The sequence below is a fragment of the Leucoraja erinacea genome, chromosome 9, assembly GCF_028641065.1.
Source record: "Leucoraja erinacea ecotype New England chromosome 9, Leri_hhj_1, whole genome shotgun sequence".
In the NCBI taxonomy this organism is placed as follows: Eukaryota; Metazoa; Chordata; class Chondrichthyes; order Rajiformes; family Rajidae; genus Leucoraja; species Leucoraja erinaceus.
Genome location: NC_073385.1, coordinates 29,760,722 through 29,904,900, shown reverse-complemented (window position 1 = coordinate 29,904,900; position 144,179 = coordinate 29,760,722). Strand labels below are relative to the sequence as shown.

General features: G+C 41.3%; 1 protein-coding gene across 4 annotated transcripts; it reads right to left on the bottom strand.

Moving 5' to 3' along the window:
• Window positions 1-40,812: 40,812 nt before the first annotated feature.
• ktn1 (kinectin 1) lies at window positions 40,813-141,122 on the bottom strand. Of its 4 annotated transcripts, XM_055640456.1 has the most exons (49): window positions 140,813-141,122; window positions 126,440-126,529; window positions 124,686-125,235; window positions 118,995-119,108; window positions 115,223-115,390; window positions 114,964-115,140; window positions 109,795-109,925; window positions 108,842-108,964; window positions 107,438-107,581; window positions 106,509-106,603; window positions 104,063-104,207; window positions 101,036-101,147; window positions 99,748-99,935; window positions 97,965-98,033; window positions 96,173-96,210; window positions 93,567-93,648; window positions 89,677-89,745; window positions 86,580-86,617; window positions 85,851-85,941; window positions 84,696-84,764; window positions 80,803-80,840; window positions 79,789-79,879; window positions 79,591-79,644; window positions 78,858-78,926; window positions 77,269-77,306; window positions 75,091-75,181; window positions 74,905-74,958; window positions 74,596-74,633; window positions 74,440-74,521; window positions 67,578-67,615; window positions 67,410-67,500; window positions 67,191-67,259; window positions 65,980-66,020; window positions 65,817-65,907; window positions 65,667-65,735; window positions 65,492-65,529; window positions 63,308-63,398; window positions 62,158-62,244; window positions 61,480-61,569; window positions 61,147-61,224; window positions 56,465-56,554; window positions 56,280-56,372; window positions 54,667-54,738; window positions 53,100-53,183; window positions 52,760-52,843; window positions 50,504-50,587; window positions 47,937-48,029; window positions 44,794-44,937; window positions 40,813-41,612 (listed from the first exon to the last, which is right to left on the bottom strand). In XM_055640456.1, the coding sequence occupies exons 3-49, from the start codon at window positions 125,206-125,208 to the stop codon at window positions 41,577-41,579; spliced, it is 4,494 nt and encodes a 1,497-aa protein (XP_055496431.1). In that variant the 5' UTR covers window positions 125,209-125,235; window positions 126,440-126,529; window positions 140,813-141,122; the 3' UTR covers window positions 40,813-41,576. The 4 variants fall into 4 exon arrangements, with proteins under 4 accessions (XP_055496431.1, XP_055496432.1, XP_055496433.1 ...); XM_055640457.1 differs by lacking the exon at window positions 78,858-78,926; XM_055640458.1 differs by lacking the exon at window positions 62,158-62,244 and having other exon boundaries at window positions 140,813-141,119.
• Between the last annotated feature and the right edge of the window lie 3,057 nt (window positions 141,123-144,179).

Below are 144,179 nucleotides of genomic sequence, written 5' to 3'. Positions count from 1 at the left end.
TTGCAAATATCTCTTGTAACATGATAGATTGTAGACACAAAACCACACAACGTTCTTTACACTGGTTCAGACCATGCATTGCATTTGTATGCTATCAACGGGCATTTAACAGGCCAACGGGCCTTTACAGTCAAGACTCTAGATTTTTAAGACGTTTAAATCCTGAGGTTACAAGATGGTGCCAGAAACTCTTACGTATTTAGTTTTCATTTTTAGTTTTAGACATACAGCACGGAAACAGACACTTTGACCCATCGAGTCCGCGCCAACCAGCGATCCCCACACTTTAACAGTTACAAAAAAACTAAAGACAATTTACTCACACACCGCCAATTTACCTACATACCTGAACGTCTTTGGAGAGCGTGAAGAAACCAAAGATCTTGGAGAAAACCCACGCAGTCACGGGAAGAACCTACAAACTGCATACAGACAGCACCCATAGTTGGGATTGAACCCGGGTCTCCAGCGCTGCAAGTGCTGTAAGGCAGCAACTCTACTGTTGTGCCACCATGCCGCCTCAGTGGAATCTACTAGTTTTACATTCTTGTACTTGGGTATGATTGTGCTTCTGTATAGTAATGTATTTACTGAAATGTATGCAAAAAAATAGTTTCACTGTACCTGGATACACGAGACAATGAAGGGCCATGGAACTGACAGATAGATGTACGTCCAAAATTATAAAATATTATTGAGTAATATTCAGGGGCATAGTGGCACAGCTGGTAGAGCTGCTATTTCAGCCACCGAGACACGGGTTCGATCCTGACCTTGGGTGTTGCCTGTGTGGAGTTTGCATATCCACCTGTGACCCTGTGGGTTTCTTCCAGATGCTCCAGTTTCCTCCCACATCCCAAAGACATGCGACTTCGCAGATTGACTGAACTCTGTAAATTGCTCCATGTGTACGGAGTGGATGTGAAAGTGGGATAACATAAAACTAGTGTGAACGGGTGATTGATGGCCAGTTTGGATTGCGTGGGCCGAAGGGCCTGTTTCTATGCTGGATCTCCAAGCTAAACTAAGCAGCTGGATCTAAGAAATTATAAAATAAAATAAAATAAATTATGTCATAATTAATTAGAATTCTGCTTCAAACTCATTCTGAACCACAAGGCCCTAGTACCTTCTCAGTCACTTTCTCAGTCACAAGGCCCTTTCTCAGTCACTTACTCCTGGCTATATTTTACTGAACCACAAGGTTTGATTTGAATTGTTTCAGCAACAGACCAGGAAATATATCCACTGGCCTGACGATAAAGAGGAGGGCTTATTGAATTCCTCTGGTAGTTCCACACCTGGAGTATTGTGTACAGTTTTGGTCTCCTAATTTGAGGAAAGACATTCTTGCCATAGAGGGAGTACAGAGAAGGTTCACCAGACTGATTCCTGGGATGTCAGGACTTTCATATGAAGAAAGACTGGATAGACTCGGCTTGTACTCGCTAGAATTTAGAAGATTGAGAGGGGATCTTATAGAAACTTACAAAATTCACTAATACTGCAACGGACATGGCTGGCGAGATCTGGCAGCATCTGTGAAGAGAGAAACTGAATTGACAATCACATCTATGCAAAATAATTCACGACAGAGCAAAATAATTGATCAGAACTCCTCTGTGTCACTCTTCTGCTGCTGGGTATTTTCCATCATTTTCTATTTCAGGTTTTAAGCATCTGTAGCTTTCTGTTTTCAGTTCACTCGTCTAATGATTCCAAGTACTACAGTGTCAATTATAGATTCCAATAATTTCTTCAAAATACATGTTAAAGTAATATTTATGTGCTATTTCCCAATCTGAAAACAACCAATTCCTGGATTGAGAGGTCTTTGGTAGATCTTGACTAAGGCACCTGTAATTCCTTCACATCTTTCCTTAAAACATGGCGATGAAAACCATCAAGTCTCAAGAATAGAACATCACAGCACAGAAACTGGCCCTTTGGCCCACAATGTCTGTGTTGAACATGATGCCAAGATAAAATTCTATTCTCTGCCTGCATGTGAACCATATTCCTCCATTCCCTGGTATCAATATGTCGTCCAAAAGCCACTTAAACACCACAATCATATTTGGCTCCACCACTACGCCTGGTTTTGACTGTTATTATTTTGTGATGCTAGATTGTTGGTGACATTAATTTTAGTGTTTCCATTTTCATCAGTCAGTGATGTGCCTTATTAGCTCACTGCTCATCCTAAAATCTGCCTCACTATTACAAGTCCCAAGTGTGCCAAATCTTAGAAAGAAACCACAAGCACAATAAATATAAACAGGTATATAAATTTAAATATTAAAAAAACAGAAAAAAAATGAATCATTGAAGAATTGTTACAAACTCTTAAGAAAGCTTGAAATTATTTGAATATAATGTCCAAACATTTAGACAACTTCAGAGTTACATGAAATCCACAATAATCCAGCACATATGGGACTTTAGCTCTGCGGGATGAACAAATTACATTAGAGACAATAATCTGCAGATGTTGATTTACAAAAAAAGATACAAACTGCTGGAGTAACTCATTGGGTCAGGTAGCATCGTTGGAGAACATGAATAGGTAACGTTTCAGTTCAAGACCTTTTTTCGGACAACAGTTTAGTGAGTCAGTCTGAAGAAGGGTCCTGATCCAAAATATAATCTATTCATGTTCTCGAAAGATGCTGCCAGACCCACTGAGTTACTTCAGAACTTTGTGTCTTTTTTTCAGCAGATTATATTTGCTTTTTTTTACAGATGTTGCATGGTATTACAATAAATTTCCCAGTGAAGCAGTAATATTTAAAGGGAGCACGTGGGAACCTCAGAGAGTGGGAGAAGTGTCTGGCATACTTCATCTGGTGAGTCAGATCGTGAATTGTTAGGATCTCTGTGTCACTGGATGACAGATTATCAAAGTTACTGAATGCATTATCAAAGTATCAGAGGCTTCTATTAAATTACTAGACCAGGTGCAAATTTGTTGGACCCCATCCCCCAAGGCAATATTCCACCACTGACCCATAGCCCCCAACTGCGCAGGTGCGGCTGAGGGGTTCCCGTTGTGACACCAGAGATCCCCATTACGACTCGAGTCACGGCAACCCTCCATCAACTGCACATCGCCATCCCTCTTCCTCCTCCTCCATTCCCCCTCATCCCCAGCACTCACTCCCCTTCCTCTTTATCCTCCCTCTTCTTCCCCCTCTTCTCTTCTCCTCCCCTCCCCGACTCCCTCCCTCACCTCTCCCTCCATCTCCTTTCCCCTACTCTCAGTCACTCCCTTCCTCCATAACCCCTCTCCACTCCCTACCCCCTCCTCTCCCTCTATGTCCCTGCTCCCCACTCCTCACCTCCCTCCTATCCCACTCCACCATTCTCCCTCCTCACCTCCCCCCACTGTCCTCTTCCTCTATTTGAAAATCGTGATTTTTTAATGTAAATGAGATTCGGGATCCCATTGTGACGTCATTGTGAAGTAGAACGCGGCTGATGGGCAGGGCAAGTGGAAAAAGTGGTTTGAAAAGTGTTTTTTGTAAAGTTTAAAATGTCAATAACTTGTAAAATATAACATCAATCCGAACGAAACTAGTTTGTTTTACATCCCAGGACAATGGTGAGTAAGGTGGGCCAAATATTGTAGCACTATCGTGTACTGTTTTGGCGGGGTTTTGGAATATCACACACAGGCGAGCACGCAACCAATCAAGATGAAAGTTTTAGTAATATATAGATGGCGGCGCTGGCTTAACAGCTGCGGCCCACCTGCAGTCCGTCTGTATTTTTTTTTCCTTTCTTTGTTTCTTGTCATGTTTTAGTTAATTTTGTTTTATTAAGCTGTGTACGTGTGTGGGTGGGGTGGGAGTAACCTGCTCTGGTCGCTTCCTTCGGGGTATGCGACTTTTTCCTTGGTCGTATTCCCCGTCTCCATCTGCGCCGAGGCCTAATGGTGGAGCAGCGACAGCGGTGGCGGAGACCCGACTTGGCCCTAGAGCTGTGACGGCGGCGGCGGTACCGGGGACCCGACTCGGCCCTGGAGCCGTGGCGACTGCAGCGACCACCCGCGGTGTTCGAACCGTCGCCTCGGCGCAGAGGGAGAACAAAGAGGAAGAGACCGAGACTTTAAGTTTTGCCTTCCACCACAGTGAGGAGGTGTTTGGTGAACTCACAGTGGTGGATGTTAAATTTGTGTTGATTGTGTGTTTTTGTCATTTTTAAAAAAATTATATGTATGACTGCAGGGAAATAACATTTCGTTCAGACCGGAAGGTCTGAATGACAATAAACAAATCTAAGTCTAAGTCTAAGATTTCAGAATATTTAAGAGACTATAATAATTGACATCCCCAGAAGTTCCTTGGAATTGCCCAAGGTTTACTTGAGGCTTTCCTAGCCTTTGCTTTCCACAGGTTTTCTTTGGAATTCTATGTTCATGATGGAAGTATTGGGCATTTTGACCAATGCTCATTTCCCTCCCCGGACTCCACAGGGAAACCCGTGTCAGATTACAGCCTGCTGCCAAATGGCTCAGAGCTGTAAGCAATACGCAGACTTCCATCTTCACTTATGTATGACTGACGATCACAAAGTTGATGTCAGTTTTTCAAGGGTAGTGATGGCAAATTGTAAATTTCTCCATTGTAATTGTGTAAAAACGATGGTAATATCTTTACTCAAGGAATCCAAAACTCCTCCTGTTTTCTGTCCTTTGAAATGGCTTTATAATCTATAATACTTGCTGCTACGTCTCTGTAATGGGTACAATGTTGCTTTCTCTAAAATAGATTTGAATCTCTAATTAATTAATTAATTTGTTACACTCACTATGTGTTAAGCCCTTGTCCCACTGCACGAGGTAATTCACGAGTTCTCCCAAGTTTTCCCCTGATTCGAACTCGGAGAATGTCCGTAGCGGGTCCGTAGGAGTTTGTGGATGTCTTGTAGCAGCTCATAATGCTAACGGTAGGTACCTGGGACATCCGGTAAACTCGTGACATTTTTTTCATCCCTGTACAAAATGTCCCCAAGTAAAAAAATACCCGCGATGAAAAAAATTGTTACTTTTTACTCGTACGAGCCGCTACGAGACATCCACAAACTCTTACGGACCCGCTACGGACATTCTCCGAGTTCGAATCAGGGGAAGACTCGGGAGAACTCGTGAATTACCTCATACAGTGGGACAGGGGCTTTACCTTTTCATGTTTTATTTGCGACCAAGACAAACCTGTCCCACAGTTCTGACATCCTTCTTCCTCTGTTTAACCATGTTAGAAACATAGAAACATAGAAAATAGGTGCAGGAGTTGGCCATTCGGCCCTTCGAGCCTGCACCGCCATTCACTATGATCATGGCTGATCATCCAACTCAGTATCCTGTACCTGCCTCCTCTCCATACCCCCTGAAACCTTTAGCCACAAGGGCCCCATCTAACTCCCTCTTAAATATAGCCAATGAACTGGCCTCAACTACCTTCTGTGGCAGAGAGTTCCAGAGATTCACCACTCTCTGTGTGAAAAATGTTTTTCTCATCTCAGTCCTAAAAGATTTCCTGTGACCCCTTGTTCTGGACTTCCCCAACTATGTTGCAACTATTTTAGTTGCTTATCTATGCCTTCACCTGCACTCATCAAAGTGCATAACATTATGAAAAACATAGCTAGAGAGTAAGCAGTCAGAACTTTTTCCCAGGATGGAAATGTGAAAGACTAGAGGACATGGCTTTAAAATGAGATGCAAAGTTGTTTTTTTTACAGTGATGAGTGCCTGGAACATGCTGCCAGGGGTGATGGTGGATGTAGGTATGAGAGTGGCATATAAGGGGCTTTTAGATAGGCACCTGGATGTGTAGGGAATGGAGGAATATTGATCATTTCCAGGCAGTGGAGATTAGATATCTTGTCATTATGTGAGGCACAGACATTGTGGGCTGCAGTGCCTTTTCCTATGCTATATCTTTCCATGTTCTATTACTGTCAGTAATCTGTAATTCAGGATTTTGTTGCTTCAGGTGTGATAGAATTGGAGGGGCAAGAGGTGGAGGTGTTGCATTGCTAGTCAGGGAAGATATTACAGCAGTGCTTTGGCAGGATAGATTGGAGGGCTCATCTAGGGAGGCTATTTGGGTGGAACTGAGAAATGGGAAAGGTGTAGCAACACTTATAGGGGTGTATTATAGACCGCCAAATGGGGATCGAGAATTGGAAGAGCAAATATGTAAGGAGATAGCAGATATTAGTAGTAAGCACAAGGTAGTGATTGTGGGAGATTTCAACTTTCCACATATAGACTGGGAAACACATTCTGTAAATGGGCTGGATAGTTTGGAGTTTGTAACATGTGTGCAGGATAGTTTTTTGCAGCAATACATGGAGGTACCTACTAGAGGAGGGGCAGTGCTGGACCTCCTGTTAGGAAATGAGACGGGACAGGTGGTGGAGGTATGCGTTGGGGAACACTTCGGGTCCAGTGATCACAATACCATTAGTTTCAATATAATTATGGAGAGGGTCAGAACTGGACCTAGGGTTGAGATTTTTGATTGGAGAAAGGCTAACTTTGATGAGATGCGAAATGATTTAAAAGGAGTGAACTGGGACATTTTGTTTTATGGGAAGGATGTAGAAGAGAAATGGAGGACATTTAAAGGGGAAATTTTAAGAGTGCAGAATCTTTATGTTCCTGTTCGGTTGAAAGGAAACAGTAAAAATTGGAAAGAGCCCTGGTTTTCAAGGGAAATTGGACATCTTGTTCGGAAAAAGGGGGAGATCTACAATAATTATAGGCAGCATGAAGTAAATGAGGTGCTTGAGGAGTATAAGGAATGTAAAAAGAATCTTTTGAAAGAAATTAGAAAAGCTAAAAGAAGATATGAGGTTGCTTTGGCAACTAAGGTGAAAGTAAATCCAAAGGGTTTCTACAACTACATTAATAGCAAAAGGATAACGAGGGATAAAATTGGTCCATTGGAGAGACAGAGTGGACAGCTATCTGCAGAGCCAAAAAAGATGGGGGAGATATTGAACAATTTCTTTTCTTCGGTATTCACCAAGGAGAAGGATATTGAATTATGTGAGGTAAGGGAAACTAGTAGAGTAGCTATGGATACTATGAGTTTCAAAGTAAAAGAAGTACTGACACTTTTGAAAAATATAAAAGTGGATAAGTCTCCAGGTCCTGACAGGATATTCCCTAGGACATTGAGGGAATTTAGTGTAGAAATAGCCGGGGCTATGACAGAAATATTTCAAATGTCATTAGAAATGGGAATAGTGCCGTGTGGATTGGCGTACTGCGCATGTTGTTCCATTGTTTAAAAAGGGTTCTAAGATTAAACCTAGCAATTATAGACCTGTTAGTTTGACTTCAGTGGTGGGCAAATTAATGGAAAAGATACTTAGAGATAATATATATATAAGCATCTGGATAAACAAGGTCTGAGTAGGACCAGTCAACATGGATTTGTGCCTGGAAGGTCATGTTTGACTAATCTTCTTTAATTTTTTGAAGAGATTACTAGGGAAATTGACGACGGTAAAGCAGTGGATGTTGTCTATATGGACTTTAGTAAGGCCATTGACAAGGTTCCTCATGGAAGGTTGGTTAAGAAGGTTCAACTGTTGGGTATAAATGCAGGAGTAGCAAGATGGATTCAACAGTGGCTGAATGGGAAACGCCAGAGGGTAATGGTGGATGGCTGTTTGTCGGGTCGGAGGCAGGTGACTAGTGGGGTGCCTCAGGGATCTGTGTTGGGTCCTTTGTTGTTTGTCATGTACATCAATGATCTGGATGAAGGTGTGGTAAATTGGATTAGTAAGTATGCAGATGATACCAAGATAGGGGGTGTTGTGGATAATGAAGATGATTTCCAAAGTCTACAGAGTGATTTAGGCCATTTGGAAGAATGGGCTGAAAGATGGCAGATGGAGTTTAATGCTGATAAATGTGAGGTGCTACACCTTGGCAGGACAAATCAAAATAGGAAGTACATGGTAAATGGTAGGGAATTGAAGAATGCAGTTGAACAGAGGGATCTGGGAATGCAAGTTCCTTGAAGGTGGAATCTCATATAGATAGGGTGGTAAAGAAAGCTTTTGGTATGCTAGCCTTTATAAATCAGAGCATTGAGTATAGAAGCTGGGATGTAATGTTAAAATTGTACAAGGCGTTGGTGAGACCAAATCTGGAGTATGGTGTACAATTTTGGTCGCCCAATTATAGGAAGGATGCCAACAAAATAGAGAGAGTACAGAGGAGATTTACTAGAATGTTGCCTGGGTTTCAACAACTAAGTTACAGAGAAAGGTTGACTAAGTTAGGTCTTTATTCTCTGGAGCGCAGAAGGTTAAGGGGGGACCTGATAGAGGTCTTTAAAATGATGAGAGGGATAGACAGAGTTGATGTGGACAAGCTTTTCCCTTTGAGAATAGGGAAGATTCAAACAAGAGGACATGACTTCAGAATCAAGGGACAGAAGTTTAGGGGTAATATGAGGGGGAACTTCTTTACTCAGAGAGTGGTAGCGGTGTGGAATAAGCTTCCAGTGGAAGTGGTGGAGGCAGGTTCGTTGGTATCATTTAAAAATAAATTGGATAGGCATATGGATGAGAAGGGAATGGAGGGTTATGGTATGAGTGCAGGCAGGTGGGACTAAGGGAAAATAATTGTTCGGCACGGACTTGTAGGGCCGAGATGGCCTGTTTCCGTGCTGTAATTGTTATATGGTATATGTTATATGTTAATCTGCTTTTATGCCTCCTTTATTCTGAAAATTATAAATTTGCTATTATTTCTGAATGCAATTATTCATTTCATTCTTTATATTTAACTTTCTTGTATGAACATTTGTTTCAATCAATGAAGGTGGCTCCAATCTCAAAACTTCAAGCTTCCCCCTGTCCCGGTACTGATGACTAACTCTAACTGCACTCCCTAAGTCAAATTACCTCCTTTCATGATTCATTCGGCACCATGCCAAATAGTTAATGAGTACAATGTCTTGAAATTACAATTAGATGAAACAGGTAAATTTAACTGAAGGGAGAAATAGAAATACACTGACAAGGAAACATCCAGATGGTTGTCACATCTGCTACCTCGAACAAAACACAATATTTTGCATTGTCAACGTCTTCAGCAAACACTGCTCTCACATTTATTACTTGAGCTTCAACTCATTAGGTTTCACAATATCATCGGAAACATTCTCTGGCACACCATTTACGAACAGTGTAAAGAATAGACTCAGTGCTATCCTACAAAACTTCATTCGAGTCTGAAGAAGGGTCCTGGCATGAAACGTCACCTATCCATGTCTCCCAGGGATTTGTCTAGGAAGGAACTGCAGATAGTGGTTTCAACAGAAGATAGATACAAAAAGCTAGAGTAACTCAGCGGGTCTGACAGCATCTTTGGAGAAAATAAATAGGTGACGTTTTGGGTCGAGAACCTTCGTCAGAAAGACTGAAGAAGGGTCTTGACGCTAAATGTCACATTCCTTTTCTCCAGAGATGCTGTCTGACCCACTGAGTTACTTCAGCTTTTAATGTCTATCCTCCAGGGATATGCCTGGCCCACTGAGTTACTCCAGCGCTTTGAGTCTTTTTTTTTGTAAGCTAGCATCTGCAGTTCCAGATGTTTCCAAAACGTCATTAATTGCTGCTTCCAGGGCCATTTTGGCGATATAAGTAAAATATCTGTATTTTCGCACTTACTATTCAGTGGCAATAGAAACAAATTGTTTGCAGAAAATGAAGCATAATGCATAATCCAGGATATCCCGTGCTCCAAACAGAAATCAAACATTTTGGCACGACAAACCATAAAGCATGTTCAATTCTAGACTTGGTATAAGCTACATTTTGCCATAAGAATTTCTTGTCATGTTAATGTCCGTGCTGTTAATAGCTGTTGATATATTGCAGAGAAGGAAAATGTCCTCGTGATTTATAGGTATTCCAAATGTCTTACTGACTGGCCCTTCAACATTTTAACCAATAATGAACACAAATAATTAATTATAATGTAGACACACATGAACTGCAGATGCGGGTTTACAAAAAATGACACAAAAATGCTGGAGTAATCAACGGGTCTACCACAGATGCTGCTTCAGCACATTTTGTGCCTTTCAATGAATGCTAATGCCAAGTTCAGATTCATTAAACTCTGCTCTAATTCTTTTGTCATCTACCATTCTATTTTAACATTGCTGATGTCAGAACCATCATGGGTATTAATATGTTTCAAATTTAAGCATTGTTTTTTGCAACAATATTAGATTACCTACAACTTTGCCACAGGAGTAGGCAGACAAGAAAAATAACCTTGCCTCTGTGAAATCCCCACAGTTTTTGTTTATCCAAAAACTGTGCTAACATTTCCCTCCAGTGCAAGTGAAGAATCTACATTTATCCACCAGACAGTAGACAATAGGTGCAGGTGTAGGCCATTCAGCCCTGCGAGCCAGCACCGCCATGTACTGTGATCATGGCTGATCACCCACAATCAGTATCCCTTTCCGTCATTCTCCCCATATCCCTTGACTCCACTATCTTTAAGAGCTCTATCTAACTCAGTGGTTCCCAACGTGGGGCGTACGCCCCACAGGGGGGCAATTTGATTTTTAAGGGGGGCAAATTCTCTCTTGAAAGCTTGCTCAGAACTTTAACTGTCTTTTGAGATTTTTCTTTTTATGTCTGCCACTTTGACTTGGCGTTTTGAGGCAGCTGAAAGAGTTCACTTTTTAAACTAAGATTCAGGTGGGGCATGGCCAAAAAAAGGTTGGGAACCACTGATCTAACTCTCCTCCAGAGAATTAGTCTCCACTGACTTCTGAGGCAGAGAATTCCACTGATTCACAACTCTCTGGGTGAAAACGTTTTTCCTCATCTCCATTATAAATGGCCTACCCTTTATTCTTAAGCCGTGGCCCCCGGTTCTGGACTCCCCCAACGGGAACATGTTTCCTGCCTCTAGCGTGTCCAATCCCTTAATAATCTTATATGTTTCAATAAGATCCCCTCTCATATTTCTAAACTCCAGAGTTTACAAACCCAGTCTCTCCATTCTTTCAACATATGACAGTTTCGCCGTCCTTGGAATTAACCTGTGAACCTATGCTGCACTCCCTCAATAGCAAGAATGTCCTTCCTCAAATGTGGAGACCAAAACTGCACACAATACTCCAGGTGTGGTCTCACTAGGGCCCTGTACAACTGTAGAAGAACCTCTTTGGTCCTATCCTCAACTCCTCTTGTTATGTAGGCCAACATGCCATTAGCTTTCTTCATTGCCTGCTGTACCTGCATGCTTACTTTCAGTGACTGCTGAACAAGGACACCCAGATCAAGTTGTACTTACACCTTTTCCTAATTTGACACCATTCAGATAATAATCTGCCTTCCTGTTCTTGCTCACATTTATATCCATTAAACTGCATCAGCCATGCATCTGCCCCCTCACCCAACCTGTCCAAGTCACCCTGCATCCTCGTCACAGTTCACACTGCCACCCAGCTTTGTATCATCTGCAAATTTGCTAATGAGACCAAGTGAAGTTTCCCCTCTTTCAATACGCAGTACTACGAACATTGGCACAAATTCATGCAGCTGCTCTCCTTTGCCATACCTGCAGTTCACTAATACTTGCTACTTGGAGATTTAAAGGAGGACATTTGAAAATAAAAAAAATCTGCAGATACTGGTAAACTGAAATAAAAGTAGAACATTAAGGGAAATACTCAGTAGGTCAGGCAGCATCTGTGAAGAGAACAATGGTGTTAGATGGATGATGTTTCATCAGAACTAGGAAAATCTGGAAATCAGACACCCAGGAACTGAAGATGCTGGAATCTTGCGTGGAATATTAAGTGCTGGAATAATTCAGTGGGTCAGGCAGCATCTCTGGAGGACATGGATAGGCAACGTTTGGACCCCTTTTTCAGAATGGATATCAATCTTGAAATCAAATGTTTTAGGTCATATAAATGGTAGAGAATAAAGCAAATGAGTGTAATAGAGTGCAGAACAAAGGGGACTAAATATCACAAGTTATGGTTGAGAGAACAGGTGAGGGATCATTAATCACTACTCAACTCTTCTAGACAAGACATTAACTTGGGATCAATGAGAGCAAAGGAGAGAAAATAAATGCAATGCTAGACCTGTAAGACACAAAACACCAGAAATTCTAGTTGTTACTAGAAATCTGCTATATGAAAGAATACTAGAAATACTCAGCAGGTCAGGCAGTATTTGCGGAGAGTTGAAATAGACAAAAGACTTTGATCGCTCCAGAAAGTCTATAATAAATTCAAAATTGTTCTGGCCGTAAAAGGATTGTCTAATGTTGTCTGTCCAGTTAAGATATATCACTCTAACTACTGTTGCATAATTGAATTGACAATAAAGTTTACTTTGAACTTGAACAAGACATTAACTTGGGATCAATGAGAGCAAAGGAGAGAAAATAAATGCAATGCTAGACCTGTAAGACACAAAACACCAGAAATTCTAGTTGTTACTAGAAATCTGCTATATGAGAGAATACCAGAAATACTCAGCAGTATTTGCAGAGAGTTAAAAGACAAAAGATGATCGCCTGAAAGTAATAAATTAATTGTTCTGCCATAAGGAGCCTAATGTGCCAGTTAAGATATATCACCTGGTTCTGAAGAACAAGACAGTCTGAGGAAGGGTTTTGGCCTGAAACGTTGCCGATTTCCTTTGCTCCATAGATGCTGCTGCACCCGCTGAGTTTCTCCAGCACTTTTGTCTACCTTCGATTTTCCAGCATCTGCAGTTCCTTCTTAAACAGAATATATCACCTGTTACTTAAGCTTACGCAAGTTAGAAAACTGCAAGCAGCCAAAGAGAGGAAGGCTGGAACGAGAGCAAGATGGAGTATTAAAGGCAATTGGAAGCTTAGGGTTAACTTTGTAGACTCAGTGAGGGTGGTTTACAAAGCTGCCACCCAACCCGTTTTTGATTTTTCCAGTAGAGACCACATGGTGATGTCAGAGTGTGATAGACACTGCCGGGTCCATCACAAGGACTGACCTCCCCACCATCGAAATAAGAGAAACTGCCTCAAAAACACAGCTAACATTGTCAAAGACCCACACCACCATGGCCATACTCTCATCTCACTACTACCATCATTTTGTTAGACCTCATTTGGACTACGCAGTTGCAGCATGGGACCCATACACAAATAAAAACATTTCTTCCATCGAACGTGTCCAAAGACAGGCAGCTCGATTTGTTACTAACACCTATGAGAGAGAAGCGAGTGTCACCAAACTTCTGAATTCTCTGGGGTGGAACCCTCTCCAAGACAGACGTGAAGCTCACCATTTGACCTGTTTTTACAAAATGTTAAATGGTCAGCTCGACATAGATTACAAGACCTACACCAAACCCAAACCAATTAGGAGCAGACGAGGGCATTCGATCCAATTTGTGATCCCAGCTACAAAGACAGATGTGTACAGCAATTCATTCTTCCCCCGCACAATTAAAGCATGAAATAACCTCCACCCAACTATAGTTACCCAACCAGATGCAACTAAATTTAAAGTAGCTCTTTCTTCCCAATAACCCTTTCTGGCTTAAGCCCTCCCTTCACCACCTCCAGTTTAAATTCCATTTGGAATATGTTGGAGGACCAAGAAACCAAGAACCAAGAATGTATATGGGCCTGTAAACTGTGACCACCTGGTTGAAGAACAGCTTCTTGCCTGCAATCATCAGGCACTTGAACAGTGCACAATACTAACCTCAGCAAGCTATGACCTTCTATGGATTGTATGTATGATTGCACTGTGGACTTTGACTTCTGCATTATTATAGTTACATAGTTCTACTGTTATTAAGTTATTAAATTGTTGATTATTATATATTATCCATGTGTTATCGTATTTATGGTCCTGTTAATCTGCAGCAAGTATGAATTTTACTGTTCCGTTGCCAGTACATATGACAATTAGGCGTTCTTGAATCTGAAAAATACTGAATTGAATGTTGCACAACCGATAAACACAACATTATTGTACAATTCCTTAGCTGTTTCTTTCTTTTTGGAATCCCAAAAATGTTGTTTTCCTGCCAATTAGTACATGTTGTTCTAATTGTGACAGCAAACTATTTGCATGTGATATTACAAAGTGAATTGATACCTATACTGAGTTTCCTATCAGCCCCTCAACAGAAGGGGGCCCGTTTATTCATATACATATACATTGAGCTAACTTGCAATCATATCTTGGGTCACAGTAGGCAGCACAGTGGCACAACTGGTAGAACTGCTGCCTCACAGCATCAGAGACGTGGATTCGATCCTGATCTTGGGTGCGGTTTGTGTGCAGTTTGCACGTTCTCCCTATGACTGTGTGTGTTTTCTCCAGGAGCTCTGGTCTCTTCCCACACACCAAGGACGCGCGGGTTTGTGTGCTAATTAGTTTCTGTAAATTGCCCCAAATATGTAGGGAGTGGATCCAAAAGTAGAATAATATAGAACTAGTATGAACGGGTGGTCAATGCTTGGCATGGCGTCAATGAGCCAAAGGGTCTGATTCCATGCTGTCTTTTTCAATCAATTAATTTTGATGTAATGTGAACAAACAAAATCAGGTTAATCCAGCTATCAGGAGAAACTCAATTAATCTCCTTTGAGTTGGCAGATTTACAAGAGATAGCTGTGTAATATGTAAACGGTTAAGTGCAGTGAGCTACCCACAACAAGAGTTCTCACTTTATTGGGACTTCAGAATGTCAGGATCCCAGAGTGCCAGGTGGGTAATAATGTGGCAGGGAAGCAGCATTGTTTAACATTGCTTCTCAAATGTGTTGCTGGCATCTGCTCATGTTGGAAGTAAGAAGCAGCAGCAATGTTTATGTTTCACATTGCTCGATTTAATTAATATTATCACACTGATTTGCCCAATGAGGTGCCAGGTACTCCCATTACGTAGCGATTTGTCCAATGAGGTGCCAGGTACTCCCATTACGTAGCATAGGGAAAATCATTTCCCACAACATCTCCCATTGGGATTTGATATTGAAAAGAGGTGAACACTGGCTTGGTCCATCTCAGGTACTGACCTCCCCACCACCATCAAAGGGATCTAAAGGAACCACTATCTCAAAAAGGCAGCCAGCATTATCAAGGACACACACCACCCTGGCCACGCTCTCATTTCACTCCTGCCCATGGGAAGAAGGTTTAAATCTGAAAAATGTAACATCCAGGTTCAGGAACATCTTTCTCTCAACAACCATCAGGCTATTGAAGTAAGTAAGAGAGTGAGTGTGAGTGTGCGAGTGTGTGCAAAATAAAAATGTATACAATTTTTATCGACTTTTACAATGAAAGATTGTATTTAACGAGGAGTACAAAATGCTTACGAAAATTAACGAGGGGTACATGGGTATGAAAACTCTGGGAATCACTACTCTAGTGTCACAATTTTCACCTCTTCCATTTTAATCTCATACTTTTTGTCTCTTCAGTTCTGGCCTTTGTACAACCCTCTGCACCAGCTCCCTTGTATCTACCCATGGCTTTCCAGCCTTTGTTCCGTTCTCCCTCCCCCCCCCCCCCCCCCCCCATAATCAGTCTGAAGCAGGATCCTGACCTGAAACATCACATATCCATGCTCTCCAGAGATGCTGCCTAGCCTACTGAGTTACTCCAGCATCTGCAGTTCCTTGTGTCTCCAAATATCAAGATTGGTTCTATTTAAGAAGAATCAAATTCACAGTTGCATGTTGAATATTGTAACAATGCAGAAAAATGACAACAGCAAAATTGAAGGTAAAAAAATGTTTAGGCCTGTGGTTTAGACTTAATTTGGTCACATGTGCCGAGGTACTGTAAAAAGCTGTGCTTGCATCCTATCTAATCAAATCAGATATATATAAATAGTCAAGCCAAACTCAAGTGCAAGGGAGAGTGAAGCGAAAGATACAAAGTGCAGAATATAGTTCTTAGCATTGCAGAGTAACATTTCCAGAGACAAAGTCCATTGTCCGCAATGAAGTCAAGGGGAATCAGAATGCACCCTCGTTTATGGAGAATGTACACTAGCTTATGTTACTTTTTCAAGGAATGAGGGTTGATAAGTTCCTTTCACACAAACTCAACTGATTAGATGGTCAATTCCTGATCATTCAATTTCCACTTTCAACTGCTAGTTATACCACAAGATGTTTTTTTTAAGCTCTACCTGTGGCACAGTGGTGCACAGCGCCAGAGACACATGTTTGATCCTGACCAAGGCTGCAGTCTATGTGGAGTTTGCACGTTCTCCCTGTGACTGTAAGGAGTTTCCTCCAGGTGCTCTGGTTTCCACCCACATACCAATTATATGTAGGAGAAAACCGGAGGTTAATTGGCCTCTGTGAGTATTCCGAAAATCGCAAAGAATCATGGGATTTGTCAAAGGTCATTCACCATAAAGAAAACAGCGAGCAAAGTGCTGGCCAAACAGAAACTGTGTATAAATTCTTATCTTTATTCATAATTTATGTGTAAAAATATATTTAATCTGAGGAACGGGGGTGTCGTGTGGTCACATTATAAGAAAAGTAATGTATTTCCAGACTGGAACACAATGATGAGAGTTTCTGTCGAATTTCATGATTCTGCTAGTTTCAAGGCAATGGAATTATTCAGCCTCATCTATGAATAAGAATGAGCAATGAAATTCTCGATTCCAGAGAGACTCCCATAAATGGTCAACTCCTCATCCCACCCCCAAAGGAACAGGTAGCGGGAGAGCGGGGTGTAACAGCGAGAGAGAGGGGGCAGATGCAAGTGGGAGACAGGGGAGAGCGCACACACAGACCCGCGCATCATCCGCAGCCAAGATCGGACCCGGATCCCCGGCGCCACCGTCCTCCCAATCCCCACCCCCCGGACTGGCGACACCAGCGGCCCCAGGCCCACAGCCAGCACTGAGAAGACGCGCCAACCCCAGCTCAACCTCGCCTGACCTGCCGCGCCACCGCAGCACCCCGTGTGCATCATCGCCGATGACTGGTGCTCGGCCTTCGCCGGGGTCAACCGACAGCCACTGGACAAGGAGAGAAGCGCAGCCGTCGGTCCCCGGCCCGCTGGGGAATGCCCCCCCCCCCAGGAGCCAGAGCAAGTGCCTCCTCCCCGCGCCAGCTGCAAGCCCGGCCCGACACATCGGGCCGCCCAACGACAGGGACGGGACACCCGTGAGGGGACGGGGACGGCCCAACAGCAACTCAACAGTGCCCACAGCGTCGGAGACCCGGGCCCAACCACGGACGAGCACGAACTCGCTCACTCACAAAGCATAAAGCAATAAAAACGACAAAATAATCTTAGCTTTTAACAAAGGAACAATAAATAGAACTAATTCATAGTTTGAAAGCAGTAGTTTCTCACCTAGAAGAATCAAAGCTGGAAAAAACAGAAGAAATGAAGGTCTCTGTACACAGCTACACTGCTTTCCAGCAATGTTTATGCATAGTGACCTTCGACCTGGGCATGCGCAGTCGGAATACCGAACTCGCTTATTGCGCCTAGTGTGAAGGGAGGGGATGCAAAAATGGGATAATATTGAACGGTGAACGGGAGTTTGATGGTCTCAGTGGGCTAAAAGACCTGTTTCCATGCTGCATTTCTGAACTAACTAAACAAAATTAAATACTAAACTAAACTAAGCACAAGGCTTCATCAAAATGTGTTTCTTTGTTTGTTTCACAGGAGGGATTTTCTCTATTAGCACATCTTTGGGATGTGGGAGGAAACCAGAGCACCCAGAGGAAACCCCGTCGTCACAGGGAGAACATGCAAAGTCCACACAGACAGGATCGAACTCGATGAGGCAGCAGTTCTACCAGCTGCACCACTTTAATTTCAAAGACATTGTCTATTTTGTTCTGGGTCTTAATACATGGGAAGAGCATCACTAATTCCCATGGTGTGTGATCCCTTCAGGGGAAACAATAATGTCTGCAATCATTTCAGGCAGGAAATGAATATTCTGAAGTATTTTAGGTTACCTAAGCCCTATTCGTCACAAAATCAATGACGTTTGACAGTTTAAAAATAAACAATACACACTTTCTAGCTCCCATCTCCATAGATCTCAAAATCTGGAGATATCTTTCAACAACCGCACCTGCTGGCAGCAGCATAAAAGTAGCAGATTGATTGCGTTACGGAGTGAAAGCAATCACAAAAACATAAGGCATCAGCTGACTGAGCAAAATGAGTTGGTTGCTTCAGGACACTTCTTCAATTTAGCTTAATGGCCAAAAAGAAATTTAAAACCAGCCTGAAGGTGAATGCAGTATGGACCGGAGCTAAATCAAGTTGACAAATTATTGGGAAAAGGAGATTAATTGAAACACAATGCTTATATAGATATAGATATATAGATATATATCTATATATATATCTATATATATATCTATATATATATATATCTATATATATATCTATCTATCTATCTATATATATATATATATATATATATATATATCTATATATATATCTATATCTATATATATATATATATATATCTATATCTATATCTATATATCTATATCTATATATCTATATCTCTATATATATCTATATCTCTATATATATATCTATATATATATATATATATATCTATATATATATCTATATCTATATATATATATATATATATGATATATATATCTATATCTATATATATATCTATATATATATATATATCTATATATATATATATATATATATATATATCTATATATCTATATCTATATATATATATATCTATATATATATATATATATATATATATCATATATATATATATATATATATATATATATATATATATATATATATATATGAACTCGCAGACTTTCCAAAATGCACTCTGTTGCATCATGATTGAAAATAAGGGGCAAGGGAAGGGACCAAAGAGGGAGCCGGCCTGCTTTGTAATTTTGTCAGTACCGTAGGTGGCTGTTATTTGTATACATTGTATATGCAAGCAAAGAATTTCTCTATGCCTCGTTACATGCGCCAAAAAATATTCCTATTCCTACTATTCAATATCGACAAGCAAAGGGAGTGTGAACACAACAGATGGCTAAGACGTCATTCCCAGTCTTTATTCCTCCTCTCCAGAGATGAAGAAAATTACATCTTCCAGAGGAAATAAGAAGGCTCGTTTGTCTAAAAGCTTTCTTTTTTTAGTACAATTTTAGTACAATAGCATAAGTTATGGGATATGCACATACATTCAGTTATGATATCATCAGTCCCATCTTTACTGGGTGGAACTCGAGGCTAAATGATAAGACTTTCTGAGCCACCTACAATATAACTTGTCACCCAATGTCAAGGCTCACAACTCACTATGCAAATGAAACAGCAGAAAAACCTTTGGCAGCTCACGAAATCATGTTCAACGATTTAGTGACCTGTCAAACCTGGTATTGACTTTGAATACTTTTACATGTCAGAAACATTCAAACCTGTTGAAAAAAAATCAATGATTTAATAAAAAATTTTAGATGTTCCTAAACATTAAAATGAAATGTCTTTTCAAAGTCATAATTTTTTAAAAGTCAAGCTTCTAGGCAGCTAGTTCCAGATTTGGATTTCCCTCCGAGTGAAAAATCTGTTCCTCGTAACCCTCTCCCCTTTCACCTTAAACCTATGCCCTCTACTATTAGATCATCTATCCTGGGCAAAATACTTTATCTATGCCCCTCCTGATCTTTTGAACCTCAATAAGGTCACCTCAACCTCTTATGCTCCCAGTCTCAAGTCCACAAGCCCAGGTAATATCCTGGTGAATCTCTTTTACACCCTTTCCAACTGCTGTGATCACTTCTTCTATAAAGGTTTGTCATAAAATTCCTTATTGGAAGAAGGGGAATATAATGATCAAACTCATTTTGCTGAGATTCTAGTCCATGCCTTTGATTCATGTAGATTTGATGATTACAATACTCTCTGGTCCAGCATCCTGCCGTGCACATAATACACTAGAGGCCATTCAAACTTTGACATCTCTATCCAAACTTGGATCAAGTTTCATTTATTCACCTTCTTACGTCTTGAGCACAACCTTGTTGCAAGGATGGCAAACTTCCACGAGGATTCTGTGGGTTCTTTGATGCTCACGAGGCAGATGGGATTATTCGTGGTCGACAGGGCGAGCCAGAGACTGTGAGGTCATCTACCCCTTCTGCCCATCACACCCAGCTTCAATGTGCTCTTGACGTTCTCAATAACACCCTTAATAGTCCTGCCCCACCAGGAAACATAAAGGGCCATCATTCCCAGACCATCATAATCATCAAATCTACATGAATCAAAAATATGGACCAGAATCTCAGCAACGTGAGTTCGATCATTATGCTCCCCATCTTCCAATAAGATTTAAACCATTTAAATTGTAGTACAATTCATGCTTTATTTTGGCAGCAGAAAACAGGCTTATCGGCCCACCGGGTCCACACCAAACACTGGTCACTCTTTTATAGCAAAAAATTAAAACGTACATTTCAGATTTGAACAAGGTTACTGTTGTGTAACACTTAACATTACATTATAGATTACATTCATCTGCAGAATTGCTTAGAATGACATTGAATAAATGGCACAGCTGTTTACCCCAACCTTTGCGTGAAGATATTAATACTCCACTTGAGTTTGTTCCGTTCTTGACTCATTTAATTCTATCTGCATAACTATCCACTCATTCCTTTTGCACTCACATATCTATTCAGCTCATCTTAAATACATTTATACAATGCCACATCTCTCTGTAGACCAAGTTCCACATTCCCAGCGCTCTCTTAGTAAAATAAAGTCTCCGATTAGATTTCTTATCTTGATGGCTTCTGCCACAAATGGAAGAATACTTTTTGTGCCCTCTTTATCAAAACTGCTGAGGGTTTTAGAGATGCTCATCAGATGACAGCTGAACCACACTAATTCAGAGAACAATACAGCACATGAACAGGTTCTTTAGCCCTCAATATCCGTGCCGAACACGATGCCAAGTTTAATTAATCTCCTCTGCCTGCACGTGTTCCTTCATTCCCTGCGTATACATGTGCCGATCTAAAAGCCTCTTAATTACTACTATCATATCTCCCTCCACAACACCCCTTCCTTGCAGCATGTTCCAGGCACCCACCAGATTCTGTAAAAAAAAACTTGCTCCACACAGGTTTTAAACTTTGTCCCTTCTCACCTTAAAGCTGTGCCCTCCAGACATCTCCACCCTGCAAAAAGGTTCTGACTGTCGACCCTACTGCCTCTCATAATTGTTTTATACTTGCAGCACATCTCACCTCAGCCTGTGGAACAGCAGAGAAAACAATCGGAGATAAAAAAATGGAAGAATATGCCTTCTGTTTTTTTTTAATGACAGGGATAAACTTGTACTTACAGCAATCAGACTGTACAAATTAATTATTCCAATATTGATGCAGCAAATGTTTATTTCCCTCTGGAGATAATGTTGTGTTTGCTGGAATTCTCTGTGGTGGAATTCTCTGCCACAGAAGGTAGTTGAGGCCAGTTCATTAGCTATATTTAAGAGGGAGTTAGATGTGGCCCTTGTGGCTAAAGGGATCTGGGGGTATTTGAGAGAAGGCAGGGATGGGATACCGAGTTGGATCATCAGCCATGATCATATTGAATGGCGGTGCAGGTTCGAAGGGCCTACTCCTGCACCTATTTTCTATGTTTCTATGTTTGCCTTTGGGGTGCAAAAGAACAGTTTTACAATGTTTAAGAAGTAACTGCAGATGCTGGAAAATCGAAGGTAGACAAAAATGCTGGAGAAACTCAGCGGGTGAGGCAGCATCGATGGAGCGAAGGAAATAGGCCAAGTTTTCGTGTCGAGACCCTTCTTCAGACTGATGTGAGGGTGGGGGGGACAGGAAGAAGAAAGGGAGAGACAGAGACAGTAAGCTGAGGGAGAGCTGAGAAGGGGGGGAGAAAGCAGGGACTACCTGAAATTTGAGAAGTCAATGTTCATACCGCTGGGGTGTAAATGTTTGGTTATTTGTGGCCTTATAATCAGAAATCCTTTTAGGTTCCTTTCAACTTCTCACCAAAATTGAATACATTGAAATTAATTTGTTAATAATATGCCTGATGTTGCAAACCTTGTCACTATTGATACCAGCCGAATGCAGTGCCATGCACAGATATAGAAACGTTGTTTTTGAATGCAAAATCTAAATCAAAATTAAGTAAAGCATCGTCACAGCAATAATTCTGATGAGATCACACTTCCTCCTATTGAAACCCTGAAAAGCAACTCTTTATTCACCGACAGCATTTGTTTTGTAACCAGATGGCAATCCATCCTAGTATTAATCCCTTCTCTCCACATGCTCTTTAATCTAGTGTATGCCATATAATTAAAGCCCCATCAGAAATCTGGTCAGAAAAGCTATCTACTATATTACTCTGTGTAAGAAAGAACCGCAGATGCTGGTTTAAATCGAAGGTAGACACAAAATGCTGGTGTAACTCAGCGGGTGAGGCAGCATCTCTGGAGAGAAGGAATGGGCGACGTGACGTCGACTGATGTCAGGGGAGGGGGCGGGACAAAGATAGAATGTAGTCAGAGACAGTAAGACTAGTGGGAGAACTGGGAAGGGGGAGGGGATGGAGAGAGAAAGCAAGGGCTATCTGAAGTTAGAGAAGTCAATGTTCATACCGCTGGGGTGTAAAATACCCTAGCGAAATATGAGGTGCTGTTCCTCCAATTTGCACTGGGCCTCACTCTGACAATAGGTCAGATTGGGAATGGGAGGGGGAAGTTGAAATGCTGGGCCACCGGGAGATCAGGCAGGTTAAGCGGACTGAGCGGAGGTGTTCAGGGAAACGATTGCCGAGCCTGCGCTTGGTCTCATCGATGTTCAAAAATTGACACCTGGAACAGCGGATACAGTAAATGTGGTTGGAGGAGGTGTGTGAACCTCTGCCTCACCTGGAAAGACTTTGGGTCCGTGGATGGAGTCGAGGGGGGAGGTAAAGGGACAGGTGTTGTATCTCCTGCGGTTGCAGGGTAAAGTACCTGGGGAGGGGGTGGTTTGGATGGGAAGGGACGAGTTGACCAGGGAGTTTCGGAGAGAACGGTCTCCGTGGAAAGGGGTGGATATGGGAAGATGTGGCCTGTTGTAGGATCCCGTTGGAGATGGCGAAAATGTTGGAGGATTATCTGCTGTATGCGACGGCTGATGGAATGGATGGTGAGGACAAAGGGGGACTCTGTCCTTGTTATGAATGGGGGGAGTGGGAGTAAGAGCAGAGCTGCGGGATATCGAGGAGACCCTGGTGGGAGTCATCTATAATGGAAGAGGGGAACCACCGTTTCCTAAAGAATGCGGACATCTCCAATGCCCTGGTATGGAACACGTAATCCTGGGCGCAGATGCGGCGTAAACGGAGGAATTGGGAGTACTATATTACTTTGAAGTCTGAAAAAGGGTCCTGATCCAAAACATCACCAATCACTGTCATCCAGAGATGCGGATTGACCTGCTGAGTTACTCCAGCACTTTGTGTTCTCCGTGAGATTCCTACATCTGCAGTTCCTTGTATATGCTATATTACTTTTAATGGCTCTCTCTGTTTTATCTCTTCAAAGAATTTTCTGAGATTGATCAAACTAGAGTCGTGAAATCCATTCTCATTTATTATCTGCTTGCTTTCGCTTGTAGTCAGGATTACTTTTCCCACAACTGATGTTAAGATGGCTGATCTACGGAAAGGTCATCAGAATTAAAAATGTTCCCTTTATATTTCTTTACTGGTGCTACCTGATATGCTGACTATTTCCAGCATTTTCTATTTATTTCAGCTGAGGTTGGTATTATTTTAATGGTATGAAATAAAGACTGTCAGGAGGCCCCCTTTTAAACCACCAAAATAATGTCATATTTTTAATGATTTAAAAAATAATTAAAGAAATAAACTGAAGCATTTTTCAATGACCCATAAGGGAACCAGACTCAAAAGTTTTTCCCCGCACAACCTGACTGTAACGGTACATTTGCAACTCTAAAATCCAAAACAGATGAAAAATGTAACAGCATCAGCCAACATCAAACACCCAGCCAGCCACAAATCACTCTGGTACTCATCATTGAACATGGAAGAGATAACAGACTGCAGGGCAAGAATTGATGCAATTACTACAAATAAGAACAATGAATGCATTTTTGGAAGATTTTTCAAAAGTACTGATAACATTGTAACGTGTTATCATCATGATTCACATTCCACATGGAAACTATCTGTGCAAGTTGTCAGTGAGGTTTCCTTTGCAATTTTTTCCTCAATGCCAATCAAATATTTACATTTTGTGAACTATACTCACTGAGAAACATTTGACTATTTAACAAGGGGCAGCATAGCTGGTAGAGTTGCTGCCTCTGTGTTTGATCTTGTCGTTGGGTACTGTCTGTGTGAAGTTTGCCCCTTCTCCCTGTGATTGCATGGGCTTCCTCCGGGTGCTCAAATTTCCTCCCACATTCCAAAGATGTGTGGATCTCAAGGTTTTTAGGAAGGAACTGCAGATGCTGGAAAATCGAAGGTACACAAAAATGCTGGGGAAACTCAGTGGGTGCAGCAGCATCTATGGAGCGAAGGAAATAGGCCCGAAACGTTGCCTATTTCCTTTGCTCCACAGATGCTGCTGCACCCGCTGAGTTTCTCCAGCATTTTTGTGTACCTTGGATCTCAAGGTTAATTGGTCTCTGTAAAAAAAATGCCCCTGGTGCATAGGATGTGGATGAGAAAGTGGGATAACATAGAACAAGCGTGGACAGGTGATCGGTGATTGGCGTGGACTCGGTGGGCTGAAAGATTTTTTTTCCATGCTGTTTCTCTAAACTAAACTAAAGTTTATAATGCTGTCAATGAAATTCCTCCATGTCTAAGAATTAGAGTCACAAGGAACTACAGATGCTGGAATCTTGAGCAAAACACAAGGTGCTGGAGGAGCTCAGCAGGTCAGGCAGCATCTGTGGAGGAAATAGACAGATGACATTATGTGTCAGGATCCTCCTTCAGACTTTGTCCATTTACTACAGAGATGCCGCCTGACCTGATGAGTTCACCCAACGCTTTCTGTTATGTCCCAGAGTTATTGGTTAGCCTCAGTTGGTTAAATTCTGTCACGTCATCTTTGGACGAAGCTATGTCGACTTAGAGTAAAATAATCTAATGGAGATTTGAGAAGAAAAGCACGATTGTGTTGCCAATGTTTTTGACCTGTGGGCAGGGTTTCAACCATACAAAGCAGTACAAAAATAGAAGCAAGACATGAATCAGGGCAAATGGATTGCTGTCGTTCAGTGAAGCTTTAGAGCAGCAGAGATTGCACGGTGCCCTGGCCACATGGGCTAGGATGGAAGTCATAGATATTGTTAGGTACGTAATATAAATGGTGTTACCTGCCTCCAAGTTAAAGGGGATGGAGTGTTAGGTATGTGATATAATTAACATATGTGATGTCTTGTGCAAGTACGCATGCGTGGGGGAGACTCAAGGTGGCGTCCTGGAATAAAGAAGCTTGTTAGTGTACTCCTGTGACCGAGCCTTATTTCAAGTCTGTTCTAAGCACCCAAATACACGACAGATATGAGTTACAATAATTGCAAATATTTTCACAACTCAAATGTTTGTTCCACCTTATTATTTCCCCTTACTCTTTAATTCATCATTGTTTTTTTCATTTCGCACCATGTTTATTTTATTTGTGAAATGTAATCAGGCTTTTGAAGCATCGTTCCATAAATTCGGATGCAGTCCCTATTCTCCAACCTACCTCATTGCGGACTTGAGACATTTTCTCTGGAACTGTTAGTTACAATGCTGAGAACTATATTCCGCACTCATGTATTTTCCTCTTCGCTGTCTCTATTGTACTTGAGTTTGGGTTGATTGCATTCATGTGTAGTCATTAATATCTGATTTGGTTGGATAGCATGCAAAACAAAGCTTTTAATTCTACCCTGTGACAATAATAAACTTAATGGTACCAAGATGGACAGGAAGATTGGCGCTGTAATTAAGACGACTAAAGCACAGTGTACGGTAAGTCCATTAAAGGGGGGGGGGGGAAGAGAGGGGATAAGGAGGGAGAAGAAGTGGAGACAACTTTTAAGAAGCCAGAGATACACGGCTGTGACGCTCGGCGGACGTTAACATTACTGGTCGCTTATCCTTGGTTCTGAAAATTACTGCTTACGTGTTTTTCCCAATGAGCCAATGAAATTCACCGGTCAGCACTGGCTACAACCTACGAGAACCTTCGACCTCCTGGCGACCCACCTACGGCACGAGAATTCTCGCTACTCTTCATGGCGGCTTCATTCTGGTCGCCGCTAATTTCTCTACATGTTGAAAAATTTGTGGCAACCATAATGAGGTCGCGAAGTTCCCAGAATACGGGAACTCCTCACGACCATGAACGCGACTCCCCGGCAACCACCCGCGAACATGTGGCGACCATGTGGTGACTGCAGAGTCTCCTGCAGTCACCTAAGTGGGACAGGCCCATTACTTTCAAGTCGGAGCCGAGCGAGAAATGCCAAATGATCGTCTCCAGGTGCTTTGGTCGCTGATGCCTTCCCACCACTGGTGCCCTGGAGTACTCCCCGCCAGTCAGCGTCTTTCCCACTCCAGCGCTCCAGAGCGGCGGGATTGGCGGCCCGGACCACGAGGGGCAGGTGGGGGTGTGTGGGCAACTGCTAATCAAGGCTGGTGGATGCAAGGCTGGTGGATGCAAGGCTGGTGAATGCAAGGCTGGTGGATGCAAGGCTGGTGGATGCAAGGCTGGTGGATGCAAGGCTGGTGGATGCAAGGCACCCCATTAAATCGCTTGGGGTCTCCCACTTCATTCTCTTGTGTTAAAAAATTATATTAAAGTTAAATACATTATACAGGTGTCAGAGGTCATGGGGTTAGAAGGGGGAGATAGATCAGCTATGATTGAATGGTGGGTTAGACTTGATGGGCCGAATAGCCTAACTCTTCTCCTATCACTTTTGATCTTTTGATCGCACAAAACTCCAGCACTTTGTGTTTTATTCAAGACTCCGGTGTTTGCAGTTCCTTGTTTCTGTTTAATATATTGCATCTGTACTTGCATCAGAAATAGAAGCAATTAGAAAGGTTTTTAACTTCAAGGAGTTGGGCTCTCAAGATCTGTCACCTGAGACCGGATCTCCAATGGGAGACGCTTGGCGGAGCCTGGAACCTGGTTTCACGCACGTAAAACTGCAAGAGGATGAAATGAGCGTGGATTAACGTGGCGAAGGTCAACAGGTCAGATCCGGTGGTTCTTAACGTTTGCTTGTTCCGTCCTTTCACTTTTTTTTAAAGTTGCAAGCTATTGTAGTCGTAGAGACCCTTCAGCCCAACTCGTCCATGCTGACAGAGATGCCCCGTCTCGGCAAGTCTTATTTGTCCTATATCCTTCTAAACCTTTCCTATCCAGTTACTGTCCAAAAGTCCTTTCAATGTTGTTATTGTACTTGCCTCAATTACTTCTCTGGCTGCTTGTTCCATCCACCCATCACCCTCTGTGTGGAAAAAGCTGCCCCCTCAGGTTACTTTTAAAACTTTCCCCTATCACCTTAAACCATCTTGATTCCCTTACCCTGGGAAAAAGAACATGCAACATGAAAAGGTACAGCACAGCAACAGGCTCTTTGGTCCACAACATTTGTGCCGAACATAATGCCAAGGTAAACTAATCTCCTCTGTTTGCACATGATCCATATCCCTCTAATCGCTGCATATCCATGTGCCGAGGTACAAACTCATTAAACACCACTACCATATCTGCCCCATGACCACCTCCGCCAGTGCGTTCCAGGCACCCACTGCATTCTATGCAAGAAACACCTGACCTGCACATTTCCTTTCAACTTTGTGGCCACAAAGTGTTTTTACAGATGGCAATGGGAGTCACCAAAAGGGAGCACAGATGGATAGACCAGAGCTAATTTGCTATTTAAACAGCAGTAAATTTTTGGTTGAGCTATGCCAGCATTTCCTGGTGGCATCTTGGAAATATTAGTCGGCGTTAGGAACAGGCAGAAAAATAAATACATTCATCTTAATACGCTGGAATATTATTGTGGTTTTTCAGCATAAACTGTTGTTCATTTGTAGGATTTCATAAAATGTTGTTCCTGTCTGCCATCTTTAAGGTGAGAAGGGAAAGGTTTGATCAGAACAGGAAGGACAGCTTTTTCACACAGCGGGTGAAGGGTATATGGAACAAGCTGTCAGAGGAGGTAGTTGTGACAGGAACAGTAACGACATTTAAAAGACATTTGGGCAGGTACATGGAGAGGAAAGTTATAAGAGGGATATAGGTCAAACACAGGCAAGTGGGACAAACCTAGATGGGGCATCTTGGTCAGCATGGACAATTTGGGGTGAAGGGTCAGTTTCCATGCTGTATGACTTTATGACAGTTTTGTCATGTGATGTACATTTTCCATCACTACCTCCACTCATTTGTACTGTAAATTATGCAACGATCATTAAGCCATTTTGGAACAAGCATCTTTACTGCAAGACTATCAAATATTATTGCTTCACCCACCTCTCTAGCATGCTGGATAATGTTGAGTTTTAATGCGGGTTCTGTTTCTGCTGCAGTGTGTGTTTCTCGTTAGGGTCATCACCCATGACCTCTGAGCTTGCAGCAACCATCTGCTCATTTTCTTCAAATCTTAACCAAATACTGGCACCGTGAGTTCCTCAACAGACACCGACCTGCAGGCTGGGGACCACTCACATCTTCCTGACAATAGCATTTTTGTCTATTTACACTCTACAACGCCTAATATAACCATCACAGCAGCGTAGTATTGAAACATGCAAGTGTTATATTTGTACTTTTGTTTTATAACAATGAAGTTTATTGTTCAGTTTTATCTGTTACTTTTCCCATGTTCAGCTGTTGAACTAATTGCATTTTTGTTTGGGCCCTGGCTTCTTCCGTTTGTACTTGAAGGAGATTGTGAGAACATTGTATTTTCTTTGTATGGAAGCCTGCTTTTGATGATGCATGGCATTCCATGATCTACCCATTCATTCAATATTTTCCCCATAAAATACAGGCAACAAAAAGCGGGCTTAGACAACTGAATAAATATAATCATATCTTCAAAACAATGCACTCAAGGCTAGTCATTGAATCAAAGTTACACAGGATAGCAATAGACCCTTTACGCCACCACTTCAATGCTGAGCATCATGCTATTTATTCTAATGCCACGTGTCTGTATTAATTCCATACCCACGCATGCCTTGCTCATTTAGTACCTGGCCAGATGCCTCTTAAATGTTGGTACTGTTCCTGCCCTCACAATCTCCCCTGACACCAGATAACAACTTCCAGATACCAAGAGGCTTTTAAATAGGCTCGTGGATATGCAGGGAATGGAAGAGAATGGATTATGTGCAGGCACAGACATTGTAGGCCGAAAGGCCTTTTCCTGTGCTTTACTATTCTGTTAACTGTTCCTTTTGTGAAGAATTAATCCCTCGGATCTCCTTCATACCCGTCCTTCCTCTCATCCAAATCTATGCCCTTTAGTTTTATATACCCCAATGGGAAACAGACTTTGGCCAGCTAACTTTTCACTAACTTTCTTAATTGTATACATTTCTATCATGTCACCCCTCAAACGTCATTGCTCCAGAGAGCTGGCAGCATTTAAAAGACATTTGGACGGGTTCAAGGGACATGGGTCAAATGCTTCTTGGTCAGCATGGACCATTTGGGATGAAGGGCCTTGTCCTGTGCTGTTTGACTCTATGACTAAAACAGACCTATCTTATCCAAAATCTGCTGATTACTCAACCCCTTTAATCCAGGCAACATCCTTAGGAATCTTTTCTGCACTCTCTCCAGTTTATCATATCTTTCCTGTGGTAAGGCAACTGGAACTGCATACAATGTTTCCTAACTTACAGTGGCTTGCAAAAGTATTCATACCCCTTGAACTTTTCCACATTTTGTCACGTTACAACCACAAACGTAAATGTATTTTATTGGGATTTTATGTGATAGACCAACACAAAGTGGTGCATAATTGTGAAGTGGAAGGAAAATGATACATGGTTTTCAAATGTTTTTACAAATAAAAAACTGAAAAGTGTGGCGTGCAAAAGTATTCAGCCTCCCTCCGTCAATGCTTTGTAGAACCACCTTTCACTGCAATTACAGCTGCAAGTCTTTTGGGGTATGTCTCTAACAGCTTTGCACATCTAGAGACTGAAATTTTTGCCCATTCTTCTTTGCAAAATAGCTCAAGCTCAGTCAGATTGGATGGAGAGCGTCTGTGAACAGCGATATTCAAGTCTTGCCAGAGATTCTCAATTGGATTTAGGTCTGGACTTTGACTGGGCCATTCTAACACATGAATATGCTTTGATCTAAACCATTCCATTGTAGCTCTGGCTGTATGTTTAGGGTAGTTGTCCTGCTGGAAGGTGAACCTCCGCCCCAGTCTCAAGTCTTTTGCAGACTCTAACAGGTTTTCTTCCAAGATTGCCCTGTATTTGGCTCCATCCATCTTCCCATCAACTCTGACCAGCTTCCCTGTCCCTGTTGAAGAAAAGCATCCCCACAGCATGATGCTGCTACCACCATGTTTCACAGTGGGGATGGTGTGTTCAGGGTGATTTGCAGTGTTAGTTTTCCGCCACACATAGCATTTTGCATTTAGGCCAAAAATTTCAATTTTGGTCTCATGCTGTGTCCCCCACATGGCTTGTGGCAAACTGCAAACGGGACTTCTTATGGCTTTTTTTCCAACAATGTCTTTCTTCTTGCCACTCTTCCATAAAGGCCCGATTTGTGGAGTGGACGACTAATAGTTGTTCTGTGGACAGATTCTCCCACCTGAGCTGTGGATCTCTGCAGCTCCTCCAGAGTTACCATGGGCCTCTTGGCTGCTTCTCTGATCAATGCTCTCCTTACCCGGCCTGTCAGTTTAGGTGGACAGCCATGTCTTGGTAGGTTTGCAGTTGTGCCATACTCTTTCCATTTTCGGATGATGGATTGAACAGTGCTCCGTGAGATGTTCAAAGCTTGGGATATTTTTTTTATAACCTAACCCTGCTTTAAACTTCTCCACAACTTTATCGCTGACCTGTCTGGTGTGTTCCTTGGGCTTCATGATGCTGTTTGTTCACTAATGTTCTCTAACAATGTTCTCTGAGGCCTTCACAGAACAGCTGTATTTATACTGAGTAGAGATTACACACAAGTGGACTCTATTTACTAATTAGGTGACTTCTGAAGGCAATTGGTTGCACTGGATTTTATTTAGGGGTATCAGAGTAAAGGGGGCTGAATACTTTTGCACGCCACACTTTTCAGTTTTTTTATTTGTAAATAAATTTGAAAACCATGTATCATTTTCCTTCCACTTCACAATTATGCGCCGCTTTGTGTTGGTCTATCACATAAAATCCCAATAAAATACATTTACATTTGTGGTTGTAACGTGACAAAATGTGGAAAAGTTCAAGGGGTATGAATACTTTTGCAAGCCACTGTATGTTTAATACAAGTTAAACAGTAACATTAGGTCCCAACTCTTTTCACTAAACATTATTCCCTTTATCCTGTATCTGTACACTGTGGACAGCTTTATTGTAATCATGTATAGTCTTTTTGCTGACTGGATAACACACAACAAAGCTTGTCACTGTACCTCAGTACATGGGACATAATAAACTAAACTAAACAAATAAACTAAATGCTGACCCTCAGAATGACTTCAAATAACGTTCCCACCACCGATGTAAGGTTCACCAGATAGTCTGGAAACATGAAATAGTACGAATGAATAAATTTATCTGTAGTGCTCAGTGTTAAATATATTTAATTCACTCTATTGTATCAATGGCCTTAGGCAATCCATCACATCCTAATTATGCATCGGCACAAAATACATTAAAAACTAAATTAAGTATTACAATTGACTCCATTCAATACATGGCACTACACTAAGGAACTTCATGGGAGACCTTATGAATCCTGTTGCTTAAAACATACAAATACCTTTAATTTAATAACGTGCTATTGTTATTATTGCAATAGACATAATCAAATTGAAGAAGGGTCTCAACCCAAAACGTCACCCATTCCTTCTCTCCAAAGATGCTGCCTGTCCCGCTGAGTTACTCCAGCATTTTTGTGTCTACCTCCCCTATTATCAAACTAATGTACAATAGGCTCAGACACACAAGAAACTGCAGATGCTGTAATCTTGAGCAAAACACAAAGTGCTGGAACAGGCAGCATCGGTGGAGGGAATGGACAGGAATCTTTTCAGGTCGGGACCTTTCTTCAGACCGAGGAAAAAAGTTCAGCGTTATTCAGATCAAGTCTGAGCAACGTTGCTTCGGAATCTAATTAAGCACTTACATCACAAAATCCATAGTATAAATGAAATGTTGTCTCATCTTTATCATATCAATGGTGGACTGCCCGATCCATCACAAGTCCGGACCTATAGGAGGCAAAAAGGCAACCTATATCATCAAAGACCTACACCACTCTGGCTATGCTCTCATTTCACTACCACCATCAGGAAAAAGGTACAGGAGTCTGAAAACCATGACCACCAAGTTCAAGAACAGCTGATACCCAGTAACCATTTTAGGCTTGAACACTGCATAACACTAACTTCAATAACTATGAACGTTTGTGGACTGTCCTTGGATGAACTAAAGACGTTGATTTTGCACTAGCATTGCAGTTACTAATTTACTGGATTTTAAAATATGTGCATATTATGTTTACAGGCCTGTAAAACTGCTGCAAACAAGAATGTCAGGACTATTCTCTCTTGACTCTTGTATAGCTATATCACACAAGGTGGACAGTCTGACTCTGACACGTTTTCATTCTTCTTTCAGACTGCTGACTACATATGAATTTTCATGTACTGATGATGCAAGACGATAGCCAAATGAAGCAAATGGTTTTTTTAAGGTGAAAATTATGGCTGGTGGTAATAAAAATAATCAGGCATTTTTAAATATTAGCAGCAGAGAAAATGCCCCAAACGTTCCCCTGCTGCAGCTGTCAGTGATCACTTTTACACAAGTCGACATCAGCAGTCATTCCTTCCTTCATTTCCAAGTGCAGATTTAAAGGGATATCCCCCACTTGTTGCAATGTTAGCATGACAGGTGATTTCCCCTTGTTCCCTGTTCTGTCCAGTTTACTTTGTCACATTCTATTTAAAATGGATTTCCTGTGTAGTTTTAGAATTTGCAGCAGATCCCAATCCTTAACATGTTAAATTAACAAACGCTAGGAGGTAGTAGATGCAGCAGGGTCCAAAAACAATGTTCCGTCATGTTGGATGATTGCTGCATGTTGTGAAATCCCGTTGTGAACATAGAAACATAGAAAATAGGTGCAGGAGTAGGCCATTCGGCCCTTCGAGCCTGCACCTCCATTTAATAGGATCATGGCTGATCATCCAACTCAGTATCACTCACGAAAATAATCAGCACACATCGACATGCAGTATATAAAATCATGAGGGGAATGGGGAGGATGCATGAACAAATTATTTTTCAGAGATTAGTAGTATGAAGAACTAAAGGGCATAGGTTTAAGGCGATAGGAGCAAGATTTCACTCAGACGGTGTGTGTAGGAAGGAACTGCAGATGCTGGTTTAGGTGTTGGGTATATGCAACGAGCTGCCAGAGGAAGTAGTTAAGGCCTAATTCGGGTCCTGATCCATATTCTCTGTTTAACAGTATTACGCGAGAATTGGGGTGAATAGATTAGGTGCAGCAAATTGAGTAAAAATTCATTACTGACATGTGAGAGTCCTTTAAAGGCCAGTTGGTTAGAGTTCAAGCCCAGCATATCGCGTGAGGATGAAAGGCTGGCAAAGATCAAGAACCTTGCTTGGCAAGAGATATTGTAAGTTGAATCAAATGGAAAAAGTTTGCAAAGTTTATGAAGTTGAGGATTATAAAGGAAGCAGGAAAGAACTTAAACAAAGAATTGGGATGACTAAAACGGGTAACATTAAGGAGAATACACAGCATTTAATGTATATTACGTGCAAGGGGGTAGGAAGAGAAAGAGCATGTCCTCTTATGGAGAAGTGAGGGAGTTTATGGATGAAGGAGACATAAGGGAGGGAGGGGTCTGTTGATATTCTACAGTATGCCAATGTTGAGGAGGAGGAATAATGTGTATTGAGAAACGTTAGGATCGTATGGAATCTATCCCAGGATACTACAGGGCATGGGAGAAGATTGTTGGGGCTTCGTCAGACATCAGTTTTGGAGATGCAGCGCGGGAACAGGCCCTTTGGCCCACCAAGTTCTGCCGACCATTAATACAATACCGTTTATTTTACAATCAATTGTTTACATTAGTTCTATGTTATTCCATTTTCGCATCTACTCCCTATAGAAAGGGAATTTAGAGAGGCCATTAACCTACACACCTGGACGTCTTTGGGATGTGAAAGGAAACTCATGTGGTCACATGGAGAATGTACAAACTCCACAAAGACAGCACCTGGGTTTATTATCAAACCCGGGTCTCTGGTGCCACGAGGCAGCAGCTCTATCAATTCACCATTGTACCACTTTTATATCCTCTTTAGCAAATGAGGTAGCATAAAATGGTGAATACTTAATATTGTTACTTTGTGCAGGAAAAACAATGACATTTTAGGATAGTGAACATTTTAGGGTTGTCTCTCTGATTGTTGGACTGTGACCAGAACAGTTGTGCAAGGATTGATGCGGAGACCTCCACTGACATACGTTAATGATTTGGATAAATGTAGGTGGCGTGTTTGGGAAGTTTGCCAACGTTAAAAAATGGTGGAGCTGAGGATAGTGAGGAAGGTGGTCAAATGACACAGGATATTGATCCAATCTTAATTTGTCAAAGAAATCCAGATCACTTTTAAACCTGATAGGTGTGTGGTTTTGCATTTTGTGAGGTCAAATATAAAGGGAAAATGTACGTCGGATGGCTTTAACACCATCGAGATAAGAGGAATGTTTGGGCGAACCCCCATAGCATTCTGAAAGTGGCATTACAAGCAGAGGGTAACAATGAAGATTTATGGTATGCTTGCTTTCAAATATTAGGGCATCAAGTCAAAAAGCCAGGAAGTAATGCTCCAACTGTATAAAACTTGATTTAAACCATATTTGGAATGTTGTGTGCAGTTCTGATTGCCAAAGAATTGGAAAGGGGGAGGTTTTGGAGAGAGTGCAGAAGAGATTTACAGGATTTTGACGGGATTAGAGGGCGTTAGCTCTAAGGAGAGGAAAATCGGTGGCAATGTCATAAAAACCTCTTGATAGAATATAAAATGATAGGTGGCATAGATAAGGGAGTCTTTTTTCCAGGACTGGAAAGGTGAGAGGTGAAAGTGTAAAGGAGGTGTGAGAAACATTATTTTCCCTACTAACCGTGTGGTTGATGCCTGAAGCGTGCAGATATGAGAGCGATGTTCAAGAGACTTCTTCTTCTTCTTGCGTATGGCGTGCACAGCCTAAAGTTGTCGGACAACTTGTTCTATTTGATCGTGCACGCCAAGTTGATTGCATTTGTAGAAACAGGGAGGACCACATGAAGATTGCAATCTCCCACCCCAGGCATTTAGACAATGAGCAGGGAGTGACTATAGGAATAGGAATACATGCGACTTGGCAGTGATTCTTTGCTTGCATACACAATGTATGCAAATAGCAGCCACCTGCAGCGCTGAGTTACAAACAAAAGCACATCAGCTCCCCCTTTTGTCCCCCCCCCCCCAGCAGTGTCCCCCACCCCAGCAGTCCCCATTGTCCTTTGCCCCCCCCCCCACCTTCCCCCTATTGTCCATTGTTCTCCCCCACCTCCCCTCCCGGTGGATCCCCCACATCGGGTCCTCCATTGTTCTTTCCCTCCCCCCTCATGGCGGTTCCTCAACGCTCTCATCGACCACAGGTGGATCCGCGAAGCTACACCACCGCTGAGGCCCCATTGTCATGAGGCTTCACTGCTGTCGCCACCCCACTTCACGCCTCCGTGGTGCGGACCCGGGCCCCAGCGGCTGCTTCGCCCGACCCGGGCTTCTACATTCGAGGCCCCGGCTGGGCCCCGATCCAGGCTTCTACGTGGCAATCCGGGAGGCATCGAGAACGTACCGCCTCGATAAAGGACTCCAGCCGCGTTCCCAGTCCACAGCCGCGTGGCCCATCGGGAAACCTTCTGGTCGAGCGGCCCTAGGCACAGGTTGACCATGTGCAGGTAGATGGGATTAGTTTAGATTGGCACAATGGGTCAGCTGAAGGACATGTTCTTGTGCTGTACCGATCTTTGTCCTATATTAATCATCTTCCAAGTATTTAACTTCACACCAATAAAACCCAACTGTAATTTTCAGTCTCATTGACCACTAAATAGCTGTGGCTCCAGCTATGATTTACTGTAATACCACAAAAGTTACAGCATAATCAGAATGTATTGTCCCACAAGCACCTGGTATTTCCTAATCTGTTTTGACTTTGAGCTGATTTCATTCACACTAACCCGATTGTTACTGGGAGCCAGCTTTATCTCAATAATAATTGAATAGATTTGGGAGCAGCCAAGGCAAACCTGACGAGATCTGGATTTTTCAGACCGCAGTGGTCGTGGCTGAAACTATGGACACTTAGATCCACAAATATTAACGAGAATGCATCAAATCTTTGACATCTTTTCAGCGGTAAAATACTCTACTAAGATGCAATATAGAAGGGCACAAAAATTGGATGGATGAGAAAGTGATAAAATTAGAAAACTAGGGGGGGTAAAAAATCGACTGAACATACCTTCAGGAAACATGGGGCATAGAGAAAATATAAATAATTGGATCAAACTTTCATGAGTCTGGAGGAGCAGCAGCGCCACCTTCTGTTGAAGCAGAATTGACAAGAATAGTGAGACAAGAAACATAGAAACATAGAAAATAGGTGCAGGAGTAGGCCATTCGGCCCTTCGAGCCTGCACCACCAATATGATCATGGCTGATCATCCAACTCAGTATCCTGTACCTGCCTTCTCTCCATACCCACTGATCCCTTTAGCCACAAGGGCCACATCCAACTCCCTCCCAAACATAGCCACTGAACTGGCCTCAACTACCTTTTGTGGCAGAGAATTCCAGAGACTCACCACTCTCCGTGTGAAAAATGTTTTTCTCATCTCGGTCCTAAAAGATTTCCCCCTTATCCTTAAACTGTGACCCCCCTGAAGAACTGCAGACACTGGAATCTTGAGCAAAACACAAAGTGCTAGAGGAACTCGGCGGGTCAGGCAGGATCCGTGAAGGGAATGGACAGACGATGTTCCAGGTGTGACGTTTGGCAGCATATTTCAGACAATGTGAGCCTGGTAACATATTTTACAGGAAAAGACACAAAGTGCTGGAGTAATGCAGCCTCTGTGGAGCCCATGGATTCTCACCATTTCAAGTCAGCACCCTTGTATTGAAGAAGGTGTACCAACCCAAAACGTTCTCCAGATATGTTGCTTGACCTGCTGAAATGACTCCAGCACATTGCATTTTTTTTTGTAAACCAGTGCCTGCAGTTCCTGGGATTTAAACAATATTTAACAGCCTCATTGCTCACCCACTGTGATCATATTTTTCTTAAGAATTTCAAGGCAGAAAAAAAGTCACTGGACATTATCACAAAATGTGCAGGGAGTGGATGCAAAAGTGGTATAAATAGTATAACATAGAATGAGTGTGAACAGATGATCGGTGGTTAGTATAAAGTCAGTGGTGCCAAAGGCCTGTTTCCATGTGGCATCTGTCAATCAAAACCTTTGCTACATTAAAAATGTTACACAAAATTATTATACACATAGAATAATGAGTCCAAATTATTGGTTCTTTCCTCATCTTCTCTCCTTGATAAAACATACTGCGTTTCAGAACTTACATTTTGAGACCACAGAACAGGAAGCCTTCCATTCCGGAAGTTGCTGCGCTGGTGAACGGCTGCAGGCTGCGGCTCGCCTGCAGTCCGTTTGTTTTTACTTTTTTGTATTATTTTTTTCGTTTTGGCTAGTTAAGTTTTTGTTTTTTTTAGTGTTTATGTGGGGGGTGGGGGGGTTGAAACAGGGCTTGCTGTCTCTCCCTTCGGGGGAATGCGAGGGGCTGAGACGCTCCCGTGTGGGCGGCCCAGCCCGAGGGAAACGCCGCTCCCGTTGGGGCGGCCCAGCCCGAGGGTGGAATGGTACTCACGTGAGGGCGATCCGGCTCGGGACTGGAACGGTGCTCCAGTGGCCGAGGCGGCGTTCTGGCGGCGGTGACCTGAGTCCGGGGTTCAGCCGCGGGCCAGTGGACGACGTCGTCAGCGGCTGCGTCCGCTGGACTGGAGGGCGGCAGCTTCGACCACCCCGGGCCGCGGTGTTTGAACCGGCCCGTTCGCGGAGCTCGGTGAGCCGCGGGACTGATTTTGCCATCGCCCGGTGGGGTATCGCCTCAGCGCAGAGGGAGAAGAGGAGAGAAGAGACTGCGGCCCTAAGATTTTTGCCTCCATCTCAGTGAGGAGGTGCTTGGTGGACTCACTGTGGTGGATGTTACTTTGTGTTTGCTGTTCTTTATTATTGCATTAATGTATGTATGACTGCAGGCACGAAATTTCGTTCAGCCCGAAAGGTCTGAATGACAATAAAGGAAATTTAATTCAATCCATAAGACCAATGCCCAAGAGCAGTGAGACACATGAACAATTCCTGGCCGCTGGCTCTGATGTCCATTGTGTTGAAGTACTTTGAGAGGTTGGTTAAAACGAAAATCAATTCTTGCTTCAGTGATGACCTGGACCCACTTCAATTTGCTACTGACATAACAGATCAACAGCAGATGTGATCTCACTGACTTAGCACTCTGTGCTGGAGCGCGTGAACCGCAGGAGGTCGTGCGTCAGACAGTTGCTCATTGACTTTTGCTTGGCATTCAACACCAGCAACCCCGCTAAACTCCCCATTAAACTCAGGGATTGTGTCTCTGCTTTTCCCTACACAACTGAACCTCTGCTTCCTGATCGGCAGACCTCAATCAATACAGATTGGCAACCACATCATCTCCTCGCTGACCATCAGGGGCATCCCAGGCCTGTGGGCTCAATCCCCTGCTCTACTATCTGTACACATTGCGGTGCAGCCAGATAAAGCCCTCCGTACATTTGCAGACAATACCACTGTTGTTGGACAAATAACGGGTAATGATGAGTCGGGTCACTGGACTGAGATCGATAATCTGATTAAACGGTGCCACAATCATAATCTTACTCCCAACATCAGCAAGACCAAGGAGCTGATTGTTGACCTCAGGAAGGGAAAACCAAGGGACCATGAACCAGTCTTCATCAACAGGTCGGCAGCAGAGAGTTAACTGCTTCAAGGTCCTAGATATGCACTCCGCTGAAGATCTGTCCTAGGCCCAGCACATTGATGTAATCGCAAGCTCACCGACGCCTCTACCTCCTCAGGAGTTTGAGAAGATTTGGCATGTTGTCGAATACTTTATCAATCCTCCACTGGCGTACTGACTGGGTTCCTCACAGCCTGGTTAAGAAATTTGAATGCTCAATAATGAAGGAATCTGAAGTGGCTGCCTCATGAAGGCAGCTAATATCGAAAGGCCCACGCCACTCTGGCCACATTCTTCTCGCTGCTATCTTCAGGAAGGTGGTTCAGCAGCCTGTGAACCATGACCCCCAGGTTCAATAACACTTCTTCCCAACAACTATCAGGTTCTTGAACCACTACCCAACCATAGCACACTACCTCAACTTTGCTGAACCAATAGACTTTGCACTACTCTGGTTGTTTAACTGCTTTGATTTTTACACTATCTTGGTCTAGTATACTTATGTTAACTGATAATTTATGATACAGGTAGTTCTGCTATAATATGTTTCCACAACCCGAATCAGATATAATGTGATCAGTGAATTAGGGAACACTATTTGTTTTATGCGGGCCTAATTGGTTATAGCACAAATTTGATTGGGAACGAGAGTACCACTGAAGAAGGGACCTGACCCGAAATGTCTTCTATCCATGTTCTCCAGAACGCTGCCTGACCTGATGAGTTACTCCAGCACTTTGGGCCTTGTAGAGAATTACTTAAGTTACTTCAGAAATTGGTAAGAAGAAAAAAAAGCTATCTTGAGAAAATAAAGTTTCCATGTATCCTCCCTCCAGAGAAGACATCATAATCTCTTAAGAATACATCTGCTACTTTCACTGTGGTGGCCATTTAAAATGCAAATGATTGCTTCTATTAACACTTATGCAGTGATACTCTGTTAAACATTGTACCTTTAGTATTTTTAGTTTGCAGTAACAGAAATAAACTTAGAGCTATTAAAAAGATCTTTAGTTTTGAAAATCCTGTATGGAAAAATATTTGTTACTGCGAGTCCAAAACTCAAGCCCCCAAATCTCTTCCACCTTGACTCAATTGTTTTTATAATGCGATTTTCCATATCTAATGGTTTCTTAGAAGCACAACCTCCACATTGGAGAAAAACTACCTGTATATTTATTATTGTTGTGTTGCATCTAATGTAACGGTAAAGCTGCAGCAAGTAAGAATTTCTTTGTTCTAGTTTTGCACATGACAAAAACACTCCATTTGAATTATACCAAAAAAAATATTGGCATCTCTTTAAATGTTTCAGTTTTCATTATATTCAATTCTACATTGAAGAAAACAGATGAATATCAAACCAGTGTTGATTGAACTGTTTATTTTCTATAAACCATTCTTTTATTTTTAAACTCGCAGCTTGAGTATGTAGCCAATGCATCACAGATCAGTTGTATTTTTAGCCCACTTAACAGAAACAAAAAGTTTGTACCATTTTGTCAGCAATAAATGACAATTCAATATTTACTGCAAGATGTTACAATTCAACCCTCAAGAGGAGCATCTATAAAAAACAATTGGCATTCTGCTGTTTACATTAACATTTTATCTGGCCAAACCATAAAAAATACCGTAGTGCTACTGAATGAAGTTTCAGTCTCCGAGTTGAGAAACAAGCATCCCTTTTATCGAGTGTCAATTTTATAAAATTCTTCAGACTTTTTGATAAGTCAGTGACAAAATATTGGAGTGCAGTTGAGGCTGAAAATTAGAAGTAGCTCACCCTGAACTTACTTAATTTAAACCAAAAAGCAAATGTGCTGCTAGATTTATTTTAGTCCCTCTTTAGCCCAAATTATATTATTTGATGGTAATTAATGTAGCCATTTAGCAAAAAAAAATGTAGACAACTTATTTGCATTTAGGAATGTACAGATTGGATATTGCATATTATAAAACTAAAAACTCTCAAGCTGCCTACAATATTCTCAAATCAGTAGTTTAATTCAATATTTAAAAAAAACACAAAAGTAAAGGCCTATTCAGTGTCTGACCATTAAGAAAGGGTGAAAAAAACATAAATAAGGCTTTAATTTGGCAAATTGTGGTGCAAACCGTTGCACCATCTTCAAAAAGAAGCTCCTTCCGCCTGGGCTCCAATTGCCTAAAAAGTAAATGCAGAAAACAATTTTTACAGTTACTGGGTGCATGATACCGCAAAACTCAATTCTACTTTCTTGAGGTAGAATGATAAACATCTTATTTCATTACTTCGGAGGGCAGAAAAGCACTGTACATGTGAAGAACACAATCATATTTAAAATTTCCAATGAAAATAAGTAAATTCCAAAGAAGGTAAAGTTTGTATCTCCACCCCCACGAGTGAACCCTTCAGTTCATTGGAAAGACATGTCACTTAATTCCCAGAGCTCAGTTTGAATAACATGAACCCCATTGGATTTTGTAACTAGATCAAGATTTCCCTGGGTCAAGCATAGATTACAGAGTACACTAGAGAGGGTTAGCAATGAACCATTGCCAGACACGCAAGCTGTAACTCTAAAGTGGCCTACTTTCCCTCTTAATCTGCTGCGTTCTCTCGTGTATTTGAGCCTATACCATATATACAACAAATGCCATAATTTCACAGGCAGGTCAATTTCACATGCAAACCAAAATAGCTAAATCTGCTTCCTTTTTAAACGCTGAACAGTCTAAATCAGTGTGAAACTTTGATACAATGGGGTCAAGTTATAACTATGCAAAATGAAATTTCCACATTCTGATGCCTTTGATAAGAAGCCTTTGGTTCGAGGCAAAAAACATGACATGTGGAAGTGTCAAGTCAATTCTAATAGAATAGTTTATCAGTTTGATTAAATAAAAGAAAATTTCAGCAGAAGCTATACAGGAAAGCAGTTAAACAACTTAGGGAGATATCAAGACAGTGGATGTTATGGGCTGTGTCTCAGTATAATGCAAACAATGCAGCCTTTTCTGAGTGATGTTATTGAGGGATAGTAGCTGATGAAAAAATAGAAGGGAAGGGTTAAAGATATAAATGGCAGAACAGAAAAGATTTGCATCTCTGCAGCACCTTTCAACTCTTTCAGAATGTCATGAAGCTAATTATAAAGCAAGTATTTCAGAAGTACAGTATCCATTGAAATGTAGAAAATCTGGTATCTGATTTGCATACAGTAAGTTCCCATAATCACTGCATTGCCTTTCGCAATCTGTTCTATTCAATAAATTAAGTTTCTTCTATTCTTCAATTACAAAATTTTAATACAAATGGGGATAGAGAAAAGTGAGCCCTAGTGAGACCACACCTGGAGTATTGTGTGCAGTTTTGGTCCCCTAATTTGAGGAAGGATATTTACAGCGTAGGTTTACAAGGTTAATTCCCGGGATGGCGGGACTGTCATATGCTGAGAGAATGGAGCAACTGGGCTTGTACACTCTGGAGTTTAAAAGGATGAGAGGATATCTCAATGAAACACATAAGATTGCTAAGGGCTTGGACACACTAGAGGCAGGAAACATGTTCCCGATGTTGGGAGAGTCCAGAACCAGGGGCCACAGTTTAAGAATAAGGAGTAAGCCATTTAGAACGGAGATGAGGAAACACTTTTTCTCACAGAGAGTGGTGAGTCTGTGGAATTCTCTGCCTCAGAGGGCGATGGAGGCAGGTTCTCTGGATGCTTTCAAGAGAGAGCTAAACAGGGCTCTTAAAAATAGCGGAGTCAGTGGATATGGGGAGAAGGCAGAAACGGGGTACTGATTAGGGATGATCAGCCATGATCACATTGGATGGCGGCGCTGGCTCGAAGGGCCAAATGGCCTACTCCTGCACCTATTATCTATTGTCACTCACCCGTTTCCCAACGTAATATTCCACCACTCAGCCATAGCCCCCAACTGTGCACGCCGGCTCATTTCCCCTTATTCACCCTCCCTCATTATAAACTTTTAAAAAAATGCAATAGCACTTGCGAAAGGACCTCAGTGTACTGGGATAGCAACATTGTAGCAGGCAGGGCTACAATCCTATTAGGACGTCAGAGTTGGTAACTGCCAGTGCAGATTGGAAAAAACCTTTCTCAAAGTGGGGTTTTGTAAACTTAAAAATGTGATAACTTGTAAAATATAACATCAATCTGAATTAAACGTTTTGAAACACACCACGGGACAATTGTAGTAAGGTAGTGCAAAAATTGCAGCGCTATCATGTACCATTTTGGCGTAATTTCAGGGTCTTACACACTTGTTCACAGACAGACATCCAAACAAACAAGATGAAGAGTTTTAGTACCATATACCAGACCAAGTGCAGACCCGTTGTGTCTGCTCCCCAACGCACCCTTTCCCTCCCTGTAGCCCCCAATTGCACTTGCCCTGCATGTTGTAATAGCAATTCGCCCTCCCCCTCCTGTGAGATGAAAAGCTGATCACTGCTAGCAGAGCCATTGTGACGTCATCAGTTGAAACTGGTCTTTTAAATTCATAGTATATTGATTTTTTTTTTTACTTTAATCAGTAATAAGTCGAGAAATAAAGCATAAAATGTTCAGTGAAGGTGCTATCTGCCTAGAGAGGAAAAATGTGAAAGAATATGTAAAAATCTTGTGAAAGTTGGCATTTTTAATGCTTTAATCGCAAATAACGTGCCAATTATAGGATGAAATCTACCGTTCGGCTGATCACTGCTAGCCTAGCAATTATGACGTCATCAGTGAAAGCTGGTCGTTTAAAATTCAATGTCTTTTGATGTTTTTAAACTTTTACTTACTTTTAAAGTAATGTCAAGAAATAACGCATGAAATGTTCAGATAAGGTGATCCCGGCCTCGAGGGGAAATATGTCAATCGGAATATGTAAAAATGGTATTGTTACTGCGTAGTGTTTTTGCGAAGATGTAAAGACAACCACATATACACACGTACAAGATCAGAGTTTTAATAAGAATATGATATAGATAGATAGATAGATGAGGCAAGGACAAGGAAGATTTCCATCCTGATTCTGTTTCCCCATGCTAGGGCTGTCTAAAACTAGAGGGCATATGTTTACAGAGAGAGACAAGGGGCAAAGGGGATCTGTGGGGTAATTTTTTTATACAAATAGTAAGTGTTTAGAATAAGCTGCCAGAGGAAGTGGTGGAGTCAGGAACAGTAACGTTTAAAAGCTATCTGACCAGGCACTTGCATGATTCCTTGACTCTTTATTTTCCTCACTACTTAATTCAGTTTCCACATCAAAATGTAGTCAAAAAGCTCATGCACCCATCAAGTAAGAACCCACAAATCAAAGTCAGATTGCAGAAGGAATTCAGTGTTTTATACCTTTTGTTCAAGCTGGAAAAAAACATTTTGAGAGTTTTCCCTTCCTTTTGAGAACTGATGCATTAAAGCTTCTAATAGCTGCTGAAGTTGAATTATATTCTGATTGAGATCCTCTGAAATCTTCTTCTTGATATTTAACTGTTCCTGAAAAATAGTAGAACTAGTGAATATTTATTCAATCATGAATTCAGAGTAAGTTTACTTTTTGGTACGATATTCGTAGCTAATCCAGATGCAATGAAACTCCAATAATCCACCATCTAATAGTTGGGAAATACTGATGATTTGGTATCTGGCTCACCCGTTAGGCCCGAATATGAACCACCAAGTCAGAGCTAGTCTGATGCGTAGCCAGACCCACAAATGTCCTTAGTACAGCCAGAACTGGTACCAGTACCCAAACATCAACATCATCCTGACCCTCAATACTGGCAAAGCTCGAGTTGTGGGCTCAGTCCCTTGCACTACTCCTCGTACATCAATGTCTGTGACCAAGTACAGCGTTAACTCCATCTTGAAGTTTGCCGACGGCCACTGTTGGAGGCCAAATCGACAGCAACAATAAGAAGACGTACATGAAAAAGATAAGAGAACCTTGTGTCATGTTGTCGGATAAAAACCTAGCTCCTATAGTCAACAAGACAAAAGAGTTCAAGAAGGAACTGCAGATGCTGGAAAATCGAAGGTACACAAAAATGCTGGAGAAACTCAGCGGGTACAACAGTATCTATGGAGCGAAGGAAATAGGTAAATAGGGAATAGGGGGAAACTTTTTTTCAGTCACTTACCTTGACGGAGATGCGACTTTCTCATTCTCATCTCTGTCCCCCCCCCCCCCCCCCCCCCGCTCTGCCCCTAACAACTGGATTTGTGCGGCCTTTCCTGGAGTCCGGCCTGGAGCTTCAAGTCGCAGGTGCAGCGCGGACTTTAACACCGCGGAGCTGCGATCCTTTGCTGAGGATTGCCAGAAGAAGAGCTCCGACCGCGGGGCCTGTGGACTTTTGTCTCCGGTAAGAAGCGTCTGACTCGGGAACTCCATGCTCGGAGTGTTTAAATCCGTCCCGATGTCGGAGTTTTGATCATCCCGACGAGAGGGCCTGGTCATTGAACCGTCTGTAGCGGCACTGCGGAGGGTTCAAAGGACCCGACCACGCGTGAACAAAGGAGGAAGATGGCTGAACTTTATTGCCTTCCATCACAGTGAGGAATGTTGATTCCACTGTGGTGGATGTTTATATTAAATTTTATTTTATGTATTGTGTTCTTTTCACTTAGTATGGCTGTATGGTAACACAAATTTCACTGTCCTGTGGCGGCTCCTAAGGGTCGTGCCATTATACTGCCGAACCCCTCGGCACAGGAATGGTGCAGCCCGGAGGCGGCCCTCAGCCGGAGGGTTTAAAAGGCAGGGTTTGGGTGCCATCTTCCTCTGGTTTCGTCTTCCCTTCAACTGGGAGGAATACAATAAAGGTGCTTCTCAAACGCTGGACTTCGTGCCTCCTTTTGGGACCCACGCACCACAGTACCTTAATTGGTTGTGACAATAAATGTGAACTTGAAAATGAGAAGCTAGTGTGACTTGGGTGGGGGAGGGATAGAGAGAAAGGGAATGTCGGGGCTACCTGAGAGAAATCAATATTCATGCCACTGGGCTATAAACTGCCCTTGTGAAATATGAGATGCTGTTCCCCCAATTTGCATTTAGCCTCACTCTGAGAATGGAGGTCTGTGGAGGAATGGGAAGGAGGATTAAAGTGTCCAGCAACTGGGAGATCAGGTTGGTTCAGTCGGGCTGAGCGAAGGTGTTACACAAAACGAGCACCCAGTCTGCATTTGGTCTTGCCGATGTATAAGAGTCCACATCTTGAACAACGGATACAGTAGATGAGGTTGGAGGACGTGCAAGTGAAACTTAACCTGAAAGGACTGTTGGGGTCCCTGGACAGAGTCGAGGGAGGAGGTATAGTGACAGGTTGCAGCTTCTGCGGTTGCAGGGGTAGGTACTGGGAAAGGGGTGGTTTGGGTGGGACGGAATAAGCTAACCAGGGAGTTGCAGAGGGAACGGTCTCTGCGGAAGGCGGAAAGGGGTGGAGATGGGGAGATGTGGCTAGTGGTGGAATCCCATTGGAGGTGGCGGAAATTTTGGAGGATTATGTGTTGTATGTGACGGCTGATGGAGTGGAAGGTCCATAGGGGGACTCTGTCTCCGTTGCGACTAGGGGGAGGGGGAGCACAGGGCGGAGCTGCGGGGTACGAAGGAGACACGAGTGAGGGCCTCATCTATAATGGGAAAGGGGAACCCCCTTTCTTAAAGAATGAGGATATTCCGGATGTTCTCGTATGGAGCACCTCATCTTGGGCACAGATGCGGCGTAGACGGAGGAATTGGGAGTAGGGGATAGAGTCTTTGCAGGAAACAAGGTGGGAAGAAGTGTAGTCGAGATAGTTGTGGGAGTCAGGAAGTTTGTAATAGACATCAGATAATGTAATACACAGTCTGAAGAAGGGTCTCGACCCGAAACGTCTCCTATCTCTCCATAGATGCTGCCTCACCCGCTGAGTTTCTCCAACAATTTTGTCTACCTTCATGTAATAGACCAAGGCCTGTTTCCTTTATCGTCATTACTTTGTTGCATATCTTTCATTCATTGTTCTTTATCTCCCCAAACCACCGTCTATATCTCGTTTCCCTTATCACTAACCAGTCTGAAGAAGGGTCTTGACCAGAAATGTCACCCATTCCTTCTCTTCAGAGATGTTGCCTGTTCCGCTGAGTTACTCCAGCATTTTGTGTCTATCTTTGGTTTAAACCAGCATCTGCAGTTCCTTCTTATTCACTGTATGTATAGCCATATATTCAGTGAGCTTCATGTGAACGGGAAATTGCATTGCACCTTTATGTGTATGACCATAAACTGATCAGAATCGGAATCTGGGTCTTTAGCAGCTGTCAGTGATTTCCGGGAACCTGCATTTCAGTGGCAGACGATACTCTAGGACCCACTCTATTTGTTGACAATAACTGATCAGAGCTACGTGTCAACATAAAAACCAGGGGTGGAGAGCTAATTTAGCTTGTACTCAGTTATGACATTAATTGGAACACAAACAAATGGCAATAACTCATTAAGATTCATACGCACTTTTACTTCTGGAACATCACTATTTTCTACGACAATCTCGTCTTTTATAGTTCTTGCGACCTCTGCGTGAATAATGTTCAAAGATTCTTGAGCCTGTAAAACAGAAATATCGAAATTACATAACGTATGAATATCCAAGAAAAACTACATTAGGCTTTTAGAAAATGGGGATATTCAGATTTAGCATGTTCTGTCATATACATCAGGCACAGTTTTAATTTGTAGCTGTACCCCAACATTGAGATCTGAAAACAAAAGTGCTCACATCAATCTTCAATTGGGCTTCTGACAGTGAAGTAATTCAAGTTCTATTCCCTAATCTTCCTCAGGGTGGATATTTCTGAATTCTTTACTGACTGACTTTTAAATATATATGCTGATGATTCCAGCATTTACTGTTCATCCCTAATTTGACAAAAGTGAGGAGACAGTTAGGGTGGATCAAATATTTTTTATCCGACCAGAACAAGACTTGCTATTGAGGGTGTGCAGCGTAGGTTCACAAGGTTAATTCCCAGGATGGCGGGACTGTCATATGCTGAGAGAATGGAGCGGCTGGGCTTGTTTACTCTGGAATTTAGAAGGATGAGAGGGTATCTTATTGAAACATATAAGATTATTAAGGGTTTGAACACGCTAGAGGCAGGAAACATGTTCCCGATGTTGGGGGAGTCCAGAACCGGGGGCCACATTTTAAGAACAAGGTATAAGGCATTTAGAACGGAGATGAAGAAACACCTTTTCACTTAGAGAGTTGTGAGTCTGTGGAATTCTCTGCCTCAGAGGGTGGTGGAGGCCGGTTCTCTGGATATTTTCAAGAGAGAGCTTGATAGGGCTCTTAAAGATAGCGGAGTCGGGGGATATTGAGAGAAGGCAGGAACGGGGATGATCAACCATGATCACATTAAGTGGCGGTGCTGACTCGAAGGGCCGAAAGGCCTATTCCTGCACCTATTGTCTAAGACAGCAATTTCTTAAGGAAATCGGAGATACAACTAGACTTTTCTTACATCAGAAAATTTCACAGTTAATCTCACTGATTCTAACATTTTCATTTCAGATTTCATTATTGTCGCTGTCGAATTGAAACATATCACTGGATCAATGGTCCTCCCTCTGGATATTATCCAATAACAACTATTTTCCCATATTGATCATTGTTGGACAACCTTTATTCAGTTAAAATTCAATTTTCTCTTTCCTGGATTGACAAAACATTAATCCTGTTGGTTTGCCTTAATAGTTATAATGTCAGTTCCATTGGTATCCTTATACATATATTTTTATGCATCACCTTCAATGTTTCAATATCCTGTTTGTAATGGAGATCATAACTTAAATACTTATGGGCCTGTCCCACTTAGGCGACTTTTTAGGCGACTGCAGGAGACTATGCAGTCGCCACATGTTCGCGGGTGGTTGCCGGGGAGTCGCCTTCATGGTCGTGAGGAGTTCTCGCATTCTGGGAACTAGTCGTGGCCTCATTATGGTCGCTGCGATTTTTTTCAACATGTTGAAAAATTAGCGGTGACTAGAATGAAGCCGCAATGGAGAGTAGCGAGCATTCTTGTGCCGTAGGTGGGTCGCCAGGAGGTCCTAGTCGGTTGCCAGGAGGTCGAAGGTTCTCGGAGGTTCTCGTTGGTTGGCTGACCGGTGAATTTCATTGGCTCATTGGGGAAAAAAAGGGAAGCAGTAGTTTTCAGAACCAAGGATAACCGACCAATAATGTTAAATGTCTGCCGAGTTTCACAGCCGTGTATCTCTAGCTTATTAAAAGTTGTCTCCACTCCTTCTCCCCCCCGCCCTCTTTTAAAGGACCTACAGTACACTGGGGATCATGACAGAAGCCTCCTTGTGGCGATCCCTGGAAGCGACGACGCGATGCACTCTGTGACGCGTCGGGCGACAATTCTGTCAACATGTTGGACGACGACAGAGGACAACAACGAGCTACATCGTTTGACACACGAGCGAAGGAGCCGTACACTGTGCTCGACGTCTTAATTACAGCGCCAACCTCCCTGTTCATCGCGGCGTGTGTCTGTATCACCTTGGCCTTGCACCGTGTGAATTGTTTTAGACAGCGCTCCCCCCGCTTGCCCTGTCCCCTGCCTGCACAACGGGCTGGTGAAGTAAGGTGTGTGGGGGTGCGTTCCACTCTGACAGTCGCCGTTACAGTTGCCGGTTTTTCAGGCGACTGCCGACAACTTGACAGTCACTGGCAGTCCGCTGAAAAATTACCTAAGTGGTTCAGGCCCATTAGTAGTTGACAACAAAAGTTTAACATAGGCTCTGCATTTAAAATCTGTTCCTCCAGATATGAACTTTAGCGCCTGCTTTCTACTTTTCTCATGCTTAAATGACACTAAAGATTATACGTTTAAGTTATGGAATGCACGTATATACACCGTACATACACCGTATATACACCAATACTGCACATACTACACAAAACAGAAAATAATGTTGTGATAAAGTCGAACATGCTGAGTAACAAAGTAATAGTAGTTGTTCTTTCTTTCATACAGTTTGTAAAGTATTCATTGTATCACATACTGTAATCTTACCTCATATAGGTTTGATACAACTTTCTGTGCCTCGTTCTGTTCAGTCTTCAGTCTTATTGATGTTTCATTTAACTGACTTTTAAGCTACACATCAAAACAAGATAGAATTATGTTTAGTTAATTTGGTCCTATTCGCCAGTTATCACCCCCCTCTCCTAAAATCATTGTTCCTCTCACAAGGAACGTTTCTGTTAGTGCCAAGCAACTTTTAGTTACCTCGCCTTCAATCACAATGGATGACAGTGGCCACTCAACGGTTGGTTATTCAGACTGCAGGGCAAAATCACAACTAAATTTGGACTAATCCACATTTTAATACATTTATGCACTTCAAACATAACTCTGGTGAATCTGTGGAATTCTTTGCCACAGAAGGTTGTGGAGGCCAAGTCAATGGATATCTTTAAAGACAGAGATAAATAGATTATTGATTAGTACGGGTGTCAAGGGTTATGGGGGGGGAAGGCAGGAGAATGGGGTTAGGAGGGAGAGATGGATCGGCCATGATTGAAATGGCGGAGTAGACTTGATGGGCCGAATGGCCTAATTCCAATCCTACCACTTATGACCTTTCAAAAAGCAAATAGTACTGGGAACCTTGGCTGATATTTTCACCATCAACTTAAAAATCTAAACAGTTGGAATACCATCCATTCTTTCCTGAAACTGATACGAACAAAATCAGCACAAATGAGCAAGATAATCATAACAGATCTTTCTGCAGGAAAGGAGCAAGATAATCGTAACAGGAGTCTTAAGTTCTGTATATTACTTATCAACTAGAGTTTTAACAGGCTAAGCTTTAACAAAGGCACAGATGTATTGAGCAAAAGCCTAACCAAACACATTTCTATTATTCCCATTGCCTCATTTAGCAAAGATGAAAATCTAATTCATCTGATTATCATCAAAGTCTGTTTGTGCAGTTCTTAAATCCTACTTATATTTTAGAATGAACTGAAGATAGAAGCAAAATACAGGAGAGAAGGAATGGGTGACGTTTCAGGTCAAAACCCTTCTTCTGACTGAACTATTCAATCTGCATGTAAAGACACTTCATTTCAGTTCAGTGATATTAATCCTGTACAAGGATTTCAATTTATTAGGAAATATCAAAATTATCATATCCCTCCTGATCAAAACTTTAACCAATTTAGTTTAGTTTAAATTGTTATTGGATTGTATGCAGTTACATGCATCCACAAGACAGATCATTAGGTGTGATATGCACTCCCAACATAAAAAAATAAGAGTTTTAAACAAACCGAGGGGGAGGTGGTGGACGAGACGAGGTGGGGGGGGGGGGGGGAAATGGTGGAGGGGAGAGGCAGGGGGGGGGAGGAGAGGGGGAGGAGAGGGGGGGTAGAGAGGGGGGGGGGGAGGTGGAGAGAAAGTAGAGGGGGGGAGGAGAGGGAGTAGAGGGGGGATGAGGACGAGGGGGTTGTAGAGGAGGAGGGGGTTGTAGAGGAGGAGGGGGGTTGTAGAGGAGGAGGGGGGGGGAGGAGGGGGGAGGAGAGGGGGGAGGGGGAGGAGGGGGGAGGAGGAGGGAGGAGGAGAGAGAGAGAGGGAGAGGGAAGGGGGAGTAAAGGGGGAGTAGAGGGGAGGGGAGAGGGAGAGAGGAGGGGAGAGAGAGTAGAGGGGAGAGAGAGTAGAGGGGAGAGAGGAGGAGAGGAGGAGGGAGGAGAGAGAGGAGGCATTGTGGCATCGTCCAGCTTGCTTCAGCACATTAGATTTTAAAAAGATGTCAGATTGGTGAACAATTTAGGTAAAAAAACTCGGGAAATAATGAATCAAATTTTCAGCTGAGGGGATTTTCAAATTCACGAGGTAAATCTCGACAATATGTACAAATTTCACCGTTACCGCGTCGGGTTTTCAAGGAGTTGTGAATCACATATGAAAAAACACACACACACACAAATACACCCTCATCCAAGATCAGAGTTTTAATAGTCATATGATATGGATATGGAGGGAATGGAGTGATACACGTGCAAACAGATGAAATTTAGTTTATTTTTTCATCATGTTCAACACACTGTGGGTCGAAAGGGCCTGTCCCTGTGCTGGTCTGTCTGTGTTCCATAAAATACCTAAAAACTCAACAGGTCCGGCAGCATGAGGAAAGGTGCTGCCTTATCTGTTGACCTTTCCCAGCATTGTCTGTTGGTACAGGGCACATTGTGCACAATTATCCACTGCCATTAAATCGACAACGCCTTCTTAAAAAAGTATGAACAGTTACAATTTTCTTACCAAACTTAGTTCTTCATTCTGTTTTATTGCTTCAGCACAAGAATCATCAAGTCTTTTCTGTAATTCAGTCAATAGAACTTTGAGCTGAAATGAAGTTTAAAACCCAATTTTAATCTGTTAATGGGATGGCTGCATATATATTTAAATTAGGTTAATATACTACTGCAGTTTTAAGCCTTTTTGATTGTTGTGTAATGGAATATATTTTTCAATATGCACTGTTTGAAAAGTGCAAAGCCATCATCAGTTTAGTTAAGTTCCAACAATCCTAAAAAAGTGAACATCAATAGAGTAGAGGAAATCATTGACATCAAGGCAGCCAATTTAAAGTAAGACTCACTTCTCTGACTTCAGTTACACAAGTGGCCCTCTCCAGTTCCACCTTCTCCAACTCAGATGCAATATGGTTGTTCTGTTTTCTTAGCTGCAAGAATTATATTGTTTTTGGTACAAATAATATGTAAAATGAAAGCAGATTTTTGAGCCACTTACTTATCTGAACAGTACGTCATTAGTATGAAATTACACTCATGCAGCCAAATGTGGTCTTGGTCTTACTGAATGCAGCCTTGGACTACTTTATTTGTTAAGAAGCATGTAATCACATTGGACACTGCAAAATCAGCAAACATATCTCTTCAATGGAAGGAAGATGAAGAGGAGGTTGTGCCGATAACGACTGCTTCCTGGAAAGCCTACAGTGATGACCTGGGACTCAGATGATTGACCTCTCACAACCACCACCATCCATGTTTATGTAAGGTACAACTCCAACGACTGGAGCACTGGTACTCATTGATTTTAGTTTTACTGGGGTAGCTTGATGCTACACACAGCAAAATGCTATCTCGATACCAAAGGCAGTCACCCCCACTTCCAAAATTCAGCTATCTGGTCTACATTTGGACCGAGGCTGCGATGAGCCCTAAAGCCAAGTAGTCCTGCTGAAATTCAACCTAGACAAACGTCAGTAATTAGGTTATTGGCAAGAAAATATCACTCAACAGCACTATCAATGACAAGTTTTATCACTTTGTTGATGAGAGTAGTAACTCAGACTCCGAGTAGAAACTAGGACTGGTTAATTACTGGGCAATAATTAAACTGGATTGGATTTTTCCTACTTGATTAGGACAATTTTCCACATGTCGGGTGGTAACTGTGCTGGAATAGGAGACAACTAATTCTGGAGATTGAATCTCATGTTTGTCTTATCTCCCCATCCATTAAATCAAAAAGGGGGTGAACCTCAACAATAAATTTCCATCCCACTCACAATACCCTTTGGAATTCTTGTGGACCCACAGATCTAAGTCCTCTGTGTCACTGCAGATTGCATCAGCACACAAGGCCTTCCAACTTTATGAGGATGATTGCAATTACATAACAATGCCAAGTTGGCTCATGGATGGTGACATCTTGGACTTAATTTAATACCTCAGTCAAGCTCTACATTCCAAAATCTGCCTGGTGTAAACTATTGCAGTAAACACGTGGCCATCACTAAATCAGTTTGCCATTCTCCTTTTTTCTGGAAACATCTCTTAAGCCAGTTAACGTTCTTCCCCATCTCTAAGCCTACACTCCTAAAAAAAATTCTCAAACCCAATCCAAATGAATTTATTACAAATATGCTACTTCCATTCCTTTGTAATGACCAACTCTTGATTTTAATCTGTTGAAATATAACATAACATTTGTCTCTCAAAGCTGTGATTCAACAATGCCCTTCCCTCTACCTCTGACATCAGTACCTTACCAACGTTCTCCTCCAATCCTCTTGCAACCACACTGTCAGCCTGTCCCTCGAGTGATTTCTCAAAATGATTTACAAACGCAAGTCTGCAATTTACAAAAGTACATGAAGCTACTTCAGGTTCCTGAATGGACAATAATGATTCACCTACACTTTCAGTTTCTGTGTTTTCATGCTTCGTTGTTTCCAATTCCTGTTCCAATGTGTGGACTGATGATTGCATCTGAAATATAATATATGAAACATTAAAAATTTGAGGCAAAGTTGTCCGATTTATTACTTGTCTGAAGATTAAAACTTATTAGCGTAGCTGAAATACAATTTTCATATTTTTGTCAGATTCTGATGGATATTTGTACTGAATTAAATTCTATTTATGCTAAATGTTAGGTAACAAAATGTGGTGTAGCAAGTCAATTTGGTTGAATGCACACCCTATTTCAGGATCTCCTTACATCCTTAGCCACAATGCAGATACCACCATCAACAGAAAGAGTTCTAGTATTGAAAATGTAGTAACAAAAGGCTGAGTACTATGACAATAACAAGTTTAAGTAGATGGTGGTCATCTACAGCTTACGCACATGCAGGCAGAGGAAAAAAATAGATAAAATTACAAAAACAGGTCCTTTGGCCCACCACATCCATGTCCCATCAAATCCCTTGTTCGCGCTAATACCATTTGAAATGAGTGGCCCCAAGGAAGAGAAACAAGAAGTAGGTTGTCCAGATGTTCTTGCTGCATCATGCAGTAGAGGCGTTGGTGTGCTTTCTTGTTCATTGCTTCAACAAGGACAAATTGCTAGTGCTACTGAATATAGAAGTTGGGATGTAATGTTAAAATTGTACAAGGCATTGGTGAGGCCAATTCTGGAGTATGGGGTACAATTTTGGTCGCCTAATTATAGGAAGGATGTCAACAAAATAGAGAGAGTACAGAGGAGATTTACTAGAATGTTGCCTGGGTTTCAGCAACTAAGTTACAGAGAAAGGTTGAACAAGTTAGGGCTTTATTCTTTGGAGCGCAGAAGGTTAAGGGGGGACTTGAGCTTTCCCACTGAGAGAGGTCTGCAAAAAGGGGATGAGAGGGATTAGACAGAAGTTTAGGGGTTGACATGTGGATAACTTCTTTTTGGTGGCTGTGTGGAATGAGCTTCCACTGAGAGGTGGTGGAGGAAGGTTGTTTTTATCAAAAATTGGATAGTTATATGGGGACATGACTTGAGAATATGGGACTAGGTACAGAAGTTTAGGGGTAACATGGAGTTTCCGGGGAACTTTAATCTAACTGCAAGTAAAGCTACATTGATCACTGAATGAGCCTCTGGTATTGGTTTGATTTGCTTGCATTTTTTTTTTCTGATGATACGTTTCCTCTTAAGCCTTCTTTTTTGCCTCCACTTCCATAAAAAGACAAAGTAGAATATTTGAATATTGGTAAAATTAAATCTGATGTTCAGTTTGGGAAATAACATTAATTGGCAAGAGATTCTAATATCAAAATCAAAAATACCAGTAAAATATTATTAAGACCACTCTTTGGTGAAGCGAGGGGAAATTAAGAGAGAATATCAGCGTTTCACATTCTTTGGCAGTGTTTTCCTTGATCCATGATGAGTACATACTGACTTACTCTTAACATTACATTGCACACCGAATCAAATGAGAAGCAGGCCAATTGCCAAATAAGAAGAATATCAATGAATTGGTCTTTGCAAACTTGTATTCCTGAAGTCAGTGCAAGTTATTGTTCAAGTTGGATACCTGCATTAATGTCTTCTGTGATTCTTCCAGTTTCATCTTCCATTTGCCTTCCTCCTCTTCAACACTGCTTTGCAACCTCTGCAAAATTCCTTCCTGCAGGAAATGTTGTTGAAATACTTTAATTCTTTGAGAAGAATAAACAGTTTGAACACCAGACTCCAGTGGAAACAAACAGTAAAACTTACTGTTTCTGCAAGAACTGTCTTGTACTTTTCACATTCCAACTGCAACATTGCCTGCATCTCTTCAGTTTCCTTTTCTTTTTGTTCCAGGACCTACATTTTAAAAGGTCACCAATAAATAACACAACTTGCACTTTAAGCATACTTACACACCAAAGTAAATCCACCAAATCAGATGCCAAGCCAAAACGGTGGAAGAAGAGAGAGAAAGAGATTCAAAAACACACATTTTAAAAAGCGTTACAAAAATGGAGGCGATAAGTATTTAGGGTGAATAGATAAAATGAAAAGAAAAACATCAGAAATGTGAAGTCTGGACATTAGTGTCATACAGTATGGAAATAGGCCTTTCAGCTCAACTCGTCCACGCTGACCAAGAAGCCCCCTATAAATTAGTCAAATTTTCCTGTGTTTGGCTCGCATCCCTCAAAAGCTTTCCTATCCAAATGTCTTTTAACTGACCTGCCTCAACTACTTCCTCTGGAAGCTCATTCCATATACCCACCACCTTTTGAGTAGAAAAGGTTCCCCTCAGGTTCCTCTTAAAGCTTTCCCCTCTCACCTCAGACTTCTGCTTTCTGGTTTTGATTTCCCTACTTCGGGGAAAGACTGCACATTCACCCTATCTATTCCCCTCATGATTTTTTGCACTTCTGTAAGATCACTCCTCAGCATCCTACATTCTAAAGAATAAAGTCGTAGGCTGCCCAATCTCTCACTACAGCCCAGGCCCTTAAATCCTGGCAATATCCTCATAAATTTTCTTTGCACTCATTCCAGCTTAATAGCATCTTGCCTTTAGCATGATGACCAAAATGGAACGCAATATTCCAAGTGCGGCGTCACTAACGTCTAGTATACCTGTAACTATCTTCTGTACTCATTACCCTGACTGATGAAAGTCAGCATGCCGAAAGCCTTCTGCAACATCCCATATACCTGTGATGCCATTGGACCAAAAGGCAGACAGAAAAGGGATTACATAGCCGGCTGCACAAGTGGAAGATCGCCTTTGTTTGCAGATGGAATGGATATGTGACGACAGGGAAAGATGGAGAATTTACATGCGTGATAAAAGGAACCAAGAAGGAAAGTTACTGTCACGATACTCCTGCTACAACTGTCATCAAAAGTTGGCAACAAATGCAGATGAAAAATGAGGGGAAAGCAAAAGGAGGGTAAACAGTTTTTACTGATTGCAGAAAGCCCAAAGAGGCAACAAACCTCATTAAAGGTGTAGCAATATCGGTGTAAAAAGGCAGATCATTTAAATTAATTTGTACGCATAAATTTTTTTTGCAATCCTTAATTCAACCTTTTATGTTACGGTATCATAAAGAAATGGAATGCTTCCCCCTTTTCTACTGAATGGATATTAACAATCTGTAATCGCCTAGTAAGCATTAACCTAAACTTTCTCTTTGCTCGCCTTTGAAATATGTCCAGTTCATTTTAACTTCTCCTTTAATTCATTCCAGATGGTGTAAACCTTGGGTCAAATGGTCCAAAATATACATCAATGAAACAACATTCATTAAAGTAGGGCAGATTACATAAAATGCCAACACAGATCTGCATTTCTACCGCAACTGAGCCACTCACACCAGACTGATTATTCAAGGACCGCTATAGCTCCGTTACCAAACGGGCAAGCAATTTTCCAGTCTTCTAGAATTCCCATTTTTCTTCAAAAAGAAAGCCAATCAACTGATACGTGTTTCGAGTCCGTTCTGCTTTTCATGCCCTTGCTGCACATAATTGTGGTCTGTTCACCTGCATGGTCCACATGACCAAAATATCCAAGATGTGAATACAATGCATGATTTTCTTTATTGCCTCCCCATTTTCTTGTCTGTCAACTTAATGGTCTTGGTTTGTAACCCTAACCTGTCATAGTTGGAGAGATACAGCATGAAAACAGACCTTTCAGCGCACTAAGTTTGTGCCAACCATCAAGGTCCTAGTTTTTATTTTAAAAATAGTACTAATCCTACCCTAAAACCCCATGTTATTCATGCAACGTTCCCACCAACTCTCCCCACACTCATCACCACATTTGAGGAAATTTGGAGTGACCATTTTAGGATATGGGAGGAAACCCATATAGGCACAGGGAAAAAATGCAAACTCGACATTGATAATACTGGAGATTAGGATTGAACCTGGGTTTCCTGGAGCTGTGAGGTAGCAGTTTTACTAACTGTGCACTGATAAACACCATGTCTGATAAACATAACATTTTTGACATAGGGTCAAATTACATTGAAGTGATTTGGAAACACTTATTCAACAACATTGGGTTTAGTGCCAATAAAAAGAATGGGGATCTAATTCAAGTACAATGGAAGAAAGCAATGATCCCCTTCATAGAGTTAATTTATTGTCAGTCCTTTTTGGTCATCTCTTAACTAATTCAATTCAGAGCAATGAAAGATGGACATTAAATGTTAGCATTACCACCGATGTCTACTCTCCTTGGGAAAGACAAAATGATAGAGCTCAGTTTATTATCTGAATGGCAGATTATTATCTGAATTGTGTCATTGGGAAAAGGGGAAGTACAACAAGATCTGGGGGCTCTTGAGCATCAGTCACTGAAAGTAAGCATGCAGGTACAGCAGGCAGTGAAGAAAGCGGATGGCATGTTGGCCTTCGTAACAAAGAGTTGAGTATAGGAGGAAAGAGGTCCTTCTGTAGTTGTATAGGGCCCCAGTGAGACTACACCTGGAGTATTGTGTGCAGTTTTGGTCTCCAAATTTGAGGACATAATTGCTATTGAGGGAGTGCAGCGTCGGTTCAAGAGGTTAATTCCTGGGATGGCGGGACCGTCATATGTTGATAGAATGGAGTGGCTGGGCTTGTATACTCCGGAATTTAGAAGGATGAGAGGGAATCTTATTGAAATATATTATTAAGGTTTTGGACATATGCTAGAGGCAGGAAACGTTCCAGAGAGTAGACTGTGGGATGGATGTGCTTGAGAGGCGTATGAGGCACAAGGTGCAGGTCATCCTGAAAAACCCCGGGCATCCCCTCCATGTAATTCTGGAGAGTCAAAAGAGCACTCGGAACAACATCCGGCTCCTCTCCCTGCCCTGTAGAACGGAGCGGTCCAGGAGATCCTTCACCCCTGCAGCCATTAGATTTTATAATTCGGACCACTAGGCTGTAGGGGGATGCATTTTTGCAATTTTTAATTTTTAATTGTTAATTATTGGTCTTTTTTAGTATTTATTACTCTCAGATAGTGTCCACAGTGTATTCTATGTATTTTCTGTCTACGTTCGTTTTGAATCTGTGGGTTTGTTGGTTGGGGGCTTCTGGACATCTGAACTTCCCTGAGGGGATCAATAAAGTATTTATTATTATTATTATTAGAAGTTGGGGGAGTCCAGAACCAGTGGCCACAGTTTAAGAATAAGGGGTAAGCCATTTAGAACAGAGATGAGGAAACACTTTTTCACACAGAAGGCTGTGAGTCTGTGGAATTCTCTGCCTCAGAAGGCAGTGGAGGCCAATTCTCTGGATGCTTTCAAGAGAGAGTTAGATAGAGCTTTTAAAGACAGTGGAGTCAGGGGATATGGGGTGATGGCAGGAACGGGGTACTGATTGTGGATCAGCCATGATCACAGTAAATGGCGGTGCTGGCTCGAAGGGCCAAATGGCTTGCTCCTGCACCTATTGTCTAAAACATATTTAAACTCCTAAGAATAATTCTATCTACTGAAAATGTGATGAAATTAAAACATCACAGTGTTCCAGTTTCAGAATATATCCTCAAATCCATAAGGACAGTCAAGAGCAAACCATGCACGTTGAATGAACTTGTTTGAGTATAAGGAAATTGTGATTTGTCTTATGGAGCGGGGTGGGATTAAGCAGACTGAACATCCTGTCAGCTGAGTTTAAGGAATGATAATGAATTGAAGATCCAGTTTAATCATTGTTGGGATTATTTTGTGTACCATCTACATTTGGTAATCTTTCTTTTTACTGGCTTCTTTCTGCTAACAGTTCAAAGAAGAGGAGGGAAAAACCCCAGAAACTAATCTTCATTAGTCTCATTTGTGGAATGAGCTTCCAGTGAAGGTGGTGGAGGCAGGTTCGTTTTTATCATTTAAAAATAAATTGGATAGTTATATGGACGGGAAAGGTATGGAGGGTTATGGTCTGAACGCAGGTGTATGGGACTAGGGGAGAATACGTGTTTGGCACGGACTAGAAGGGTCGAGATGGCCTGTTTCCGTGCTGTAATTGTTATATGGTTATAAATGCTCAACATCTACAAGAGGTAGTTTTAGGTAATCACCACAAAAGATGTTATTCCTTTTTATTTAATCTCAGTACTGATGAGCGAAAAGATATTTGCTTATGTTCCACAAAACAGCAGTGGAAGAGAAATTTAAAAATTTTAAAAACTTTGAGGTCATTTCACATTCCAAGAACATTTATTTTCCTTCATTTATTATTTTCTGTTTATTTTCACTTACACAGACTTGTGTTTGGCAGCAAACTCTCACACCAGAGGGTATCTTATCCAAACAGTTTTAGTCACCATTAATGGGCAGAAACCTATTTTGAACAGCAAGTTGGTGTGTAATGAGGTAATATAGACAAATTAATGAGCATACATTTTGCTCTAATAGATTAAACTATGCCAGAATATGGCTTTCAAACATGCAAACCTGGGTTTGCTCTTCTAGCAGGGAAGATAGTATCTGCTGTGCTGCGCTCTCAAATTCCTGCAGCCAATCTGCATAATCCTACAAATAAAAAGAGCAGCTACTTTTAACAAGATGGAAAAAATATCTTCAGAACAATTATAATTTTGTCTCAATTATATAAACTTGTTCTTAACTGCTGATAATATAAGAAAATATAAACAATTTGGGAAAATAAAGCATAATTTCCTTACCAATTAACAATGTCCTTATGATTAAAAGACAGGTGCATTAAACAAATATCATCCCCAACTGTTTAACAACAACTTTCTAATAGTAGAAATGACAAATGGTTACCATGGCAGAAGACACCAACACCTTGGGAAAGAGTCTTTTCATAACATCTCTTGATTGCGACTGTATGGCAACCACTTGCTGATTGCTCTCCTGTTTCAAGAAATAAATAAATACATTTAGTGTTATAGCCAAACTATGTCCATAAAGTACCGATCCAGCAAGCAAGCAAGCAATGGTATACCAATTTGTTTGGCCTAAAGGGCAGGGTGCAATTTGCCCACTTGATCCTTTATTCTCAGCAATACACTGGGGGAGGTAATTTGACAAGGCATTCTTGCAGTGAAAAAATAGGGGAGAAAAAGCACAAAAGTTCCTTCACACACCTCAAAAGTAGCAGTTACAGAGGAATATCAAGGCGTTTATCTGGAGGTTGGCTGTGTTTAGCAGTCGGGGGATTGGGATTAGGGTTGAAAGAGACAGGATCAAGAAAAAGAAAAATAAGACCAGAGGGTGACAAACAAAACTGGCAAGCAAAAAATAGCATACGACCATCTTTCATTTATAAAATTTGAAACAAGACCAACAAAATAGACATGCATATATTAAATCAAGATCTAAAGGAGCACAACAAGCAGTGCAGAATGGTTAGGTGCTAGTGCCTTAAATTTAAAGTTATTTGTTTTTAGACTGCAGCAGAAATTATCTACAGTTTAAAAAAAAAAATCACATTATTACAACCTTGGCTGTCTTGTTCACTTTGTCCTGCAACATTTTTTCAGTTGATGTCAATGCTTCCATTGCTTTCCAGTTTTTCTCTCGAAGTTCCTAATTATTTTTAGAAAGAACTATTTCAGTTCAGCCAAGAAATTTTGTAAATTATTAGATTTTCTTAATAAAAAAGGGGAATTAATAATTGTGAATTTAAAGTGCAAATAGTTAAAATGTTTATTAAGCACTTTGTTCCAGTTGACAAAGGGACTGAAAGGGGAAGTTGGGGATAAGCAACATCTACGATGAAAGGAAGAGCTGTTGGCAAAAAGTGACAAAAGCAAGTTTTCACAATTTTATGTTAGTTAGATACAAAGCTATGAAGGTCTGCAGCACAGAACTGGAAAACAAAATGTTAAACTGCAAATGCCAGTTACAAGAAAGCATTTCACCCATCTTTCTTCTTCACTGATTAAGCTACACATTTCTAGTATTGCAACATAATTGCAAGAAAAGTAGAAATTTCCACAGAAATTAAGAGTAAGTACCAAAAGACTGCAGAGAGCCAGATGAAGAATGCCTTATTGGGGAATCAGCTAAATGGTTTACTGGAAGAAAATGAATTGTTAAACAGACTTATTTCATGAACAGTAAAGTTCATACAAATATTAATGGACACTCAGGAATGGCTCAAATGATTTCATATGGCAATGAGAAAACCAATTTTCTTTCCATTTGTCGATATCTTCCATTATTTTGCTGATAAATTAAAAAAAATTATGACATTTGCTTCATTGATTACCGTAGAATGGAAACCACTTCCTACCATTATATCATCGCTTTTCAACTGTTCATTATTTCATATTTGTTTATTAGAAATGCTATCACATTTAAATCTCAAATGTATGGAAAATTTAAATTTCAGAACTCTGGTGCCCCATCCCACAAAACATCTTTTTGTTCAGGAAGTTGGCCACCTTTTCCCTCCTCCAGTGCCTTCCAATTGCCTAAATTTATTAGCACATTCCAGATTAATCCAATGGATGCATGGATTCAGAATTCTTGGAGTTCACAAATATACTGGGTTTTTTTTTTTTTTTTAAGTTTCCTGTTGTAAACCTCAATCGCTGAATTTAGACTATCATGTGTTGCAATAAAGCATGAATTAAATTATACTTGCATTGTTTTTCATCCGTTGCTGATTAACAGCTGCTTTTAGAGGCTCAATTTCCCGATGTAAAGAATCAATTTCTTGGTCTTTTTCTGAAAGCCTTAAAATACAACAAAGATGTGAGCAGTGAATTTTACAAATGCTTACAATGCAACTTAAAAAATTGTTGACAATAATAAATTTTACTTTCGACAACATTTTTAATAATTGAATGAGAATCTCAACCTCAATTTCTTTTAGGGCAGCCTCGATGCACTGAGGTGGAAAGCACAATAATAAAGTAGAATCAATTGACTTTCTTTTTAAATAATTTCACTTTATGTTCCCCACAGAACACTTTGCCTTTTACCAACTACAGGTTATTGACTATACAAAGCGACTGTTGAAGTCTTCTGCTTCGTACTAATGCTGATAATTAATCCGAGTCTAAGAGCTGCTTTGATGGAGGATCTTTCATATCCCAAGGAATTGTAAAGCATTATTAGTGCCAAGGCACTTTTTAAGTGCAGTAATTGTTAAGAGATGGCAGTCAATTTGAACTCCAAATATCACTGATAAAAACATGGTGATCCAGGTAAATTAAAAAATCCTCAAGGGGCAGATTACATTAAAATTATAGCACGTATCAGCTGCCTAGAGAGCAAGTAAAAACCTGAGCTTTTAAATGTACAGACAACAGAAATGTTATAGTGTTATACAAGATATTTAAGGGATGCGGAGAAAGTAAGGTTGGAATAGCGTTTTAATTTAATTTGGAAGAATATGTTACAGGAAATGGGCTTTAACTAGTCAGCACAAATATAAGACTAATTAAAGGTGGACACAAAATGCTGGAGTAACTCAGCGGGACAGAAGGAATGGGTTTTGGATCGAGAGAGATGCTGCCTGTCCCGCTGAATTACTCCAGCATTTTGTGTCTACCATCAATTTTAACCAGCATCTCCAGTTCTTTCCTACACATAAGACTAATTAAACTACAGAAATCATCCACATGATTAGTTGTAAATTCCCATACCGTAGTATATGTAGACAGTCCCTAGATAACAGAATGGTTCAATTTTGGAGATACAGATCCCAGTGTGTGAGGAAACCAGAGCATCTGGAGAAAACGCATGTGGCCACGGGGAGAATGTACAAACTCCGTACAGAGTCCAGATCAAAGCCGGGTCTCTGATACTGTAAGGTAGTAACTCTACCTCTGCACCACTGTGTCACCACAAGTTGGGTATTCATAACCCAGAGATGGTTAGTCAAAACAAACTTCAATTATTTAGTTAGGTTAGGTAGGGCAACAGATAGTAAATAGTGGATCATAGAAGAGTACAGTACAAGCCTTTTGGCCCACATCCATGTGCTTATCCAAAAGTCTCTTGAATGCCACTAATGTATCTGCTTCCATCACCACTCATGGCATCGTGTCCCAGGCACTCACCACACTGTGTAAAAAAAACTTGCTCCGTATATATCCTTTAAAGTTTTCCCCTCTCACATTAAACCTATGCTCTCTCGTATTTGATATTTACACCATGGCACAAAGGTTCGGACTGTTTACACAAGGCATGCCTCTTATAATTTTTAATTACTTATATCAGGTCTCCCCTCAACATCTAACATTCCAGAGAAAACAATCCAAGTCTGTCCAACCACTCCCTGCAGCAAATTTCCCCCCAATCCCAGCATCATTCTGCACCCTTTCTAAAGCCTCCACATCCTTCCTGTAATGGGAGTGACCAGAGCTGCACACAATACTGCAAACGCCAAATAATTTTACAAAGTAATATTTTGCCATTTACACTTCAGCTAAACAAGTTTAATTTAAGATCACTGAAACTCTCAGTCAGAAGAGATATACACTCCATTCATTCCAGGAGTAGTGTTTTGTTTTGAAATCAGTGTATTAGAAATAAAGGGAAATTATGAAAATATGCTGTCTCTCTATTAATTAAGTTAACATTAATACAATGTCAATTAGTGAAAGGAATGTGGCAGCTGACCATGTACTCCAATGGCACAACACGAGTAAAGTTCATTGAAGTTCTTAAATTAGGAGAATTAAATTTCTTATCAGATAGATAAATGCTTTAAACTTAGCATGACCTGACGAAAGTGGATTTTTATTTGATCGCATTATTGTTATAGAAATAAACAATTCTGAAACAGTGAAACTAAAAATGTGCCTTACTATTCACTTACACATTCAATAGTACTTCACTTTTGAGCAACGCAGAGTCCTGTATCAAGGAATCAAAAATGAAATATTAAAAAGGCATAATAAGCATATGAGGAATGCATGGCACTATTAAAGCAAGACACGGCACTCAATCGGAACGGCATCTACTGTGATACTAATTAACCTCACTAATTTTACCTGTTCACTAGTTTTATCCTGCAACTGCTGAAACAGAATTTTCAGTTCTGCATTTTGATGCTGAAGATCCTATCAAAAATAATTAAAGCAGTTACTTTAGTTTCAGAATCACAAACTGAATGATGCAGTGAATCGTGTTTATAAAATTACCTGCAATTTTATCATATAGCCAGCAACTGCTTCTCTACTATCTGTCAATGTCGTCTTCAAGCTATTAATTTCTTGTTCTTTTGTTTCAAGTCTGAAAGTAAAATGAATGTCAGAAAATTGTTGATTATATTTACCACTTTTAACAATTATCAATCATACTTACCTAATTTGTGATTCTTCATTCTGATTGGCTTTTATTGAATCCTAAAAAAGCAATATACAAGTACATTTAAATGCAATCTTTCTGACAGTAAATTCTGAAACTGTTCTGTAATATTCCATAAATACTGTTAAAAATTACAATTTCCTGGTGATAAATACGAGTGATATTTGAGGATCAAAATCTATTTGGCAAATTATTTTAAAATCTAGGTTAAACAACATTAATTGCACAAGCAAAAAAACACAAACTGCTGGTGTAACTCAGCACGGCGTGCAGCATCTCTGGAGACCATACATAGGCTATGTTTTGGATTGGATCCTTCTTCAGAAGCTGCCTGACCCAATGAATTACTCCAACACTTTGCTTTATGCTTAAGATTCCAGCATCTGCAGTTCCTTGTATCAACCATAAGCTGCATGAGATATGTTTTACATCACAAACCAAGAAATGCGCCAGAGCCAGAGTGATACTGCACCACACAAGACTCTTTCAGCTCCCCACATTCATGCTGGTTTTAAGTACACATCTATGCTAATCCTATTTACCAGCACTTGATCTGTGGCCTTTTTAGTCATGGTGATACAAGTGCTCACCCAGATACTCTTTAAATGTTCCGAGATCCCTCCACCTCATCCTTTCCAGACGTTGCTGCAAAAGATATGTTGGGACAAAAAACCCCCTTCAATCTCTTGCTCTGCACCCAAAACCATTTGCTTTTAAAAGTCTCCATTATGGGGAGAAATTTCTCATTATCTGATCTATCTATGCCCCCAATTATTATACCTCCATCAGGTTCCTCCCTCAGCCTCCTCTTTTCCAATGAAAACAAAAATAGGCCCATCTCTTCTCTCCTCATAACTAAAGCGTTCCATCCCAGGCAATGGAAATCTCGCAATTGTATCCTTCTCAATAAAAACTGCATAGTGCGCTTCACTCATAGCCTAAACAAAGTATTAAGTGGCATCATGACCTCCCCGATCTTGTGTTCTTCGTCCAACCTGTGACTCAATACTTAATTATCTGCATTCTTGGCAAACTCAAGTCAATTGACAAAGATACTGATAATTACTAGCTTTAAGGAGGTATGTTAAGTTTAATGAATTCAAATGCTAATGCAGCAATTCTGAAATTAACAAGATTCGAGGTAGTCGGCAGACAAACAGCCCAGATGGCAATCACAAGGAAGCAAATCTCATTGTGATATTAATTACCTGTTCTTCTTTTTGAAGTTGGACATTTTCAATCTGCCTCTGGAGTAAATCATTTTCTTGTTGTAAATCCTAAATATTTCAGCAAAATAAATAAATAGCAAGATATGAACTCCATGACCATATACATGTTAATCAGCATACTGTAATTTCATGGCACAAAGGTCAGTACTGGACACAATCAAGAGAAAATTATAGAGCATCAAGAAAAGATCAAAATACCTGAATTTTTTGGCCATTGTTTTCTAATTTAATCAACTCCTTTTCCAACTGATCTTCAACTTTTTTAATCTTTTCGTCCTTTTCAATAAGACTGGAGTGGTAAAAAAGTTAGAAAACAACCATAAATTCAAACTGTTTCCTTCAAATCATTTCAAATAGAATACTTACGACTTCTGGAGTTCTGCCGCCACTGATAAAGACTCCTCCTAAGCAAGGGAAAAAATGAACAAGTTTTAATTTTAGATTAGTTTCAAAATACAACATAAAAAACAGCCCAACGAGTCCACGCCAACTACCCATTCCATGTTATCCCACTTTCTAATCCACTCCCTACACATTAGGAGCAATTTACAGAGTACACCTATAAGCCCATATGTATTTGGGATGTGGGATGGAACCAGATGACCCAGAGGAAACCCATGTGGGGAGAGACCATGCAAACTCCACCCAGACAGCACCAGAGGTTAGGATTGAATCCTGTGGTGTTGTGAGGTAGCAGATCTACCATCTGTGCCACTGCGCTGTCCGAGGTTAGAAGTCAAAGATCAAGAGCTATTGTAATTCAAAACCAAATGAAATATTTTCAATCTACAGCTTGAGCAGCATTAATAACAACCAAAGGACAAGTCAACTTGATTAAATCTCCAGACTACTACTTTTTCTCTCAAAGCTGATTTCATGACTCCTACAGAAACATGCATTTAGGAGTGGTGTGTGTGCACGCATAGAATCATGGAGTAATAGGATTGATTTTGTCTTCGAAGATCCCACAATGATTAACTGCCAATAATCTCCGATTAATTATGGCCAATGAGTAATAAATGAATTCAGGAAATGGGACAGAAACCTGCCTATTATTGTTTCATACATGTTAGGCTGTTACGCACTGGAATTGTGAAATGTCAACATCAGAAAAGGGGTGGAAGATTGCAATCTTCACGTGGTCCGCCCTGTTTCGACTAATGCAATCAACTCGACGTGCACAAACGGAAGATCAAATAGAACAAATTGTCCAACAACTTTAGGCTGTGCACGCCACACAAAAGAAGAACATCCGAAAAATTGAAAATTATAATAGATAATAGACAATAGGTGCAGGAGTAGGCCAGCACCGCCATTCAATGTGATCATGGCTGATCATCCCCAATCAATGCCTTCTCCCCATATCCCCTGATTCCGCTATCTTTAAGAGCCCTATCTAGCTCTCTCTTGAAAGTATCCAGAGAACTAGCCTCCACCGCCTTCGGAGGCAGAGAATTCCACACTCACAACTCTCTGTAATAATAATAATAATAATAATAATAATACATTTTATTTATGGGCGCCTTTCAAGAGTCTCAAGGACACCTTACAAAAATTTAGCAGGTAGAGGAAAAACATGTAAGGGGAATGAAATAAATAGTAGAGACATGACTAGTACACAAAGTAAAGACAGAATTCAATTCAAAACACAATATGAGGCAATTAATGCACAGATGAAAAGGGAGGGGGACGTGGGGCTAAGGCTAGGCAGAGGTGAAGAGATGGGTCTTGAGGCGGGACTGGAAGATGGTGAGGGACAAAAAGTGTTTCCTCGTCTCCGTTCTAAATGGCTTACCCCTTATTTTTAAACTGTGGCTCCTTGTTCTGGACTCCCCCAACATCGGGAACATGTTTCCTGCCTCTAGCATGATATTCACCAGCAGCATTTCTATATGCTGCAATTTCCATTGTTTTTCTTTTTCACTTTCTACTTTTTTTACAAAATATCTTAACTATTTTTATTAATGCACATTTTTCTTGGAGATATCTCTGGAGGATAGGGGAAAAGGGGATAGGGCTCACCAACCCAGCAATTAAAGGAAATATTTCAAATAATGTGTTGGATCATTTGAATCAAAGGAAACCATGTAAGTTTTAAAATGCAAGACGATGTTGCTAGGAAAATTGGAGGAATTACATTTTGTAGTTGGAGCGTTAGGGGCGTTAACGAGCCAATTAAAAGGGGGCAAAGTTCTAGCCCATTTAAAATCTATTATTACTGATATAATATTTCTACGGGAGACGCATCTTAAAAATGGAGCTCACAACTCCCTACTCCGAAGGGTAGCTGGATTGGCCAATTATATCATTCTACTTTTTCCTTCCAAAGCAAGAGGAACAGCAATCCTAATTCGCAAAGGTATACCATTCAAACACAAATCCACTATAGCCGATAAGGAAGGCAGGTGCATTATAATATCCGGGGAACTATATTCAACTCCTCTGACTGTGGTGAATATTTATGCTCCTAATTTCGACAATTCCCAATTTTTTAATAAAATATTTAATATAATCTCAGACTCCTGCCAGCAGAATCTGATAATTGGAGGAGACCTAAATTGTGTATTAGGTCAGTACTTGGATAAATCTTCACGTCAAAGGAAAAGTATTTCAAAATCAAAATCAAGTGAACTTTTAAATACATATATAAATAATACAAACATAACCGACGTATGGAGGATTGCCAATCCATCCGGAAGAGAATACTCTTTTTATTCAGGTGTTCACAAAACGTATACACAAATTGATTATTTCCTGGTAGATGCAAAACTTATCCCTTTCACCTATAACCCAAAATATCACAATAATATCATTTCGGACCATTGTCCGTTAACTTTCTCCTTAAAATTGGAAGGAATGTATAATAAAAAATCGTTTTGGAGATTCAACCCACAAATACTAACTGAGGCAAGGTGTTGTGACTATTTGAAGCTACAGATGAAAATATTCTTTGAGACAAACGACACACCTAGTATTGCTGCAGTATTTGTGGGAAACTTTCAAGGCCTATATCAGAGGCTGTATTATTGCATACCAAGCTTTTCAAAACAAGAAAAATAAGACTGACCAATTGGAATTAGAAAAACAGATTAAACAGCTAGACTCAGAAAATGCGATTGACCCAACGATTGCAAAACATAATAAGATAGCCGCATTAAAATTTAAATTAAACCAGATCCTTTCTGCAAACATTATTAGGGTATTTCACTATACTAAGCAAAGAAACTTTGAATTTGGTGACAAACCACATAAACTACTGGCACGTCAGCTCCGTAAATTAGAGAAGGATCATACTATTCAAAAAATTAGATCAGAAAAAGGAGAGATGCTTACACTGCCTAAAGATAATAATGAAAGATTCTTAAAATTCTATCAAACACTATATTCATCAAAAACAACAGTCGATCCAGCAAAGATGCAAAGCTTTCTTGAGAATTGAAATCTCCTATCCCTTAATGAGGATGAACGGGAAGAATTAGGGGAAGAGATAACAACAAAAGACATTGTAGAGACTATTAAATCATTGAAAAATTGAAAAATGCCAGGAAATGGAAGAATTTTAAGGATGGGTTTTATAATGAATTTTATCAAAAATTTAATAATTTAATTTCCTCACGATTACAAGCCCTTTATATTCAAGCATTTAAAGACGACTTTACCACAAACTCTTACTGAATCAACTATTACATTGATTCCAAAAAAAGATTAAAACTTTGAGAAGCCTGAATCATATAGGGCAATGGCCCTTTTAAATACAGATCAGAAGATATTAGCTAAGACTTTGGCTTGCAGATTAAGCTTGGTTATTAGTAAACTAATACATCCAGACCAAACTGGGTTTATACCTAATTGACTCTCGTTTTATAATTTGAGACGTCCGTCTAATATAATATACTCGCATAGAACGACAAACGAGAATCTAACAATTATTTCTCTAGATGCAGAAAAAGCTTTCGACCAAGTGGAATGGGCTTATCTTTACACAGTGTTGGAAAAATTCCAATTAGGAGAAAACTTCATTTCATGGTTGAAGCTGTTATACACTAATCAAAGAATTGCCAGCCAGAATACTGACAAATCAAATGCTTTCACCTAAATTTCACTTATCCAGGGATAACAGACAAGGATGCGCCCTTTCACCAATGTTATTTGCTTTAGCCATAGAACCTCTTGCTGAGAGTATTAGGTCACATTCGGGCATTCACGGATATAATACTAAATATACCACCAATAAGATTTTGCTATATGCAGATGATGTACTTTTATACATTACTAATTCCCAAGTTAGTATCCCAAATGTACTAAACATTATAGAACAATTTGGTGCTTTTTCAGGTTATAGAATAAATTGGAATAAAAGTGAAATGATGCCAATAAAAGCTCAAGACCCTTCTCAACTCCAAACATTTCCTTTCAGATTTGTTACCGAAAAGTTTAGATATCTCGGAATTTACGTGACTAGAAAACACTTCTCTCTATTTAAAACCAACTTTCCACCATTAATTACGAAACGATATGCCTACATTCAATTTTGGAAAACACTTCCTATCTACCTTATAGGTAGAGTAAATGCCATAAAGATGATCTTCCTTCCGCAACTCCTACATTTATTTCAATCAATACCGATATATCTCCCCGAGACACTACATTTCGAAAAAATAAGGCTTGTTTTTTCTGATAAATCAGACCAATTCTCCAAAACATGGTCTCCTTTCACAATTTCTTCAACAACAGAATGGTCGAACACTAATTTAAAATCGATGCTTGGGATGGGTGAGTGGGGGGGACGGACACAAGACACAAGAAAAGGAAGGATAGTGGGGCATATCTCCGTTTTTTTTCCTTTTCTCTTTTTTTTTGTCTCTCAATTCTATGGCAGTTTAGGGGTCTTTTCATCTCTCTTTTTTGTATTTTTCTTCTTTCTCTTCATTCTTTCCTTTTTACTTTTTTTCCCCCCGATTCACTTATCAGTTTATAAAATGTTATAAATGAAGCTGTACGAAAATTGTATAATTGTTATGCCGATTGCTTTATTCTTGCACAATTGCTTCTAATAAAATAAACATTAAAAAAACTAAAGTGACATTTTTTTTCAAGGCATTTAGAATACTTAACAAAAGTGCATATGAAAGCTGGGATGTAATGCTGAGCCTTAATAGGGCTTTGGTCAGATGACGTTTGGAGTATTGCTCGCTGTTGTGGCCCCCATATTTGAGGAGGGGTATGCTGGTGTTTGATAGGGTACAGAGGAGGTTTACGAGAATACTGGGCACGATTAGGTTCACATATGATGAACATTTGATTACTCCGGGCCTGTACTCACTGGAGTTTAGAAGGATGAGGGATATCTCATTGAAACTTTCCAAATAATGAATAATAATCTATACAAAAACAGGGGTGTAATGCTGAGGCTCTATAAGGCGCTGGTCAGGCTGCATTTGGAATATTTGTGTGCAATTTTGGGCACCACATCTGAGGAATGATGTGCTGGCTCTGGAGAAGGTCCAGAGGAGGTTTACAAGAATGATCTCAGGAATGAGTAGGTTAACATATGAGCATTTGACGGTACTGGGCCTGTACTCGCTGGAGTTTAGAAGAATGAGGGGGGACCTCTTGAAACGTACAGAATGGTGAAAGGCTTGGATAGAATGGATGTGGAGAGGATGTTTCCACTAGTGGGAGAGTCTAGGACTAGAGGTCATAGCCTCAGAATTAACGGACGTTCTTTTAGGAAGGAGATGAGGAGGAATTTCTCTGGTCAGAGAGTGGAGATTTGTGGAATTCTTTGCCACGGAAGACTGTGGAGGGCATCAGTGGATATTATTAAGGTAGAGATAGATAGATTCTTGATTTGTATAGGTGTCGGAGGTTATGGGGAGAACACAGGAGAATTTGGTTAGGAGGGAGAGATAGATGAGTCATGATTGAAGGGCTGAATAGCCCAATTCTGCTCCTATCACATGACCATATGATAATGAAAGGCATGGATAGAATGGATGTGGAGAGGATGTTTCCACTATTGGCAAAGTCAAGGAGCAGAGGGGGCACAGCCTGAAAATAAAAGGGCGTACCTTTTAGAAAGGAGATGAAGAGTGGTTTCTTTAGCCTGAGGGTGGTGAATCTGTGGAATTAATTGCCAAAGACAGCTGTGCAGGCCAAGTCTTTGAGTAATTCTAAAGCGGAGATGGATAAGTTCTTGATTAATAAGGATGTCAAAGGTTATGGGCAGAAGGAAGGAGAACAAGATTGCGATAGAAAGATAGACCAGCCACAATTGAATGGTGGAGTAGACCTGATGAGTTGAACGGCCTAATTCTGCTCCTATGACTTATGAACTTATAAAGGGTGCCAGCTAAAAAAAATCTAATACGTGTAAGGCATCTAGACAACTTGTCCAATTGAAGGCAAGCATTTGTTTTTAAAGCCAAATGTGGTAAAGCCGCAAAGGATATAGAGTCTCACCGCATAGATGACGAGCCTTCGTCCATAACATCCAAGATGCCCCATTTAAGATAGTCCCATTTACCTGCATTTGGTTCCTCTACGTTTCCTATCCATGTGCCTGTCCAAGTGTCTTTTAAATCTTATTATTGTACATTCCTCAACTACCTCCTCTTGCAGCTCATTCCGTATACTCACCTCCCCCAGTGTCAAAATAGTTGTCCCTCAGATTTCTATTAATCCCCTCTCATCTTAAACCTATGTTCTCTGGATTCCCCCAGTCTGCATTCAACCAATCAATTCCCCTCGTGATGTTATACATTTCTAAAAGATCAATCTTTGCAAAAGAGCCTCCTGCACTTCAAGGAATAAAGTCCTAACTTTCTCAATCTCTCCACATAGCACAGCCCCTCGAATCCTGGCAACATCCTCGTAAATCTTCTCTGCGCTCTTTCCCAAAGCAGGGTGGCTTTGTAAACAAAACACAATGCTCCAAATGTGGCCTCACCAACATTTCGTGCAACTGTGACATAAGGTGAGCCTTTTCATAGGCATGACACAGATTCACATTGTCACATTTTTCACACGTCACATCGAGTCAGTCTCATGACCACATGCCAGCTGAATGAGACATTGGTGAGGCAAAATGCCAATCCCCTCACTCTAACCTCCAGGAAGAACAGAGAAACAAGAGTAAACAAAAGTCAACTAGAAAAAAAATATTTTGCTTCCTCCTTTTTCCACTTTCATCTGTAAAATGTTTTTTTGCCATATGTATTTAGTTTACCTGAATTCCAGCCATTTTGTTTGCAGCCTCTTCTGCCAATGCAGCCTTCAAATGACTAAGTTCTTGTTCTTGCACTCCAATTCTTAGAGCAGAAAAAAAATCGTCAGAGAAGCTGTTATTAGCTAAAAGACTTCAACATTCTGAAAAAATACTTACATTTTCTCAAGATCATCCATTTTTGATGACGTAGAAACCTACAAGAAATAAAGTTTACCAGAATTCAGAATTACAATTTTGTCACCGATTGAAGAACTTTAAGTGAAATTTTACATCTTTCAAAACCATAGTGTAGGATAGTATTTAACTGCCGATACTTTATATTTAAGGCAAACACTTCAAACACTTAAGTTCAAATTTTTTGTTACACTAATACACAAGACGAGACCAATTATAGAAGATTCAGAGAAATCATGAATTCTTTCTTGGGTGCCTATAGAAACTCAAACCATGGAGGCATTTCATTACCTGTTGAGCACTTTGTACTTCACCTTTGAGCTTTCCATTTTCCTTCCGCAAAGTCTGAAGAGGGAAAAAAAAGTTTTGCAAAAAGACGTGAAACTTCAAAATCAAGTATTCCGAATTGCAAATATATGTAGAAATTATGAAAATGCACAAACAAAAATTTCAAACAAAAATTTAGAACCCAAATACCTGAATTGTTTGCTCATTACTTTCTATTTTAAAAATCTGAGACTCCAAAAGTCCTTCGATGGAATCCACTACTTCATTCTTCTCATGAATGCTATAGGCAAATAAACAGTCATTATAGACAATAGATGATAGACAATAGGTGCAGGAGTAGGCCATTCGGCCCTTCGAGCCAGCACCGCCATTCAATGTGATCATGGCTGATCATCCACAATCAGTACCTCGTTCTTGCCTTCTCCCCATATCCCCTGACTCCGCTATCTTTAAGAGCCCTATCTAGCTCTCTCTTGAAAGTATCCAGAGAACTGGCCTCCACTGCCCTCTGAGGCAGAGAATTCCACAGACTCACAAATCTCTGCGTGAAAAAGTGTTTCCTCATCTCCATTCTAAATGGCTTACCCCTTATTCTTAAACTGTGGCCTCTGGTTCTGGACTCTCCCAACATCTGGAAGATGTTTCCTGCCTCTAGCGTGTCCAAACTCTTAATAACCTTATTTGTTTCAATAAGATCCTCTTTCATCCTAAATTCCAGAGTATACAAGCCCAGCCGCTCCGTTCTCTCAGCATATGGCAGTCCCGCCATCTCGAGAATTAACCTTGTGAACCTACGCTGCACTCCCACAATAGCAAGAATGTCCTTCCTCAAATTTGGAGACCAAAACTGCACACAATACTCCAGGTGTGTGTAGATTGGTTACTTCTTACTAACCAATTGTAGTGCTTATTAGTAGAGCTCCGTCTACTATGCAGTTTATATTATCAGAAGTCAGTTTATGTAATTAGTCTGAGCAGTTGCTAAGCTTGCTGTAACACCATGCTGAAGTATACTGTGAGTAGACGTTGATAAATTTGTTGTACCCTGATGTGCATATGACTGGCCTTATTATATGACGCCAGGAGTGGGATTCTAACCCACGCCTCAAACGGCAGTCAGTTCACCAGCCAGCACCTCAGAAACTTTGCTCAACGATGGGACTTTCGACATATCACCAGCAGCCCTGAATCTCCACAGTCCAACGTACTCGCTGATCTGGCTGTCCGGAGCGCAAAACAATTATTGGAGCGTTCACAACTTGCCAAATCTGACGTCTGTGACGAGATGCTCAACCTAAGGAACATTGCCCGCGATCCCATTCTAGGTTCTCCAGCCTAACGAATGACGTCTCGCCAAACCCATGCTGCCCTGCCCATACCCCAGCAGCTGTTGCAGCCACAGGTCTGTTCACCTCCTGTTGTCCAGAAACAACTCCAGCTGAAGCGTGATGCGCAAACCCAATCTTTTGACATCCAGCAAACCACTTAAACCCCTCTCCAGTGGACAGGTCATTCGCCTTCAAACCAACAAGGACCATGGCCGTATGGGTCACATTCACAGCCCTGCCAAAGAACCGCGCTCTTACCTGGTAAGCGCGGACAGAGGCCTTTACAGACGTAACCGTCAACATCTCCTTCCTGTGAAGGAACCACGTCCTGCGACTCCATATCCAGAGGCCACACGTTTGATGTACCCTCCCACTGTCGGGCCGACTACTCCCTCGCGCCCAGTTGCTGTACAACCACTGACTGTGTCCCCTGCGGCCTCAGCACTCAGCGCCTTGCTCACCGGCTTCGCCGCATCCACTCTGCGGGTCCCCGGTCACTTCCCCGATGAAAGGAGGAGATGTGGATTTATACCGCACGCTCGCCGGTCGGGTCTGTAGGCCACCCCTTCGATATGGAGATTTTGTGTAATCATCTATACTTCCCCGCATGCGTTATTAGCGTTTCGGCGACTGTATTATTTAATACCACGTTACAATGAGTTTTGGTTATTGGCTCGCATTTAGTTGTGCTTTATTTTGTTTCTACAAGGAAAGATGTAGATTGGTTACTTCTTACTAACCAATTACTTGTTAGTAGAACTCCGCCTACTATGCAGTTTATATTATCAGAAGTTAGCTCATGTAATTAGTCTGAGCAGTTGCTAAGCTTGCTGTAACACCATGCTGAAGTATATTAGACGTTAATAAATTGGTTGTACACTGACGTGCGTATGACGTGCCTTATTACAGTGTGGTCTCACTAGGGCCCTGTAGAATTGCAAAAGGACCTCTTTGCTCCTATACTTAACTCCTCTTCTTATGAAACATTTGCAAAATAAATTTGAATACAATTACTGTTGCTCCAAAACCTAGTACTTACATTTTCTGAAGTTCTGCTATTTTGGACACAGATGACACCTAAAATAAAAAACACAATGCATTATTTCATGTCATGATAGACTGGATAACTGATACCACTAGGAAACTGCCAGGCCAGCAGACATAATTATAAGGTTTTTTTTTTTAACATGCAATTCAAAGGAGGGGGAAAAAATTATTGACATCCCCAAAAAGTTCATAATCATATGCCATCACTAAATAAGCACACAAAGTGCTGGAGTAACTCAGCGGTAAGGCAGCATCTCTGGAGAACATAGATAGGCAACGTTTCAGGTTCAGAATCCTTTAGCAGTTCGAAGAAGGGTCACAACCCAAAACGTCACCTATCCGTGTTTTCCAGGGATGCTGCCTGACCGTTGAGTTACACCAGAATTGTGTGTTTTTTTTATTTTGTAAACCAGCATCTGCTATTCCTTGTGCCATCATTAAACAACAATATTTCTTAATTAATTTTATTATCTATTAAAAACTGAACAAGCTAGACTGCTTTAGTTAGATCTGTATTTCAATTCCTTCACTGTCACCTGATCTCGCCATGTACATCCCTCATTTTTAATAATCACCTTAATTCTTAATTTAACACAAACCATCTCTCTCAATTTCTTTGCAATGATTCTCTCATGAACAAGATAATGGGAAAATAAACAGTTAACCAAGAAATCTTTTTTTTAAGTATGTCTAATTTCTTCAGTTTTGAATATGCAGATTAAACTTAAAAATAATTCACAATATTTTCTTCTCCACATCTACCCTGGCACAGCCTGGAAGAATACTATATGTTTCAGAGTTTCTCTTCCATTCTTCTAAACTCCAAAGAAGAGATCTTGTCTCCTTAATTTCTTCTCATATGGCAATCCTACATCCAGGAATTAGACTAATGATTTGCATTATTGCTGTACTCTCTCTATAACAAGTATACCTTTTTGAAACTTTCAGCCATTTAAAAAGAAACCCCAGCATTTCTGCAGAAATGGGTAACCTTCCCATTTTTCCACTTTTCTATGCTGTTGTCCACTCATTCAGTGTGTCAATACACTTTTGGGACATATTACCTCAAAGTCACACTTAAATAGGGGAAAATCTTCCAGGTTGATTATAAATATAAGTGACAAATGGATTCAATTACAGCGTAATCTTTTTAAGCAGCAATTAAAATTCTGTGCAAAACACAAAGTGCTGGAGGACCTAGAAAAAAGTGGGGGCAAGACATAGCATGGTAAGTGATAGGTGAACACTGGTGAGAGGTGTGGAGTGATTGGCAGATGGGTTGAGTAAGTGATAAAGGCTAGAGGTGAAAAGGAAACAAAAGAGTGTCAGCTAATGAGAGGAAGTGTGAAACACAAAACTGGTGGGAGGGTGTGGGCGGAAGGTGAAAGAGGGAGGAAAAAGGGAATGGATGTTTCGGGAATGGGAGAGGAGTGTACAAAGAACATAATTAGTAGCTTGGATTTATTAATTCCTCTTTTTGGTGAATGCAAATGTGCAACTAGATTACTTGACCTAATGTAAATATTCAAAACCACAAAGCCTGGTTTGAAATCGTCAAGAAAGTAATCAGCTACAATTCACCTGTTCAGCATTTTGCACTTCAAGTTCTTGAATCTTTTGTCTTAAGCTTTTATTTTCCTTCTTCATGTTCTTTAAAATGAAATAGAAGACGTTAAATCAATTCATGCGTAAAGCTTAGAATGCGCATTCAGAAATATTTTTGGTTCAATAAGTTATCCCATTACTAATTAAAATTTGTATAAATAGGCATTCTTAGGAATTGCCCATTTAGCTCACAAGGTTTCAGCAACAGAAGTGTCTGCTTTTATGTATGTTAGCGGTTATGTTGTTGGGCCAGGAATCCAGAGACACAAGTTCATGGAATCAGAGTGTGACAGCACAGAAATGGACCCTGCAGTCTATGCTGCCTGTTCCACTTACCTACACTAATCCGATTCATCCTAATTAAGACTGTAGCCTTTGGTGTCGGACCTTCAAATGCTTGTCTGAACTTCACAAGATAATCTGCCTTCCCACTTCCTCAGGCAGGACATTCCCAACTCAAGCATTATGTCAAAACACACCCTTAGACACCCTCTAAACCTCCTACCTTGACCCTCTTGTCTTCGACACCCTCATCAAGGAAGAACATTTTTTTTAAACTCTAACCTCTAATAATCTTCTATAGCCCAATCAGGTCATCCCTCAATCTCATCGATTCCACAAGGCGAGACCAATTATACAAGATTCAGAGAAATCATGAATTCTTTCTTGGGTGCCTATAGAAACTAAAACCATGGAGGCATTTCATTACCTGTTGAGCACTTTGTACTTCACCTTTGAGCATTCCATTTTCCTTCCGCAAAGCCTGAAGAGGGACAAAAACATTTTGCAAAAAGAGGTGAAACTTCAAAATCAAGTATTCCGAATTGCAAATATATGTAGAAATTATGAAAATGCACAATGACCATCACAAACAAAAATTTCAAAGAAAGATTTAGAACCCAAATACCTGAATTGTTTGCTCATTACTTTCTATTTTAAAAATCTGAGACTCCAAAAGACCTTCGATGGAATCCACTGCTTCATTCTTCTCATGAATGCTATAGGCAAATAAACAGTCATTATAAACAATAGATGATAGACAATAGGTGCAGGAGGAGGCCATTCGGCCCTTCAAGCCAGCACCACCATTCAATGTGATCATGGCTGATCATCCACAATCAGTACCCCGTTCCTGCCTTCTCTCCATATCCCCTGACTCCGCTATCTTTAAGAGCCCTATCTAGCTCTTTCTTGAAAGTATCCAGAGAACTGGCCTCCACTGCCCTCTGAAGCAGAGAATTCCACAGACTCACAACTCTCTGTGTGAAAAAGTGTTTCCTCATCTCCGTTCTAAATGGCTTACCCCTTATTCTTAAACTGTGGCCCCTGGTTCTGGACTCCCCCAACATCTGGAACAAGTTTCCTGCCTCTAGCGTGTCCAAACTCTTAATAATCTTATATGTTTCAATAAGATCCTCTTTCATCCTAAATTCCAGAGTATACAAGCCGAGCCGCTCCATTCTCTCAGCATATGTCTGTCCGCCATCTCAAGAATTAACCTTGTGAACCTACTCTGCACTCCCTCAATAGCAAGAATGTCCTTCCTCAAATTTGGAGACCAAAACTGCACACAATACTCCAGGTGCGTGTAGATTGGTTACTTCTTACTAATCAATTGTAGTGCTTGTTAGTAGAGCTCTGCCTACTATGCAGTTCATATTATCAGAAGTTAGCTCATGTAATTAGTCTGAGCAGTTGCTAAGCTTGTTGTAACACCATGCTGAAGTATACTGTGAGTAGACGTTGATAAATTTGTTGTTCACTGACGTGCGTATGACGTGCCTTATTACAGTGTGGTCTCACTAGGGCCCTGTAGAATTGCAAAAGGACCTCTTTGCTCCTATATTCAACTCCTCTTCTTATGAAGCATTTGCAAAATAAATTTGAATACAATTACTGTTGCTCCAAAACCTATACTTACATTTTCTGAAGTTCTGCTATTCTGGACACAGATGACATCTAAAATAAGAAACACAATGCATTATTTCATGTTATGATAGAATGGATAACTGATACTGCTAGGAAACTGCCAGGCCAGCAGACATAATTACAAGGTTTTTTTTTTCAACATGCAATTCAAAGGAGGAGGAAAAATTATTGACATCCCCAAAAAAATTCATAATCATATGCCATCAATAAATAAGCACACAAAGTGCTGGAGTAACTCAGCGGTAAGGCAGCATCTCTGGAGTGCACCTGTAGAAGGCATGCTCTCTACTGTGCACCTGTAGAAGTTCGAGAGAGTCCACCTTGACAAACCGACTCTCCGTAATCATCTCAGGAAGTAGAGGCGCTGATGAGCTTTCTTGATAATTGCATTAGTGTTCTCGGACCAGGAAAGATCTTCAGAGATGTGCACGCCCAGGAATTTGAAGCTCTTGACCCTTTCAACCATCGACCCGTTGATATAAACGGGACTGTGGGTCCCCATCCTACTCCTTCCGAAGTCCACAATCAGTTCCTTGGTTTTGCTGGTGTTGAGGGCCAGGTTATTATGCTGGCACCATATGGACGGTTGCTCAATATCTCTCTGAACTCTGACATCCCCATCAGTGATACGTCCCACAACAGTGGTGTCGTCAGCGAACTTGATGATGGAGTTCGCACTGTGACCGGCTACGCAGTCATGAGTATAGAGTGAGTACAGCAGGGGGCCGAGCACGCAGCCTTGAGGTGCTCCCGTGCTGATTGTTATCGAGGCTGACACATTTCCACCAATACGAACAGACTGTGGTCTGTGAATGAGGAAGTCGAGGATTCAATTGCAGAGGGATGCGCAGAGACCCGGTTCTGCGAGTTTGGTAACCAGCTTGGAGGGGATGATTGTGTTAAATGCCGAGCTGTAATCGATGAATAACAGCCTGACATATGAGTTTTTGTTGTCCAAGTGGTCCAGAGCGGAGTGGAGGGCCAGCAAGATCGCATCCACCGTTGATCTGTTGTGGCGGTAAGCGAACTGCAGTGGGTCCAGGTTTTTGTCGAGGTAGGAGTTGATTTGCTCCATGATCAACCTCTCAAAGCACTTCATCACCACCGGCATTAGTGCCACTGGTCGATAGTCATTGAGGCACGTCACCTTACTCTTCTTGGGCACTGGTATAATTGATGCCCTTTTAAAGCAGGTGGGGACCTCAGACCTCAGAAGTGAGAGGTTGAAAATGTCCGTAAAAACTCCAGCCAGTTGGTCCGCACAGGTTTTTAGAACACGACCGGGTATACCATCAGGACCAGGCGCTTTTCGAGGGTTCACCCCTCTGAAGGATTTCCCGACCTCGGCCTCTGTAACTGAGACTGAAATACCATCACAGCGAATGGGGGCTCGGGAAGGCACATCAGTATTCTCCCTATCAAAGCGTGCGTAAAACGCATTGAGCTCGTCAGGGAGTGATGTTTCACCGACATTCGAGCTGCCTCCTGGTTTCGCCTTGTAGGAGGTGATTGCATTCAGGCCCCACCACAGCTGCCGAACATCTGTCTCATCCTCCAGTTTGGAACAGAAGTCCCTTTTGGCCTTTTTGATGGCCTTACCAGGGTTGTATCTGGACTTCTTGTAGGCCACTGTATCATCGGACGTGAATGCCCGGTGTCTGGACTTCAGAAGAGTGCGGATCTCAAAGTTCATCCATGGTTTCTGATTGGGAAACACTCGGAAGGTTTTTGTAGGGATGCAGTCCTCCACACATTTCTTTAAGAAGTCTGTAACGACTGTGGCGTATTCATTCAAGTCCGTTGCCGAGTCCTTGAACATTGCCCAGTCTACAGACTCCAAACAGTCCTGGAGTTGTTCCTCTGCCCCCCCCCCCCCCGGACCAGCTCTGTACTGTCCTCACTTCTGCGGAAGCGCTCTTCAATTCCTGCCCGTATGGTCGGATTTACCGAAGGGTGGGCGAGGTATAGAACGATAGGCATTCTTGATGGTGGTGTAGCAGTGGTCGATGGTGTTTGGTCCTCTGGTGCAGCAGGAGACATGTTGGTGGAAGTAGAGAGCATGCTGACCGGTTGTATTGTGGCTTGATTCGGCAACTTGAGCGCCCTGAAGAGGAAAAGACTACAAAAAGTAGTAAACACTGCGCAGTCCATCATCGGCTCTGACCTTCCTTCAATCGAGGGGATTTATTGCAGTCGCTGCCTCAAAAAGGCTGGCAGTATCATCAGAGACCCACACCATCCTGGCCTCACACTCATCTCCCTGCTACCTTCAGGCAGAAGGTACAGGAGCCTGAATGCTGCAACAACCAGGTTCAGGAATAACTACTTCCCCACAGCCATCAGGCTATTAAACCTGGCTCGGACAAAACTCTGATTATAGGTGGCCCATTATCTGCTATTTGCACTTTATCAATTTATTTGTTTATGTGTGTATATATTTATATTGTGGTATGTGGACACACTGATCTGTTTTGTAGTAAATGCCTACTATGTTCTGTGTGCTAAGCAAAGGAAGAATTTCATTGTCCTATCTGGGACACCTGACAATAAACTCACTTGAACTTGAACTTGGAGAACATAGATAGGCGACGTTTTCGGTTCAGAATCCTTTAGCAGTCCGAAGAAGGGTCACAACCCGAAATGTCACCTATCCGTGTTTTCCAGGGATGCTGCCTGACCGTTGAGTTACACCAGAATTGTGTGTTTTTTTTATTTTGTAAACCAGCATCTGTTATTCCTTGTGCAATCATTAAACAACCATATTTATTAATTAATTTTACTATCAATTAAAAACTGAACAAGCTAGACTGCTTTAGTTAGATCTGTATTTCAATTCCTTCACTATCACCTGATCCCAAAATGTACATCTCCTCATTTTTAATAATCACCTTAATTCTTAATTTAACGCAAACCATCTCTCTCAATTTCTTTGCAATGATTCTCTCATGAAACAAGATAATGGGAAAATAAACAGTTAACCAATAAATCATATTTTTTTAAGTATGTCTAATTTCTTCAGTTTTGAATATGCAGATTAAACTTAAAAATAATTCACAATATTTTCTTCTCCACATCTACCCTGGAAGAATACTATACGTTTCAAAGAGTTTATCTTTCATTCTCCAAAGAAGAGATCTTGTCTCCTTAATTTCTTCTCATATGGCAATCCTACCATCCAGGAATTAGACTAATGATTTGCATTTTTGCTGTACTCTCTCTATAACAAGTATACCTTTTTGAAACTTTCAGCCATTCAAAAAGAAACCCCAGCATTTCTGCAGAAATGGGTAACCTTCCCATTTTTCCACTCTTCTAAGCTGTTGTCCAATCATTCAGTGTGTCAATACACTTTTGGGACATATTACCTCAATGTCAAACTTAAATATGGAGAAATTTGAATCAAATCTTACAGGTCACTTATAAATATGTGATAAATGGATTCAATGACAGTGTAATCTTTTTAAACAGCAATTAAAATTCTGTGCAAAACACAAAGTGCTGGAGGACCTAGAAAAAAGTGGGGGCAAGACATAGCATGGTAAGTGATAGGTGGATATGGTGAGAGGTGGGGGGTGATTGGCAGATGGGTTGAGTAAGTGATAAAGGCTAGAAGGAAACAAAAGAGTGTCAGCTAAGGAGAGGAAGTGTGAAACACAAAACTGGAGGGAGGGTGTGGGTGGAAGGGGAAAAAGTGGGAGGAAAAGGGGAATGGATGTTTCAGGAATGGGAGATGAGTGTACAAAGATCATAATTAGTAGCTTGGATTTATTATTTTTTCTTATAGGTGAATGCAAAGGTGCAACTAGATTACTTGACCTAATGTAAATATTCAAAGCCACAAATCCTGGTTTAAAATCGTTAAGAAAGTAATCAGCTACAATTCACCTGTTCAGCATTTTGCACTTCAAGTTCTTGAATCTTTTGTCTTAAGCTTTTATTTTCCTTCTTCATGTTCTTTGAAATGAAATAAAGACGTTAAATCAATTTATGCGTAAAGCTTAGAATGCACATTCAGAAATATTTTTGGTTTAATAAGTTATCCCATTACTAATTAAAATTTGTATAATGTGTCTGCTTTTATGTATGTTAGCGGTTATGTTATTGGGCCAGGAATCCAGAAACACAAGTTCATGGAATCAGAGTGTGACAGCACAGAAATGGACCCTGCAGTCTATGCTGCCTGTTCCACTTACCTACAGTAATCCCATTCATCCTCATTAAGACTGTAGCCTTTGGTGTCGGAGCTTCAAATGCTTGTCTGAATGCTTCTTAACTTCACAAGATAATCTGCCTTCTCACTTCCTTAGGCAGGACATTCCCAACTCAAGCATTATGTCAAAACACACCCTTAGACACCCTCTAAACCTCCTCTTGTCTTCGACACCCTCGTCAAGGAAGAACATTTTTTTAAACTCTAACCTCTAATAATCTTCTATAGCCCAATCAGGTCATCCCTCAACCTCATCGATTCCAGGCAAAACAAATCTAGCCCATGGAGTCATTTATTAGACATGTCATGGTCCAATCCAGGCAACACCTTGACGAGGCTTCTCGATACCAACTCCAACGCAATCATGTCCTCCCGAAAGTGTGGCGACCACAAATGCATTCAATATGCCATCGTAGGCAGCGTTACATTATAAGATATTGTTTTTCATGTTAAAGAGTTGGCCAAATCAGTACTGCTCATACTCCTTTACCATGAGAACTCACATTTACTTCAGAACATAGCGAGGACCTATGCTCAATGGATCACCATTCAACCCAACGCTATGAACATTGAATTCTCCAATTTTAGGTAACTACCAACCCAAACCACAACTCCCCCCATTTCTCTCCCAACCTTTCCTTCCACTACCAGCTTGCTGAAAAGAACAGGATTATAAATAAATATTGTCCATAACATCACACATTGATATCATTTTTTTTTTAAGTCGTTTTTAAAAAAATCCCAAAGAAAAGCTTGAATTGCTAGCTGAAGGTGGCTTAAACAAAATATTCTATGATGGAGGAGTTTGCAAAGGTTAGTATTTGACATACCTCAATTTCTTCCCCTTTATTTGCCATCTGAATAAGTCCAGATTCCAGAAGTTCTTCAACTGTTTTTATTTTCTCATCTCGTTCCTGAAGACTGATTTTTCATGAAATAAAGAAAATCAAACATGCAAAAATATCGGTTATGGGTTAGCACCTCATTGCAGCAGTGGCGTACATTGTAAACAGTCTCGCTGCACCCCCAAAGAGTTACGACAAATAAAAGAAAGATAACCCTAGAGTCTGCAAGAGCAGGGGCAGAAAATCCCTACATCCCCCTCTACAGTTCCCTCCTCATCAGTAACAGGGGTAATGATATCCTGCAAACTGTGGTTTTTTACCCGTCGCTGGACTTTGCGTGATTGACTTCTCAAGACGTACTGCACAGTGCGATTTCCCTGCACACCCTCTAACAAGCACTTCTTCTTTCCCTGATGTATTCTGAGGCCCTTTGCTGTTGTTACTTTCTGCCAACCACAAGCACAGACCTGGAGCTTTTTTCCCCTCTACCACCGAGTCCGCTGTCCTTCATTGATGTGCTAATCCTATTCGTAGTCTTTTCCGTTCCGTGGTCTGTAGCTGGGTATTTAGTTGGATAATACTTTGGTTTTTGGCTTGGTTTTCTTAGCTAAGCGTTTATCCTGGAGTTATAGCACAAGTACTTGGTGCTTTTAAAAAAAAAAATTGTAACTGAAATAGCACTGGATTAAATAGTATGATAAAAAGGTAACTCACCCTATTTGCATCTGATCCATCTTGCAAAAAACTGAAGACTAGATACAAAAGAAAGGTAAACATCTAAACATCTGAAAAGAGTAAGTAGCAGATTCTTATAAAGAACAATAATGAAAAATTTCTTCAAATTAATTTTCCTCCTTTAAACCAGATTTGAGATAGTCTTTAGGTGCGGTACATTCAGAAAAAATATATATTTGTCAGGGTGGACAGAGAATTAACATGGGAGGCTGCTGGAAGCTCAAAGCCAACCCTGTAAACTGAATCCCTGTGCTCCACAAAGCAGACATCCAACCAGACTGTGGTCTCTCCAATGCAGAGTAGAGCAACACTGAATGCAGTGCACAAGATTGAAAGAAATGTAAAAATGAAATGCTCCTTCACCTGATGCAATTCCCTTGTAATTCACTCAATAGTTCTGTTGGGTCAATGAATGGTGGGAAGAGGCAACTGAGGGATTGTGACTCTGTAAGGGATCGCGAGGTTAGTGACACTGCATCAGGCTACAGATAGATTGCACAATTGGACATAAAGTTTGGAAAATGGGGCAAAACATGGCAGGTCAGGCAGCATTTGTGGAGGGAAATGGGCAGTCGACATTTCAGGTTGAAACCCTTAACATGGACTCATTGTATCCGCAGTCTCTTGTGGCTCTACCTTTATAAATTACGCTTGATATGGGGAAGTCCAACATCATGCACTTTTATAAGAGAAATCAAAAGGTAGATTAAGTGGAATAAGATTACAAGTACAGATAAATTCAAGTGATTTGTTTAGTTTAGAGATGCAGCATTGCAACAAGCCCTTCGGCCCAACAAGTCCACAGTGACCAGCGATCACCCATTCACGTTAGATCCATGTTACGCCACTTTCGCATCCACTCAAGCACTCGAGGTCAGGATCAAACCTGGACCTCTGGTGTTGTGAGGGAGCAGCTCTACCAGCTGTGCTACCCCAATGCAGTGTTCCAATGCATAAATCAGAAATTGTTAGTAGGCAGGTGCCGCAAGTAGTTAAGATCGCATTTGGCACATTATTCTTTATTGCAAAAAGGCTGGAGTTTAGGAATAGAAAAATGGTGTTACAAATTGGACAACCATAAAGATGCCATTTAGCCCTTCACATCCATGCCGACCAGTGAGCATCCATCCATGTTAATTCCATTTTATAGCACCTGGCCCAGAGTCTTTTCTATACCTAGGTAATTCAAGTGCTTTTCAGAAAACTTCCTAAATGCTATCAACAACTCTGCTTCCATCACTGATTAAGGCATTGCAGACCTGGTAATCACTATTCTCTGGGTGAAAATGTCTTCCTTCGATCCCCTCTAAATCTCTTACCCTGAATTTATTTTCTCTAGTTTTATTTACATCTGATAAGGGAGGAAGTTTCCTGCAGTCCAATTTATTTATGCCTCCCAGTCATATACACATCAATCGTGTCTCCTCTTAAGGGCCTGTCCCACTTTGCGATTTTATGAGCGACGACGGGCGTCAGCGACTGACGCCCGATGTCCCCTAAAAACCGTCAAGTAGTACGACACAGCCGCTTCAAGGTACGACATTCCGCGTCACCATAGGCCAGGGCACGCGTCATCATAGGACGGCATGCGACAGCATATAACAGCGCCCGTGACATCACAGCCGTCAAGCGGCGTCAATGTATGTCCACCCGTGACACTATACGGCAAAATACAACAGGTTGTGTCATCTGGGGCACGTGACGTAATTTGATTACACAGCTCCCCTATAAATCATGACGCATCGTTGTCGCATAGTGACGCACAATAAATTAGCATAGGCAATGACCGTGCGTCACCACGCGTCACCAGTTCGGCATCGTGTGGAAGGGTGCACGACATGATAAGACACACAGATGTCGCGCGAGGATTTTGAACATTCCAAAATCCTGTGGCGGCAGGGAGACACCGCGCGTCACCCGTCATTACATGCGTCACGACGCGTCACGACCACGACGCGACAACCTCTCTTCAGGCTGTCGCCTAAAATGTCGCCCAAGTGGGACAGGCCCTTTAACCTCCTCCACTCCCTTGCCCCTCCAGTCTAATCTCACAGCTGAACTGCTTCAACTCAGGAAACATCCAGGCGAATCTCATCTACACCTTCTCCAAAGCTATTACCGCTTTCCTCACAGTTTGGTAAGTACAAGTGCATTCAGGTGATATTGGATACCTAACCCACAAAAAGATATAGTAGTATTGGAGGCAGTCCACGAGATTCACCAAACTTAATTCCTAGGGTAAGAGGACTGTCCTCCCAGGAGAAGCTAAACAGGTTGAACTGGTATTCTTTGTTCAGAAGAATAAGCAGTGATCTTTTTAAACGATGCAAGATATTAAGGGGGAGTGATGAGGATATGTTTTCAGTAGTGGGAGAGTTTCTAAAGATAAGGCACTGGTCATTGAAATTAGAGGTGCAGAGTAATAGCTTCTCAGAGAGGATAGTGATTTGTCTACACTGTGGAGGTTGGGTCATTAATCATTAAAATGGAAGTAGATAAGTTGTTGAAAAATCAGGGAATGTAGGACTCTGTAGAACTGACACAATAAAGCCGAAGGAATACATTGTATAGAGATACTGATAAGGTAGAATGCAAGGACCAGAGGAACTCTTTCCAGGAAACACAAAATGCTGGAGTAACTCAGTGGGTCAGGCAGCATCGTTGGAGAACATGAATATGTGATTTCGGGTTGAGACCCTTCTCAGACTGATTATAGTTGGGGAGAAAAGGCTGGAAGAGGTCGGCAGGACAAAGCCAGGTATGTGCTAGGTAAATACAGGTGAGAGGATGCTTAGATTGGCAGATGGTTGGACAAAAGGCCAGAGATGAAAAGACAAAAAGCTGTGAGCAACAGAGATAAGAGGTGCAAATGGGAAGCCAAGAGGAAGAGGTGTGGGTGGATGGCGATGGGGGGCACATGTGATGGAGGGAAAGGGGATTGGGATTGTGGGAAAAACGGGTGCATATCCAGAAAAGTTTGGGAGAACAGAGGTGCGAGTTTAGATGCAGTCACTGTCAACAATGGTAGAGGGGAAGTATTCTAAACTAAAAGTAGTTAAACCATAAAGTAACCTACCTGATTGGATGTCTGAACTTGCAACTTTTGTACTTCAGCTGTTAAAGTCTTCTTATCTTTCTGCAAACTCTACATATAAAATAGAAAATGTTATATTTTTCATTTATAAATCATTTAATAAGGGCAAAATACGACTATTTGTTTTTTCAGTTGAGACCAGGTCAATGTTGGTGATATTGTTGCACCATTCTGCTCGATTGCTCTATAGCCATTGCACGTTTCAAGAGTCAAGAGTGTTTGTCAGATATACCAAAACAGTACAATGAAATTCTTACCTGCAGCAGCACAACAGGTTTGCAAACACAGTTATCATTAATCCACATAATAATCAAACAACAAAGGTTCAATAAATTAAAAACCTCCAATATATGCTTGGATTAGCAGATGTGGTTGGCTACCCATGACTGCGTAGCCAACCACAGTGCAAACTCCATCATCATGTTCGCTGATGACACCACTGTTGTGGAACGTATCACTGATGGGGATGAGTCAGAGTATAGAAGAGAGATCGAGCAACTGTCCATATGGTGCCAGCGCAATAACCTGGCCCTCAACACCAGCAAAACCAAGGAACTGATTGTGGACTTTGGAAGGAGTAGGAGGGGGACCCACAGCCCCATTTATATCAACGGGTCGATGGTTGAAAGGGTCAAGAACTTCAAATTCCTGGGCGTGCACATCTCTGAAGATCTTTCCTGGTCCGAGAACACTAACGCAATTATCAAAAAAGCTCATCAGCGCCTCTACTTCCTGAGAAGATTACGAAGAGTCGGTTTGTCAAGGAAGACTCTCTAACTTCTACAGGTGCACAGTAGAGAGCATGCTGACCGGTTGCATCGTGGCTTGGTTCGGCAATTTGAGCGCCGTGGAGAGGAAAAGACTACAAAAAGTAGTAAACACTGCCCAGTCCATCATCGGCTCTGACCTTCCTTCCATCGAGGGGATTTATCGCAGTCTCTGCCTCAAAAAGGCTGGCAGTATCATCAAAGATCCACACCATCCTGGCCACACACTCATCTCCCTGCTACCTTCAGGTAGAAGGTACAGGAGCCTGAAGACTGCAACAACCAGGTTCAGGAATAGCTACTTCCCCACAGCCATCAGGCTATTAAACCTGGCTCGGACAAAACTCTGATTATTAATAACCACTTTCTGCTATTTGCACTTAATCAGTTTATTTATTCATGTGTGTATATATTTATATCATGGTATATGGACACATTTATCCGTTTTGTAGTAAATGCCTACAATTTTCTGTGTGCTTAAGCAAAGCAAGAATTTCATTGTCCTATACAGGGACACATGACAATAAACTCACTTGAACTTGATATAGTGCAAGATCAAAAAAGTCTGAAGTCTCTAATACAACCAATACAGTTCACAGTTCGAAGTTTACGGTGTTTAATGCATTCAATAATGGTTTCTGCTGTTTTGCACTAGTGGTTGTATTTATTGTAGTACTTATCATAATAATATACTGTTTACGAGTTTCATGAGGACAAGGAATTTTATTGGAATCTCGTGTATATGAAAATAAACCTATCCGAATCTAAACACTAAATCGCAGACTGAAAAATAAAGAAACCCAGAGAAACAAAAACAATTAAATCTACAATTTTACATTGATGGACTAAGAATTCAGCAGTCTTCTAAACGGAATTTAGATAAATTGTTGTAAGATATAAAAATTAGCATTGGGGGAGCTGCATGCCGTGATCAACAAACACCAGACGGCTTACCCCGAGGCATTTACCACCATAGCCGGGGATTTCAACAAAGCCAAACTTAAGAAATCGCTCCCTAACTTCTACCATCATGTCTCCTGCAACACCAGAGGATCAAACACCCTCGACCACTACTACACGACCAACAAAGATGTCTATCGCTCTATCCCTCGCCCTCACTTTGGTAAATCTGACCATACTGGCGGTGCTGCTTCTTCCTGCCTAAAGGCAGCAATTGAACAGCGCACCCCCAGAGGTGAGGACTGTACAGAGCTGGTCGGGGGGGGGGGGGGGGTGGGGGCAGAGGAACAACTCCAGGACGGTTTGGAGTCTGTAGACTGGGCAATGTTCAGGGACCTGAACGAATATGCCACAGTTGTTACAGACTTCATGAAGAAATGTGTGCATCCCAACAAAAACCTTCCGAGTGTTTCCTAATCAGAAGCCTTGGATGAACCATGAGATCTGCACTCTTCTGAAGTCCAGATCCCGGGCATTCAGGTCTGGAGATACAGAGGTCTACAAGAAGTCCAGATTCGACCTTGGTAAGGCCATCAAAAAGACCAAACCTGCTTTAAAAGGGCACCAATAATACCGGTGCCCAAGAAGAGCAAGGTGACGTGCCTCAATGACTATTGACCAGTGGCACTAACATCTGTGGTGATGAAGTACTTTGAGAGGTTGATTATGGCGCATATCAACTACCTCGACAAGAACCTCGACCCACTGCAGTTCGCTTACTGCTATAACAGATGGATGCGATCTCACTGGCTCTCCACTCCGCTCTGGACCACTTGGACAACAAAAACTCATATGTCAGGCCGTTATTCATTGACTACAACTCGGAATTTAATACAATCATCCCCTCCAAGCTGGTTACCAAGCTCTTAGATCTGGGTCTCTGCGCATTGCTCTGCAATTGGATCGACTTCCTCACCCACTGACCACAGTCTGTCCGTAATGGTGGAAATGTGTCGTCCTCGATTACAATCAGCATGGGAGCACCACAAGGCTGCGTGCTCAGCCCTCTGCTTTACTCACTCTATACTTATGACAGTGTAGCCGGACATAGTGCGAACTCCATCATCAAGTTCAGCGACGACACCACTGTTTTGGGACGAATCACTGATGGGGACGAGTCAGAGTATAGAAGTGAGATCGACCGATTGACCAAATGGTGCCAGCACAAAAACCTGGCTCTCAACACCAGCAAAACCAAGGAACTGATTGTGGACTTTGGAAGGGGTAGGATAGGGACCCACAATCCCGTGTATATCAACAGGGCAATGGTGGAAGGGGTCAAGAACTTCAAATTCCTGGGCGAGCACATTTCCGAAGATCTTTCCTGGTCCCAGCACACTGATGCAATTATAAAGAAAGCACATCAGCGCCTCAACTTCCTGAGAAGACTACGGAGAGTCGGTATGTCAAAGAGGACTCTCTCGAACTTCTACAGGTGCACAGTAGAGAGCATTCTGACTGGTTGCATCGTGGCTTGGTTCGGCAACTTGAGCGTTCAGGAGCGGAAAAGGATGCAGAAAGTTGCCCAGTCCATCATCGGCTCCGACCTCCCCGCCATCGAAGGGATCTATCGCAGACTCTGAACTGTAACAGCCTATTGTGCTGCAGCAAGCAAGAATGTCATTGTCCTATCTGGGACACATGATAATAAACTCTCTTGACTCTTGAGACAAGATTGAACACTGTCCCCTGGCTGATCTGCACATGATAATTTTAAGTTTGTGTTCAGATAATACCGAATATTATAATCCCAACTTATTTTTCACAAACATGACACCTGTGTTATTGATAATTGCTGATAATATGTTTAAAATGATGACAGTTTAAAAATAATAAGAATTCTCCATGCCAACTTTGCTGATGACCAAAGTGATTAATTGAAAGTCCGTGATGTTAAGTGAAAAGCAAAAGGTTTTTTAAAACATTACGAAAAACTCAGTAATCTATCTTTTTACATTATCTTTTTTTAAAACAAAGGAATGTAAAAATGCAATATTAAGTTTTAATACTTTGAATGCAAAATGTCATGGTTACATAAATAGTTTCATTTTTGGCAACGCCAATGATATATGTTTGCAAAAATTTCCAACAATTAGGAATTAAATACTAGGAAATCTAGTCTAGTTCAAAAAATAGTTTTTTTACTTTTATATCCTGATCTTGTCTCGTTGCACGAAGATGTAAGGATTCTTCCATTAACTTCATCTGTCTCTCTTTTTCTAAAACCCTGTAAATTGAAAGAAATTGCATTAGTCAGATCTGTAGCTCCAAGTTTCCTTGATCGTCTCACTTAAATTAAGTGACCAAACTTATTCAGAGATTGATGAATTTTCTGTTCCCACGCCCATTTTAGTTTGATACTGCAAGACCGAACAACCCTCTCCGTCTTGCTGGACGTGCAAAGTTACAACAGCAATTTTTATTATTTTTTTTTTTTTTTTTTTAAAAAAAAAAAAAAAAGGAAATCTCTGAACAAGAACCCAAAATGTGAAGCCTCCATCTTGGAGCAAATTAGAAATCACTTTGGTTTTGAAAGGCCAAAAGGGACTTGCACTGCCCTCGATAATGTTTGGGACAAAGACCCATCATTTATTTATTTGCCTCTGTACTCCACAATTTGAGATTTGTAATAGAAAAAAATCACATGTGGTTAAAGTGCACATTGTCAGATTTTATTCAAGGGTATTTGTATACATTTTGGTTTCACCATGTAGAAATTACAGCTGTGTTTATACATAGTCGGTCCGTCCCTTCTCCCCCCCCCCACTTCAGGGCACCATAATGTTTGGGACACATGGCTTCACTGGTGTTTGTAATTGCTCAGGTGTGTATAATTGCCTCCTTAATCCAGGTGTAAGAGAGATGTCAGCAAATAGTCCTCCTCCAGTCTTTCCATCACCTTTGGAAACTTTTATTGCTGTTTATCAACATGAGGACCAAAGTTGTGCCAATGAAAGTTAAAGAAGCCATTATGAGACTGAGCAACAAGAATAAAACTGTTAGAGACATCAGCCAAACCCGAGGCTTACCAAAATCAACTGTATGGAACATCATTAAGAAGAGAGCACTGGTGAGCTTACTAATCGCAAAGGGACTGGCAGGCCAAGGAAGACCACCACAGCTGATGACAGAAGAATTCTCTCTATAAATAAAGAAAAATCCGCAAACACCTGTCCGACAGATCAGAAACACTCTTCAAGAGTCAGGTGTGGATTTGTCAATGACCACTGTCCACAGAAGACTTCATGAACAGAAATACAGAGGCTACACTGCAAGATGCAAACCACTGGTTTGGCGCAAAAATAGGATGGCCAAGTTACAGTTTGCCAAAAAGTACTTAAAAGAGCAACCACAGTTCTGGAAAAAGGTCTTGTGGACATATGAGATGAAGATTAACTTATATCAGAGTGATGGCAAGAGCAAAGTATAAAGGAGAGAAGGAATTGCTCAAGATCCAAAGCATACAACTTCATCTGTGAAACATAGTGGTGGGGGTGTTATGGCCTGGGCATGTATGGCTGCTGAATGTACTGGCTCACTTATCTTCATTGATGATACAACTGCTGATGGTAGCATAATAAATTCTGAAGTGTATAGACCCATCCTATCTGCTCAAGTTCAAAGTGCCTCAAAACATTGGCCGGCGGTTCATTCTACAGCAAGACAATGATCCCAAACATACTGCTAAAGCATACTGCTAAAACTCCTTTGGAGTTTTTCCAAAGCTTAAAAATGGTAAATTCTTGAGTGGCCAAGTCAATCACCCGATGTTAACCCAATTGAGCAAGCCTTTAAATGCTGAAGAGAAAACTGAAAGGGACTAGCCCCCCAAAACAAGCATAAGCTAAAGATAGCTGCAATGCAGGCCTGGCAGAGCATCACCAGAGAAGACACCCAGCAACTGGTGATGTCCATGAATTGCAAACTTCAAGCAGTCATTCAATGCAAAGGATATGCAACAAAATACTAAACATGACTACTTTCATTTACATGACATTGTGTGTCCCAAACATTATGGTGCCCTGAAATGGTGGGACTATGAATAAACACTGCTGTAATTTCTACATGGTGAAACCAAAATGTATAAAAATGGCCTTTATTAAAATCTGGCAATGTGCACTTTAACCACATGTGATTTTTTTCTATTACTAATCTCAAATTGTGGAATACAGAAGCAAATAAATAAATGATGAGTCTTTGTCCCAAACATTATGGTGGGCGTTGCACATTACTCTTTTACTTTGGGGAAAAAAAATGGTAATTAATAAAAAATAGAATTGCTGTTAATTGTCCTGACTCTTCAATTTGAAAAAGATAGATTTTATTAATTTGCTGACCATCTTGATTCATAATTGACAAATTGTTCTTGTGAAAATCAAATGGTGATGGTGGGGGGGGGGGGGGGGGGGGGGGGGGGGGCGAGGGGGATAAATTAAAATGGGGGAGCTGTATTAAGCAAAGTGTACTGGAACAGATACCACATTTTAAAAATTCTGCAGTTTGCACATATGATCATAAATTACATTTTGATGTGGATAAGAGGTCAATTGTGCCTCAGCCACATTAATAGAGAGATTTGTAATGTGCCCAGATGTGGATGCAATTCCAGAGTTTATCGACCCTGCACATTTGGTGTCCAATGAACTAGCCTGCAATCAGTAGCAGGCTCAGTTATAATTGTAGAGCCAGTATTTTCTCTCAACAGGTACAAGATTGGCAACACTCATCAGCATTAATAAACCTTGACTTACTTCTTCTGCAACTCTTCAACGACACTAGCTGCAGAAGCCTACGGAGAAAAACAGACAAAATGAAGAAAGATACTTAATTTAGAAACCTTCATTCTTCAAGCATATTAGAAACTTTAAATTCTCCACAGAATAAGAAAAAATACACAGGAAAATGGAGTGCATAAATGTCCATGCTTACCCACAGCCTTTACTATGGCCTAAAGGACACAAGATTTATCAATAAACTATGGCAAACTATTCTAATCAAGCTTTTCATACTGGTATATTATTGTCACATATTAATAATAGGTAGTTTAAAAAAAACTGCCTCCTATCCACAAAAAGGCAATCAAATTATTGTACTCCTCCAACATGCACACGTTGCCATTTTGCAGCCAGTCTTGAAATCAAGACTAAAGATCATAGAGTGGAGCAAGATAGTCCACTTGTCGAAAAAAAACGTAGTAGGTCATGGGTAGTCCTCAGTGCCATTTCTGTAACCAGCTTCCGTCTCCGCTCCAATCTATGATCTTTGGTCATGGCGTCCGCTCTATGATCTTTGGAGTGGACTATCTTGCTCCACTGTATGATCTTTGGTTTACACCGAAGAGACACAAAAAGCTGGAGTAACTCAGCGGTTTGGGCCAGGCAGCAGCTCTGGAGAGAATGAATGGGTGATGTTTCGGCTCGAGACCCTTCTCACCCAGGTGTTAGATAAAGTTAATTATTTTTCTTTCGATTACCTATAATTGTGCCGTGCTCTAAAACTGCAGACGCTAGCTTCAGCTCCTATCTCAATATGTATGAAATCGTTGCAATGCAGAACACAGTTCTGAATCGCTAAAGACCGATGCATTTCATTTGCCCACATGCATGAACTGTCGCGGTTCCTAATGGAGCGTATTGGGAGTCTAAAATCAAATTATAACCCGATGTTTCTTGATGCAGTTTCTTGAATGGGTGACGTTTCAGGTCGAGACACTTCTTCAGACTGAAAATCACGGGAATGGGACTTTCAGTCTGAAGAAGGGTCTCGACCCGAAACATCACCCATTCCTTCTCTCCAGAGATGCTGCCTGTCCCGCTGAGTTACTGCAACATTCTGTGTCTATCTTCAGTTTAAACCAGCATCTGGAGTTCCTTCCTAAGCATCGCCCTCTCCTTCATGCCATTTTTAATGTTCGAATTGCAGGCCATTGAAATATTGCTCTGACAGCATGCAAACATTTGCTAAAATTAATTCAATCCTGGGCTGTAAGCCAAAACTCTCACCCGTCCTCCTCAAAAAAGACAATGGTTATATGCTCCGATTCCATTCTAAGTTAGTATTTCAGAAACGTTTCAATTACCATACCAAATCATTCCCTTGATAGTTTTCCTCATTTCTATTTTCAAATAACGAAACCAATCCGACCCGACTCTGCTCTATGATCTTTGCTGATTACACATTCCACGGAAGTCGGGTCGGGTTTGCTAAAATGGCGGATGTCCCGCCCCGTTCCATACTACACGTTAGTCCATTGGATTTTGCAGGAGTGGACCATCTTGCTCCGCTCTATGATCTTTGATCTGTGATCTTTGATCAAGACCACTGGGCAAATAGCAGCTTCCTGTGGTGTATGGTTCCACAAAGTAGACCCAGATTTTTTATGCCCCAGGCATACTGAGTAAATGCTGAAATTGAAAAGAGTAACTTTGCTACCGTGCAATAAAATAGTTACTCGTTCTCTACAAATTATTTAATTCAAAGTTAGAATTATTCACTTTTTGATATTGACAAATTGAGATTTATGCCTTTTCAAATAATTTATACCTGAGTTGACAGTTGAGCATGAAGATTTTGGATCTGCGCATTCATGATTTGTTTCTGTTCCAACAGATCCTTTTAATTTAAGCATACAGAAAACAAAGGAAAATATTACAAAAAAAGAAAAAAAATCAATTATGAAAACAATTCAGTCATTTAGATGCCCTTGCCCAAATGTGAAAATTATGCTGTCTCTTCCAATAACAAATATATTTCTTCACTTTTAATGTTTTCATTAAGATACAGGGCTCCTCCTACGTTTTAGTTGCATCCAAAAAATTCTGATCCAAGTGTTCTTTCCTCAGAGTATAAGTAATAAACAGAAAATCAAGATCAAATATATTTGTTAAATAAAGTCAGGGGGAAGATGATTGCATTTTTCTTAATGAAAATAGACTGTTCAATGTTAGGAATTTATGGCAATTATGCTATTTAAATGGAGAATACACTCAAGACAACTTTGATACCTGAATTAACTACAAAAAATGTGATAAATGATCCACATGGTTCAAAGTTCTTCCAAATGAATATTTTATGTAAATCGAAAGACAAACCTTTACTATACATTCTCATTGACAGAGTGCTCTTCATTTTTCTCTCAATTTTCCCCAAAGTAAAAGGTTAACCACAGTGACATTATACAGGTCAACCACCGATTTCCAGCAAGCCCCCTACCCCGGGAGTCCCCCTGAAAATGTGGCATATTGGCTGCGTGAGTCAGTCGATCCGGTCCTCATCGGGACTGCGGTGCCAATTGGCAAAACGAATCTGCCACCTGCGGCCAGGACTCCAGAGCTCTGGCCCGGCAGGAGCCGGCATATTCAGCCCGATATCCGGCTGACTTTGCGGGCCGATGTCTCGGACCTGTACGTTAAAGAATTAGCTGTATATTAGCAGAGTGACAGAATACTGAGCTTGTAACAGTACACAGCACAAGAGGAAACGGGAGGGGAAATGGGTGCAATTATGGAATGAAACCTTGGGATAAAAGTTGCTGACATTGTACATTTATGTATACGTGTTGGAGGGCGAGGGAATAGATTGGAAAGTGTTACTTCCTCATAGCAGACTATTCCTGACCAAAACAACCTTCTGACCTTCTTGCTCTTCCAGTTCTCCTTTTCAAAGACTAGCACATCATTTTAAACAAAATTATTCCATATCAATATACATAGTATAGTAATACATGTATAGTGACAATAAATGGCATATCATATATCATATCATAGAGTGTGGTCTGTGCCTAGAATGCACTGCTAAGGATGGTGGTGGAAGCAGGTAGGATCGTGGAATTTAAAACGTTTTTCAGATGGACCCATGGATATGCAGGGAATGTTTGGGGAAGGGGGAGCGGGGCTAAGAATACAGATCATGGTAGGCAGAGGCGATTAGTGATTAACCTAGCATCGTGTTCTTCACAGGCATTGTGGGCTGAGGAGCCCATTCCTGCACTGATCTATGCACTATTTATTTATGTTCGATGTTTCACTACCTCAGGTCCAAACAAGTGTTTTCACTATTACATTATGACTTGTTTTTTTTGTTTTTGTTTTTTTTAATACAGTTTTTCTTTTAAAAAATGTCACCATTACATCGACTTGACATTTAAAAAAATATTTTGGGCTGAAGATGACCAGGTAAGAACCAATCAGCTGAGAAAATGGTAAGAAAAAGTTACATTTGTTCTACTTTATATACTTTTTGGTCGAGAGTGTTTCAGACAAAGAAGCAGACTAGGGGAACATTTTTAAAAAATAAAGCAAGGAGAAAATATATAGTTTTGTCATACCTGCAGTTGAATCTTCAGAGCATCATCTGCATTAGCTCGCTTTTGTTCTGCGTTTACCAGCTGCACCATCTTTTGTTCTAGCTGTTGTTTGGATAGCATGGTATCAGTGAGCTTACTGTGCAAACTCTGCACCTCTTCGTTTTTGTTGCCAATTTCATTTTCAACAACCCTAAATTTATTTTGTAAATCTACAATAAAGATACAAAGCAAGTATAATTAATAAATTAAAAGACTTGTGCAAGAGCCCTATCTTATTCGGGTTTACAACATTATCATACCATTTCACTGGATCCCCAATTTAATTTCTCTGCAGCTAAACATATACTTTTCAACTTAAGTATACCAGTTGACAAACGCATTCCTTTTGCTCCAATGACATAAACAATTCAAAGTTATAGCAGTGTTCGGAGATACAAAACGACATTGACAATAAACACGAGTTTCCCAATACCCAAACAATCTCTTGAAACACCAAGGGGATCAGCTGCACAATAAAAAATGTTTACCGATTTCGAAGCAATGAATTGAGATGGAATTCCTGCACTTAACCCCCTCAAAAAATGTCCAAGTCCAAAATTCAGTTCTGAAATGTTAACATTTCTCATTCCACAGGTGTCTCTTGCCCTGCCCAGTTTCCACTATTCTCTCATTTTATTTCACGTGTCTGCCAATTGCTTCTTTTTATATTTCCATCGTTTCAAGAGAGTTAGATTTAGCTCTTAGGGCTAAGGGAATCAAGGTATATGGGGGAAAACCTAGAACGGGGAACTGATTTTGGATGATCAGCCATGATCATATTGAATGGCGGTGCTGGCTCAAAGGGCCGAATGGCCTACTCCTGCACCTATTTTCTATGTTTCTATGGAACAGAATAGTCCACAGTCCAGGAACTATGTACCAAATAACACAAAGGCTTGTGATTGCTGACAGACCATGTGTAGAGATGTCAGCAATTTATGGACTCACATCCCAACAATTGCCAGATATTAGACATCAAATGGTATTCAAGTCCACCGGAATTAATGTTTATTGAGACATTCATTTGAATAGATATTTTATAGCATTATTACTTGGTTCCATACAACCAGCACAGGGCACAATAAAACTTGAAAGAGATAGCAGCTTCTAATAGTCAAAGGATTAATATAGATCGTTCAAGAAGGAACTGCGGATGCTGGAAAATCGAAGGTAGCCAAAAATGCTGGAGAAACCCAGCGGGTGCGGCAGCATCTATGGAGCGACGGAAATAGGCAACGTTTCGGGCCGATCTGTCGCAGTAAACAAATACCTTGTTTTGCATTCTGAATTTCTGTTAGTCTTTTCTCATGCTCTGCTGTTATGTTCCTGAGATATTTTTGTACTTCTTCCTTTCTTCTTTCAACTTCTTCCTGCAGCTTGGTCTTTGAGAAAAACAATATGAATTAATACAGCTTATTTTCAGATCCAAACAGAATATATAATCTAAACGCCTGTTTAAGGTTGTGCACAATAAATGCAAATGTTCAGTTTCCTGGCACAAAAAAATATTATAGTCCATAAATAATTGAAAAATATCCAGTTCAAATTACACATCCCAATTCAAAGCTAAACTGTTAAGGGCCTGTCCAACTTACGTCTCCTTGGCACGCAAATTACTCGAGTTCGTCGTCGCATTGAGGAGCACGGGCATCGTATGGCCGCGCGGGGCCGGTCCCACCGAGAAGCGTGGAGGGGTATGTAGTTATGCGCGACATCGCGCGGGGCTCCAAAATTTTTGTAGTGAACGAAATCTTTGCGCGCCAACGGCTTGTCGCGTAACTGACGGCCAAAATGGGACAGGCCCAAGACCCTGGCGCGACGCAACGTCTCAACTCCAACAGCAGCAGAAGCAGGCAAATGATCACCGAGTTCGGCCTGGGGCTCACAGCCGTAACGGTTCAGATCCGCCCCCACAACTACTCCTGGAGCCGGGCCAAGAAAATTGAAGATAGACACAAAATGCCGGAGTAACTCACCGGGACCGGCAGCATCTCTGGAGAGAAGCAATGGGCGACGTTTCGGGTCAAGACCCTTCTTTCAGACTGAAGAGTCTCGACACGAAACGTCATCCATTCCTTCGCTCCAGAGATGCTGCCAGTCCCGCTGAGTTACTCCAGCATTTTGTGTCCATCTTCAAATGACGTCATCCGCTCCAGACGGCTGTGCGGGTGATGTCGCACGCTACCTTCGCGGGACCGTCACGTAATTAGCATGCCAAGGACATGTAAGTGGGACAGGCCCTTTAGTTTATATATATATATTTTCTCAAGTCAAGAGTCAATAGTGTTTTATTGTCATATGTCCCAGATAGAACAATAAAATTCTTACTTGCTGCTGCACAACAGAATATTTAATCATAATAAATAATACAACAAAGAAAATCAGAAAAAAGAACATTAACAGTGCAATAATAATAATGATAATAATAATAAATTGTAGTTCATAGTTTATGAGGTTGTAGCGTTTAATAGCCTGATGGCTGCAGGGAAGAAGTTGTTCCTGAACATTACAGTTCTCAGGCTCCTGTACCTTCTTCCCGATGGTAGTGGCGAGATAAGTGTGAAGCCAGGATGGTGTGGGTCTTTGGTGATGTTGGCTGCCTTTGAGGCAGCGACTACGATAGATCCTTTTGATAGTGGGGAGGTCAGAGCCGGTGATGGCCTGAGCAGAATTTACAACTTTGTGCAGTCTTTTCCGCTCCTGCACATTCAAGTGGCCGAACCAGGCCACGATGCAACCAGTCAGCATGCTCTCTACTGTGCACCTGTAGAAGTTCAAGAGAATCCTCTTTGACATACTGAATCTCAGTAATCTTCTCAGGAAGTAGAGACGCTGATGTGATTTCTTTATGATTGCATCAGTGTGCTGTGTCCAGGAAAGATCGCCGGAAATATGCACGCCCAGGAATTTGAAGTTTTTGCCACCATCGTCCCACTGATGTAAACAGGGTTGTGGGTCCTCAACCTTCCTCTTCCAAAGTCCAACTTTGGTTTTGTTGAATATTGAGAGCCAGGTTGTTGTGCTAGCACCATGTGATCAGTCGGTCGATCTCACTTCTATACTCCGACTCATCACTATCTGTAATTCGTCCCACAACGGTGGTGTCGTCAGCGAACTTGAAAATGGAGTTCGCACTATGTCCGGCTACACAGTCATGAGTATAGAGTGAATAGAGCAGGGGGCTGAGCATGCAGCTTTGAGGTTCTCCCGTACTAATTATCACTAAGGATGAAGTGTTTTGGCCAATTCGAACAGACTGTGGTCTGTGGATGAGGAAGTCGAGGATCTAATTGCAGAGGGATGCGCAAAGACCCAGTTCTGTGAGTTTCGTAACCAGCTTGGAGGGCATGATGGTATGGAACACCGAGCTGTAGTCTATAAACAACAGCCTGACGTAAGTGTTTTTATTGTCCAGTGCGGAGTGGAGACCAGTGAGATCGCATCTTCTGTGGACCTATTGTGACCTATATCTCATGATATTCATCTCATTCCATAAAACAAGAATGAGCATTGGGCGATATGTAATTTGGGGCACAAAATAGCTTTTCAGTGTACAGGGAAGTACATTTAATTGGGCCATGTCTGGAAGGAAATAAATCAGTATCTTTAATAAATTATTAGGTAGAATAGAGGATCACTAAAATTTGTAACCAGCGCCATAAAAAAGGTAAGAACATTTAAAAATGGACATGGAAAGGGTAGGAAAATGTGACAGCTCTTTCAAAGAGTATTTAATTCATGGTGTCCTTTGAAGAAACTTCTGTAGAGAGATCCAAGCTTTATACATTCAGATTAAGCAGAGATTTAATGAGATACTCAACATGGGATGATACCATTAAGACAAATAAGATTTACAAATCTAACACAAGAGCCAATTTAAGGGTGCTACTGAAGAAGATTCCTATAAAAATGTTGAGGCAAACTGGAACCTTTATTAACTATAGCATCTGGTCATCTTGCCACGTGGGTTTTAACATAAAACTCAAAAATGTAAAGGACAAAATTGATTTAACTGAGCTAAAAACATGTAAGAAACATTCATCAGATGAGATCAAAACAAGATATAAATTTAGAATGTTTACAAGATAATTAAAAAAAAACAGGCAGAATTCAATTAATATCATTAGGGTCAGAACAAGATAAACATGAGCGTTAAAACATGTTTTTGTTGCAGTTTACAGACGTATGTTACCCAAATACACAATGTTGAAAGTACAAAGCACCAGGGAATATTTTAGCAAGTCCACCCAAACAAATTCTTATTCAATTTTCCTATTAATACGTTGGACTATTATACCTTGAGTTGTTGAACTGTCTGCTCATAGGAAACTTCCAAGTTTTTTTTCTGCAACTCTTCCTGCTGAAGGCGATTTGTTTTCTCTGTAAATTCATTCATTAATCTAGCATAGTCTTGGCGCAATTTGTTTAGTTCTGTAGATTGCCTGCATATAACATTTATAAATAAATTTATGCAGCACTGTACAAACCCAAATTGCATTTTTAGCTAGTTGGAATGACATTTTAAAGAAGAAACGAGCAATATTTTATGATGAATGATCTGTTGATCTGGATGATAATATCCATTAGGTCTGATACATCTTCATACGAAAGAGGATATAGATTCTAAGCATATAATGTCTACTATTTGTAGTGGTATGGTGCTGCATAATGTAATTGCACTGAAGGCCCAGGCTGTTCCCTTATCCCATCATTCCACCTCAGCAACAGGTCAATGGGCCTCAAAGTATGTGCCTTGTTGGACAAGACAGAGCCACTTACAGCAATCAACAGCATACTCCTCCATGTTACCAATGTCTTCTTGAATTTTTTGAAGAGGTTACTAGGGAAATTGACGAGGGTAAAGCAGTGGATGTTGTCTATATGGACTTTAGTAAGGCCTTTGACAAGGTTCCTCATGGAAGGTTGGTTAAGAAGGTTCAACTGTTGGGTATAAATGCAGGAATAGCAAGATGGATTCAACAGTGGCTGAATGGGAGAAGCCAGAGGGTAATGGTGGATGGCTGTTTATCGGGTTGGAGGCAGGTGACTAGTGGGGTGCCTCAGGGATCTGTGTTGGGTCCTTTGTTGTTTGTCATGTACATCAATGATCTGGATGAAGGTGTGGTAAATTGGATTAGTAAGTATGCAGATGATACCAAGATAGGGGGTGTTGTGGATAATGAAGAGGATTTCCAAAGTCTACAGAGTGATTTAGGCCATTTGGAAAAATGGGCTGAAAGATGGCAGATGGAGTTTAATGCTGATAAATGTGAGGTGCTACACCTTGGCAGGACAAATCAAAATAGGACGTACATGGTAAATGGTAGGGAATTGAAGAATACAGTTGAACAGAGGGATCTGGGTATAACCGTGCATAGTTCCTTGAAGGTGGAATCTCATATAGATAGGGTGGTAAAGAAAGCTTTTGGTATGCTAGCCTTTATAAATCAGAGCATTGAGTATAGAAGCTGGGATGTAATGTTAAAATTGCACAAGGCATTGGTGAGACCAAATCTGAAGTATGGTGTACAATTTTGGTCGCCCAATTATAGGAAAGATGTCAACAAAATAGAGAGAGTACAGAGGAGATTTACTAGAATGTTGCCTGGGTTTCAATAACTAAGTTACAGAGATAGGTTGAATAAGTTAGGTCTTTATTCTCTGGAGCGCAGGAGGTTAAGGGGGGGGACTTGATAGAGGTCTTTAAAATGATGAGAGGGATAGACAGAGTTGATGTGGACAAGCTTTTCCCTTTGAGAATAGGGAAGATTCAAACAAGAGGACATGACTTCAGAATTAAGGGACAGAAGTTTAGGGGTAATATGAGGGGGAACTTCTTTACTCAGAGAGTGGTAGCGGTGTGGAATGAGCTTCCAGTGGAAGTGGTGGAGGCAGGTTCATTGGTATCATTTAAAAATAAATTGGATAGGCATATGGATGAGAAGGGAATGGAGGGTTATGGTATGAGTGCAGGCAGGTGGGACTAAGGGAAAAAAAAGTTGTTCGGCACGGACTTGTAGGGCCGAGATGGCCTGTTTCCGTGCTGTAATTGTTATATGGTTATATGGTTATATGTCGATATATTGGTAAGAGGACAAATTTAAGCATCGGCATCCATAGATGGGAGACTTTTCGATCTCAGTCGTAAGCCAGAACGCATCACAAAGGATAACTGTGGCTCACTCTGCATTGCCCTTGCATGCCATGGTCAAGCCCCCTTAGCAGAAATCTAGTGTTACTTGCAATGCCTGTGCAGAGCGAGGTGGATGTTCGGGCTTCAGGATGGGGTGGACAGTGAACAAGTTAGAAGCATGCATACAAGCCTGTTGGGTCCTTATATTCAAGAACAATGGCTGCTATATCACTGTGTAGAATTTTAGCACAATGACAAACTTCCAACAGATACCCAAGGCATTGGAGTATTGATCGACAGAGCTTGACAATTTAAGGAATCAAGCACCTTGGTTAGGTCAATGAATGCAGAGAACAGTTATCACTTTTATTCCTGGCATTTGTTTTCCTCCCACCTCCCCCTACACAATGCCACAGATGGACAGAATCCACACTGTTTCCACATAAATCTTCTGGAAGAAAGGCTGTTCTAGATATTGTGGCCCAGGGTCTATTACAATCATGGGTTTGAATCACTTTGGCACTGTTGCTATTAGGGAGATAAACAACAACATAGTATTTAACTAATAATTTGTATTTACCATACAAGTTCCAAGATTCAGGATACTCACTTGCTCTCCAGCTGACTGGGTGCTTTGCTTACAGCATCCCTCAGGATTCTATTTTCCTGTTTCAATGCATCTGTTTGTTCTTGAAGCTGGCGAAACTGAAGGAAACATTTTTTCAGTGAAAATTGTAGAAATAATGAATCATTGCAAATTTACAGATAGGGTCATGCCGAGATTGCACAATAAGATTAGCCACCAAAATTGAAGAACATGGTCTAAACATAGAAACATAGAAAATAGGTGCAGGAGTAGGCCATTTGGCCCTTCAAGCCTGCACCACCATTCAATATGATCATGGCTGATCATCCAACTCAGTATCCTGTACCTGCCTTCTCTCCATACCCCTGATCCCTTTAGCCACAAGGGCCACATCTAACTCCCTCTTAAATATAGCCAATGAACTGGCCTCAACTACATTCTGTGGCATCGACTACATCACACCACACTGCCTCGGAAAATAAGTCAACATAATCAAAGACTTGTCACACCCCAATCATCCCTTCTTCTCAATTCCCCCGTCTGGCAGAAGGTGCAGAAGCTTGAAAGGGCACATTGCCAGCCTCGGGAACCGCTTTTTCCCCTCTTATCAGGTTTCTGAATGGTCCTTTCATATGTTAGGGTACAGTTCGATTTACCTCCACCCTGTTGAGGACATTAGACTTTGTGTAAGGAACTGCTACACTGCAATTCTGAGAACTATATTCTGCACTCTGTATCTTCCCCTTTAGTCTATCTATTGCACTTGAATTTGATCTAATTGTATCTGAATGGCATATGATCAGTTTGAACTTTTCACTCTACCTCAGTACATGTGACAATAATAAATCTAAACCAAATATTTTGTTTTTGTAAGAAACTCAGATTCACTTTATTTGCAAGACCAATTTGTTAGAGAGATTCTAAATGAGAATAATTAGATAATTTTAACTTACCTGCATCTGTGTTTCATTCACATGATCTTGGTAGCTGACCTGCAGCTTATTTTGCAGAGCTCCCAGTTCCTTTTCAAGTGCACTGCGTTGCTCCCTTAGTTTGGACTCAACCACATTAGCTTTCTGTTTTTCTGCCACCAAATCCTAGATTACCAAAATCACAGTTAAAAGAAAAATCTGTCCTGGTACTGTCAATGATATCAACTGTATTTCCTCAAAATGCTGGTGAAAAGCAGCAAGAGCACAAGTTAAAATTATTGGAATTCAAAGTCTTGCCCAGTAGTTCTTACAAACTCACTGCTCAAATACTATCCCAAAAATAGATCAACTGTTTTCATTCTGTGGATTTCCAAGTTGCGTACATTCTGATAGGGGCACCTCATTCATGTGAAAATATTTAAAAGACTACCTTTCTAATAGAGGAATTGCAACAAGTAAAACAACACCATATCATCCTATTGGAACTGGTCAGGTTGAGAGATATAACGGAATCATTTGGAGAGCAGTGAAACTGGCTTTAAAGTCAAATGACAGACCAGATCAGCAGTGGGATTGTGTTCTACCAGATGCATTACACTCCGTCAGATCTCTACTGTCAACTGCTACCAATACTACTCCACATGAGCGATTCTTTAACTTCAAACAGCATTCTTCTTGTGGTACTTCTTTACCATCATGGTTGACTAGCCCTGGGCCTGTGTTGCTTCGTCGTTATGTCAGATCAAATAAGAATGAGCCTTTTGTTGATGAAGTTGAACTGACAGATGTCAACCCTTCTTATGCAACTATCAAGTATCAGGATGGACGTCAGTCAACTGTCTCACTTCGTGACCTTGCACCATGTCCGTCTTCTCCATCAGCTCCGTCACTTCTTGATAACATTAATCGAGGACTTCCAACACTCCCATCACCCCCTATGGACACTTCTATAAGAAATTCTAAAATTGTAAATCTAAATAACAATATGAGTGAAGTTGATGACCAAGCAATATATGTACCACCAGCTATTGAAACACTATTATCTCCTGAAGCTCCAGTGCTGCGACGGTCATCAAGACGTATATTAAACCTCCTGACCGTCTGAACTTATAAATATGAGGGGAGAATGAAGTGGGCGCATGTGCGGGGCTCTTCTAGAGTGTGTGCATGTGCGGGGCTTTTCCAGAGTGTGCGCAAGTACGGAGATTACGGGCGGGAAAGGCCTGCAGAATCAGCCATGTTTGCCAGACGTTTGAGTTTATGTATTAAAGAAATGTTGCTTAAAGCTTAAATAAAGTTAAGTAAATTATGAGTAGCGTAAAGTTTCATTTGTCTCACAATACTAATCTAATCAAAACAAATTTACCCGTTGAAATACCATTTATATATCATAGTGCAATGATATTTTATGAAAATAAGTATTACCTGGTTTAACTGTTTGCACTTGTCATTTCCAAGCGTAACTTCATCTTGAATAGCTCTAAGTAACTTTTCTTTATCTTGTAATTGCTGTTGTAAACCGGGGACTGGGTCACATTTAACTCCAGGCTAGAGGAGAGCATGAATAATATTAGATGAGTGCTTCATTCTTTCACAATGAAATAAATGCTTTTACAATAAAATCATGACTGAACAAATGACATAAAAATGTTCAAAATAAATGAAGTCTTTAAATCTTCAACGAAGCCACTTTTGCAACTATTCATTGTACTTCCAAATATTTTCATTGTTAAATATTAGCAAAGTCATTTAAATCAAAATGAGTTGTGGAATAATTTTTGAGCATACAATGCAAAGAATGAAGATAATCCCTGCTATTTAAACTCATTGTGAAACAATGACTGGAGAAGTGAACTATAACTTATAGACAGAAGTACACTTTTAGGGCAGAGCTTAATACTGACAAGAATTTGGTACACAATCCTTAAGGATTTCCTGCAATCAAAATTGTAGAATGCAGGTTTACAGAAGTAAAGGAGGATCTGAAATCAATTTCATACTGTGTTCAGCATTGGAAATCATGCACCACAGATGCACTTGAAAGAAGGTGAAGACCAGCAGCATAACTCATCCCAAGAATAAAGGCTTTTTATTAAGTGAAAGGTTACAGAAGTTTATTTCTGTAATCTTTCACTTTAGAAAAATACCTTTATTCGTGGGATCACTCATGTAGATCTGTAAACCATCTTCCTGGACATTTATTAAATAAAAAGCAGCATCCACCTGACGTGTAAAAAAACATACAAGCAAATACAAAAAAATACAAAAAAAATGTTTTTATGTATGGTTTAAACACTCGCTTGAGTTCTGTTGGTAGATGAATGAAGTTTGGCAAGATTATTTACTTCATAATTATTATACTAAAAAAATCAACTTACTTTCTGCCAGATATCTTGAATTAGCATAGCCTTATCTTTCAGAATCTCTGCAACATAGATTGCCTCCTCCTCAGTGAATGTCATATTTTTCAAAGAAGAGAGAAAATCTTTAAATTTTATATCTGCATTTTCTGGAAAGAAAGTAATATAATCAGATTAACTTCCTTCTCTGCAAACATTAAATTGTATTCTTCTGGGAGATCACATGAAATTAAAACTGTAATATACATTCTACTGAACAACATTATAATAAACAGCTATTAATTATTTATTCATACAACGGTCACAGCGTTGGAATGTCATCCAGCATGTTTTTACTGAGTGGTAAGTTATTTACATTTTTTGTCTTTGATCCAGGACATTCCTGCAAGGTGATTGCATTTAGTAAAAACAAGATTTAAAAAATCCCAAGCAAAATGTAAACCACTGTTATTCAGCATGCACAATTCCCATTAGAAGCAGAAATCAGCTGAAATTCTAAAGGGCAGTCTGTAATTGGCCTTGGAACAATTAAAATACAAGTGCAATCAATGGGACAGAAAGAGCATATAATCAGACAGGCATGGATTTTCAATAATAACTGTACAAGTACACCTGCTATCTGCTGGTAAAACGGTAGAAGCGTAAACAGACGGGTTAAATTGGCAGCACATTTTGTCATTAATTTCCTTACAAACTGATGTACGTGCAAAACGAGTCAAACTTGTCTGCACAGATGTAATAATAGGGATGCAAGAGGAAACCGGAATTACCTCTGGAATTTGTGGATTACAGCCAAATATACTGAAACATCATTTAACTGTTAATTTCCAAAAAGCCAGATGAGTATCTGATCAGCTTTTGGGGGAAAAAAATATTTTTCCATTTACTAACCTTTCATGAACATTTTACTAATGAGTTAAAAAGTGATATTTTGGGGTGAAATAGAAAGTTTGAATATGTACCACTGAACCCCCCCAAAAATTGCGTAAGCAAACAGCATTATGTTTATTTTATCTTTGAGCATGGCAATAAACTTAGTACCTAACATCTGCAACACAGCCAAATATACAAGTAACCCAGGCCAAAAAATAACCAGGAAACTCATTTCAGCAACACCATTTGTGAATGGTCATTAGGCAAAATATCAAATTTAACTTTCAGTTCATTAAATACAGGGGAAGTAATATACCTTTAACAACATACTTCCACAAAACAGCTAAGAATCAGAATCTACAGATTATGCGCAAGAGTACCAAATTTTGGAAAGCATGAGAGTAAGATAATTTCGTTACATTGATTTTGTCATGCTCAGTGCTGCAACAGTTCGGTGAAACAGAATGGATTAAAAGTGAAGAAGACCTGGGCTCCAAATACCATGGGCCTTCCCCACAAAGTAGTTTGAGATATGACATAATTATGCATCTCTTGTTAGTGCATTTTGACATATTTTGACATTGATTTTGAAATATACAACATGGAAACAGGTTTGTCGACCCAACAAGTCTATGCCGAACATCGTTGAACCATTACACCAGCTCTACGTTGTCCCTCCTTCATATCCACTCCCTACGGGCAATTTACAGAGGCCAATAACCTACAAACCCACTTGTCTTTGGGATGTGGGAGGAAATCAGAGCACCTGAAGTAAACACACATGGCCACAGGAGTCCAAACTCCACACAAACAGCACCCACGGATCAGGATTGAACCTGGGTCTCTGGCGCTGTGATGCAGCAGTTGTAGCAACCGTGCTGCCATTTATAAAACACAAGACATAATTATTTATGGTACTGTGCTCGGTTCCTAAACACCCAGATGATTGGAGAATTTTAGAAACAGTTGAAAAAAAACATGAACAGAAAATAATTTAGCAATAATTCACTTAACATACAATTAAATGCTTACACAAATTGAAGGTGAAAGATTTGCCTTTTCAGTGAATTGGTAGCCACATGTTAAAGAATGTGGTCACATTTGATGGACTTTCAGCAGCAGGCATAAAGCTGAGAAATGAGCACTGCCCCTCAGCTCGGAGCAATCAGGAACAACTTCAAGATTCAGGAACAGAAATTAAGAGATCTCCAGCACATTCTGTACGCCCACACTGCAGTGCACAGCTGTCCTGCACTTCTCAACAGAATGCCAACTCATTGTCAGCATGATCAGCTTTCACCCGCAAGCCAACAGCCAGAGCCAGATTAACAACTTTAGGACTGAGCACGGAAGAGTAAAAAAAAAAAATCATTCTTCACAACTAGATTCCTCCACTGATGCAGAAAAATCCACTTGTTAAATTAATAAATGTGTCAGGGAATATTTCACAGTAAACTAATTAAACAAGTTGTATCTCAACGCACTTTGTGCAAGTAATTCACTGGCGAGTACACAGCAAGTTGTACCAGGAGCTACAGACCCTGCCTTGTCCAGACCCATCCGTCAAGCTCATTGACAGTTCAATAGGTGGGATCAACAACAAGGAATCTGGTGACCTTAAAGTCAATTTCTTTCACCAAAGATTATCTATCCAACATCACAGCAGCACAAAGGACAATAATCAATGCAAATTATCCATAAGCTTGGATGAGTTATAGAGGCAGAGTCATGCAGCACAGAAACAGACCCTTCGGTCCAACTCGTCCATGTCAACTAAAATGCCCCATCGAGATGAGTCCCACCTGCCTGCATTTGCCTCATATTCCTCTAAACCTTTCTATCATGTACCTGTCCAAATGTGTTTTTTTTTTTAAATTTTGTTATAGAGGTTAGGAGGGAGAGATAGATCAGCCATGATTGAATGATGGAATAGACTTGATGGGACAAATAGTCTAATTCTACTCCTATCAATTATGACCTTGTCCTGCCTCAACTACCTCCTCTTCCAGCTCATTCCATATACCCACCACACCCGTGTAGAAAAAGTTGTCCCTCAGGATCCTATTAAATGTTTCCCCTCTCACCTTAAAGTTTTGTCTTCTGGTTCTTGATTCTCCTCCATGGGTAAAAGACTGCGCATTTACCCTAGCCTCCTGTGCTCCAAGAAAGTCCTAGTCTACTCAACCTCTTCATACAGCTCAGGGCTTTAAGTCCTAGCATTCCTTCAAATCATCTCTGCACTCTTTCTAGCTTAATATCTTTCCTAAAGCAGAATGACTAAAACTGAACACAATACTCCAAATGCAGCCTCACCAACATGTTGTACAACTGTTGCATAACATCCCAACTTCTACACTCAATATTCTAACCGATGAAGGCCAATGTACCAAAAGGCTTCTTGACCATCCTATCTACCTGAGATGCCACTTTCAGTGAATTATATACCTGTACTCCAAGATCTTTCTGTTCTCAACACTCTCCAGGGCCCTAACATTCATTGTAAAGGGTATGCTCTGGATTGACTTCCCTAAATGCGACACCTTGCACTTATCTGCATTAAACTCCACTGCCATTCCTCCACCAACTTGCGCAGCTGATCAAGAGCCTGTTGTCATATTGGATAATTATCTTCAATATCATTAATCCCACCACTTTAGTGTCATCTGGAAATTTATAAATCACGTCTTGTACATTCTCATCTAAATCGTTGGTATAAACTACAAACACAATCCGAGGCACACCATGAGTCAAAGGTCTCTAGCCCAACAAACAACCTTCCAATAACCCTACGCATCCTTACATGAAGCCAATTCTCTATCCACTCAACTAGTTCCCCCTGGATCCCAGGCAATCTAACCTTCCAGGGGAGCCTACCATGCGGAACTTTACCGAAGGCCTTGATGAATGAAGTGAACAGTCAGAGTTCATTGCCTTCAGTAGCATGTTTGGTGAAACTTTGTCTTATATAACGATGAACAATATTAGATGGGTCCGGGCAGAACCATGATCAGCAATGGATCAGTGTTCACATTACATCCAGTCAACACCTGGCCCACTCATGGAGAAACTAATAATTTTCCATTTAAATCAGATTGTGCAAACACCCAGATGTTGTGTAATTCCAGAGCTTTGTTGACAATTTAACACAGTGCTGCTAAATAAAGCCTAATCTGTCTTCTTGCTTGCTTTGAAGATAGCGGAGTTAGGAGATATGGGGAGTAGGCAGGAACTGGGTACTGATTGGGGATGATCAGCCATGATCACATTGAATGGCGGTGCTGGCTTGAAGGACCAAATGGCCTATCCCTGAACCTACTGTCTATTGTCTAAATATTAATGATATTACATGCATACAGGAGACAAACACTCCATCTGCTGAAGCTGGGTATTATAAAAATGGAAATGCGACTTGTAGCCTTAAGGCCTCCATCCAAAGTATGTAGTCGCACAGCAGAGAAACAGGCCCTTCAGCCTAATTTGTCCATATGTCCAAGATGCTCATCTAAGCTAGTCCCATTTGCCTGTGTTTTACCCACATCTCTCTGAACCTTTCCTATCCATTTAGTTGCTCAAGTGTTGTTATTGCGCCTGCCTCAACTACTTCCTTTGGCAGCTCGTTATACATACCACCGTGCGCAAAAGTTGCTCCTATTAATTCTTTCTCCTTTATCCCAAGCCCTCCAGTTCTTGATTCCCCAACCTTGGGAAAAAAACTGTGCATTCAGCCTGTCCGTGCCCCTCATGATTTTCATCTCCATAAAATCACCAATGCATTCAGCTTCTTATGCTACAAGTAATAAACCTCTAGCCTGCTCAACATACTTGCACATAACAGCTAAACAGCCTTTAATTCTCACTAAGGTAACAGGACACATGCTGAACACAGGACACATGGAAGGAATATATCAGGGCTAATTACATTACTCAATTATTAAACATACAATATCACCGTTAATAAGTTTATAACTGGTTCCATCAACAGGTAACAAGCAAAGAGAAGACACAAGGAACTGAAGATGCTTGAATCTTGAATGACAGAAGGTGCTGGAGGAACTCAGTGGATCAGGCAGCATCTGTGGAAGGAATGGACAGGAGATGTTTCAGGTTGGGACTATTCTTCAGACTGAAACATCTCCTGTCCATTTCCTCCACAGATGCTGTCTGACCTGCCAGGTTTCTCCAGATAATAAGCAAATATCTTAATGCTAACACAATCCAATAGGTACAGTTCCAAACTTTAGAGCATTCATCTATCAAAAACACTTCATACAAAAAGTACTGAATGTCTCCAGATAAGCAAAAACAGCAAATTACCTTTATCACATTCATTCCTCTGTTTCTTGGCAATGTTTTTCTGCATACCACTACTGATCACATGGCTTTTGTCATCAGCCACAACTTCCTTCTTTTCAGCATGACCACAAGCCTGAGCATTATCCAAAGGAATGTAGATAGCGGACTTCATCGGAAGATTATCCGCCGAAGCTGAAACTGTCAAAGAACATTTGCAGTTAAAATACACTTCCCAGAAATTGCATAATCTGTGTTTTTAAAAACAGAAAAAAATACCAACCAGCCTCTATTCTTTGCTTCTTCAACACATTTTTTCTTTTTGCAAGCCCACTTTCATTTGGTTTAGTCTCTATCGGGAGATGTACTGGCTCTTGCTTTTTGCCAATTGTTTGAACAGTGTCAGAGTGCTCCTTTATGTAAGTACTGCGCATATCCTGACCCGGATCATCTGCAAATTTTTCATTGAAAGAAAATATTTAATATAAAACAGAACAAGCATGGCACAAATAATTGTTCAATCTGGTGCTGGACGTCCCAATAAATACATTATAACTAGATGCAAATTCTAAATATCAAACTACCATGCGTGCTATATGCTAGAGAAGCAAGGAATAGAAAGGTAGTGCAGTTCAATACATGGCTAAAGAACTGGTGCACATATGAATCATCGGACTTTCTCCTAGGGCAGGTGGGGCTGGTACAAGAGGAACAGGTTGCATCTGAATTGGAGGGGAAAAATTATCTTCACAAAGAGGTTCATAAATGCTATTTGGGAGGTTTTAAACTATAGTGGCAGCAGTATGGAAAATAGAACAACAGGCCAGCAAGTGGAGGGACCAATAGCGAGTTTTTAACAAATAAATCTCAAAGGATGGATAAGCAGGGACAGGCTAATGAACATGGTCAAACTGTTGAGCTGATATGTGTTTTTTACCCAAGCAGTATGGGTAAAGCATATGAGCTTAGAGCCTGGATCAGTGAATGGAACTATGATATGTGGCCATTGGAGACTTGGTTACAAGAGGACAGGACTGGCAGCTCAAACTTGCAGGGTTTTGATGCTTCAGATATGATAGAAAGGGAGGCAAAAAATAATAGGTGCCTGGAGCACACTGCCAGTGGTGGAAGCACATACAACAGTGCCATTTACAGGGTTTTTAGAAAGGCACATGAATATACAGGGAATAGAAGGATATGGAGCATATTGTGGCAGTTTAATTTGGCATCAAGTTCGACACACACATCAGGCTGAAGGGCCAGATCCTGTGCTGTACTGTTTTGCGTTGCATTTCAAAACAATGGAAAAGTTAGAAAAAACAGTAGCAAGTTGACCTCAATGTTTTATTCAATTATATTTCTCAGTTATAACCCTAAGCATTGTAAAATAAGTAATAACGGTCTATTCTATCAGATTTTATGTTTAATGCAGACTTTATCAAAACCGAAAATATTCATACGATCTAAAATATGTTACTGGTCATTATAATTGAATTTTCACTTCTGTGATTTAATGGATCACCATGACTCAAGGAGGAAGTACAAGTGTGTAAAGCAAGAACTTTAGGACCAGAATACTGACTTGTGCCAAATTAACTTGCCTGCAGAAACAAAAAGATATCTGCCTTGTCTTGTCAATGAAGCAACAGATCAAACTGGAAAAGCAGTAATAAACCTTCACTGCACACAACTGCGAGCACCTCAACACTAATCATGTGCACCATTATGCCAAAGCAACAATAAATGGAAATCAGGACTAACTATGATAAAGAGCCTAAATTCTGGGATTTTGTCTATGAACTTCTGCCTCCTACTCTGTCCTTTTAGAAACTCTAACTTCAGAGCGAGATGTTGGAGGCAGAGCTTTATGCCACAGGAACATAACAAAAAATCATATCAACCTGAGAAAGTATCAAAAATATAGAAGGAACTGCAGATATTGGAATCTGGAGCAAAACAAAGTGTTGGAGGAACGAGTAATAAGGAAACACGATCAGCTTTATCACAAAAGATGAAGAAGAAGAAGAAGAAGAAGAAGATGCTAAAGTGTTTACAGAGGGAATTCTAAAATTTATACTCTGGAAGCTAAAGGTAGTAATTAAAACCTGGGTCGCAAAAAGTCCAAAACAGGAGCATCATACATACCCGAAGAGGAAAAACGATAGATAACTGAAAAACAAGATGTACTATTCAAGTAGGATGCGCGTTTCAGCATCTGAGCCAAGACAGGGTGGAGCTGGGCATTTGTAGAGGCAGGTGTAGATTTTATCGATGAAAGCAAGCTCAGCAGTCAAGTACTTAACCAAAAAGGTCTGACTCAGACTTGTACATGGTTGGAAAATGAACAAACTGGTTGCTTAGTGTACGGCAGCGACTGAAGAAAATGGCGTTGGTCTCCCTAGCATTTTAGTTCAAAGAGTTTAGAGATACAGCATGGAAACAGGTTCTTTTGCCCACTGAGTCCATGCCGACCAACATACACACTGGTCCATGTTATCACACTTTTGTAACCACTCCTTTCACACAAAGGAGCAATTTAGAGACCAATTAAACTACAGGTGCACATGTCTTTGGCATGTGGGAGGAAACCCACATGGTTACAGGGAGAATCTGCAAATTCCACACAGAAAGCACTCACGGTCAGGATCAAATCAGGATCTCTGGCACTCTGAGACAGCAGCTCTACCAGTTGTGCAACCCCTATTTCCTCCATTTAGCTGGAGGAAACTGCCACTGGTGGGTCAAAAGCTACAAATACATGGAATAGAAATACTAATGGGAGGAAATAAAAGAACAAACTAAAATAAAACTGGCTGCTATTCAGGAGGATCCAAAAAAAAAAGCAGACAGTGGAAATCAGGAATAGAAAACAAAATGCTGAAGACTAGACAGCATCAAAAGAATGAGAAACAAAGGCATTTGTTTTCAGTTCTGATGAAGAGTCTTTAATCTAAAATATTAACAACTTCTATTTCCAGAGATCCTACCTACCTTCATTATGTTTTCAACCATTTTCTGTTTTTATTGCTATTCAGGAGGGGTATTGGGGTTGCGATAAGCAAATAATCGGACTTATGGAGCAAATTACTTTTCCATCCATAATTATCTTGCAACACTATACCGAGTGATAATTACCAAGTCCCTATACTTATCCCTGACAGAGGTAAGGCACCAAGTACCAAATTTATCTCACTAACACTGATAACGTAATATCCATATGGGAAACATATGAAGTTTCAAATATGGTTTTGATTCCAGGGACCTTTTAACAATAACCATTCAAAATTCATCAATCATGCGATCAATCACTTTTAAAAAGCAAACACAAACTATATTAACTAATCAGTTAACAAGGATTTGAACACTAAATACATTCATCTTGCTCTGAAGCCAGCATTCCAGAGAGGAACAGCGTCAGATACATCACAATTCAATGTGAAGTATATCAAGAGAATTATAATGAATCTTCAAATATACATGAAATCAGAGAGATTAAAAGTATTGCATTAACCGAAAAAGCTGATTTTCATGTAAAATGATCTTCTATTAAAATTGCACCAACTGGCATTTTGAAAAGGCTATCAGGAATGGAAACCCTAGAATGCATGATGACCTATAAACATCCAGTCCTACTAAATGTTTAAGAAGGAACTGAATATGCTGGAAAATCGAAGGTAGACAAAAGTGCTGGAGAAACTCAGCAGGTGCGATAGCATCTATGGAGCGAAGGAAATAGGCAAAGTTTTGGGCCGAAACCCTTCTTCTGAACCCGCTGAGTTTGTCAGTCATACTAAATGGTGACTCACAATAATTATCATCACATCACTGACTGTACAGAGAGAAGCAATTTTCTATACCAGCAGTGCAACAATAAAATACAGAGTTCATTACAATTTTAAGAAGCACATTTAGGCCCAACTAACATTACACAAACAGAAATATTATACTACTTTTCATCAGTCATTTATTTTAAAAGAAAAGTACTGCTAAATCAGTATATCCAAAATACACTTTTTTGATCTTAATGCAGCATCCTGGCTCTAAAATAAACTTACTGTCCTGTCTCCATAACAAGGATGCATCCTCTCTTGGCTCTGCAAACTGAGTAGCAGTTTCCAATCTCTCTGGGGAAATGTGGTAGCTATCAAATTGCTCAGAGACACTAGTGGCTAAATATAAAGAAAAAGAGTCTTGTAACAGTCATTTTGCTAAGCTAGCAATTCAGTTAATTCAATCAATCCTCATCAAGGGTTTATTTTTTATTTTTATAAAGGCTTTTACTCAGCTGGATGCTTTACGGACACTGAATGAAAGGCACGATCAACACTCCATCATGCTGCGTCGCCACAATTACAAGTCTTTGTTATCCATATTTAATTAGGAACCTAGGTTTTTAGCAATACCTATCCATATTTCCCACGACCACAACAGCCAGTGTAAACCAGGGGCCTGCTTCAATGAGAAACCTTGGACCATTTTGTGGTCTACTTTTTTGGATTTAAAGGGAGACACCAGGGAGCAGCTCTCCCACATGAAAATATCTCCACATTCAACAGATGGATGCGTCTGGTTGAGATTATATGATTGGATCCATCAATGAACCATGTTTAAGATTAAACCTCGCGAGATTGCCGAGAAGGATTCATGACAAAATAACTAGGTCAAGAACATCAGTCTGCCCCAGGGCAGCTGTGGCTACAGAAGTAGCTCACCATCACCGAGTGTGACTGAGGAGTGAATGAATAATGCGATGTAAAGCGCCTTGAGTATCTAGAAAGGCGCTATATAAATCCCATCCATTATTATTATTATCACTACACATTATAAAAAGTTTTAAGAGAGATGATGCAAGATTTTAAATGCAACAAAACTAAAATTAGCTGGTCGGATACCAGTGGAAAATTTAAGGTATTATGCCTTGGTGCTTAATTACAGACCATTATCTTCAAGATGCAAGTTAAGCTTCTTGGTGTATAATTCTTCAGTTCCCTCCCTTATTTTCCTGAAAGGAATGGAATGTGTAGGAAGCTTCCAAATGCAGATCACGGGAACATTTTCTGATTTATCATATTTATATATATTTCTTTAAAAACAATGGGAATGAAACCTCTCTGGAGCGCAGAAGGTTAAGGGGGGACCTGATAGAGGTCTTTAAAATGATGAGAGGGATAGACAGAGTTGATGTGGACAACCTTTTCCCTTTGAGAATAGGGAAGATTCAAACAAGAGGACATGACTTCAGAATTAAGGGACAGAATATGAGGTAATATGAGGGGGAACTTCTTTACTCAGAGAGTGGTAGCGGTGTGGAATGAGCTTCCAGTGGAAGTGGTGGAGGCAGGTTCATTGGTATCATTTAAAAATAAATTGGATAGGCATATGGATGAGAAGGGAATTGAGGGTTATGGTATGAGTGCAGGAAGGTGGGACTAAGGGGAAAAAAAAAAAAATTTTGTTCGGCACGGACTTGTAGGGCCGAGATGGCCTGTTTCCATGCTGTAATTGTTATATGGTTATATGGAAACCACTTGGATGTCTGTACATGTCTGTACAAAGGCATGTTTTTTTTCTCGATTACTGTTAACTTTGAGTCACCATCTTAAGTTTAATAATGCTCATTTCCTTCAGATATAAAGTATGTAATCTTTTTCCTCTATTGTAAATGATACATTAATGATTCAACTTATGCATTAGTTCTTATTTTCATTTACAGTCAACATCCATTTCCAGAGGTTTGCAATGTTCCTAGACATTTTTTCTAGATAACTATATGTTAGTCATCTGCAGTTGTTTTGTTTTTTTGACAAATGCAGCTCTAGCATCTGTGCATTTAAAGTAGTCTGTACCACAATTCCTTTTGATACCATTCAGCATAATTTTGATGTCAACCTTATCCAAATATGGAATCATAGTAGCTGCAGTTTCTTACATTCAAGCACAGCATTGAACTTAAATGTTAGGACTGTTATTAGATAAATTGTCACACACAATTAGATTGCAAACTAAATCTGACTGATTATTCATTACTAAATCTATTACAGCTTGCAGAAAAACATTCTGAACACTTGGGGAATTTGAAGGAATACGCTGCACTCCCTCAAGAATAATCATTGTGGAAAGAAAAGTGGTTATTTGAATGGTTGCATTCAGTCCCACAGAAATGGAAGATGGTCAAATTTCACGAGTGATTTTGTTTTTTTATATGTTCTTGAAAATCCAACCCTCTATCTCATTTACAAATGCTCAGTTAAGGGCCTGTCCCACTGTAAGAGTCATCCTGACTATTTTATTACTCATGACATTTTTCATCGGGACTTACCCGATGCCCCCGAGTACCTACGGTTAGCATAACGAGCCACTACGAAACATCCACAAACTCGCTACGGACATTCTCATAGTTTGAATCAAGGGGAAAACTCGGGAAAGTGGGGCAGGCCCTTTAGATGAACACTCAATCTTCCACCTAAACTCAATGGAATGCAAATCAAATTTACATACCTGGTCCTCAATTAAATATCATTATTGTTCCAGTAAAACTGCCAAAAACATTGCAAATCAACTGCACATATCCTGCGGTTTACTGCACAAAATTAGTCAAAAGCTTCAAGATCCTAGATATAAATATCACCAGCAATTTGACCTGACCCAATCACATCGACAATACATGCAAGAAAGCACACCAATGTCTTTACTTCCTCAGAAGGCCACGGAAATTCTGCATTTTTCCAATGACACTTACCAATTTCTACTGATGCAAAATAGAGAACTACCTCGTTGCAGACCTTGCACTTTTTTTTAACGTGCACTTTCACTGTAGCTATAACACTGTATTCTGCCTCCTGTTTATTTTTATTCCTGCACCACGCGTTGTACTCCCGATATATCTGGATAGCATGCAAAACAACATTCATCCCCCCAGTGTGCAACTATCACCCTCCCATCACCCTGCTCCTTTCCACTCCTTCGTATCTTCATAAGTTATCTTCTATCACAGAGTCTCTCATTTCCCTTCTTTGACTCCCTCCCCTAATCCCATTTTACATTTTACTCCTCTCCTTATATGACACCTTTCGTCTTTGTCGGTTACTCAACTCAACAACCAATTCAACTCTCTTCACGTATCCATCTATCACTTGCCAGGCTTTGTTTCCCCCACCCCACACCCGCCTCCTTTTTGCAGCTTTCTACAATCAGTCTGAAGACGGGTCTAAACATCGTCTCTCCATTCCCTCTACCGTTACTGCCCAACGCACTGAATCCTCCAGTACTTTGTCGTTTCCAGCATCTGCAGTGCCTTGCATTTCACTTGCTACTCTCATTTGTTATTTTCTCTGAGCTTGCCTGTTATTATCCATCATCCATTACCACCTTTGCCACTAGAAAAGATCAGATCCAGAATATTTCCTTCCCCCTGAATGTAGTATTGAACTGCAATCTATTCGAGGAGGGTAACTTTTCCACACTTTATACACACGTAATCACCATAAATGATATAGAGGTCCAGGCATATTCATATTGCTCTGCTTTAGATGTCAAACCAATTTCTACACAAGAGCCAAATAGTTAATTTATTGTTGTGAATTATTTGTTCTTCAACAACAACAAGTCTTGGTAGAAGGCTTGTTGTTTCTGATTACAGCAGAAATCAAACAGCTCTGCCAGTCTAAAGATGAGGCCTACAGGAGCGGGTGTGCAGACCTCCACAGGCAGCCCAAGTACAAGCTGAGAAGAGGAATCAGAGCTGCCAAGGAAAGGTACTCACAGAATTACTCACAGAAGTAGAGGAGCAAGTTCTCAGCTAATGACTCATCTTCAGTGTGGAAGGGCTTGCAAGAAATCATCAACTACAAGGGGAAAAACCCCCCACTCGGTGGACAATCATCAGCTGACCAACAACCTGAATGAGTTCTACTGCAGGTTTGAAAGACAGAAACATAACCCAGGTACCCCCTCCCCCACCCACTCCTCCCCAATCACCACTTCACACAGCCTGACTCCAGTTTGCAAAGAATGGGCCCTCCTCCACTCCTGCCCAACATCAGTCTGGCCACTTCTCCACCACTAACATTAGAAAATGAGGAGGTAGAAAAGCTACTTAGGAGACAGAATAGCCAGAAATCTCCAGGACAGGACAATGTTTCCCCCTCTACTCTCAAGCTCTGTGCCAAACAAGTGGGACCAGTCTACACAGACATTTTCAATCAGTCCCTGCAAACCTGCACTGTCCCTGCCTGCTCCAAAGTCTCCACTATAGTTTCTGTACCCAAAAAGCCAAGGATTACTGGTCTTAGTGACTACAGGCCTGTCGTACTTGCCTCGGTTATAATGAAAACCCTTGAAAGACTTGTGCTGGCCCACCTGAAAAGTATCACAAACCCTCTGCTGGACCCCCTGCAGTTTGCATACCCGGCCAATAGATCAGTGGATGACCTAGTCAACCCAGGCCTGCACTTCATCCTCCAGCACCTAGATCGCCGGGGGATCTTTGCAAGGATTTGGTTTGTGGATTTTAGCTCTGCATTCAACACCATTGTGCCAGAGCTACAACACTCCAAACTCTCCCAGCTGACTGTGCCTGAACCCCTCTGTCAGTGGATCACCGACTTCCTGACAGACAGGAAGCAGCATATGAGGCTGGGAAAGTACATCTCGGACCCACTGACCTTCAGCATAGGAGCACCGCAAGGCAGCATTCTCTCCCCTCACCTTTACTCACTCTACACTAACGACTGCACCTCCACAGACTCCTCTGTCAAGCTTCTCAAGTTTTCGAACAACACAACCCACTGTAGGCTCTTTTTGCTCTGGCATTATATTTTCATATGTTTAAATGATGCTTTATTTTTAATTGTCTACTGTATATCGTGTTTTAATATTTGCGAGTAAAGCACCAAGGCAAATTCCTTGTATGTATACATACATACATACATGGCTAATAAAAAATTTATTCAAATTCAAAATCAAAACCCAAATTATTTTTTAAGTACCATAACCTGGTTATTAATCAATAACAACAGCAGATGGAAACATTGAATAATTTAACATCAAATCTATCATGTCACACTAAGCTTTTTATTACTTTGATGGGATGAAACAGGAGTACCGAGGCAAATAATATTATAGATTATCCCTGTGCGGTTCCGTATACATTTCAAGACCCTCCTCTATATCACAAAGCCCTCAATGGGCTTGCCCCCTCCTACATTAAAAGTCTTCTCACCCACCACTCCACCTCCAGGTCCCTCAGATCGGCCGACTTGGGGCTGCTAAATATCCCGCGGTCTAAGCATAAGCTTAGGGGCGACGGCGCCTTTGCGGTTGCAGCTCCTAGACTGTGGAACAGCATCCCCCTTCCCATCAGAACTGCCCCCTCCATCGACTCCTTTAAGTGAAGACTAAAATCTTATCTATACTCCCAAGCCTTTCCTGACGTCTACCGAGCGAGGGCTATATGTATATTTGCAAGTAGTTTGTTTGTTTATACTATTCTTATAGCAAATGTAAAGCACTTTGGCCAACGAGAGTTGTTTTTTTTAAATGTGCTATATAAATAAATGTGACTTGACTTGACTCAAATAGCAAAGAGATTCATTCATATGTGGTGGCAACACAAAATGCAAATTATTTGTTGAATCATCATAATCGCATTTCTCAATTTAGTGAGGCTTACAATAGATAAGTGATTGGTTGTATGGATATAAGATAAGATTGCAAAAGTGTGGCGGGAGACAATAACAACAACTTACCCGCTTCATTCTTATGCTTTTTCTGTCCAGATTTTTTCTTAAAACTTGAAGCTTCTGGAGGAGTAGGTTGTTTAGTAACTGTGAGAGGTTCATTTTTCTTTGCAACATGTTTTGATCCTTCAAAATCCCTCCCCAAAGGATCCTCAGATATGGGTCTTGATGATTTCTTATCTTTCTTCTTTCTTTCTTTGAGTCCAGGTGGAATTTCAGCAAGAGGTGGCGTAATATCAACAGGCGTCTCTTCATCGGGTATCAATGCCTCCACCAATTCAGAGTCTCGTATTGCACTCTCCGAATCTGATTCGTGCATGTTACCATTTGCGTTGTCTTTCTTCTTATTCTTTTTCTTTTCATTTTTCTTCTTGTCAATTTTTGCTGAAACAGGTTTTGCATCACGTTTTTGTTTAGCAAGTATTTCGTCATATGAAGTTTCCTTCATAAACAGCCAGAAGAATAGAAATATTATGGCAATGACCACAGCTGGGATAATAAGGAGGAGATACTGAGACTCATAAAATTCCATGTCTGATTGCTATGTCTATTGCAATATCTGAAACAAAGGAAAAAAGAAATGTCATTAAAAGAGGGGAAAAAAATCTGTTATTTCTGGATTTATAGAGCTCCGAAACAAATTGACATACAACTTCTGACTCGCAAAATTGCTGAGGTCCTCCACATAATTGCACCATGCGGTTATGCTGCAGTGAGGTCAATATTTGAGAACTGTAATAAAACAGAAAATGCTGGAAATTTTCAGTGGGTTAGGAAGCATTTGTTGAGAGGGACGCACCGATGATGCTTCAGTATGACAACCTTTCTCAAGACCCCAGGTTGGGTTATCTATTTCAATAAAATGTAAGTGCAACTCCCCAGAGAAAGACTGTTCAATAATTTATAGATGCACTTTTCCAAATGTAATTGATAAATCAATCTTAAAGAATTTCAAACAGCCAGAAGTTATGACCGTTCCTGATTAAGAGGTACTTAAATTGGAAATATTTGCTTTTGATTTCATGGCAGTTGTACAGATGTTTAACTGAACTAAGCAATACAAAGTGGAATCCAAAAGAGAAAAGCAACAAATATGAATGACAATTTTTACAGAATGCTATGCTTTAAATTTACATGAGCAAAAAACAGAATACATGTTTGATAATAAACAGAGTTTGGGCTATAAGCATCTGTCATTCCTGGAGATAATAAAATAGGTAACCAAACATTTGATCAAAGGGAAGTTTTATTTATATAACAGTGCCTAAATAGCTGGATAGAAAACATGGTTTGGGGAAGGAATTCTACAGCTCAGGACCTTGATCCCTCAAGGCTCACCACCAATGTCTGGGAGATTAAATGGGCACCAGAATTAGAGAACTACAGTTAATTTGGAGCATTGTGGGCCAGAAGAGATAAAGGGGAGAGCATGTGAAAAGATTTCGTAATTAAAAATGAAAAAAATCAAATGTTTATCTACCTAAAACCCAATATGTATGAGAGGAGTGAGCTAGATGAATGGAACTTAATGCTAAGTAGAGTTTCAGATAATTTAAAAACAAATGCTGGTTGTAAATCTATTGGAATATTCAAATCCAAAGGTAGCAGTCATTATTTTCCTCCCAATCTGTCAAGGAAAGATCAGATTGAGGTGGCCTTTACACGGTGGCATGGTGATCAAAAGCTTAGAGTTAACAACCTTACCATCTCAGCACTAAATATTACATGCAACAAATTTTAAGAATTCCCATACAAAAACTTACCAGAAACTTTTCCAGAATACTGCCCGGATTAGCTACAAGAAGAAGTTGGACAGATTGTTTTATCTGGAGTGCTGGAAGTTGAGGCGAGACCTGATAGAAGTATATAAAATTATGAGAGGCATAGACAGGATAGACAGTGAGAATTCATCACACCTCCCTCCCCCTCCCCCACCCCACCACCACCACAACATGGAAATGGCCAGGGTAAGAGGGTATTGCTTTAAGGTGAGCTGGGGCAATGTTTAAACAAGGTACGTGGGGCAAGTTTTCTTTTCCACACAGATGTGGTGTGTGCCTGGGGGTGGTGGTGGAGATACAATAGTGCTATTTAAGAGGCTTTTGTGTAGGCACGTGGATAAACAGGGAATGGAGGGACATAGATCACGTGCAGGCAGAGATTTGTTAACCTTGGTATCAGTTCAACACAGACATTGTGGGCTGAATGGCCTGTTCCTATGCTGTTCTGTTTTCTTTTCTAACACAGAGGACAAAATAAGAAATAACAGTTTCAAACATCTAGAAAGATTATGGAAGTCCTATGTTTCTTTGCAACAGGTGCATCATTATTCAAATGAAACTAATTAACTGATTAGTGTGCTTTACTTTGATTTCTCAATTGGTTTAGACAGCTGTGACCTTGAAAGAATTATACAAATCCAAACACTGCTTTAATAAAAATGATTGTGCAATAGGCAAACAATCCTCTCTGCAATAAGCTTGACAAGTGACCAGTCAACTAAAACTTTAAAAGGAAAAGTTTTAAAAATAGAATTAGCCTGGCTATTTACTTCAACAAATCTATTTTTTGAATACAGTAATCAGAGCTTTTAAAATGTTTTAAGTCAATGCCTCGTTTTTTTCTAAATCCACTCATTGAAATGAGAGATTGATTAGAGTGAATTACACTAACTTTTTTTCTCCAATGTGCAGATCAAACAACGAAAGTTGATCTCAAATAGAAAATGTGAATTCACAACTGCCAAAGGCTACCCATTGAACATATCCTATTCCTGCTTATACAGATGCTTTCAACAGTGACGATATACAAAGATTATGCAAACATGAGCCACTATGTGTTTATACCACAAAATTAATACGAACAATAGAATTATAATTTCAAGATAATAGGCTAGAGAAAAGTGATAGTCAGTCCATTAAAGAAGCAAAGACAAGAACTGCTGATATTGTTTAATGATCGACCAGGGTAGGGCTGCTTTGTTCATTATATCTGAAGTACAACTAATAAGTTCGGTATCAAAATGTCTTGCTTTAGAGATCTGCAGCCACAGTTGAAATAGTTGCTGGAAAAAAGAACAGTACAGCACTGGAACAGGCCCTTCGGCCCACTTTGTCCGTGCCAAACATAATGCTAAGATAACCTCATCTCATCTGCCATATTCAGGGATCTGGAGGGATCCCTTCATATCCTCCAATTCCCTGCATATCCATGTTCCTATCTAAAAGCCTCTTAAATGCCATTTCTGTATCTGTCTCTACCACCACCACCACCATCCCTGACATTGTGTTCCAGGCAACCACTTGCCACTTATATTTCTTTAAAACTTAGCCCCTCTCACCTCAAAGCTATGCCCTTTGGTCTTTGACATTTCTACGCTGGGAAAAATGTTTTGACTGTCTACCCTATCTACACCTCTCAAACTAGTTACCATGTTTTATGACAGCTTCCAGAAAAGGTTATGAAAATCTCTCTTCCAGGGTGGTTGGCCTTTCCAAACTAAAGGCATGCTAACTCAAGTAATTAGGGACATAATTTTTTAGCAATTTGTCTCATGTACTACAAAGGACTACAAGATACGTAAAAGACTGTCGATGCCGAAGCTTTGGAAAACAAAGCTGGATGAACTAATGGTTGGCAGCATCTGTAGAGCGAAATGGACAGATAACATTTTGGGTTGGGACCCAAATGCCATTGTACCGTTTCTCTCCATAGATGCTGCCTGATCAATTGGGGATCCCCCAGCGTTTTTTGTTTGCTTCCACACGTTGCATGGTATTCTGAAACCAAACAAAACAGTGTTGGAGGAAATCTTTGAAAAACAATACTAAAATTGCTTCACCCATTACACTCAGTTCACCTGGTATGAAGGCTTTTGGACTTAAACTTTTTCATGGTTTTGAGTACTCTGTGAGATGAAACACAAAGCGATTTGGGATTTAAAATTATTCTTGGATCTGCTCTAAACGGATTTAAAATGACACCTTGATTTGGATTACACAAATTAGAATGCAATGAGATGGCAAAACGCCACAATTTTGATTTCACTGATCAAGGCATTAGATGCAAAAAGTTTCTTTACACAGTTTATTTTCATTCTTTATTTGATGGGGTATGAGCAAAATGGGTATAAACAGAAGGAAGTGAGAATGACTAGAAATGAGAAATCAATAGCAGCACCAGGAGATGGTCCAAATGAGTAGGTCTCAATAAATGACTATTTCATTTCCACGCATTTTATTTTGACAAAACAAACTGTGGGTAGAGGGAGAAAAAGAACAGGAGAAAACTCAATTTATTAATTATTCTCAACACATTTCTACTTTACACTATTTAAAAAAAATGACAAGTAGTCAATTTACAGCACGAGTGACGTACCAACAGATTTGGAGAGGCCATAAACTAGCAGACATTGGGAGGCCCCGAAAAATTAAAATCATGGCACATGGTCAGAATAGCATAAGAGGCAAACTGTTAATTCAGGCTTTAATTGTCCATCGTCTTGCTTTAGAGCAAGGTATGACTGAGCATTTCTAACCACAAAAATTATTTCACACTCTTCATTAGACAAGTATCTTACTCATAAACTCATTACTAGGCTAATGTTCAATAAACACACCCATATACGGGTACAGTGGATCTGACCAAATGAACCCCAGCTTGGCCTTCCACCAGACCTAAAACTATCATTCCAGTTGGAATCCCCAAAATGAATGCCACTACATCTACATATATATACCTATAAAAGTCTCATCTTGTGTGTGTGTGTGTGTGTGTGTGTGTGTGTGTGTGTGTGTGTGTGTGTGTGTGTGTGTGTGTGTGTGTGTGTGTGTGTGTGTGTGTGTGTTTTTCCACCTTCATCAAAACACCTCACGCTAGCGCTTGAATTTTTACATATTCTGACTCGCATTTTCCCCCTACACGCAGTAATCAGGTTCACTTTAGATTTCATCCGATATTTCACAAGTTATTGACGATTCAAGTTTTAAAAAACAGCAAAAAACATTTCTCACAGCCTTTTTCCTGGACTTTCCACTGATGATGTCACAATGCCACTCACAGTGCACCAATCACAATGGGCTCTCAAGCTGCCGAGTGGAGTTTAAAGGAGTGCTGGTCTAGCTTATTTTTAATACACTGTGGTGCATGCCTGGAACTCGCTGTCAGGGGTGATGGTGAAGGCAGATATGATAGTGGTGTTAGAGGCTTTTGGATAGGCACATTGATATGCAGGGAATGGAGGGATATGGATCTCATGCAGGCAAAGTTTAGTTTAATTTGGTATCATGTTTGGCACAGATATTGTGGACCTCTTTAACCAGCACACTGATGATCTGCAGGGTTCTATCAGGATCATTTAACTCATTACTCAATCATCTGGAAGCATGGATCAAATTCAAGGAGACAAGATGAGAATGATTGCCTTTAACACTAAGACACCACATGGCAATTCTGGAATGTCAGTAAAGTGGAGGTGAATGCAAATCAAGGAGAAACTCTTCACTGATCAAAGCAAACACAATAGCAATGGTTAACAGGAATTTAGACACTCGTGTGCAGACAGGAAATCACGTGGAAGCAGAAGGAATCAGTTTAACTGGCATGGTTACTGTTCCCTGCTCTTCATCTTTCGCCCCATCAGCCGTCACATACAAACGTAGACTGGGCGATCGTTTTGCTGAACACCTTCGCTTAGTCCACCTGGACCTATCTGATCTCCCGGTTGTTGAAAACTTTAATTCCCCTTCCCATTTCCACACTGACCTTGGCCTCCTCCATTGTCAGTGAGGTTAAACACAAATTGGAAGAGCAGTATCTCATATTTTGCTTGGGCAACTTACAACCCAGGGGTATGACTATTGATTTCTCCAACTTCAAGTAACCCCAGCATAGCGTCTCTCTTCATCCTCCCCTCCTCCCCCCCTCCCCCACCCAAGTCACAGGAGCTTTTCGTTCCCACCTGGTAAACAGCTAACAATGGCCTGTTTCCTTTATCATTGTTACATTTTTGCCTATCTTTCATTCATTTGTTCTATATCTTTCTGCATCACCATCTCTATCTCTCATTCCCCTTCCCGTGACTTCCAGCCTGAAGAAGTGTAATCGCCCCGAAACATCACCCATTTCTTCTCTCCAAAGATGCTGCCTGTCCTGCTGAGTTACTCCAGCATTTTGTGTCTATCTTTGGTTTAAAACAGTATCTGCAGTTCCTGCCTAACAATAGTATTAGAACCAAGGAAAGGGCTTACAATGACGTCAACACAATTCGAGCAAGCCCAAAGATCAAAGAATTGTCAGAATTTAGCTAAAAGAGGACCATGGCACTAATAAGGAAAGGGAAAGTAAAATACAACAGCAGGCTAACGAGAAAACAGAAACAGACCATGAATTTCTACAGACACCAAAGAAATAAATGACCAAAGTCCACTGTGTCCAGTACAGGGTGACGTTGAAGTTATAATGGGGAATAAGGAACAGCCATCAAAATTAAACGTATCTTGCATCCATTTTCATGAAAGACTGAGAGAACCTCGTCAAGAGTATTTTATTGTCATATGTGCCAGATGGGAAAATGAAATTCTTACTTGCTGCAGCTCAACAAAATATGTGAATATGCAAACATAGTACATAACGGGGGAAGAGAAAAAAAAAAGGAATGGTTCAATAAGTAACAAATATAGTGCAATAATAATGTATTTTGCAGTTCAGAGCTCAGAGCTTATTCGTTGTTGTTTAATAGCCTGATTGCTGAAGGGAAGAAGCTGTTCCTGAAACTGGACGTTACAGATTTTAGGCTCCTGTACCTTCATCATGATGGTAATGGTGAAATGAGTGTGTGGCCAGGATGGTGTGCGTCTTTGATGATTTTGGCTGACTTTTTGAGGCAGCTACTACGATGGATCCCTTCGAAGGTGGGGAGGTCCAAGGCGGTGATGGACTGGTCGGTGGTCACAATTTTTTGTAGTCTTTTTCGCTCCTGTACGTTCTGACGCGACACGTGAGCAAACATAACATTCTTGCTGACAACCAACATGCATTTAGGAGGCATAGATCATGCGAGTCTCAGCTTATCCTGACGACAAATGACCTGGCCAAGCACATTGATAGTAACGTCATCACGGATTTAGTTGTGCTGGACTTTTCTAAAGCATTTGCTGTCATCCCACACCAGAGACTGCTTCGGAAGCTTGACTTCTATGGTATTCGTTCCAACACGAAACGATGGATCTCCAGTTTCCTGACAAAACGTCTTCAGCGTGTGTGTGTGAACGGAAAGAGCTCCAATTGGCATCCAGTGTTGAGTGGTACACCACAGGGCACAGTACTTGGCCCACACCTATTTTTGCTTCACATAAATGACATCCATGAAAAAGTCGCAAGTACGACCAGACTTTTCGCAGATGATTGTTTGCTGTACCGTCCAATTAAGTCAGCTGATGATGAAGATGCTCTCCAAAAGGATCTCAATACTATGGTTGAGTGGTCACAACAATGGGGCATGCAGTTCAACCCTTCCAAATGCGTGTCACCAGAAAGAGGAATCCAGGCGAAACATCTTACAATATACTTGGTACCACCCTTGAAGAATCCAAACAAACCAAGTATATTGGCATCAAATTGCAGAATGATCTGCATTGGAATGGTCTTCCGAAGCAGTCTCTGGTGTGGGATGACATCAAATGCTTTAGTCACGGCGCCAGGCGGAAGAGGGCTCTGCCCGAACCAGCTGCCTGCCCCTTTTCCGGGGTTACGTTCGTGCCCGGATAGTACTAGAAAGGGACTACGCGCTGGCCACGGGCACCCTGAGGGATTTCAGGGACCGCTGGGCACCGAGGGGGTTGAATGTATCCTGGACAAGGATTGTAATATAGTTGTTTAGTAGTTTACTTAGTATATTTGTTTGTCTTGTATTATGGTGGTGGGTTCTGTTTTGTTTTATTGTGTTGTAAATACTATTTTAATATTTGAATAAATATTTTTGATTAAAAATAAGAAGCTGGTTACCAAGCTCACGGAACTGGGTCTCTGCACATCCCTCTGCAATTGGATCCTCGACTTCCTCATCCACAGACCACAGTCTGTTCGAATTGGCGAAAACACTTCATCCACAGTAACAATTAGTACGGGAGCACCTCAAGGCTGTGTGCTCAGCCCCCTGATTTACTCCTTCTATACCCATGACTGCGTAGCCGGACATAGTGCGAACTCCATCACCAAGTTCGTCGACGACACCACTGTTGTTGGACGCATCAAAGATGGCGACGAGTCAGAGTATGGAAGTGAGATCGACCGACTGACCAAATGGTGCCAGCACAACAACCTGGCTCTCAACATCAGTAAGACCATGATTGTGGACTTTGGAAGGGGAAGGACGAGGACCCACAATCCTGTTCACATCAATGGGACGATGGTGGAGAGTCAAAAACCTCAAATTCCTTGGCGTGCATATTTCTGAAGATCATTCCTTGACCCAGCACCCCGATGCAATTATAAAGAAGGCACATCAGTGACTCTACTTCCTGAGAAGATTACGGAGATTCAACATGTCGAAGAGGATTCTCCTAAATTTCTACAGGTGCACGGTAGAGAGCATTCTGACTAGTTGCATCGTGGCCTGGTTTGGCAACTTGGTTTTTTTCTTGGTTCCTGGTTTCTTGGTCCTCCAAAATATTCCAAATGGAATTTAAACTGGAGGCGGTGAAGGGAGGGCTTAAGCCAGAAAGGGTTATTGGGAAGAAAGAGCTACTTTAAATTTAGTTGCATCTGGTTGGGTAACTATAGTTGGGTGGAGATTATTCCATGCTTTTAATTGTGCGGGGGAAGAACGAATTGCTGTATACATCTGTCTTTGTAGCTGGGATCACAAATTGGATTGAATGCCCTCGTCTGCTCCTAATTGGTTTGGGTTTGGTGTAGGTCTTGTAGTCTATGTCGAGCTGACCATTTAACATTTTGTAAAAACAGGTCAAACGGTGAGCTTCACGTCTGTCTTGGAGAGGGTTCCACCCCAGAGAATTCAGAAGTTTGGTGACACTCGCTTCTCTCTCATAGGTGTTAGTAACAAATCGAGCTGCCTGTCTTTGGACACGTTCGATGGAAGAAATGTTTTTATTTGTGTATGGGTCCCATGCTGCAACTGCGTAGTCCAAATGAGGTCTAACGAGGGTGAAGTATAGCTTCTCCTTGACAGAAGTTGAACAATGATGAAAGTTGTGCCTCAGAAAGTTTAGGACACCTGTTGCTTTCACCATTGCATGATGAGTCAGCTTGGCCAGGCTCAGGAGCAACCCTACCAGGACATCTTCAGCCCTACCCTCTCCCTACACACAGGGTGTCCAAAGATGAGGCTGGTGGGTGAAAAATGCAGCCAGAAGGCAAGGAGCAGCCCCTTTAGGTATTGGAATAGTGGCTGCAGCCTCACACACTCCATATACACGTGGTACACAGATTCTTCCAGCCAGCACAAGTGGCAGGCAGCTGGTAACCAGCTTGGAAGGGATGATGGTATTAAACACTGAGCTGTAGTCTATAAACAACAGCCTGAAGCAAGTGTTTTTATTGTCCAAGTGGTCCAATGCAGAGAAGAGAGCCAGTGAAATTGCATCCTCCGTTGATCTGTTGTGACGGTATGTGAGCTGTAGTGGGTCGTGGTTCTTGTCGAGGTAGGAGTTGATGTGCACTATAATCAACCTCACAAAGCACTTCATCACCACAGACATTAGTGCCACTGGTCGATAGTCAGTGAGGCACGTCACCTTACTCTTCTTGGGCACCGGTATTATTGATGCCCTCTTAAAGCAGGTGGGAACCTCAGACTTCAGAAATGAGAGGTTGAAAATGTCCGTACAAACTCCCACCAGTTGGTCTGCACAGGTCTTGAGAACTCGACCAGGTCATCAGGTCCCGGGTCATCTCGACATCAGGTCCAGGCGCTTTCCGAGGGTTCATCCCCCTGAAGGATCTTCTGACGTCGGCCTTTGTGACTGTGACTGTAATACCGTCAGGGCGAATGGGGGCTCGGGAAGGCACATCAATGCCTATCAAACCATGTGTAGAATGCATTGAGCTTGTCAGGGAGTGATGCTTCAATGTCGTTTGAGCTGCCTCCTGATTTTGCATTGTAGGACGTGATGGCATTCAAGCCCTGCCACAGTTGCCGAACATCCGTCTCATCCTCCAGCTTAGAGCAGAAGTCCCTTTTGGCCTTTTTGATGGCCTTACCAAGGTCATATCTGGACTTCATATAGACCTCTGCATCGCCAGACCTGAATGCCCGGGATCTGGTCTTTAGAAGAATGCAGATCTCATGGTTCATCCAAGGCTTCTGGTTAGGAAACACTCGGAAGGTTTTTGTTGAAACACAGTCCTTCACACATTTCCTTATGAAGCCTGTAACCACTGTGGTTTACTCATTCAGGTCTGTTGCCGAGTCCTTGAACAATGCCCAGTCTACAGACTCCAAGCAGTCCTGGAGTTGTTCTCCCTATCATCCAATTTACCTTATGGAAGTTGTGCAAAACTGCAGGTCATAGTAAAATAATAACAGGATCGGTCCGAGTCAGCATGGATTTACGAAGGGGAAATCATGCCTGATTACTTCTAGAATTTTTTGAGGATGCAACTAGAAAAATGGACAAGGGAGAGCCGGTAGATATAGTGTACCTGGACTTTCAGAAAGCATTTGATAAGGTCCCACATGGGAGATTAGTGGGCAAAATTAGGGCACATGGTAATGGGGGTAGAGTGCCGACATGGATAGAAAATTGGTTGGCAGACAGGAAACAAAGAATAGGGATTAACAGGTCCCTTTCAGAATGGCAGGCAGTGACTAGTGGGGTACCGCAAGGCTCAGTACCACAGCTATTTACAATATACATCAATGATTTAGATGAAGGGATTCAAAGTAACATTAGCAAATTTGCAGATGACACAAAGCTGGGTGGCAGAATGAACTGTGAGGAGGATGCTTATGAGAATGCAGGGTAACTTGGACAGGCTGGGTGAGTGGGCAGATGCAGTTTAATATGGATAAATGTGAGGTTATCCACTTTGGTAGCAAAATCAGGAAGGCAGATTACTATCTAAATGGTGTCAAGTTAGGAAAAGGGGAAGTACAACAGGATCTGGGGGCCCTTGTTCATCAGTCAATGAAAGTAAGCATGCAGGTACAGCAGGCAGTGAAGAAAGCGCAGGCAGTGAAGAAAACGAATGGCATGTTGGCCTTCATAACAAGAGGAGTTGAGTATAGGAGCAAAGAGCTCCTTCTGCAGTTGTACAGAGCCCTAGTGAGACCACACCTGGAGTATTGTGTGCAGTTCTGGTCCCCGAATTGGAGGAAGGACATTCTTGCTATTGAGGGAGTGCAGCGTAGGTTCACAAGGTTAATTCCAGGGATGGCGGGACTGTCATATGCTGAGAGAATGGAGTGGCTGGGCTTGTATACTCTGGAATTTAGAAGGATGAAAGGATATCTTATTGAAACATATGATTATTAAGGGTTTGGGCAAACTAGAGGCAAGAAACATGTTCCCGATGTGAGGGGTCCGGAACCAGGGGCCACAGTTTAAGAATAAGGGGTAAGCCATTTGGAACGTAGATGAGGAAACACTTTTTCCACACAGAGAGTTGTGAGTCTGTGGAATTCTCTGCCTCAGATGGCGGTGGAGGCCGATTCTCTGGATACTTTCAAATGAGAGCTAGATAGGGCTCTTAAAGATAGTGGAGTCAGTGGATTATGGGGAGAAGGCAGGAACGGGGCCTACTCCTGCACCTATCTATATACTTAAAAGTCTGATCTTGGATGTGTGTGTATTTGTTTGTGTGTTTATTTGTTTGTGTATAATCACATCTTCTTGAAAAAACGACATGCTAACGGTAATATTTTTACATATTCCGGTAGAGATTTTTCCCATGGAGTCCGAAATTGCCTTAACTGAAAATACCATGCTTTATTTCTCGACATTACTGAAAATGTTCAAAAATCGGACAAAACTTTGAATTAAAAACGACTGCCTTTCGCTGATGACGTCACAATGGGTCTGCTTGCTGCCGTCTTCCTCGTGCTGTGAGTGACATTAACCCCCCCACCACCGTTATTCAAAAGACGCAGAAAGAACGAGCAAGTCGGGCCCTGCATTGAAGCTGCCGAACTCGCAGTCCTTTGGTCGCCGGCCGGCCGCGCCCCCCTCGCTCAGGGTCCTCGGGTTGACGCATGGTGGGGAGGTGGCTGCTACAGATTAAACCTGGGCTGGATCAGATCCTGGAGCTGGAGTGAGGGAGTATTGCGTTCGGGAACCAGCCCTGCCCTGTGACGCCGCTCGCCATCTCTCTGTGCCTCTGCCCTCTCTCCCACTCCCCCCGGCCCTCTCTCCCCCCCCCCGGGGGCCTTTCCCCCCCCCCTTCTCCTCCCCCCCCCCCCCCCTGCCTCCCCCCCCCCTCTCCCCCCCCGCCCCCCCCCCGCCTCTCTCTCCCCCCCATCCCCCCCCCCCCCCCTCCTCTCTCCCCCTCCTCCTCTCTGTCCCCTCTCTGCATTTTGTTGTCTCTGTACTTGTACTGTACACTGACAATGACAATTAAAATTGAATCTGAATCTGCCCCCCCCTTCTCTCTCTCCCCCCATCTCCACCCCCTCTGCCCCTATCTCTCAGTCTCTTCCCCTCCCTCAGTCTCTGCACCTCTCTCTCTCTACCCCCCTCCCTCTCCAGACGCGCCTGCGAGTTGGGGCTATGCGTGAGTGGATAGGGTAGAGATGGGGTAAAAGGAGCGAATGAATATTAATATAATATCAAGGGTGTGTGTGCGTGTGCGTGTGTGAGACGCCGCAGGCCGCGCGTTGAGGGGACAGGACCCAACGGGTCCCACTTGGTCTAGTGGTCTAGAAAAAGCTTTAAAAAACTAGCAATAATAAATAAAAACTTGTAGTGGAAGAAAAATAGGCCAATAGTTTGCCAGGACCTGATGATCAGCATCTTGGGGTTCAAAGGAAATAGCTGTGAGTTTTGTAGATGCACTGGTTGTTATTTTCCTAGATTCTATACATTCGAAAGGACATAAAGTGTTGGAATAACTCAGTGGGTAGGCAACATTCCTGGTGAACAGGGCTAGGTGCTGTTTTGGGTCTCGACCTGAATTGTCACTTATCCACATTCTCCAGTGCTGATGCCCAAAGTTACTCCAGCATTTTGTGTCCTTTTGTGTATTAACCTGCAGTACTTTGTTCCTGCATTCTTCCATAGATTCGAAAATGGTTCCTACAGATTGGAAGATGATAAATATAACTCCAACATTTAAGAGGGAAAGAGAAAATAGAGTATACAGATCAGTTAGCATGATTACAGCATAAAGGTAAATGCTGTTAAGGAGGAAATGGTAATAGGACATTTTTTTTAAATCAGGATTTGGCAGAGTCAACATGGACTTATGGAAGGAAGATCATCTTTCATTCATCTATTGATTTTTTTTCTGCATCAAGAAGAGTGAGAAGAAAACAACTCATATGATGTGTTTAGATTATCAGAGGTCTTTAATAGCGGCACAATATCAGCACACAGGACATTGGGAGTAATAAACTACACACATTGAGCATTGGTTAAAGGTGCAGAAAACAGATGTGGAAGAAATAAATGGTTGTATTGCCTGTAAAGTGAATAGAAACGATTCTTGGAATATAAACAAGCTAACTAAATGGACGATTAAATATAATCTGGGAACACAAGGCTATCCAGTTTGGGAGCAAAAAAATGAAAAGGCAAAACTGTTTTTAACTGGCAAGGGATTGAAAGGTGCTGGTGTTCAAAGGGACCCGAGTCAAGTCCAAGATGAATCAACATTAATGTGTAGATACAATTAATTTGGTAGGTAAATGCTAAATTGGCATTTCCTGGGCAACAGGATTTGGTTCCAAGAGTAGATACCCTTCACTCCATTTATACAGAATCAAATCACAGAAGATCATAGACTCATACATAGATGTGGAGGTGATATTTCCCCATGCTGGAATTTCTAGAATCAAGAGCCTCTAAAACCTCAAAAGTATTGATGAGGTGTTGAATATCCTACTCCTGCTTCTATTTCCTACTTTAAACTCAAGACTCTGGATAGACAATTATCAGTCCAATAACAGTGCACTACCACACATTAAATTTTTGACTGAAAAATTAAAAGGTTCTTTATATAAATACAAAAAAACTGAGAAATCAAGGTGATCAAACTGACGATGATTGTAAACTTTTGATACAATTGAATGTTTGATGCAACAGTTCACAATTCAACATGGTCAACTGTATCTCTGGTCTCAGAAACAACTCAGTTTTCCCCTTCCTTTTTATTAAAGATACCATCTCTTTCCTTCCAAGTTTCTTCAACTGACTTCAAATTATTCAAGCCGCATTGTGGAGTTTCAACTCTTAATGTGTTGCATTATTACACTAGGCCTCTTAATTGTTAGATCAGCAATAATAACAATATCAGTTGATAGCCGAGTACTGCTCTGCAGTGACAGGCAAGCTTAAGCATGTTCCATTTTGAAAGGGAAAGTGTTGCTTTAACAACATTAATGAATATGATATTTCCATAAGCACATTTTGCTTTTCTTCCACAAACATGAATTGGCACTTAACCTCCTTTTAAGTCAACATCACCAAAGCTACTGGAAGTATTTTTAGCCTAGAACTAATCACAATTGTGGAATTTAACACTTTTAGGGTTTCTCTAGTTTACACACTCTTCGGGATGACATGTGTAATCTGCAGAACTGTTAGATTTCAAAATGGGAGATAAATGGGCTAAGGATTGCACACACAATTCAATTCTCATTTATGTCCTGAACAATTTTTAATACTTTTTTAAAGTGTTATGTTGACATCTATCATGGATTTTTTTCCATATAAATTTGTGTAATTACTAAATGTCTAAAAGACCATGGAAGATGAGGTGATCAACTTATTATGAATCAAATAGTAAAGATCAAACCATTTTAGGGGATGCAATTCCTGCAAGAATTATAACTGCAGCAAATTAAACTTCAAGAAGGTCACCTTGTTCTAACTAGACATATTTCAACGGATTAAGGAGACTGAGCAGCTGTCTTTAGTAATCCCTATTTCAGTCATGGAATTGAGTTTGGAGGTAACACTAATGTAGAACACAATTGGAGAAACATATTCGTCAAAATAATAAATACATACATTACATGCACTAAAACTGCATTGTATACAAGTTATTCTAATCAATACTTCTTACTAATACCATTGGCAAAACTTCTCATAAAGGATTTAAACAATCATTATCAAATGAAGGTCACCATTATTTTTTTATTGGTAACTCACAAAAAGAAAAACATAATTGAGTAGGAATGTGCTTTGATTCAACATTTCCCAAATATTATTTTGTACGACGTCATGCTATTAATTGGGAAAGGAACCATCCATAAAATTCGAGCACACGCAACGTTTGGTGTGTGTTCAAGGGCGTGTCTGGTATGAAAAAATAGCCTCATTGACCCGCCCACCTTCCAGCCAAAAGGTGTATTCACGAGAAATCACGGCAATGCAATCCGGTTTTCAGTTGATGTGCTCAAGTCACTATAATATTCGCCAACAATTAATGGGCGTTGTAGACTAAGATAACTGAAGTTTGTGCTCTGATATTGCGAGAATGCAGATCAGAGCTACGCCAGAAAACAGTCTACCAAAGATCTTATAGAAGATATTTGCAGTCTACTGCGTGCCTGAGCATAATTGGGCGAGAAAGGGAAAGCAGAGATAGACAAGACAGGTGACAACTATTCCACACTGCAGGGCAACACTGCTGAGAGTGCAAGGAAACCCCAGAGTGGTGGATGGGGCGCAGGAGGTCACGCTCTGGAAACACCATCGCCTCATTAAGGCTGACATTGTCCCGGCCTCTCAGGCATCCGATCCTCGGGGAAAGCCCCCCTTCCCCCTCGCTGCCCCTCAGACCAAGCGGCCTCTCCCACAGGAGGGAGGGAGAGCGCAGGCCAGGCCGCGGCCTCCTGCTACCCCCGCGCTCAATCATGGCCACTTCCCTCGCGGGTGACGATGGGCGATCGGTTCCTCAAACGGCCCCGCGGATTGATTGGGCTTGCGGCCTGGGCCTGGGCCTGGGCCTGGGCTTACCTCTCCCCTGTCGGCTGAGGGGACGGACGGTGCGGCTCCGGGCCCGGCTGCTGTCACCGTTTCTCTGCCTGTCTCCGGCTCAGTGTCGGCGCGCGGTCGCGGTCGCCTCGCTGACGTTCACTTTATTGCCAAAGCGGCCCGTCCCGGGCTGCAGCCAATCCCGCCGCAGTTCATCCCCACTCCTTAAAGGGGAATGCACACCACTCCCGCATGGTCCCCACCTCCAACCCATGCCTTCTTTTCTGTTTTCGCAAATTGGAGGAACAACGCCTAATATTTCCGCTCTGGTAGCAAACACCCCAACGACACGAACATTGAGTTCTCCAATTTTAAATAACCAAACAACAATTTCCCTTTCGGCTGTCCCCTTCCAACTATATTCCTTCGTCCACATTTTGTCCTCTTTCCTTATCTCACAACCTTTTGTCTTGAAGAATACAGCACGGGAACAGGTCTTTCATCCCTCAATGTCTGTGCCAAACATGATGCCAAGACAAACTCTTATCTGCCTGCATGATGATATCCCACCATACTTATGTACCTATCCAAAAGTTTCTTAAATACCACTACAGTATCTACTTCCACCACCACTCCCAGTAGGAGTTTCCTAGCACGTACCATCCTCGTTTAAAAAAAACTCTTCCCATCTCTGACCTTTGTCCACCCATTTGTTAATTAAAAAAAAACCATCACCTGTATCACTTACACTTGACAGCAGGGCCGGATTTAGATGAAGAGAGGCCCCCACCCCCACGATTAGAGGACCATGACTAGCCGACAGTGACAGTGTCAAACTTTTAGATCCTATAGTATGTTGTCATTAAACAGTTGGTTTTAAAATACATATTGGATTCACCGGGGAATGGGCGATGCCTGACGTGGATCGCCGTTTGAAGCTCTGGAGTGTTGGGCCTGCTGCTTCAACATCATGGAGCTGTGGTCTGCGGAGCTCCCAGCCTTGGGCCACGCTGATTTTAATATCGCGGAGTCCTGGGAATCCTTTGCCGAGGGCCGCCAGCGTGAATCTCCACCCAGCTCAGCCTGTGGACTTCAGGAGCCGCGGTCTCCGGTAGGAAGTGGCCGATTCGGAAGTCCAAGCCGCTGAGAATGTTCTCCCGTACCGTCAGATGGTGACACCCAAATTTAATTGTACCAATGGCCATGAAGGGGGGTGTAAGAGGAGGGGGTCCGTTGAAGACGGGAAAAGGGATCATCAATGGGGGCGAGGACTCCTTCCCATGGAAGAACGGTGTGAGGCTGAGGCGACGGAAGAGCTCCAAATCGCGGCATGCGCAGAACTCATTGAGGTGGGGACGGAGGGGGACAAAGATGGTGAACACACGGCAGGGATGGGGGTTGGGTCAGAGGAAGGCAGGTGAGTGGACTGAGGCCAAGGCGATGTCTGGTGGAGGGGTGGTGGGTGGTCAGGGGGTAGGGGGTATGAAGACTGTAGTGTGGGTGGGGAAGAGCTGGGGTCACATGGTTGAGGGGAATGGGGAAGACCCAGGGCAACAGCCACTGAGATTACCAGGGTTGGGAGCACCTACCACTAGGACCCAGTGCAGTCAAACCCAAGGGAGTGGGAATCTACAGCGTGGAAGCTTCAGGCCCGGTGCTGAGTTCAAACTGCAGGTAAGGCAACGGCTGCGGGCTGCTGGAGGGCGGTGGAGTGGCGCGGGTCAGCGGGCAAAGAGTAGGAGGTCCCAGTGGGCAGATGGACGGTGAGGCAGCGAGGTGAGTAGGCCCCCCTAGATCTCGAGGCCCCAACCTTAAACTTGTCTAGCTTAAACGCAAATCCGGCCCTGCTTGACAGGCATTATCTTGCTCCCACCTCTCTTCCAGCTTTCTCCTGCCTACTACAATCAGGCTAAAGAAAGGTCCCGACCCAAAATGTCATTATCCTCCAGCTGAGTTACTCCAGCACTTTTTTGTGTAAACCAGCATCTGCATTTCCTTTTGCCTTCTTTCCAGTTCACCTCTCTTCAAGATGTTCATTGTGGAGCAAAGTCTGGTTGGGACACCACTCAAACTGGCAAGGAATTTCACACCGAGAGGCAAGAGTGGTTTGTGTAAAGAGAGATACAAGCACTACTGAGGATCACACTATTGAATGTATCGACACCAAGAATGTCTGAAGAGTTTATGTTTAGTATATTTTGTATTCTTAATGAAGTTTATTTGTAAAATTTGAAGTATTATTTAAAAAAACTATAAGGAACATTGTTCTTCCACTCTGTTATCAGGCTTCAGAACGGTCCTGCATAAGCTATGGTACAGATTTGATTCTATAACTCACCTCATTACAGACATTGGACTTTCTCTCTGGAACTGTTACGCTCCCAGGCCAAGAACTACATTCTGCACTCTAACTTTCTCTTCGCTCCACCTATTTTACCGGTTTTGGGCTTGATTGTATTTATGCATAATATTATCCAATTTGACTGGATAGGGGGTGCGAGATTGCAACCTTCACGTGGTCCACCCTGTTTAGACTAATCCAATCAACCTGACGTGCACAAACAAATAGATCAAATAGAAGAAGTTGACCTACAACTTTAGGCTGTGCACGCCATACGCAAGAAGAAGAAGATGACGACGACAACATGGACATATTGTCACATGTACGAAGTGCAAACAAACTGAAATTATTTTCTTACAAACATTCCAGTACAGTAGTGCCATACCACCCCCGATTAACAAGTGTACAGAAATAGTCTACAGATCCCGCATGCAAGAGGCACCATGCTTTGGCACAATTTTCCAAGTCCAGTCCACGCTCCAGATGTTAAGAGCAGTGCCCAATTTAGACAAGCACCAGGCTGCTGTAGGCCTCCAACCATCGCCTTCCTTGGTTGACCAGATACCGATGTTCCTCTCCTTGCTCATCCACCTTTGTGCCCCAGGGGCGCCTCCCACAGCTGACCTCGAGGACGCGGTAGGCCAGATCCCAGTTCCCCCTCCTCTCCAGCCAGCCCGACTCCTCTCCTGTCATGTCTGTCATCGTTGCTGGATCCATCCTCCCAGCCTTCGGTATTCAGGAGACGAGCAGTGGCAGCTCAACGGGCTCCCCCTTCTAGGCTGGGATCCGCCAGCTCTTATGGTCTGCTGGGTCTTTGTGTGTGGGCGAGTCTGGAGAAGCAGAACCAGAGTTCATCAAGCCCACTGATACTTCTAGGACCAGTGAACACGGCAAGGGAAACTGCTGGGTCCTTCCCCTCTTTTGTTAAACTTATGCCTGCTAGTTCTTGATTCCCTTATCTGGGGAAAGACTGGGTGCATTCATTTTATCTATGCCCCTTATGACTTTATAGACCTTTGTAAAATCGCCACTCTATCTCTTGTGCTGCAAAAAATAAAGCCTTGGGCT

Coding starts and splice junctions, on each gene's coding strand:
- ktn1 (XM_055640456.1), bottom strand. CDS start 125,208: ATGGAATTTTATGAGTCTCAGTATCTCCTCCTTATTATCCCAGCTGTG. Junction 78,927..79,590: donor AAGTACAAAGTGCTCAACAG/GTAATGAAATGC, acceptor TTCATTTTAAAG/AACATGAAGAAGGAAAATAA. Junction 65,908..65,979: donor AATGAAGAATCACAAATTAG/GTAAGTATGATT, acceptor TTTTACTTTCAG/ACTTGAAACAAAAGAACAAG.